This window comes from Diadema antillarum, unplaced genomic scaffold (genome assembly GCF_040938485.1).
Source record: "Diadema antillarum isolate AM-2024a unplaced genomic scaffold, OU_Dant_1.0 seq00000523_RagTag, whole genome shotgun sequence".
In the NCBI taxonomy this organism is placed as follows: domain Eukaryota; kingdom Metazoa; phylum Echinodermata; class Echinoidea; order Diadematoida; family Diadematidae; genus Diadema; species Diadema antillarum.
The window spans coordinates 2,451,225-2,562,500 of record NW_027271475.1 but is presented as its reverse complement, the minus strand read 5'-3'; the positions used below and the strand labels follow the sequence as shown (position 1 = coordinate 2,562,500).

The window sequence follows — 111,276 nt, the reverse complement described above, 5'->3', positions numbered from 1 at the left end:
TCCTCTTCATGCTTCAATGTGACCAAATTTATCATAATTTTCTAAGTCATACATACTTTCCATACAAAAATAATGCTACACTGCTAAGACAGCACAGCATAGTACATCTATGATGTATCAATAACTTCAAGTGTACTTATTCTAGACATTGCATTCACAGTGACTTGCCTTATTTTTCAAAATTTTTGTACAAATTACTTTGGCAAAATAAGATATTTACATCTCAATAAATAGACTCTAAATGGGAATTACTGCCTCGATGTATGGATGGTACAAATATGAGTCAAGGGTATAATCATTTTTCAAGGTGACATCTAGTTTGATTAATGCACATTCCAATGGACTATATTATCAAAAATATATAATCAATAGTACTTCTGTTATTTTTTGGAGTCAACTTTGATCATCTTGTTTTGATACCCAGGTATATTCACATTAAACAAGTTGTAGCAGCCCTTTTATATGTAAGGCACTGTTATTTACACTGTCTAGTCCTTAATTAATTGGGACATAAAGCTGTTGGTCCCAACATTGTTGGCTTTACATTCATTCAGTAGCTTTCCTAGGGGCTGGGAAAAATCAATCTTAATTCAAAGCCAAAATCTACTAACAGAGTTTTGGTATTGTGATAATTCAGAGGTATTAGCATGAGTACAAGTACCCCCTCTACTGTCCACTTTCATGCACACCTGATGGCCTACAATTTTATGCAGCCGAGTGGATTAATACACGATACGTGACCTAATTACGAAAATGTGACATAAAACCAGACTTGTTAGGAATAAGTCTCTCCACCACATTTCTACATTGTAACAAGAATTAGCATATGGGGTATCCTATGAGAACCACATCTGCTACTGCATCTTATGATCAGCTCCAGAATTTATTAATCATTCTTCAACAGAACTAACATGATTGCAGTGCAATCAAGTACTAAAGAAAACTAGGACATGTTTCATACATACCCTCATGCCATGGCTTGAATAAAAATACCAGAGTCAAGGACACTGGCCACAAAAGTAGATGTTATTCTTTCTTGAGCAATTAAATGTATATTTTGATAAGTAATTTGAGAAAGTGCATAGCTCGTCCAAGCACCAGTGCCATTACAGCATATAAAGTCTGAATATATCAATCGTTCTGATTTGTGACCTTCATAAAACTCACCAAGGATAAGAAAATGTATCGGGTAAAAGATTTTTCCTTAGACTATCTTATAAATGAAGAGTAGAGGTAGATAAGTACGCTTCCAAAAAGTCCAATATTTATGCACTTAATTTCAATATACATTCACAGGTAGAAAAAGAATGTAAACATTGAAATACATGTAGAGTCCACTTCACCTAAACCGACCTCGCACTAGTCAAAAAATCATAAAGTTGAAGATAAGTTCCGTCCCAAATGTAAATAGATGTGTGTTAATTCATCTGTGTAAGTAGAAAATTCACATAAGCCGAAGGATTGCCTCCAGTTCAAGATGGACTGAGGCAAGGTTGACTGTATATATATCCTTACATTACATACTCTCCCCTTGGCAATGTTCACATTAAAGTTACACTACAGCTGAAATAATTTTGAAATAAGAAGAGTGCAGGTGTAAAAAATCTTGTAAAAAATTGTATCAAAATGACAGCACCTTATCAGCAATCAGATATGAAGAATACACAAAAAGATACCCTGTAAAATTCTACCAAGCTACTCCCAGCATATAATTAGTCCTAAAGCATGGCCAGCGGAACCATGGGGGCCGTGGGGGCTCGGGCCCCCACACCTTTTGTGCACCATACAAAGGAACACATAAGGTGTCATCACTTTGGGCCCCCACACTTTTTAAAAGCAGGAAGTACGTAAGTGGCTACCTGTATTTCTTTTTATTGTTCATTTTTTTGTTGAGCTGAGGACCTTTTTTTTTTTTTGCTTGTCAGCTGAATAAACCCGGAAATGGAAGGGGAGATCCCGAGATGAGCTGAGGATCTTTTTTTTTTTTTTTTGCTTGTTAGCTCATGAAACCCGGAAGTGGGCCCCAACACTTTTGAAAACGCTCCGCCGGCCCTGTAAAGTACTTCTGTAATTACATTGCATTCTACAGATTGGCAGTTAAAAAGTAAGGCGAATCATGTTTGACATGTATCTGTAATATGACGATTGCAAATTTTGTGGACCACAGAAATAATTCTTAAAAATGTGTTATTCTGGTAATGCCTATATCTTTTCTCCTGATTGCAAGTGCATTTTTATCAATTCAAAGTAACTGCTTGTGTCTACTTTAATGAACAGAACTAGTTAATGTCTGCTCACTATCACAGCATCAAGTTCCTGAACTCAATTTTCTGATCATACATTGACTGTAAGTCATCTGATTTTCTTCTTTTGGTAACAGCCTCCTATTAGTGTTAAAACAAAGTCTGCATTGAGCAGATTTACGCGGTTACCAAGAAGTTTTTTACAGCACAAAGCCCCACACCTAACAGCCTAACAGCCTCCATAATTGACATCACAACCTTCACTTATTGTGGAAATCAGACAGCATTATTGATCGAAGGAGCTTTTTCTCAAGATCCCATCCCCCCACCCCCAGCAAAGGATAGATAGTAATAATGTCTGAGCTATGACATGGTGTTTGCTATAATTGTAACCATAACAAAATAAGGTTGCTGTTGTTGTTTAAAGCGATATTTGATAAGTACTTTTGCAAACAATTGAATTTGCATGGTCCACCTTATAGCCAAGCACCCCCTCATTTCTGTACCAATTTTGACATCTTTAATAGCATTGACTTCTTTGACAACAAAATATCTTCTTATGAGCTGTACCAAACACGCCATCAAGTGTCCATTAAATGGCAGTAAAGGAAACTATACACCTTTGAAGTACTCTCTGTTACAAATAAATCAGGATGTACATTACGATCATTAATGAATTGCACAGGTAGAACAGGTTAAGGTCTTGAAAACAACGACAGACCAGCTAAAAAGGTCCCGCAAATGTGTGGTTTACAGGAAGTGGGTATGCAACCGGTAGCTCCTGAGACGTGTCGTTGAAGCTGTTCTCTGGAGGGTAACTAGGGTGGAAGCCGTAGTTAGGGGGATAAGCCAGGCCTGGGTTTGCCACAGAGTATATCTGACTGCCCTGTAGAGGGGGTAAGTCGGGGTCAGCAGGTCGCGGCGACTTCACCTTCTTCTTCTTCTTCTTTTTCTTTGTGGGCTCCGGAGGTAAGAGCGGAGGAAGGTCATTGGCTAGGAAGGTGTCTCCATTTTCACCATAACTCAATCTGAAAGAGACAAATGTACAACAACACTTTATCAACAGTATGCCCTTAAAAAACAAGAAGAAAAATCAACAAAATGGCATGCTAAGATGATATATACAAGTGTAATCATGCCACGAACCACCAAATGATACAATGCTGATTCTAAATGTAGATACTCATGACATAATTAAGTGAGTGGTGAATCCCTGAATGGTAGACACATGAGCACATGAGAATGGAATCAAATTAAACACAACAATTTACATGTGCACTGGTTGGGTTTTGTGTGAGCAAGAGAGAGTGAGTCAGTTAAGGTAGGCCAAATGTGATAAAGAGGCTCAGATTATTAAAGGACAAACATTTCTCCCTCACTGCGGCTGGTGCTGCTGCTCCCAACAACAGACTTAACTTCAAAAGTCTTTTATTCCATGTTTGAATTTCAGGATTTGAATGAGTTGCTTTATATGTCCGCTAAATATAAATGCCTGCAGGCAAGCAACCATAGGACCAACAGACTATTTTTCCCTCTGAAGGACTAGGCGCAGGGCATACAGTGCCCTGCCTAAAGGACCAGACCATTGCAGCCAGGAGACTTGAACCAGGAAACTTGGAAAAGAAAGTCTGCCATCTTTATCCACTATTACAGCCCCTCCGGAGGTTGAAATCCATTTCCAATGATTATTTACTGACTCTTTCACTCCTTAAAGGCATAAGTTACCATTTGCAGATGAAACAAACACCCAGCATTAGTGCTTTAAAATAAGTATAGTTCTAAAATGTGAGTTAGGAATAGAAACAACCAATGTAAGACTTTGATTCGGTGAAATCGATGTTAAGTACTGTTAAATATACAATATGTGAGCAATAGTTACAATAAAAATGTTTCCAGACTAAACCGTCTACAGTCACACTTTATTGAGAAAAAAAAAAAATATCTCCGTATATTTTAGGCTTTATCGCTAAAATTTAATGATAGGATGTTTTGTGGTACAACAGACCTACATTGTATACATGTGCATTAAATGGCGTATCTTCAAGAAATTTAAATCACTGTTCCCAAAGGTAAACAAGACCTTTAAGCAATTTTACTCGGGGGAAAATCTGTAAGCTAGGCTCACTGTGAATACCACACTTGCAGTGTGGTTAACATCTCAACCAGCTCACTGGTGCAAGTTACACACTCAGACAGTTTAATCCGAAGACTACACAACATGCAGCAACAGCCAATGCAGCTGCTGTACCACATACTGCAACAAACACATAATTGACGAGGACTTCTGGGGCCAGTTTCACAAAACCTGTTATCAGTAACAACTGCCACATTTCTGTGACAAATTTGCTCTCAGCCAATCAGATGCAAGGATTTCAGTAGCCTATAACAGCTATCATAACTTGTTTTTGATAACAAGTTTTATGAAACGGGGCCCTGTTCGAGGTATTGTACCTCCAAATACCACAAGATATACAGCAGTCCCTACCATGTCTGTCAATCAACAAATACAGAACTGTACGAACAAATAATTAGACCACTTCTACAGGGATGCCAACTTCTGCTCCCCTCCCCCTTCCGTAGAAAAACAATGCCAACAACAAAAATCTACACAATGAAAAAAAATATACATATTATAAAAGCAATATTACACTTTCCATAATCCATGGATTAAATCTTAACTACCAAGTAAACTCCTGTTATAAGTTTTCTGCATCTGATAGTTGATCTGTCAACATTTCACTGTTCTGTGTAATCTTCACTCCACCTTGTACCAGTATCTAGGAATTCATCATCTCTAAAGGAGGAACTGGTGCAATTCTCACCCCTGTCTTTTTTCTTCTTCTTCATCTTTGAATATTCACAGTGACTGCTGACAAGGGATGCGCATCACATCCATGTAAAATATCAAAACAAAATACCAAAACACCTGTCATATCAATAACAACTGTGTATGAGAGGGATGAGGATAGTACTTTGACCTCAGTACGCAGGATTGAATAGACACAAAATGGCCCACCTTAACCCACCAACGCTCTCCTTGTACACTACTCTAAATTTCTGACTCATCTGAAATACAACAGGTGAACAGGTGACACATGATAAACAGACTTTTGATTTTTATGATCATTTGTATATAGGGGTGAACATAAAATATCCATCACTATATATGATACCTTACTGGCTGATACACAAAAGTCATGCAAACATGATCACATTACAATGAACACCAATGCCTCCGTACAGCATTCAACAGACATTTTGGCTCCATTTTACATAAAAATAGCTATGATAGCAACTCTTGCTGCAATATAGAGCAAGTGTCATGGTCTTGAGAAGAACCCTGCTTCCTGACTGGCTGCTGCAACAAGAAATTGCCATAATATTCCAGCAAGAATTGCTATCAGAACCATCTTTAATGAAATGAGACCCTGATGAATTACATTGGATGGACATACATTGTAAATACTGTATATCACATGTCCTGTCCTCCGGGCTATCTATATATAACTCTTTTAATCCCATCAGCAACATGTTAATGCCTACTGGAGACAGCACTTTCAGATGTCAGTCCCAAAAGGGTTAATCTGAGTCTACATGTCACTTTCAGTCATAGCCTTTAAAGATCTTGCTTTGCAAAAATTTGCCATTTCAAAATTTCTACACATCCACATACAATGTACAAAGTTAAATACTTGAGTGATGTAGTAGCAAAATTTATTTTACAAGGAAATGCACAAAAGCACAAAGCATGAAATGGCAAAAATTGCTTTGGGAAAGAAAACAAAATATTTTGTAATTACATCATCTGTCAAATCTGTCAAAAGCCTTTTGAAAATGAAGCTGAGTAAAGTGCTCTGAAATGAGGTAAAACTAAAATTGCTGATAAAAATTATAATTTTGCTTTTTCTTTTTTTTTTCTTTTTTTTTTAAAGATCAGCTTATTAGCTCAGAAAAGAAAAAAAAAATTCCTCATGGTTATATGAAGAAAAAAAGAGAGGAATCTGACGTTTTAAAGTGGATGCATATTATGGCTGAAGAGAAGTTAAAAAGTTGGCCTGGAAAAGGGAGTGAATATCTTATCATGATCCAAGAAACCAGGTGTCATTCTCATCAATGGTTTTCAAAAGATTGAAGATATACAAAGGAAGGATGAATAATAAGAACGAAACATCTACATGAGACAATACTGTATGAAGAACAATGTCTATTGATATACGTGTGTATCTACAGTGACAATCAGTAATGGGAGGAAATAGCTCCTTGTTGCAAGTCTTTGGTTTTGTTTTTATATTTTTTCAGGGGTTGAATACAACAGACAGGCATATTCCACTGCTTCATTGATATCTTGAAACTTTTTTACCTGTGTGCTCTATAAATACACTGAAAAACTGGTTATCTACTCCTGAAGTGGCCACTATACATCATAGTTTGTTTAGTCAGCACTTCAGGTTGTTATTTTTCTTTTCTCTCTCTCTCTCTCTTGCTCTATCCATCTATTTTGCATATCTAGTTTCATTCCCATGGTTATTATTGATCTCACTTTCTATTTTTGATTAAGTAAAAATGTTGTTACAAGGTCTACTGTTTTGACAGGGCTTACAAGGCTTATCTCGATGCAACACGTTTCATAGTTGTATCTCCCTCTCATTAGGTTTTGAGCTGTGACTCTGGTTTGGCTCTTTTATCAAGTCCTTGACTTGCTCAAAACAACATTTAAGGACAAGTTCACCTTCATATACATGTGGGTTGAGTGAATGTAGCAATATTACTAGAACACATCGGTGAGAGTTTGAGGAAAATCGGACAATTCGTTCAAAAGTTATGAGTTTCTGCTCAGTCACGGCTGGATGAAAAGACAACTATAGCTTGTGATGTCACATGAGTACAACGATATAAAGAAAGAATAAAGAAAATTCAACCTATTTCCATTTTTCTTGCATAATGAAAGAACACTCGACTTCTCTCTTTTAGAAGGCAGGGGGAATAATATTACCCTGAACACATATCAGTAGCAAGTCGAAGAAATGTGCACGTTATTCAAAAAGTGAAGTTTTGTGAAATTCTCTTTTTATTTTCCTTATATCGTTGTACGCATGTGACATCATACACTGTAGTAGTCTTCTCATCCAGCAGCGACTGTGCAGACACTTTAAAAATGCATAACTTTTGAACGGATTGTCCGATTTTCCTCAAACTTTCACTGATGTGTTCTACTAGTATTGCTGCATTCTCTCAATCCTTATGTATATGAAGGTGGACTCGTCCTTTAAGCTGGTCAGACTGGATTCAGACATCCCATTGTTTGTTGTGGAAAGTTCAGAGAATGATAAGTTAAAAACACTTTGCTGATATGCATCCCAGTGATTCTCTCAGGGCAAAAAGCTGCACTAAAATGAATACAGGTCTTTGGAATTAACCCGTTAAGGATGAGTCTCGAGTATACTCAGCCAGGTGTCTATGGGAAATGTGTGTTGTAGCAAAATCAGTCTGTGCTCAAGAGGTTAAGAGGAGAAAAAGCATCAAAGGTAAGTGTTCTTTTGTAGAGATAAGTGAGAGTTAGGCTTGTTTGGAGACTATTTCCTCCCATTAATCTCTACTGGTTAAAACAAAACAATTAAAAGTGCATTAGTACTCTCCCACCAACCAACACAAATGTTAGTTGAAGTCTTCGTCTGATGACAGAGAGGCAGAAAAATTTTGCAGTTGAGTGGTGCTGGAGGGAAGCAGATGCGCATAGAGAAAGTAAAAGGAAAACAAATTTAAAAGGTAAGAACATGAGGAGAATTTTGACTAGAAATAAGGGTGAATAACATTGCCGTAAACAACACAGTATATAAACTGACAAGAATAAAAGAGAAACACATATTTGCGAAACAAATTAAAGCAAGATATTTTTTTTTTTGCAAATAGTGCAGATTAGGAAAATTTAGAAAGGAAATCAGCATCTGAATGACATTGACAGCAATACAGTATGGTCAAGCATTTCTTTTTGTTTGTTTTTGGCCAATATCAGTCACATGTGATAAACTTTTTGTCAATTTCTAGAGCAAGAAATACTTGGCAGACATATGACTTTTATGATTCTTTCTATGGCTGCTGAAATAAGATTACAAATTTGTATATGTAAATGGAAATCCGCTGAAAAAAGAGAGCATGGATGAAGTGGAGTGGCATTCACACTGCATGGAATCGATGCCGAACTTTTTTCTTTTTTGGGGGGGGGGGGGGGGGTGGCTGCCAAGGATCAATGGTATACAGCCCTGGGCCCTCCCTGTTTTGATGGGAAGAATCTCCAGAGGGAGCCCTTGGAACTTTTGTTCACTACTACCCACCCCCCCTCCAAAAAGAAAAGTACATGTAGTAGTACTGAAGTAGTAATAGTAGTTGTTGTAGTTGTTGTTGTTTAAAGAGCAAAAACTATGTGTGTGAATCACCCAGCTCAGTCTATTCCTCCTCCCCTCCCCCCCCCCCCCCCCCCATTCCATAGCCTCTGCACTGTAAGTAATATCATGCATTTTCTAAAGCAAGGTAGCAGGGAGTACAATTCGTGAAAGTTACTGATTGCATTGAACATTCAGGTGACTCCCATTATAACGAAGTCTGTGGGGTCACAAGATTTCTTTCATTATATTGCTTCTTTGTTATATCAGAACAGTAAAGTATGTAAAAATATAAAAATTATAAATCGGGGACTTGAATATCTACTTTGCTGTAATGCAGATTTTGTCATAATCATGTTCTTTGTAACAAGAGTGCACTGTACTTTTTCATTAGATGTAGATGATAAGATGAACAATACGAATTTAGGGCATGACATCCCCTGCAATGTAAGTCAAAAGGCTGAAAAGAGTGCTCGTCTCTTACAGACTTCCACAAAATGGTGCCAAAAGAAATAAACTATTCAGACTCAAGAGGACTTTACAAATTGGTTCATCAAAAGGTATTACAACAAAGTGCATTTTGGAAGTGTGCTGGAGTTCAAACCAAAAATAGTCAGAAAAAAAAAGGATGTCAAAGTTAACAGAAGACATTTACCCATTAGTGTTCCTGTTTATTCAATCAAATTCTAGGCACTGATAAATGCGACTGTGCACCTCAAAACGAACATAAAGTCGCACACACTGATTTTGCGCGAGGACTGAAAATAAGTGAAATAGGTCAACCTAGCCAAACTTGACTTTTTCATATTTTCTGAAAGAGCGGGTCTTCTTTTACATTATGCTAAAATTTGGTATCATAAAATGGGTAGGAAAGTGTGTGTTTTAGCAGTTTATCTCGAACATTTTTGGTAGAAGAGTGTGATTAGGTGTGTCTTTAGAATCCCTTTTTCATTTTTGAAAAACCTTGTCCACACTCTTCACTTTCAACTCTAGTAACTTTTGAAAGGATAGTGCTACTGCTTTGAAAGTTGGCATTAATTATGGACAGAATGTGTTAATGAGGCATGCTTAATATCAGTTTAATCTGATAATCCCTTCATTGTTGTTACTCTGGTGGTTTACTTCCTATTTTTTTTTCCCATTCATCGCACAGCCAGCACGGTTTGGTATTATAAGATTAAGCGTGTGAATAGACACTGTACTTCAGAGCCTCTTTTCTCAGTTCACACTTTTCCTGAATTTGTGCTTTCTTTCCAATATTTAGATAGGTTAGGAGAGTCCATTTGATCTGAGTTATACATCATTTTAAAGCTTAAAGTCTGCTCTTTCAGAATGGGTCTTCACTAAAAATTCATGTCTGGCGACTTTTTGTTTGTTTTGAGGTGCAGAGTCACAAATAATGAGTATTACAACAGCCAAACACTTTGTTCCCTACTTTCAAAAACTGTACTCTGGAAAGATCTGTCAATGTGATTTACTGTCATTAATGGTGGGTCATTAAATATTTTACTTCCTTTATCTTTCGGGTCAACAAAAGAGTACATGAAAACAAAATATTTGTGTGTCTGAATAATCATGACATGTGCCCCATCAGATCACTATTACTCATAGCCCAATTTCCCCACTACAGATGAAAAATTTTCAAATCATAATTTGTTGTGTCAGCATTAATGAGAAAAAAAAATTGTACTAAAAGACATTGAATACTTCTAAAGAAATGCATATTATGAGATTATGCAAGGAAAAGTAAAATGTGCAGAAAAGAATAGCATGCTGTAAAGGCATACAGATGATGTCAAATGTGCATGCTTGCAAGTTTTAAAGCCAGCATGTTTCTGAAGCTACAACTGATGAGATAGAAAGTGAGCTTCAAGGTTAAAAGTGATTGAGAGTGTGACATTTGACATGTTTAAAGTTACTTTGATTTAGAATGCACTTCTCATGACACTTATCAAGTTTGAGTGGCCTCTGCCAATATAGTCTTTCCACCAAACCCAATAATGTGATTGTAATTCCCCAAAGGCAAGATGCAGAAATATTAAGAAACAGAGACAGTAATGAGAAAACCAACAAATAATGTTTCCTAGTAAAATGAACCACTGTCTTATATGACAAATAAAATGATCACAACATTTGGATTATTTCAAGCTTTTAATAGACTAAAGGAATTATTACATATGTTTAGGTTACTCTATTTTGAGATAGGCATCTGGTTATCAAATTTATACACACACACACAAACAAAAATATTCCGACAATGTTTTGCCAATTCAGACTTCGTGTTCAGCTGTGTGTATTATGGGAAGTATCAAAAATTCCCAAGCTAAAAATGTAATATGAAAATTATGGAAACCGTGCAATAAAACAAATCAGAAAAATAAAAAAATGTAATCACTTCATGCATTCATAAGTGAACTCTCTGCTGAAGCGAAGTATTTTAACTGCACTTGACTAATGACATGACCTAATAGCAGATTCAGTAGAAATTGGTAGAAGTCAACTGAATCTTGAAGGTAAATATTTGCTACTGGATTCAGAGGATATTTCATCATGCAGAGTGGAAATTAATATGTAATGTGTTATCAGAAACAGAGAGACGACATAGAAGTAGGTTGGGTGTGTAGAGAAAACTATAACATTGCTTAACATTTACTGCTCTGAAATTGGTTTAACCCTATTTTAACTGGGCTATTTGAGACCAAGTTTTAACTGGGGGGGGTCAATTTGACCCCCTGGCCCTTCAGATCTCGGCCATCGATCGCGCGATCGCCGCAAAATTTTGCCTGAAGACAGAGCCGGATGTCAACTACAAGATTACATGGTCATACAATAGAAAAATATTGGCTTTCTATTTTTAATTAATTATGCAAATGTATGCAAGTAATCATATTTTCACCTATAACTCCATTAAAAAGACTGAAGGATTGCTAAATTTTTGTGTCAGAGTTCCTCATGACACATCAAACAACTTTGTTGTAAAAGAATAGCACAATCGAAATCAATTTCTTTTGTTTTTTATTGTTTTGTTAATTTTTTATGTATTTTCTTGTTTTTTCGACCTTTTGTTTTCTATTGTTTTCTAGCCAAAATTTGTTGCAGGCACTTTTTCAAGCTTATCTACATTAGAATCTATTAATTTTAAAGGTTGAAAGTTGAAATAATCTCATATATATCAATTTAACCAAAAAACACAATTTGCAATGGATTTGCACACGATATCATGAATTTGAGCTGTTTTCGGGTTGACATACATATGCAAAACATTGCGTAACTTCAAAACGGTGTACCCAGACGTTGCAAATTTGGTCTCAAAATATGCAGGAGACTTCAATGAAAAAATTCATGAAACGACGCGGCAAAATCTTTGCGGGTTGCGGAATCGTGGCGCGAAATGTCGAGGGGGGGGTCAATTTGACCCCCCCCCCCAGTTAAAATTGGGTTAACATGCTACCAGAGATGGTTTTGTACTAATGATGCTACATTCCTTTGATTGTATGTGACAGAAAACTTCATCATATTATTGATGAAATTCTTGCATTGAGCTGTTTTGATTGAAGACGACTGAAAAATTGCCCTCTACATCATTATAAATATGCACTGAATTGATCATTGTTTTCACTGATCAATTTAGTGCTTATAAATGTACATGTATATCAATGTAAGGCAATTTGTCAATCAGTTACAACTTGATGCAAGAATATCATCAATTTGAATAATCATGCAGTATCCGATGCATGCTAAAAGGATTAAAACCAGTACTGGCTGTCAGGCAGAAGCTCGGTGGTCTAGTGAATAAGATCCCTGTATGGTGATCAGGTTGTAAGTTGGAATACTGCTTGAGTATGTATGCCCATTATTTCTTTTGTCACAGCTACAATGTACTACTAAAAATCACTGATCAATTCAGTGCTTATTTATGTCAATGTAGGGCAATTTGTCCATAAGTTTCAATAAAATTAATTTTTTCCCCTGTTTCCACATTTACAAGGGTCATTTAAAGTAGGATGCTCATTGAAATTATACACGGTATAATGTCTAAAAGATTAATCTCATTTCTGTCAGCCACCTTCCAGTCTGTTTCAATATCAGAGCAACAAAGTTTGAAAAGCCAGGATAACGACAAAATACACCAAATACAAACAGAGAAGAATGGATGAAAGTTGACAAAGTTCCTAACTGCCACAACATAAACAGAATAGAACGTTGACAACAGAGCAAGGGACTTCTAGCAGAGTACAAGGCATAGATTTCTTCATGACTAATTGGCATCATGGAAGAATTCAAAACAATTATAGCATTCTAAGACTAGCAGCGAGCTGAATTGATGGAATACAAATGAATACTGACAATGAGCTAAAAAGGTCACAAAAAAGGTTTAGGGCATGCCAGAATAACAGAGACTGATACAATATATGCCACCACATGGACTGTTTTCCAACCACCAAACTGAGCAAAAATGAATAACAAAAGCAAAAGATGCAAATGAGAGCAAATTTTGTAATATTTCCAGAGGTGGCGTGCATACTCAGTCTTGTTTGCCGTGGTATCGTTCTCTTTCTGAAACGTGTCCTCAATGTTGCTCGCGACAGCGGACGGCTCGTAGCCGCTCAGACTGTCTTCCTGCGAGAGGTCGTCGGTGGCAAATCCCTGGAGGTGACCATTAAAGAAATTGAGGCTGCGGAAACCCGCCTCATCGGGGACCAATCTGGTCATGAGCTCCTTACTTTTCATCGGCGGCAGATTTTCAGCATCCTCCAGGATCTTGGCAACTTGGAATTTCTCCTGCAAGCATGACAAAGAAAGAATAAATGGAGAATAAAGTGGATGTAAAGATTTGTGTATGCATGCAAACTTTAAACAAATTTCCTAAGTGGACAATAAGACAGAATTGAATTGAATTGAATTAAATATACAAAATATGCATTGGTTCTATGAATTGCCTCAATTGAATTTCAAAGTCAGTCCAGCAAATTATGAATTTACCTTTGTATGGGATGTTGACAAACAAACACATAAAACCACAATGACTGACAATAACCCAACCACAAAAAAGTTTCCTTTTTTTTTCTTTTTTTCTTTATCCATTAGTAATTTCGAAAACCTGGATATGAAGTCTGGTTTCCATCAAAAAAAATGGATAAATAAAGGAATATGCAAAGTAATCTTAGAATAATCAAATCACCAATACAAAGTACATTAAAGTTTTGCAAAGCAATATTTTGAAAGTAGGATCGTTTGGTCTGTGTTTACAATCTCACGCTCTCTCTTGTCTCTCTCCCTTCATAAGAACATGTCACATTTGTCTTACCCTCCTCATGGCGAGACGAATGTCAGACGGCACATCAGGGATCAGGTACATGATGAAGAATTTCACTGCGAATACAATGTGCTGGTGAAGAGAATATTGACACAATATCAGAGATGATGGCAAGATTATGTGAAGAATGCATTACTTTGATTTCTTTTCATTTTTCCTGATCACTTTTTAATGCCATGTCTCCATGAGTCCAATGATTCACATTTTTCCTTCTGATTGAAAGAGACTCTTACAGTGCTATGACCTTAATACAAAAGAATTTGCATTTCCCATTCTTCTTTTCATGATCTTTATTACCTCCACCAAGGAAGGAAGAGGTGAAGTGATCATTTTGTTCATAATCCAGGAATTTTCATGGATTTTTGAAGGATTTTTCATTTTTTGGCATATGGTCAACCAACTTGGGGTTCAAGCTGTGCGTACTGGAGGTTTACATACCTGCACTAAAGTGCGTGCTCTGCTCGGGCAAGGCGCCATGCAACAACGTAAACAAAAGGCTTTTATTTTGGGAAATTGCATGAGTTGCTGGCTTGGCGGAGGTCTGTGCTCTCTGAGTGCTTTCCTAGTTACCATTCTAGTTATTACTACTACAGCTATTACTACTACAGCTATTATTATCATCGTCATCATTAAAGGGACTGTACAGTACTTGTTGACGTGGGGATTCATGTTTGAACATTCCTATTCAGTGAGATCATGAGAAACCTCTTATGAAATATGAAAGAGCATGTAATTTTAAGAAGGATTCGAACGTTTATTTGATGAAAATTGGTTTTCAAATGGCTGAGATATCCAAAAAAGTGATAAAATATGATAAAAGGCGACAGGTCACGCCTTTCATTAGGATCTCTTTGTTTCACCTTGTTTTTGGATATCTCGGCCATTTCAAAACCGATTTTCATCAAATAAATGTTTGATACCCCTTAGAATTGCATGCTCTTTGACATCTCATAGTGTGGTTTCTGAATATCTCGCAAAACGTTATAAGCTAAAACCTCACCTCGACCAGAACTGTGCACACCCTTTAATGTCATTAACATTATTTGACCGTCCTTTTCTCCTCTCCCATTCCCCATCTACATTGTATACCTCACACACATCTTTACATGACTTATTTCTAAACAGCTCATCAAACCTAAAAACTGGGACATTTAACTATGGCTTCATGATTACATTTTCTATTTTTTCATTTGGCTGTAGGTTGGTATAGTCAAGGCAGATGTCAAAATGGAGGGGAAAAAAAAGAAGAGGATTGTAAAGACGATTTCTAGTTTCTCCCACAGCTTGGTCACCACTGGTGAGGAACATGATATTGTGAAAGTTGCCGCTATGGAAGAAAGTGAAAGATGAGATCCTGCATGCTGGTTCCATGGGGCTTAGGATTGACTTTAACTTTTCATTACAATCCTTTTAATTCTCATCTGGGAACCAACTTCCCAATCTTCAATTTATGTTTGTTAGTCCCAAGTATACTCCGGGAGGTGTCTATGGGAAATGCATGTTCCAGCAAAAGCAGCTAATCTTCAACCGGTTAAAGGTACTGTTTACCACTGGCAGCAGTGATTTAAAAAATGTTTGAGTTATCATATTTGATGCATATGTGTAGGTCAGTTGTATCACAAAACATCCTACCATATAAAAAATTTGCAATAAAGCCTAAAATATACGGAAATATCACTATTTTTCTTACTAAACTATAACTGTAGACGGTTTAGACTAGAAACAATTTTTATCATAACCAATGTTCACATTTTGTAGATTTAACAATACTTAACATCGATAATACTGATTATCTTTTTTACACTGGTTGTTTCTATTGCTGACTCACATTTTAGAACTATTTTGAAGCACTAGAGCTGGGCTTTTGTTTCATCTGCAAATAGTAAACAATACCTTGACATGTAACTTGGTTACAGCAGACCTTGGTTGGCACTGCAAATAGGGCTGATGTACATGAAATTCTCTCTTCTCACCTCAAAGCCAATGACAATCCAGAGTTTTTCTGCATTGCTGTACTTCTTCCCCCACTGTGCAGTGAAGGCGATCAGGAAACCATTGGAAACCACTCCGGCAAAGTTGATGAAATCCAGAATGGAAAACCACATGCCTGCCAAGGACGCAAGGAAATAGACACAGATTAAAATAGTGTTCCATTTAACAGGCATTCACCTCTTGCCTCAAAATGTCATTCTAGCTCACGATAACATCAAATCTATCACTACAAACTTAAAAAAAACCAAACACATCAAACATACATTATTGATAAACATGCAGGTAAAATACATTTCTGAGAAGATACATAAAAAAAGGGGAGATATGCAACATAATATGAAAGCAACTCTTTGTCCTTGTCAAATGGTACAAGGTTTACCAGAGCCAGCAAACAGCAAACTTTTGTAATATGTGTACGTTGATTTCCCTTGCTTTATCTTTCTCTCTCTTTGTTTCTGTAGTTATTCTATTGTTAAACATTCACTTTCTCTATCTTTTTTGTTCTTCAAACATAGCACTGCTAGTAAGGGAGGAAGAAAGAAAAATAATATCAGATAGCAGGACAATTTGTTTATATTTCAGTTAAATGGCAACAGAATTTTAATGAGACAGCTAACAAGATTAAATCACAAACATTACAGAGTGACAGCTAGAAGTGCACTATGCTAAGGAAGATCCAGTCTCCTCTGTCCTAAATTTAATTGGGGTAAACACATTACAATGCACACACTCTAATTTGACTTTCTGTATATTTGGACTGTACCTATGTTGGAGGCGATGAAGGCGATTGGACGGCGGTTGAACCAAACTAGTCGTTTGCCGTCCACTCGGATGTCGATGAGGAGGATGGTGATGGCTATCAGGGGAGCGATGGGCAGTGCGGCCGAAAACAACTGATGGGAGGGAAAGAGAGAAGAAGGACCACTGGTCACTACTGACCACTGTCACATAATAACCTTTTACCATCAGAGGACCTAGAGATAGCATTGCTGAGAACAAAGGATTCAGTGATTTGAGGCCAAAACAGGTAAGTCCAGCAGCACATTGTGTTTCTTGAGCACAGACAAAGAAATTTTTCAGGGTGCTCCTCCCCACCTCCCCCCCCCCCCCCCCCCCCCCCCACTCACTCATCACACGCACTATAAAGATAGCTTTTGATGCATAGATGTGATGGTAACACTGCGCCTACTTACTATAGTGCTATGGCCAGACTCTCTCTCTCTCTCCTTCCCTTCTGCAAATCATCAAAAGCAAGAATCTCAACGCTGACACATATACAGTATAAACCACATACATGTATCTCACAAATACAGCTGTACGATATTTTGAAAATTGAGACTTGTGTAACAATTTCACATACTAAAAGCATCTTGATATCTTTGTAGGTTTTTTTTTTGTGTGTGTGTGTGTTGGGTCCATGTAAAATGGCAACATTACATGCAACAACTCCACTGAAAGTGAAATAGAAGTATGCACAAATCTATCTCTCTGGACCAAACAGGAAAGATTAAACCAGATAACAATTTTTACCTTTACAGTAACCCTTGTAGTACTGGACAAGTATCTTAAGACTTGCCTTATGACTGGCTAGACATGTGAAGGGTTAAGGCACTCACCATTAGGAAGCCATAGAGGATGACCTTCTCATTGTATTCCGACAGGGTGAGATCTCCCACCGGTGGTTTATTCCTCTCCTTCATCAGGTATTGGGCGTGGGCGCTCATCTGCTCCGTGTCCAGGTCACCGACCTTTCCCTTCCCACAGCAATTTGCCTTCTTCAGCTTCCGCAGCACAAACCTGCATTGTGTAATAAATGGTCTCATACGTTAGGTTCTATCAATGAACAATGGAATACCTTGTACTCTCCTGCCTAATACTAGTGGATAAGGGATAGTGCCTCATCTGTCTGGAAAAAAAATGTACAATCAGCATCATTAGCACACTGCAATATTGTTCATCATGAGACAGGACAACTTATCAATAATTTTGATTCTGAAATACAATGTATCTCACACGAAGAGTCACAGGTTTAATAACCCAGATATGATAAGTGGCAATAGCATTTGATGTCTTTGAGATAGGTGTTCACAAGACGAGAAAAGCAGCACTAAGTATAGCATTGACCATCATGGTGAGACATGGATTGCTTTGAGGCATGTAAACTTGCGTCACACATTGATACATACCTAACGAAAATTTGGCACAGGAGAACAAAAGGTCTAAAACATATGACATATTATATGAGGTTAACTCAGCAGGCCTACAAAAGAGTCATGTTCATTCAAAATTGCTTGACAAGCTTGGCTTTTGTACACGACAAATATCCTTCCACCCGTAGGTCATACAATTGAGCTTAAAACGCATATGTCTGCCTCAATGTTTATCCCCCAAACTCTTGCAAAGACAGACAGAAAGGAGATGATGTTGGGGGCCAGTAGCCTTGTTGTATTGTGATACTGTATACGCTGTTATTTTCGCATACAGATATTTTCGCGTATGAGGAGGTCATAGACATTTTCGCGAGATGTAGTTTTCGCCCTACCCTATGCACTTCTACCCGACCGCATAAAGACATTTTTGCGTGTTGTTGAATTCGTGATCCAACTGTGATTCGTGAAATTCGCAAAAAAGAAACACTCGCGAAAATAATAGCTTATACAGTAGTTAGGCATCAGAAGGGACTCACGGAAGGATGATGTCTTTGATGAACTTGGGGAACGGCTTGATGAGCATGAGCACAAAGACTTGTAGAGACAGCATGGACATACAGTTATTGTCCGTGCAGGAGTCCTTCAAGCCATCGATACCCAGGAAGGAGGAACTGGATTGCTGGGGGTCAACAGAGTAAAGTTCAAAGGTTATAGATGGGTATACAAAACCATAACTGTCAATCTGACACAATATAAGACAGTGTGATATTGTGGGACAAATTTCAGAAGTCATAACTACATAAATCAATCAGCCACTAATTTCCAACAGTTCAATTGTGAAAAATAGGAGGACATTAAGTTTTTTTTGTTATCTTTTTTTTTAAACCATCATCTCAAAATATTGTTCAAGTTGTGTACAAGCAAGTGATATTGGTCATGGCAGGATTGAAAACCTTTAAGACAAATCAAATCATACAAAATGTTTTACATCTGTTGATGCAAACACTTATTCATGGAACATCAAGTCCAGAAAAATGTCTTTTCTTTGGTGGGTTCTGTTGTATCGTTATCTTCAAAGTTTACAATCCTTTTTTTTTCAGAGTTAAAAATTCTCTCATGACGCAAATCTCTCGTTTGAAGAGGCTACACCCCCGTAAATAATGCCATTGCATATCTTGGCAATCAATGACTTAAAGTCAAAGATATAAAACACCTGTTTCTTGACCCTGGCCTAATCTAAGCATCAGTTATCGCCACAGCGCAACAGGGGGGGGGGGGGGGGGGGGGGGGGGGGGCACCGCGAGAGGAGGAGATTGTTTTGGTTTTGGCATGGGCTATGTAGCTCCATGGTGCGTGTGTGTGTGTACGTGTGTGTGTGTGTGAGTGTAGACATTCAGTGTATGCAGACAGAGCAGGGAGGTGTTTCTCTCTCACACCTCCCTGGACAGAGCATGCCTGTACTGTAGTGACCGGAACTATTGTCATTCCATTTTGTCTCTCCCCTTCTCCCTCCCCCATCTCCCCCCCCCCCCCCCCTCTCTCTCTCTCTCCCTCTCTCCCCCTCGCTCTCCCTCTCTCTCTCTTTCTCAATGATCCAGTCAGCAGGCTGATTGTAACCAGGGAGGTAGTCTCACCTCCCCGTTGTAACTCACTGCCAAATAGCACATTGTCAGCACCGGCAAACTGGCAATGCTCTCCTTCTTATTCCTGTATTTTCGTTATTTACGGGTCAATTTTTTTCGTTCGAAATGTAAAATGGATGACCATAGAATTTCTCAATAGAATATAGAATTGAAAACTTTAGAAAGGATAGAGAAAATTGAGTTCACTTTGAATGGTCTGCCACAGGCAGATATCCTTATCATGCTCTTACGTAATACGACAGCTGCTTTCTCAACGATCCAGTCAGCAGGCTGATTGTAACCAGGGAGGTAGTCTCACCTCCCCGTTGTAACTCACTGCCAAATAGCACCGGCAAACTGGCAATGCTCTCCTTCTTATTCCTGTATTTTCGTTATTTACGGGTCAATTTTTTTCGTTCGAAATGTAAAATGGATGACCATAGAATTTCTCAATAGAATATAAAATTGAAAACTTTAAAAAGGATAGAGAAAATTGAGTTCACTTTGAATGGTCTGCCACAGGCAGATATCCTTATCATGCTCTTACGTAATACGACAGCTGCTGGAGTCATCAAACCCTGGCTTGGCCTCCAGGTTTGTCACGCCTGAGCAGAAAGTTTATTTGCAATGGACAAGTACTTCGACTCCCAACTCCCAAACGACAAATATACGCACCCCACTTTGGGCAACCCCAGTTGGGGTCTCGCCTCAAACGAGGGATTGACGGCATGTTTGTTTTTTTGTTTCTTTTTTAAGTATTCATATGTTTCATTTGCAGGATTTTTAAAAACCTCTCCCTGGCTCAATTCAAGACAGATTTTTAAATTGGTATCACACGACAGAAGACTATAGTTTATATTGCTCTCTCATGATGGCTTTTTTTTTCAAAAGATTTTTTTTTCCGATTTCATGCAGACTTAATGGATTTAACCAGACTAATCTGATCTTTCCTCAATACAAGATGTGCAGTAAAATTCAGAGGTACCAATTCAATGATAAAAAAATGATAACATTTCTGCAACAAACCTCCCTGAAGAATTTGATGGGTTAAAAGACCCGGTAGTGAGGGTGCCACGGAGTGGGAAGGCTGGCCTGGCTTGGAGATATTATTAAAGAATCCCTGTACCAAATAATGTATAGCTTTCTACTGCTGATATCTGTGTAAGTACACACACAGCCATAGAATCTTGACTGGAGTTAGCTGTTACCACTAAGCGTAGTACTACGCTTCGATGCACATACTTGCTGACCAGTGCCATTTGTGGGTTTTTAATGTATCCCAGTGGGCAGTGAATGAATCGGGTCACCCATAAATCCACACACTACTGGGTTTTTAAAGGGGAACTCCAGTCCAAACATAAGTTTGTCTAATAAGAAAGAGTAAAATATTATGAGTTCAACAGTAAAATTTTGATCTAAATCGGGTGAAAAATAAGGAAGTTATGACATTTCAAATTTTCGCTAATTTTCCAGGAATCAGTTCTTGAACAGTCAATATGAATATGCAAATGGCAAAGTGAGAATGTCATTAACTCACAACTTGTCATATGGTTTGTTTATAAAATGTTGAAATTTCTAGTTTTCCATTCAAATGCAATTATGCTCAAGGCTCAAATCCTGGTATGTCTAACTGATCACTATTCTGAAGTTATTCAACCAGGAATAACATCATGTTTTAGACTTCAATGACAGAAACATTGAATTTTCGCCATTTTTATTGTACACGATCAATGGAAAATTGTGAGGGTATGACATGGTTAGCTCACTCAATCGCATTGTCATAATATCCACTGTACAACAACTGTTTTGCAGAAATTAGCAAAAGTTCAAAATATCATGACTTCCTTATTTTTCATCCGATTTCGTCAAATTTTTATCATTGAACTCGTAAGATTTCCCTCTTTTTTATTAGACTAACTTATATTTGGACTGGATCTCCCTTTTAGGGAGAGACTCTTGATGACTTACATCTCTGAAGAAGGCGATGTAGAAGAGAGAGGAGTAACTGTTGACAAACTGGAAGGCAAACAGCTTGACGATGAGAGCATTCTCATAATCAGACTGAGTCCGGTGATTCTCTGAGGGAAGACAATCAGAAGACATGTGACAAAAGGTAACTTCAACAGATGACGGGTTTGATCGCAAAAAGGGTTAGGCGCTATTTTCAAACAATTTAAAGTAAACCCATCGCTAGACAAAGTAAAATAAAACCTTTATAGTGATACCTCACTCATACATAACAAGGATCATTATTGACATTTCTAACACCCCATATTTGCTGTTTTTAGCAGCTTTAATCACAACTGTTTGAAATTAACAAGAATGGGATTGACTCCACTTAGGATCAAACTCTTCAGATATCAATGAAATGTAATTTTGGACAAAAGCCCTCATAATGCCCCTGGCAACATGACTAACATTTTCTCTTAACAAATAATTCAGGTGAAAAGATGAAAAAAATGACGAGGAAAGGCATCAGGAATGTGAGGACACTCAGAAACATTAGAAGGAATGACAACCTGGAAAGAGCAAGAGTTAAAATTTGTGTACTACTATCCCTTTTGCAACACTGACAAATTGATTCCTTTGGTATTTTCTAAAGCTGGTATATTCAGAGTTGGTAATTCACACATTTCCTCAGAATGATACAACTGGAAACTTCCTCATGATAGAGGGGGAAACAATATTACAGATTTCTGGCGAAGTTTTCTTACCCCCCCCCCCCCCAAAAAAAAAAAAGAAAAAGAAAAAGAAATAATAACCCTTATTATCTATACAAAGGGAGAGCATATACTTGAATGACAAGGAGCTAGCTTTTCATCTATTTTTTTTTTTAATTCTGAGGTGTATTACAGTTAGATTTCATACACCACTGTGTGATGTTTATATACAATATTATACTAGTAACCTTTAACACATGAACAATCAAACAAGAAGACTCTACCTTCTTTTCAGTGCAAGTCTCAATTTTGCCCACGTCATTATGACGCTGCATTTTGTTACATGTATATAGGTTAATAGGTAGTATTGCCCAATAACTACCTCCATCATATTTGCTTTGACATTATCAAATTTATTGGAACAAGATAACGAGCAAATATTGAAATCCACAAGTTAATTCCTGATATGGCATAACAGGCTGATACACTACTTTAACTACCAGAAGCCCGCTGGTGAAATATACATAGGGATATATCCTTCTCATTGCAATAAATATAGATACGTAGAGTTTTGCTCAGTTCATATTTCTTTCCATAGAGTCTTTGTGGAGGTGTCGTGGCTGAGTGGATCAGAGCTCTCGTCTGTGAATGGCACGAGTGTGGTATGGTTCGTGGGTTCGAGCCCATGCCACATTGATGCTCTCCATCACCCAGGAGTATAAATGGGTACCAAGTAGGAGAAAGCTTATGTTGGTTGATCAGCATGTGCACGCCTGTAAAATGGCTGTGACTGGCTGGAATGCTCCCCAGGGAGTGGAGAATGAGCACTGTGAGTACTGGTCGGAAATAATGTATCCATTGACCAGGGTAATAATAGTTTGTAAAACGCACTGAGATACTTAACACGTGTGAAATGCGCTATATAAAAACCAGCTATCATGATTATCATTTGTATCTTGAGGTCGAACTTATGACATGTGTAATAAATATTCCTCACTCACCCCAATCATTCAGCTTGTATGCTATCTTGTCGTAAATCTGGCAGGAAATAAAGTCAAGAAACCAAGACCATAATTCAAAACACACGACAACTCATTACGACAACTGTTGTCACGAGCATTGCGTTCTACCTGCATGCAAAGCTCACTTCACATAATCTTTTTCTTTTCTTTTGAAAGAATCATTGAGCAGACACTGTTATTAGTAAATAGTTCTTGGCATGGTTCGAAAACATGAACCATTTCTTTTTTACAACAATGTCTTTTGTGTGTTAACTTCAACAAATATGGAAACCCTAAAAAGATATCTGATGCTACATTGGTAAAAACTACGGGAAGTTGAATCTGTTCAGTCCTACATGAACATGATAAATTTTGCATTAAGCATTACATCAAAATCAAACTACCCGAAATATACTTTTGCTGAAACATCTTGGCTGTGTCAATGGTACTTGCATACAACAGGAATGAACATAACTTGTGCTGTAAAATAAAAATACAAAACAATCACTATTAATACTTGTGTGTATAGCAAACAAATTTTTCAAAGTAAATGCCTTAGCCAACATGATGAGATGATTGGCAGCAAGGCAAACATACTTTAAGGGGCATTGCAATTCTGCCTCAAAAGTTTTGAAAGTGCATTCATTGACCTGGGTGCTACCCACAGAGCAGTTTGCCACAAAGACACACACAATAATTTCAGTTCTCTGAATGGCTGTATGTAAATAAATGTAGCCAAGTGGTTGCAAGTATTTTGGCTGTTGCTATAGTAACTACAGTTATAATAGTTATTGTTCATCTCTTCATGAAATGGGTCAGAAGAGAAGAAGCACCACGAGTTTGTATCATACAGTGTATCAACACTATGATGTCATGGCTGATTACTGTTCATTACCAGTGACAGTCCTAGGCTGACAGCAGACTACACAAGAGGTACCCAATATTTTAACTCAATGTGACGGCTGATTTGACTTGACCATGCCACAGAACTTGTGACTGCCATTTCCGATGTTTTCAATAGTGATTTTAAACTCTTGCCGATAAAGGTCCTAATCACGGATGAGGAAGAATGCAGAGAATGTTTGGAATCCCTTGCTCGGATGCGGGATGAGGGATGCGGGATGCGGGATGCGGGATGGGATGCGAGATGGGATGCGGGATGCCGGATGTGGGATGCGGGATGTGGGATGCGGGATGTGGGATGGGATGCGGGATGGGATGCGGGATGCGGGATGCGGGATGCGGGATGCGGGATGCGGGATGCGGGATGCGGGATGCGGGATGCGGGATGCGGGATGCGGGATGCGGGATGCGGGATGCGGGATGCCGGATGCGGGATGTGGTCTTACCTTGCCGAGTACCAAGATGGAGATGGAGTTTAGGATGGAGGCGACGACGGACGACAACAGGAGCTGAACCAGGGTGCTCTCATCAGACAGGAGAGCAGCGATAAAGAGGCGGTAGATGATCACGCTGATGACACTCACGATCACCAGCATTGCCTGGTAGGAGGATGGGGTTGTAAATACATACATATGATAAATTACACTTTGATTGCGCTTTATACAGAAGTTTCTAAGCATTTTTAATACCAAAGATACATAGCTACATACATTCACTTTTTTTTTAAAACTTTCCTAAAACAGATAAGACATGGACTAACAATGTATTTTACTTAACACCAAGGGTAGCCCCTTCGGTGTATATCATTACTCCACCAAAGGGCCCTGTCTTTGTTATTACCCAATTAGTGAGTGAAAGGGGACATTTAAATCTCCCCCTCTCACTCCCCAATTAAAGAAAACAACAAACCCACACAGACAGGAAGCACAGAAAACACTTAGAATAAAAACCACCAAATCTTGTTTGAATGTAAGCATTGAGTGGTACTTGAACCATAAAGGACCTCCCATTTAAGGGTCTATGGCCTTTTCCACTACAACGCAAAGCCTAACAGGACCTGGAGGTAGTAAAGAGCTGATTGGGCTGTGCCACAGATATCCCTCAATATACATGGATAGAACTTGACATACCAGTATGTGCAGATATCCCTCAACATACATGGATAGAACATCGTGACATATGTGTATGTTTACCCCATGGGTGTAGCGCTCTACTGCAAAATTTTTTTCTCTGGAGGGTCCTCTTTCATGAATGTGGTTGCAACTGTCAGAAAGTTACAATACTTACAGTTGCCATGACAGCAGTTGGCCAACAACCACTCAGCTGCCAGTGTTCAAGTAGATACTCTGTCGTAACTTGTAAAATCATAATTTCAAACTTTTTTTTTATGAACTGGGCTTACAACTACAAGTACTGTAACATTGGGTTTTGTTCACTCTCTGTTCATTAGACAGGCATTTTACTGAAGTAGGCTCTCAAAGCAGAAAGAGGTTAAGAGAGAGGCAGATGAGAAGCAAAAGATAAGGGGGAGAGAAAAATATGACAGGCACAACTCACCATAAAGATCAGAATGCTGAATGAAGTCATGAACTTGAGAAACCTGCGATAGAATGGGTAGTACCAGTCCGGGAGATCGGATACTGGATCCTTGAAAATGGTGGGGAAGGGAATGAGAAACATGTCACAATCATCACCAAAGATATAGCATGAAAATTAAGGTATGACACCATAAGAATAAATCTGGAGTAATGTACCTTGATACAAATGTCATGAATTGATAATATCTCATGAAAACTGCAGTTTTAATTGGACTGACATCTGCCCTTTAATGCCTTATTGCAGTCTCTAATCCCATCCCCACCCCCCCCCCCCCCCCACACACATACACACATACACTACAAGCTCCCACTGACAAATGACAGTGCTGTCAGCATTAGCTTTGATTAATGCAAATGTTAGCACAGGTAATGTAAGCTATAATATTTGTGGACAGTCATCAACATGCATGAACTTTCATTTCCCATTTCTATTCCTGGACTCAAGTTAAAAGCAAACAAAATTGTGTTTACATTTAGCCTACATTCTTCCTATCAAGTTATATCAGACACATCCCCCCCCCCAAAAAAAAAAGGCTCTACATGAAGTACTGTATACCCTGAAATGGATATAAGCTTCCTAGATAGAAACCAATACCATGTATCACTTACCGGACGCTCTTTAGTGCCATAAAACTCTGGTCTGTCTGGTTCAGACATATCATAGTCGTCAACATCCCACTCGTAAGCTAACCTCACTCGCTTCCTCTTCCATAATTCCTGGAAGATAGTTCCTGAAGGAAAGAGAGGCAAAAATCGCTGTCACATGGTTGTATCGCATATCTCACATGAATACGGAAATGAAGATAACATATCTACCATACACACTGAAAAACTCATTCATCATGCATGAAGTTAATCACTGACACGTAGCAGTGAGGTCTACATGTACACGTATGTACACATTGTATTTGACATCACTTTACATGTTGTACTATGGATGTAGGCAAATCTTTGATATAAGTACATATTGCTAGAATAATAATAATAATAATAATAATTGATATGATTTATATAGCGCCAAATCCACTCTGCAGAGTGCTCTAGGCGCGGAAGGAAGAGAAAGTGACGAAGTAAAAGACATATAAATATCAAGTACATGTAATGAGTAATCAAATTGAGGCTTTAAACAAGTGAGTTTTTAGACTGCTTTTAAAGGAGTCTGATGAAGAACAATTTTTAACGGCTGAAGGTAAGTTATTCCATAAGGTGGGAGCAGCATGGCCAAAGGCACGTGTGCCCCATATTGTAGTGAATCTTGGAATTATCAGAGAACCGGAGTTGGATGAGCGTAAAGATCTAGCAGGGATGTAATTATGGAGTAAGTCAATGTTATACTGAGGAGCAGCGCCCTGAATGCAATGAAAAGTCAAAAGTAAAATCTTAAAAATAATGCGATCTTTGACTGGTAACCAATGAAGTGATCTCAAAATAGGGGTGATGTGAGTGTGCTTCTTGGATAGTGTGATAATGCGTGCTGCCGCATTTTGAAGCCTCTGAAGCTTGGAGAGCTGAGTTTGTGGTAAGTTAAATAAGACAGAGTTTCCAAAGTCCTCATGTAAATAAATGAAACCTTCACTTGAATGAAATGCTAAGACAAAGAAGATTACAATTTTGCTTAGGAGACAATTTAGTATCTTCACATCATCTCTCCTGCATTTATTATTGGTTTGAATCTTTGGCTTACAAAAATGTTAATTAAAGCAAACATAGAGGAAGATGTTATTCTTCCTGTTGGCCATCAGGCTAGTGTTCTTGATTATAATTAGCCAAGAGTAGCATCTACCCAGCCGTCGGATCGGTTCTGACTTCTCTTTGCTGAGAGAACTTGTGCAATTCATTGTGAAGTTAACTTACCCCAAAGGCAGATGACCAGCGCGAAATATGGTGTCACTTCGGAGTCAAATGAGTTCTTGAAGACTCTGATGGCAGCATCGGTGTATCTTTAAGGGTAAAGAGGTGACAAAGATCAAGTTACACAGGGTAGGAATTCCTCATGCTAAGCATCAATTCTCAATGGATAGCAATTCATTCACATACATGTTCATAGAGTCGAGTACAATGTACAAATTCAACGTAGTGATAAAGGAATGTAAACTACCAACGGAAGGATGTGTGTATGATACAGCCATGGAATTTATTCTATGCAATGCAATCTAAGTTATGAAATTTACATTTATATATTTTTTTTTTTACAAGTAGTCTAAATGTATCGCAAATAATGTTCTCACACACCTGCACAATACACAACGACAACAGCATGGCGAAGACGCAAGTTTTAAAAGCTTTCTTACAAATTTGATGGTAGAACTGTGAGTTGACAATAATCTTACCACTCCCCCCCCCAAAAAAAAAAAAGAAAATAAAATAGCAAAGAAGCAGACTGAAGATTAACTTGCTAGTCTCTCAATATTGCTGCAGTTAAAAACAAATCTTCATGACAAATATTGTTTGCTACCTTCTGTACGAAATCAAACAATGCAGGCAAACATATGGATGAGTCCTGCAAGCTTTAATAGTGTGTACACCGCAGTGAACACATAGGCCCAAAGTCACGAAGATGGTACAAATGAAACCATGGTTTAAACCATAGACAAAAACCATGGAGCGCCAAGTGTCGCATGGAATATTTCGTTACGAAATCAGTCATTTTGTCGATGAAATGACAACATTTTGTAACTAAATTAACCTTTCGTCCACGAAATGATAATTTCGTTAATGAAACGGTCATTTTGTCGACGAAATGACCAATTTCGTAACGAAATATTCCGTGCGACACTTGGCGCTCCATGGTTTTTGTCCATGGTTTAAACCATGGTTTCATTTGTACCACCTTCGTGAATTCGGGCCGTATTGGTCAAATATTCATGTCATATGTTCAGAATCAAGTCTTACAGGATTATACAGGGAAAAAAGGGGGCGGAGTTTCTACCGGAAAAGGTTAACATAAATTGTGATTCTGTAACAGTGTTTCTTGTTTGTTTATTTTTTTTAAGGGGGAAAGAAGAAATTGTATTGTATGAAAAACATAGCTGGACTTCCTCTTTGTAAGTCACTGTATTGAGGTAGCGCCATTGACTGTTATGCAACGACATCAATGGTAATATCATTCCACTCACAGTGTAACACTACATACTGTATGACAGATCTACAGTACATGGGATCAAGAATAGTAATAGTGTTTAATGAGGTATGCCTTAGCACTCTCCCTAAAGCTCACTTTGTTATCATCGATTCCCCTTCGAACTGTTGCGTGAGGTTGTTCAGCAGCTCGCGGTCGTAGGAGCTGAGGTTGTACCGGGTCAAGTTCTCCTCCAGCTCCCCCATGAGAGCCCTCTGGGCCTCCTCCGTCTCCACTTCATCCAGGTAGTCATCAATGCTGAAACAGGAATGGATTGATTGACCCCTTTAAAGTGCCCATGCACGTAGCTTAACTTTCCTGGGGATCTTTTTCATCCAGCATTCTGTAATTCAACCAAACTTGACCTACATGTTTGTAGTTGTAAAGTGAGTGTCAAAAGCTCACTCAGACATAGTAGTACTAACGTGTCTCAGTTGAACAGAAAGGTCAGGGTGACACAATAGGTATTGAGGGGATTAGGTGATATCTATTAATTGACAATTGATGATGATGATGATGATGATGATGATGATGATGATGATGATAATAATAATGATAATAATAATAATAATGATAATAATAACAACAATGATAATGATAATGATAACAAGGAAAAGTAGAAATTACGCGGTGCGTAATATATGTCCCCGCCGGAAGTAGCATTTAGTAGCAAAATGTACAATATAGGTAAAAAATCAAGGTCAAAGGTCAACGAAGTCAAAGGTCAAAATTCTGTGTAGAAGTTTTGAAGCCCTCACCTAGTGCCATCACATAAAGCAAACAGAATCGAAATCGGGTTAGAAATGGCGAAGGAGTAGCATTTTGTAGCCACTGTACAATATAGGTCAAAAATCAAGGTCAGAGGTCAAAGAAGTCAAAGGTCAAAATTCTGTGTAGAAGTTTTGAAGCCCTCACCTAGTGCCATCACATAAAGCAAACAGAATCGAAATAGGGTTAGAAATGGCAAAGGAGTAGCATTTTGTAGCCAATGTACAATATAGGTCAAAAATCAAGGTCAGAGGTCAAAGAAGTCAAAGGCCAAAATTCTGTGTAGAAGTTTTGAAGCCCTCACCTAGTGCCATCACATAAAGCAAACGGAAGTGAAATCGGGTTAGAAATGGCGAAGGAGTAGCATTTTGCCCTGACAGCGGACAACAGATGGAAGTATGTCGATGACCTGAGCATAGTCGAAATCTCTCACAAAGCCGGCCACAACAATTTGCAATCTCATATTGAATCTGTTTGTGAATGGAGCAATGCTAATTACATGAAACCCAAGCCTGAAAAATGCAAATTGATGCACTTCACCTTCTTGCGTAATCATGTCCCCCCTCCGGTCATTACTATTGGAAACAACCCGATTGAAGTCGTATCCTCCATGCGCATTCTTGGCGTTACCATCCGATCAGACCTGAGATGGGATAGTCAAGTACGGGAAATGATCTCGCGCGCCTCTCGGAGACTTTACATTTTGTGCTCACTCAGGAGAAACGGAGTTACCCATAATGATCTGTTGTTTGTGTACACCGTGTATATCCGCCCCCTTCTTGAATTTGCTGCCCCAGTGTGGTGCACCAACCTGACTCATGAGCAGTCACAAGCGTTGGAAAAGGTGCAGAGGAGAGCTCTCCGCCTCATCAGTTACCCCTTATATCTCTCCTATAATGATGCTCTCCGCGATATGAACATCGAGTCATTGTCTGAAAGAAGGAGTTCCCTTCTCACTAGTTTTGGAAAATCCCTCCTTCGCTCTACCCGTCACCGTGACATGCTTCCTCCTCAGCGTTCCCAATAACTCGTAGCCTTAGTAACTCGTTAAATATCGACATCCCCCGAACCAGAACACAACGTTTCAGAAACTCAACAATCCCTTGCTTAGTGAGGCTACTCAATGGCTTGTAGACTTTTCTACTCATCAATGTGCAATATTCCTGACCTTTTGTAAAGTATTCTCTTTGTGTTTTTAATAGTAAATTTCATGCATATTTTGTTCATGTCCAAAAGGTCAAGGTCAATTTCAAGTGCATATCTCTGCCCATCAATGATTCTCTTGAGAGTTTTGAGGTCGTGGGGTCAAAGGTCAAGGGTCAAGGGTCAGGCTGGATGCTATAAGTTTCTTGTTTGGTGCTGATTTTCTTTTCTCTTTTATGTTTTGATGCATGGATTTGTGATAGGTTCGGTGTAAGTTGAAACTTTTTGGATTTTTAGATATCTTGTTTTTTATTTAATAACTTGGATGTTCATTGATTTGGACTTGGTGGGTGGGGGTGGGAAGCACTCAATACCTTTGTGATAAATACACTGTTTTTTAATGTTTTGTCAATTGTGTTGAAATATTGCTTTATATTTGAGATGTGCTTTAGACTTGTTTTGAGAACCACATGTTGTGCCATAACGGCGCCTTGAGTTTGTTTACATTCATATGATTGTGTTTATGATGCGTATCGATAATTAAGCTCAATTATTTTATTGTTCAGAAATATAAGTACTCCCTGCTCAGTTCAGTTACTCAATGATTTTTTACAATCATTTGTTTCTTTACATGTGCAATATTTTTCATTATCATCTATATAGGACGTTTTAGCGGCGCATTAAAAACGCGTATTGTAGTCCGCTCAATTTTTACCGTTCAATATCGGAGCTTATTGAACGAATCGCATAGACCAACGTATTAATTCCCCATAGGCTACCGTTGTTACTTGCCGTTCAAGATCACACGATATTCAATTCTGTCTCGTTTATTGCGTGAGCGCTTGCTGAATGCGCAAACGCTTGCTACTAGTGCGCGTCATTTTGTTACATTTTCACAAGCGCGCAAACATCTTGCTAGTTGTTTGTTTCATACGCAGTTTTAGGGGCTTCCCCCTTTCAGCGCTGGGATGGGACTGCCGAGTCAACTTCAAAGACGAGTAGAAGCCGGGTAATTTTGTGCAGTTTATGCTTGCTCTGCCTGATTGTATAGATGATAATAATTATATTGGATGGCCTTGATTCATGGAAAACCAGGGAATATTGCACTCGTTAGGGTCAATATTGCACTCATCTTCGATTCGTGCAATATTGGCCCTAACTCATGCAATATCCCCTGGTATCCCATTCATAGCCATCCAATATAATATAAGTATTCGTACTCCATTATTGATAATTTTAATACATGCATTTTTATTGAGGGTTAAGAGGTCAAAGGTTTTAATCAGCGAAAAAGAAAAAATCTATGCATGTACTGTTTGTTGATAATTTCCATGGGAGTTTTAGGGTCTTGGTTCGAAATTCAGGGATTTGAGGCCGGGTTGAAATATCAATGTTTTACCTGTTTGTACAGTGTTTCCGTCATATTCATATTCATATCGATAGCCAATTTCACAAATATATATATTTACATTTTGTACAATGTTGTATTTCTGTTTTAATTGTAAAATAACAATTTCAGCTAATGAGCTGCATGTTCTTTTTTATTGTCAATAAACCTTCATTGAATTGAATTGAATTGAATTTTGTAGCAAAATGTACAATACAGGTCAAAATCAAGGTCAAAGGTCAAAGAAGTCAAAGGTCAAAATTCTGTGTAGAAGTTTTGAAGCCCTCACCTAGTGCTATCACATAAAGCAAATGGAATTGAAATCGGGTTAGAAATGGCAAAGGAGTAGCATTTTGTAGCAAAATGTACAATATAGGTCAAAAATCAAGGTCAAAGGTCAAAGAAGTCAAAGGTCAAAATTCTGTGTAGAAGTTTTGAAGCCCTCACCTAGTGCCATCACATAAAGCAAACGGAATCGAAATCGGGTTAGAAATGGCGAAGGAGTAGCATTTTGAAGCAAAATGTACAATATAGGTCAAAGGTCAAGGTCAAAGGTCACAACTGAAATTCTGTGCAGAAGTTTCAAAGCTCCCATGTAGTGCTATCATATAAAGCAAACAGAATCAAAATTGGCTCATAAATGACAGAGAAGTAGCAAATTGAACATTTTGATCACACACGGACGCACAGACGGACGGACGGACAGACGCTACGACGGACAGACGGACGCACGGACACACACACGTACGGAGCCCGTTTCATAGTCCCCTGCTCGAACTCGTTCGGCGGGGACAATAATAACAAGGAAAAGTAGAAATTACGCGGTGCGTAATATATGTCCCCGCCGGAAGTAGCATTTTGTAGCAAAATGTACAATATAGGTAAAAAATCAAGGTCAAAGGTCAAAGAAGTCAAAGGTCAAAATTCTGTGTAGAAGTTTTGAAGCCCTCACCTAGTGCCATCACATAAAGCAAACAGAATCGAAATCGGGTAAGAAATGGCGAAGGAGTAGCATTTTGTAGCAAAATGTACAATACAGGTCAAAAATCAAGGTCAAAGATCAAAGAAGTCAACTTAGGTCAAAATTCTGTGTAGAAGTTTTGAATCCGTCACCTAGTGCCATCACATAAAGCAAACAGAATCGAAATCGGGATAGAAATGGCGAAGGAGTAGCATTTTGTAGCCAATGTACAATATGGGTCAAAAATCAAGGTCAAAGGTCAAAGAAGTCAAAGGTCAAAATTCTGTGTAGAAGTTTTGAAGCCCTCACCTAGTGCCATCACATAAAGCAAACGGAATCGAAATCGGGTTAGAAATGGCGAAGGAGTAGCATTTTGTAGCAAAATGTACAATATAGGTCAAAGGTCAAGGTCAAAGGTCACGACTGAAATTCTGTGTATAAGTTTCAAAGCTCCCATGTAGTGCTATCATATAAAGCAAACAGAATCAAAATTGGCTCATAAATGACAGAGAAGTAACAAATTGAAGATTTTGATCACACACGGACGGACACACGGACGGACACATGGACACACACACGTACGGAGCCCGTTTGATAGTCCCCTGCTCGAACTCGTTCGGCGGGGACAATAATAATAATAATAATAACAATAATAATAATAACAATAATAATAATAATAATAATAATAGTGGCTACTTGTATAGAGCACAGCTCCACCTTTCATTACATACTAAGTACTACTTTACAAAATGTTTTTGCCAAGTAGTGAAGAAAACAATCCAGTGTGTGTGATGATTGTGACAATTGTCAAACAAAGCACAGTCAGGGTTAAGGGAAGAAAAAGAGAGAGAAAAAAAGAGAATGAGAGGGAGAGAGGGAGAGAGAGAGAGAGTACAAATGTATGTGTGCGTGTGTGTGAAGTATGTAGTCTAGACGTAGATAAATATAAATGTATTATGCACATTGTATGTTGGATAGATGGATAGATAGATACTTTAAGATGCATACTTGTACATGCAGTTCAAAAACATAGAACGATATAAAAACAGATAAAAATAAAGGTAGACAAAGATGGAAACATAACTCATAGAAGACGGACAGATAACAGATAGATAGATAGATAGATATAAATAGATAGATAGATAGATAGATAGATAGATAGATAGATAGACAGACAGACAGACAGACAGAAAGATAGATACTCTATAGACAGACAGGTGAGATGAGAAACCTTTATGAAATATGAAAGGGAGTGTAATTCCATGAGGAATCCAACGGTAATTTGATGAAAATTGGTTTTAAAATGACTGAGATATCCAAAACAGAGCGATCTCAATAAAATGTGGGACCCACCTTTTATTACGATCACTTTGTTTTACTTTGTTTTTGGATGTTTCAGCCATTCTAAACCCGATTTTCCTCAAATAAAATTTGAATTCCTCTTAAAATGGTATGCTATGTACAATTTCATAAGTGTTTACTTGGTATCTTGCAAATAGTTAAAAGCCCAATCCTCATCTCCACCAATACTGTACCATCCCTTTAACAAGTGTACTTATTACATTTGAGGAACAAAAAGGGAATGTAATTGAAAGTAGTGGTCTGCCTTGGCAATTGCTGTCAATGCTCTTGGTTTATATGCTGTACTGTAAAACATTATATATTCGTAGCATGAATTTTTCGCGAATTGGAGCCGACAGCCTTTTTCATGGCATGAAATTTTTGCGAAGTGCCACTGGCCTTCAATGCATATAGTGTAAACAAGGACTTTCACGTGCATTTTAATTTCGCGAATCTTGGCGCTCGCGAAATTCAAGTGCACATGAAAATTCCTCGTTTTACAGTATGTCAAGAGATAAACATCCTTCATAAGTTTGACTTGTGGCAAATACGGAAAAATGGTTTCAAATATAACATTACTCCCCCTCCCCCCTCATCAACCCCAGATGAAAAAAGAAAGAACATATGTGACCGTGCACCTCAAAACGAACATAAAGTCGCACACATTGATTTTGCGTGAGGACTGAAAAGAAGTGAAATGGGTCAACCTAGCCGATCTTGACTTTTTCATATTTTCTGAAAGAGCGGGTCTTCTTTTATGTTATGTTAAAATTTGGTATCATAAAACGGGCAGGAAAGTGTGTTTTTTTCAGAAGTTTATCTCGAACATTTTTTGGTAGAATAGTGTAATTAAGTGTGTCTTTAGAATCCCTTTTTCATTTCTGAAAAACCTTGTCCACACTCTTCACTTTCAACTCTAATAACTTTTGAAAGGATAGTGCTACTGCTTTGAAAGTTGGCATTATTTATGGACAGAATGTATTAATGAGGCATGTTTAATTTCAGTTTAATCTAATAGTCCCTTCATTGTTGTTGCTCTGGTGGTTTACTTCCTGTTTTTTGTCCCATTCATCGCACAACCAGCACGGTTTGGTAAAGATTAAGCGCTTGAATAGACACTGTACTTCAGAGCCTCTTTTCTCAGTTCACACTTTTCCTGAGTTTGTACTTTCTTTCCAATATTTAGATAGGTTAGAAGAGTCCATTTGATTTGAGTTATACATCATTTTAAAGCTTAAAGTCTGTTCTTTCAGAATATGGTCTTAACTAAAAATTTATGTCTGGCGACTTTTTGTTTGTTTTGAGGTGCAGGGTCACATATATGAAAAGAAAAGAATATTTGGGGATTTCATCAAAATATGTTTGACAATGGATAAACATGTTGTGCCAATCTAAAATATTCACGTCTCTTTCCAACAATTCATAGTCAAGCCCGTTGACGACGAGTCCCGAGTATACTCGGGCAGGGGCCTATGGAAAATGCGTGTTGTAGCAAAATGAGTCCGTCCTCAACGGGTCAACCCTAACTACAAATGGCACATGCAGCTAATATTTCCGCTACTCTGATGTGACAGAAGTAAAATTGTTTACTTTGGAGGTCATTTGTCACTTTGGCAAACATAATCCCCCCTACTTCTGATATCATAATGGTACCAGTTGCCAACATAGATAATGTTTGTTGGCTTCTTCCCAATTTCCTACATGAGGACAGGATAGTTCCATTTGTGACCGTGCATCACAAAACCCACAATATTCAAGTCACAAGCTCCAATTTCACATGAGGACCCAAAACAGGTGAAATGGTTTCACCTGGTTAATCTTTACTATTTCATATTTTCTGAAAGAGCAATCCTTAATCTACATAATTCTAGAGTTGGAAACTGTGTTATTATCAGTTTCTTTAAACATGTGTTTATCAGTAGAATAGGTCAATAAGGTACGTCTTTACGGCCCCTTATCTTTTCTTTAAAATCCTTTTAATAGCACACTCTCCATTATCAACTATGATAACTTCTGAACAGATGATGTTATCGCTTTGAGAGTTAGCATTATAGTCAGAGGTAAAATGTGTTTACTGAGTGTGTCAGACTGCAGCTTAATCCGATAATTCCTTCATTGTGGTTGCCCTGGAAATTTACATCTTGTTTGTTTGTTTGACAGACTGCAGCTTAATCCGATAATCCCTTCATTGTGGTTGCCCTGGAAATTTACATCTTGTTTGTTTGTTTGACAATGTGTGTTTGTTTGTTTTTTGTCCCATTGATTGAACAGAGCACAGCTTGGTGAGATAAAGCACTTGAATTGAACCTGAACCTCAAAGCCTCTTTTCTCAGTAAACATTTTTCCAGAGTGTGCACTTTCTGTCCATTATTTAGATAACTTAGGAAAGTATTTTTACTGAGTTATCAAATTAAAAACTTATGGTCTGCTCTTTCCAATCTGCCTTTATCTAAATATCCATATCTGGTAACTTTTTGTTGGTTTTAGGGTCACATTTGCTAATCTTGTCAACTCATCTGGTTGGGAGGGGGGAGGGGGTCTGCACACATTATTTGTTTGTTTGTCTGTTTTCAATTTCCATCTGACAAGATGGATGGAAAGCCCACATCAGCTGCTCTAGCTGGTTTCCATGAGGTCCAATTGTACAGTATGTACTCAGGGTGGGCCTCTTCACCAGGTAATACACCTTGCTCTTTACAAGGAATGAATGAAACAGGATCTTTTACATGTGTGGGTTGTACATTTTAAATCTCTCACACACAGGACCTCCATTCTATGTCCTATAACCAAGGGACAGAGTGTTTTGCCCCTACTATAGCGGGGACGGCACAATAACACATGTCCCATAGCTCAGTATGACTCACTGGGATTCAAACCCAAGCCTAAGCCCGAGCCATTTGATTGAAAGGCAGATACGGTACCGACTGAGTCACTTCGCCACCAACTGTTCACTATACCTCATTAAATTAGCCTTTATAGACTTCACTGAATATCTTGTTTTTAAGAAAGTCTAGGACTGCTCAATTTCATCTAACCTGTCGTATGAAATATCATCAATGGAGGATAGAAATGAAAGAGAACTTTCCCAAAATATATGTGGATTGGGTGAATACAGCAATATTAGTACCAGAGAACACATCAGTGACGATTGAGGAAAATCTGACAATTCGTTGAAAAGTTATGAATTTCTACAAGATTCAATGCCACCAAAGCTGGATGAGAAGACTACTACAGTTCTTGATTACTGCAGAACAATGATTTAAAGAAAATGTAGAAAAATTCCACAAAATGTAATTTCTAATGAAAAGTACACATTGTTCTGAACTGTTAAAGGTAATATAATTTCCCTTGCATTCTTAAAGAAGTCCACCAGTTGCTCTTTCATTGTGCTATAAAAGTGACATTTTTTGAAATTCTCTTTACTGTAAAAGTGGATATTTTCGCGTGACTAATTTTTCGCGCTTGGCCGTGTCAGAAGAGTTTCGCATGTTTTTAATTCCGCGGAATCAAGACATCGCTCACAGAAACGTATGGCAAGCAAAAATATTCCCGTGCTTTTATTTTCGCGCTAATTTCTGGTTGCGCGAAATGCGCGAAAATTTCAACACCGCGAAAATTTCCACTTTTACAGTATATATTCTTCACATCGCTGTGCAGCTGTGACAAGCTTGTAGTGTTCGCACCCAGCATTGGCAGCACCAATACTTTAAAAATTCATACCTTTTTAATAATGCTTTGTCCGATTTTCCTGCTGTATTCACTCATTGTATACTGTAAAACGAGGAATGTTCGCGTGCATTCTAATTTTAAATTTTGCGAGCGCCAACATTCACAAAATTAAATTGCACACAAAAGTTCTTGTCTACACAATAAGCATTGGATGCAAGGTACTCCAGTTCGTGAAATTTTCATGCTGCGAATATATCATATTTTACATTATATGTGGGGAAACTTTCCCTTTAAGAGCTAAAGATACACAGCATCTATTATCAAAGAAAGTGGTTTTTGGGACTGAATTGGTGAAAATTATTCATGATTCTTCTCATCTACCTACCTGAGAAAGAGTCCATAGCCCCAGATAGCCAGACCTAGGAGCATGGGGATCCAGAGCTGAGCAGCAAACACCCCTGCCCAGGCAAAGTAGAAGGAAATCTTCTCCCCAAAGTAGTTCCTGATCTTCCACAGCGGCTGGTACTTGAACCAGCTACACCAAGTCCTCTGCAGCTCCTGCGGGAGTCCCAAGAAAAGATTCCAGGGTTCAGATAATAGTACAGGATCACCTCAAGATCTTTGCCCTACCAACATACAATAGGTTCATTCACACACGTTGAAAAAACTAGATTTAAATGACTATTTAAGCGACACTGTTTTTGCGTGACTATTTTTGAAACGTGGCAGTTTCAGTGGTGCACAGATCATGATTAGAATCTCACTTAAACAGTCATGATTCTCATGTCCACACACATAAAAAAAAAACCATGGTTTTTGCATTGCGATTCAAATCGTGGCCAAAATAATCGCAACTTTTGATGGCTGTGTGAATGTGCTTAGTATCACTGTGATCTGAGACACTTTTGCTATTCTACTTACAAGACATTTGCCAGTCCTCATGGTAAATAAACAAAGACATTAGCGATAAATTCTTTAATGGCTTCAATTGTATCTTTGGAAGAAACAGAAACTACTCGACACCCCTCCTTCAGTTGACAGCAGAAACTTAATTTCCGCTATGGGCACAACCTCAAACCAACAAAAACAAATAAGTTCAATATACATGTACAGTTGAACCTCTCGTATCCGGACAAGTCGGGACCGGGGCTCATCCGGATGAGGGATTTGGCCGGATACGGGAGACTCAATGCTTTATACATGTACATATACATACACATGTACTGATGTAACCCATTGTAGTACCACATGTAGTAATGTGTATACTGCAACCTTTTCATTGTTACACTCAGTAACAGACCCCAAAATAGAGGTTCGTGTTTGCAAGAATGAAATTATTTTCTGTTATAATTTCTTGGGATGATTTACCTAAATAATTATTAAGAAATGTATCAAGTATGTGTAATTCATGTGTGTTTGTGTAGGAGTTCTCAAGGAGTTGGGAATCCCCCTTTCCTCCCGTAATTATTTTAAAAAAAATCACGGCGAGATTGCATCCGTATAATAGAGAGATCCGGATAAAGGGAGGCCGGATAAGAGAGGTTCAACTGTACATGGAAATCAAAATATTATAGACTCTTAGCCATTTGAAGGTCAGTTAATCTATAATGTAATATCACAAATTTGTATGTAACTTTGAAAAGAGGCATCACGGTTGCTAAACTGTAACACTGCCTACACGTACTTGTACATGCAAGTAGAACTTCTTCTTCAAGCTCTACATGTATGCACCTACAAAATTTCCCAATTTGCACAATGTCAAAAGGAACAATTCTTCAATCGACCCATGAAAAGGGGCATTATAAGGGTTACACCATTGGGTTCATACACAAGCATTTCATTGAAAAAAAAAAAACACCAATAATTTTGTTTTTGTCAATCTAATCATACACAGCATAGGTGTTCTTTTTTTTTTAATTGTCATTACTATTTTTGTGTGTGTGGGGGGAGGTTGTTTTGAAAGGAAACAAATTAGGAATTCTATGCAAACAGTACTGTATTGTCACATAACAAAGATGGCTACAGTGAAGGTCATATATAAGATTCATACATGTATATATTGTGCAAGCATAATACTTTGCATATTATATGGGGACTTGCAAGACAATTTCATGAGCGGCAAAATTCCTGCATAAAAAATCTCACAAGATGAAGACAAAAATATTCCTTTGTTACGAGCGGAGTCCGTGATTTGCCATCTTAGAAATGGAATGCATTGCATTCGCATCAGGGGTTGCAATATTTCAGCTTGTTCATTTTGTTAACATTGGTCAACTTGCTACACAATTGAATAGTATTGCTGACATCCATACAAATTGAACATTTGTTATCATTTGTCACAACTGTTCAAGTCTTTTGCAGATCAGTCACATTTCCACTGCCCTGAATGAAGAAAAAGTAAATCTTTGCATACATTCTCCTTTGAATCACACCAGGCCACACATACAAATCCTCTTCAATGAAGGAAAATCTTGCAAATGACGTTAGGTCCATTCTCAAATTTGATTTCAATTCCAAAACATCATCATCAACAACAACAACAACAACTTCACCAAAAAAAAACAAACAACCAAACAAAAGAATTAAAAGAAATTGAGAACATACAATGTACAGTATGTAGGCCCTACAGTTTTCAATCAAATTCTGATATTGGAAGGGCACAACCAACATCATGCACATCATGATTGGATAGTCAAAATGAATTTGACCCTGAAATTGTTCTGTAATTCCATGCAAAACAAGGAAAAGTAGAAATTACGCGGTGCGTAATATATGTCCCCGCCGGAAGTAGCATTTTGTAGCAAAGTGTACAATATACGTAAAAAAATCATGGTCAAAGGTCAAAGAAGTCAAAGGTCAAAATTCTGTGTAGAAGTTTTGAAGCCCTCACCTAGTGCCATCACATAAAGCAAACTGAATCGAAATCGGGTTAGAAATGGCGAAGGAGTAGCATTTTGTAGCCAATGTACAATATAGGTAAACAATCAAGGTCAAAGGTCAAAATTCTGTGTAGAAGTTTTGAAGCCCTCACCTAGTGCCATCACATAAAGCAAACGGAATCGAAATCGGGCTAGAAATGGCGAGGGAGTAGCATTTTGAAGCAAAATGTACAATATAGGTTGTGTAGAAGTTTCAAAGCTCCCATGTAGTACTATCATGTAAAGCAAACAGAATCAAAATTGGCTCATAAATGACAGAAAAGTAGCAAATTGAACATTTTGATCACACACGGACGCACACACACACGGACACACACACGGACACACACACGGACACACACACGTACAGAGCCCGTTTCATAGTCCCCTGCTCGAACTCGTTCGGCGGGGACAACTAAAAATGAAATCATGCACCACACCCTTTAACTTCACATAAAGTTTCCAGCACCCTGGTTGCATTTTTCTCTCTGTTTCATGTGACTGATAAAGCAAAACTGTCTCTACTTCAGTTATTACTCATTGGGAGTGTCATACACCCCCAAATTGATTCTTTCCATCTGGTCGCTTCTACCCACACATTACTCTTTGTGTTTTGCTTCCATCATGTCTGCAAGCCATGGAAAACAATGCCACTCATGGTATGTACAATAAGTTGTCTCCTCTCATTGTTTTGTGACGAGACAATGGAATGCCTTGTATCTTTCCACTGCTCTGCACAGACAGGCCTGACAAAACACAGCATGATAAAATTGTATGCTACCCTATGAACTGAAACTATAAATGTAAGATGCAGCTTAATCAAACATTCCAATGTACAGTCATAAATTATGTTTCAGAATCACAAAGTTGTTGTCACAAGATACCAATCTATCTTTGATCTACTGTATACCTTGTTATTTTCGTATGCAGATATCTTCCCGAATGTGGAGGTAATGGACATTTTTGCAAGATGTTCTTTTCACGAATTGACACTGATGCGTAGTTGGAGACTACCCCCCCCCCCCCCCTATCTCATCATGACCTCACTGTACCAGGTGTGAAATTATGACTGACTCATGCTCCGTCCATTGCTTGATTCTTTTATAAATTGTTGTTTATGAAGGAAAGTAATCCACTGAAACATACAATGTAGTCCCATTGGGCTGCTGCTCTTCTTGAAACCAACAAACTACAAAACAAAAAACTGTAGATATTCAGTAATAGCAAAAAATGCTCAAGGTATGGCAAGAACTTAAAACGAGGGACCAGCAGAACATTACATCTAGAATCACTGCAACTCACTGCAGCTTCCCTCCATAAAAACAACTTGTCAAATCAATGAACAAGAGACAGGACGTCCACACTGACTTTGTGAGGTACATATTTGCAAGTGACATCAAGCAGGGTACAGAGTTATTTACCCCTTTTATACTGGGCGATAGCTCGCTTCAGATGCGGACCTGAAGCGAGCTAACTCTCAGTAAAAAAGGTCGAAAAATATTTAGCCCGAGCTAAAGTTAGTCTGCTTTAGGGGGGTGGATCAGGTCAGCTTCAGGTCCGAGCTAACTTCAGTATAAAAGGTACGCGAGTTTAGCTCGGGCTAAATTCACTGACCCGTGACCGGAAATCGTGTACGGTGCTTCCGGGTCACCAATATGTACGTTTACTGCTGTACTGTTGCCACTGGCGCATATGTGTATATGTATTTCGCATCGTATGCACTGACCGGTGTATCAATATTATTTTTTATAAAATGGGTTCAAGAATGTAGCCAATTGGAAGCGCTGAAATGAGTCACGTGTGCATGCATTAATTTCTCACTAACATTCACGGCCTGACGTCACAATGTTTACACTAGCAGTGCGCACTGAATCAGTTGTTACAAGTGCGTCGCGCGCTACTATACGCGCTGTCAATCCTGTAAACAACTTCTAGTTCGGGCTGCCGGCCGGCCTTTCTTGTGCATAACATGTGTGGCGTACATATACTTTATACACACTGTATGTACAGTACTTATATGTGCGGGATTTCCGAGTGCGACGTGCATAAATGTTTGGGACGAACATCTTCGGACATCTTGATTCTTGAGCGAGTGCTACATGTAGCTGACTGGTATTGACCCACAAAGGTACGTGAAAAATGCTGTTAGTTTTTTGACCCATTTTATAAAACAAATGATGCACAGGATTATTTCATGGTGTTAGTGGGTATTTACAATGTAGTGCAACATGCACTCGGCTTCGCCTCATGCATGTTTCACAATTGTAAATACCCTCGAGTGTGCTACATTGTACATCCCCACTAACGCACTCTATCCTGTGCATCATTTGTATAACACTGTCACTGTTTGCTGTTCCAGGGGTAAAACTCTCAGTTAACTCTTTGAACTAGCAAATGATATGATTAAATGGTGAGAAAAAAAAAATAGCACAGTACGTACACTATATATGCCGATGACTGGTTGAATTTCGCGAGTAACTTGTAACAACGGAACTGAATTCGTACTCGTAAGTAAGCATGAAAACTGTCACTGAATTTCCGCGCTCATGGGAAGGACAGCAGGCTGATGGGGGGGGGGGGGGGGGGAGGTGCGCACGTAACCTTGAGTGGTCAAGAATGGCAGTATAAAACGACTTAGCCCGAGCTAAAGTTAGCTCGCTTCAGAAGCGAGCTAAAGTCGTGGGCAGCATAAAAGGGTTACTTGACTCATAAAATCATGTCGCAAATCTACACATTATGTTATTGCTGAGATAGAGAAGCGAGGGTAAAGTTGATTTATCGTTTATTTCGGAGCTGAAAAGAGAGCATCTCTCTTGGGGCTGTGGCATGTTTGTATGGTGTGTTATCGATCTCCAGTCATCTCAAGCCCTGATACATGTAAATCAACAATATCAAAGTGACAACATGCTCTAGGGCCATATGGCTCATGTTATGAAAAGGGGAAGAAAAAAAAAAAAACAGGGTTCACTGCACTTTTCCATTACAGCTGAGCATATGTTTCAATCAAATGAAATGTACTTTGTAGTTGTGCTTCTTCTTGGGTACATGTTTCTCCCTCTCTCTCTCTTTCATTTTGTTTTTCAATACTAAATGAGTTGTTTTGTTATTGTTGTTGTTTGTTTGTTATACTTTTCTGTATGTCTTTCCTGGTATACTTCAGCTCACGGGTACCACCACAAGTGAATGCAAGCTAGAGATATAAACTAGCCTGCAACTTCCCTGCGTGAGGCACCACTGAATGCTATTACTGTAGGTAAATTTGAATCTGAAATTTGAATTTGAATGAGAATTATCAGGGGCTTCACAAACTATTACAATTACAAACATGTATTATTCTTCATCAACGAGGATCTATGCACAATTTAATTTACCTGTTCTACTGGAGAGAGAAATTACGATTGAAATTTAGTGTTCCAGCTGTCAGTAGACCTACCACGAGGTCCTCATGGGAGCCACATTGTACCTTTTGAGTGTAATTCTACTCTGTATTCCCACCCAACAGGATATTCCTGCCAAATATAAATCATTATGCATCTTGAAAGAATGTATGACAGGGTTAATTTGTGAAAGGTGCCACATCTGGACATCCAACAAAAACTGAGATCTTTTCCAAATAGGTTTCTTTCTACACACAATACCACAAGAGTTTCCCTACACTACTGTATATCTGGAGAAGATGTCATCTACCATCACTGGTTTGGATCTTCTGGGCCAATATTTCGGACACATGAACAATTCAAATAAATTTGATACTCTGGTATGATCCCCTAAAAGCATAAATCATACAGGTCTATTTTTTTTCTTTTTTTTTTCCAAATGAAAACAGGAAGTTAACAATTTTCCCAGGTAACTCACTATTAAACATATCTCTTTGGGGCCATATCAAGCCACTACTACTGACACTGTTATAAACAACTTTAACAGTCACCTCTAATAGTAATTGTAGGAAAATACAGTCAAACTTAGCTGTACTAGTTGCGACTTTTGAAAGAGATGATGGTGAAAACGAACACAACTTTGATCCCAGCGTTATCTGTGCAATTTGGACAACTCTGTTCTTTGAACTTTGTATCAACCTGCCCCTAAAAGAATGACTCTTGCCAAGTCTAACCAAAGTCTGATCACATGTGCTGTAGGAGAAGATGAAAGTGTCACACTTTACTCTTTGGTCTCCATCTGCACTTGTTATCCCCCCCCCCCCCCCCCCCCCCCCCACACACACACACACACATACACACACACCCTTCAGGTGCCAAATGAAGCTACATTGTATCACTGCCACTGTCACGCACAGCTTTCAATTTGTTTATCCCAAATACAATCACAAGTTTTAAAGGTAGGGGATACCTTTTACAGACCTCCCAAAATGCAGCAAAACATTAAATATGAACCTCAGGGGACTTGCTTAGGCCACTGCTTAGAAATTTGGAAGTCAACAGTTATCTAAAATTTGAATGATGCACAAAACTTAACTACTCAGTAGTTCTGTGTGTCAGCCACACTTAAGCCTTTTTGTTGCAGTCTTCTGTATTTGTTATCTATAAACACAAATCTAAAAGTACAAGAGCTGATGTAATAACATATAGAGTGTGTGGCAAGAATGTATATAGAACTGTTTGTAAGTGTTGATGAACTTTCTTCACAAAATATACATGATGGACACACATGCGGTGCATGGGTCTGCAAAGGTAGCCTAGTAATGTACTGGAATTTACGGTGAGCCCCGAAAAAAATTCAATTCAATATCTAACGGTCAGAAAAATGCACTAAATGTTACCTTCCACTTTCAATACTTTATGGGAGTTTCTAAAATGATACTCTCTTCAACATACCACTGTATTTATACAACTCTTCATTTAAGGCATGCAAATGGGATTCCCTACCTTTAAAGGAGCCCTACAGGCTCTTGGCACAGACACAGACACAGACACAGACACACACACACACGCAGACACACACACACACACACTTAATTACACCAACACCAACAACACTCAAAGAAATAAAAAAAAAACCAACAACAACAATCCACTCCACAATGAGCACTGTGCATACAATGCATGTGTGAAGAAAGCGAGCAAACTGTGCTTCCGTGTTCTGGAGATCATATCAGAAGTACAGAAATGAATCATACATCAAACTACAGCTTTCATCACACTACAAAGTTGAATGTCTTTGGATACCCTATGCATTTGCTGTGCATGAGCTGAGCTGGTATGAACTTTGTATATCAATAACACTTCAAAATGGGCAAGACGAATATTAAGTAGTGATCTTCCATAATCAGATGTTACCATTCAACAAACACACACACAGCTGTGGTGTCATCATGCTTTTATACTACCTACGTTTTGTAGTGTACACATTGCACTAGTTTGCATGAAATGAAAAATTAAATACCTTGCATGTAAGGTAATAACACTAATTACAACAGAGAGATGCATATGTATGAAAATCTAATTTCAGATCTTTCATATTCACTCTGCAAAGAAGTTGGAAATATTAGCAGAATTTGTCCATTTCAAAATTTCAGCAGGGACTACCTGTATATCCCTTTGATTCACCAAAGAGTTAATTCCATAATACCCCCACGTACAATACACTGTAGCATGAGTAATGGGATTCAATTTTTTATATCAGTCAAGGGCATTGCAGATTTTAATAGTCCATCACTGTCTACCAGAACACATACACTGAAGGCTACACGAGAGGTACAGATAGAAATTGGCAAGGATAGTGATCTACACTTCCTAATGATTCTGTGTCATTTTCAAAAGGAAGAAGAGAACTTGATGTAAAGCAATTAAGCAATCCTGTAGCACCTACAGGTTATTTTGCAATATATCAACACCTTGTATTTCCTTCAGGAAGGAAATATCATGCTGCTGCATGAACTTTAAAGCTGAATGTATTTATGGAGATCAATTTTACAGAGGTGACACGTGGATGATAGAACTCAGGCAAAGAAACTCACATATTTTCACACACGCCCACATCCAACGCAGAAACACACTCTTAAAGCACATGAGGCCCCCTGCAGAGAGTTAAGTGACTTTTGAGAGGGGTGACCATGGGGGGTTCGGGGGCCAAAGGGGTTAAGCAACAGACCACTGGGACATGCATTTATATGGTAACATCACTCCAGTTCATAAAATATCATGCGAGTTTAATATTACAGTAGCACAGCAAACAGATACATTATACACTGTACGCAGGAGAGGCTGAGCATAATGTTGTTTGATGCAACAGCATAGCTGACTCTCGTTTAGGATTGAACGTAAAGGCAGAGGGGACTTACAGAGCTGTATCTGTTCTTACATTGTATCTCATAAAATTGAGTGCAAAGGTGCAAACAAATCCTTTGACACCATTTCATGGCAGGGAAAACAGAATGATTAAGACAAACGGATATCTCTCGGATACTATAGACAACAACAACAACAACAACAACACTATGTTCCAACAAGAATTTGTAATTAATGACTGTATTCTTTATAATGAGAGTCAACTGTACTGATGTCACACAAGAGCATATAAAAGTATGGTAGTACTACCTAAGCATGCATGGCAGATGATAAAGATGATGAGGGGGTTAGTACTGGGAAAAATGATGAGGTTAGTTTACATATGATGCAAATATTAAACAGTATTAGGAGAACTGTGAGAAAAGATAGTGTATCATTATGTAACCACGTATTGAAAATCCCCTAAAAGGTTGCACAGGCTCTTCAATCAGAAAGCTTAAAATGCAAATGTTTAAAATGTCTCTGGTTGAAAGTTGATTGTAAGTTTTCAATTACTTTCTGAAACAATAGTCCTTCTGTTTTAATTTGAAATCCCCAAACATAAACTTATTTTATCCAATTTGTGATTGTTCTTATAGATTTTGTAGAGCCATACTTATTGCTTTCTCCTCAGCATGAAAGAGTACTTATTGTACATCACAAACCAACATCATCTTTCTTTTTTTCAGTCTGTCACAAGATTAATATGTTAAAATAATAATGAAAAAATGATACTTTGTACATTTAAAGTAGAAGAAAATTTCAAGATAAACTGATAATCCTCCATACTGTTTGCCACATGGAGTTTACAGCGTACAGTGTATGTCCCATCAACACTACAGATAAATCAGTGTGCTTCAATGAATGCTCAAAGCATTTTTTTTTTTTTTATCACTAATATTCCCAGAGACTGAATATCACTTTTTATTTTCATCACTGATGTATCTATAGACAAAAGCGAAGTACAGCTTTGCCACAATCCATCTAAAATTTGTACAAAGTAAAGAATCTCTTCTTTCGAAATTTGATAAAACCTTACAACAACAACAAAAAAAAAAAACAATGCAGAAACTGTTATTGGTTTTATGATGAAGATCACACATTTGAATAATCACATGCATGGAACACTCTTCATAGGAAACCTTTGTATCAAACATGATCAGCATATGAAAGGACATGCATGCATGCATGAGTACATTAGGCATACCAGCCAGTGGGCATCTATGGATTTATAACTAAAAAATCTAGGATGAAACAATTCAGAGTGGAGTTCTGCAACACAAAATCAAAGACTTACAAAGCGACTGTCTTTCAACAAGAGCTCTCCCTGTTCAACAAACAAGCATACAATTGCACATAAAGTTACCACGTTGAGCAATCAACACATGATTAATTGGTATTGTACATCTGTGGCACATCAACATAGCAAATGTGCGACTTGATTAAGGATGGAAAAAGTATTATTTAAAGCAGATTTAATGGACATCACAAACAGCTGAATGTGTGCAACACAAAGAATGAAATCAATTATAAGAGATTTTGATGACAAACATACACAAAATGCCAGCCTGATGCATTTAATACTGTAAAACATGATATATTCGCGGCATGAAATTTTCGCGAATTGGAGCCGACAGCCTTTTTCGTGGCATGAAATTTTCGCGAATTGCTACTGGCATTCAATGCATGTAGTGTAGACAAAAGTTTTCGCGTGCATTTTAATTTCGCGAATTTTGGCGCTCGCGAAATTCGCGAAATTAAAATGCACGCGAAAATTCCTTGTTTTACAGTAGTCAATCATATCCTTTAACCCTAGCAGTGTTATCGGCAAAATGATGGAGTGTACATGTGCAGTGTACAATCATACAGCATGAGAACATGGGCTTGAGCAGATTTAAGACAGTCCCCTGCATTAATCATGCCTGAACACTAAATAATGACACTTTAATATGCTTATGATCCCCAGACTGACACAAACATTCAAGCAAACCATACACACACACACGCAAAAAAAAAAACAAACAACAAACATACAATTTTTGAGCTAGACTAACAAAGCATTCTCATAAAGTGTACAACACAGTTGCTGCTCTGAGCACAATGGTTTTATAGGGAATATGGCCTTTAAAAACGATAGTATAGTGTTGGATCCTGTAGGGACCCAGATTTTAACATTTTGCAAGATAATTAGAAGCCACTGATGAGAAAATATTAAAGAGCATACAATAAAAAGGAGAAACAAAAAAAAAAATCATTTAACAAAAGCGGTTCTGAAATGGCTGAAACATCCAAAAACAAAGCAAAACAAAGTGGTCCTAATAAGAGTTGAATCCCAGCTTTTACTTTCTTATATTTTTAACATACGCCATTTGTGGCTTTTAAATGTTCCCCGGTGGGAGCTAATGAATATGGCTACACAAGAATTCCTACGCTACCCAGTCAAAAAAGGAATGCACAAATTCACACACATGCATGCACATACAAAACTCGAATCTAAAGCTTACAAATAACATGTTTATATTACATACAAGTAGAAGTTGCTGTGTGTATCAATCTACTCCAGGCAAAAGATTGCAAGTCCTACAACAGAAAATTGGTCAATTAATTGCCAATCATAACTGTCAATAGTGATATCTCCTTGTAATGTACACAGCCCTGATGCTTAATTTGATGTTTATGGAGTCTAATTGATTAATTTCATTATGTGTGCCCTGAGAACAAAATTAAGAATTTTTTACCTCTCTTGAATCGTATTCCGGGTTGAAGTCTTTACTTTTTAGACTTTCCTTTCTCATTTTGTCTCTCGCGTCGTCGTCCAGGACTTCATACGGTGACTCATCGTGGAGAATAAAAGCATCAACATAGATCTTTTTCAAGACCATGTACGGAAGACCTAAATTCAGAAAAGTAAAAGAAAAAAAAATGAAATAAATGATGCTCTTAGAGTAAACATGTTGACAACTTTAATTCATTGACTTATTTTCAAGAAGAATCATGAGGTGGCATATAATTGCTAATAATTCCAATGATACAACGCTGACATGCAGTGGACAGAATGGCTGAGTGGTGCATGGATGAAATTTTGGGAGGAAAAAATGGTTTTGATTACCTCTCCTTTTCATGGAATCCTTCTCCCGAGAGTCACCAGCTTCCCTTACATCCATGTTGATCAGAATGTGATGTACCTGTCAATCAAAAGAACAATGATTATGATAATGACTAAATGATAAACATGAATAATGACAAAATGATAAACATGAATAACAACAAACTAATATGGCTACTACAAGTACTTATAATCATATCAAAAAGTTGATAGAACAACTTATAATATCAATAACTAGAAAAGCACTCTGAGAGCGGAGACCTCGGCCAAGCATGCAGCTCATTTCCATCACTAATCTTGTTCTTCCATAGAGATATCAGTGATTTCCACCCATACGTACTTATACTTCATGCTGAAAGTCTCCCGATTTCCCAATATAGAAGCCTTTGTTACGTCATAAACCCTCAGCTGCACTAGAGCACGCACTTTAGTGCACGCATGCAAACCTCAAATATGCTCAGCCTGAACTCCCAAGTTCATTGACCCTACCTGCCAAAATATCAAAAATCCTTCATAAATTCCCCCATAATTCTCGGATCACTACTAAAAGTTAATCGTTTGTTACTTGTATCATTCTAAACCTTTCCTGCAAGTTTCATCAAAATCCGTTCACTACTTTTTGAGTTATTTTGCATACGGACAAACGAACGAACGAACAAACCAACAGCAATGAAAACATCACCTCTTCCCTTGGCAGAGGTAATGATGATAACCATAATAATAATCATAATGATAATAAACTGATAATAACAGCATTTTCAGAAACAGAGGAAGCAGAAAAAGAGGAAGAAGAAAATGAACAAGATAAAGAATCGTGAAACTTTATTTTTGCAAAATTACAATTACAGTTAAAGTTTATAATATCATGACATCAGGGAATTGTATGGTAAATCTAATAGAAATTCACATTAAAAAAAAAAAAAGACACTTACCAGATAACTCCTTGTGGCTGATCTGAAGAATGTTTCAGGTTCCTCAATGCCATGAAAGACGTTTCTCTTCTGAATGCAGAAAGGGGCACTAACAAAGTCCACTGTTGGTTGAATTGCATGTATACAAACCATTATACAATATTAATTCCTTTTTGTCCATAAATGGCCATTAGCATGAGGTTAGCTTGGACCCCGTTTACAGTGCGAGGCTCGGCCGCGGCTCGGCCGCGGCCGTGCCCAGCCCCGCTTCAGTGTAAACGCGCAAAAGGCCAAATGCGGGGCCAAAATTGGCCTCGCATTTGGGGGGGGGGGCCGAGCCGCGGCCGTGCCCAGCCCCGCTTCAGTGTAAACGCGCAAAAGGCCAAATGCGGGGCCAAAATTGGCCTCGCATTTGGCCTCGCTCTGGAGGTGGTCTCGGCCGCGGCTCGGCCGCGGCTCGGCCGCGGCCGAGCCCAGCCTTTTCTTGGTGTAAACGCAAACTGGGCCAAATGCGCGGCCAATTTTAGTATGGCTTCCAAACCTTCTGCCTGCATCTTTCGCTATTCAGGATATTAACCCCCTCAACGTCGAAAACTAGTATAATTTAAGGTGATTTTGTCCTGCAAAGGATCTTTTGCTTCGGCAAAGGCCTTTGCCCGAATGGCGACTTCGTCGCCACGGAATTCAGTTGGCAAAGGGTCTGAAAACCAGACAATACCAGATTGCGTTTGTTTACAAGCAGAGCGCCACTACGACAAAATATTGAAAGGTTTGAATCAAAAGCGCGGCCGAGCCCAGCAGTGTAAACGGACAAAATTGCGAGGCTCGGCCGCGTAATTGAGGCCGGGCTCGGCCGCGGCCGAGCCGCGGCCGAGCCCGGCCCCGCACTGTAAACGGGGTCTAGGTGAATCAAGGTTTATACAAAAATATTTGAGGCAAGTCATTCTCTTTTCTTTTTCTTAGTTACAACACACACACACACACACACACACATATAATGATATACAGTCAAACCTGTCTTTAGAGGCCACCCAAGGGAGACGGAAAAAAAGGCCGTTATAGACAGGTGGCCGCTATAGACAGGTAATCCAACTTTGTGTGCATTGCTTACATGGACATGTATCATCGTTGTATCCTTACATGTACATGTATGTGTGTACGTATGCATACACCGTGTGTTTCATGCATTTAACCATGCCGGTGTATTACGAAATTGTTGCACAGTAGCATGTTTATTGTCGTGAAGAATTGTGCATTATTATGACTGAATGAGGGATGAATGCAGCGGTGGCGATCACTGAACGTTGCCCGCACGGCTAGCAAACAGAAAAACACGCTGAATTATCGGCTTGGCTGCGGCTCCCTTGGGTTTTTGGCTGCTATAGACAGGTTAATATCTCCCCCGGGAAATTAATTTGTGGTCGCTGGCCGCGTTAGAGAGGTGGCCGCTATACACAGGGTCTTCAATGGAGCTTTTCTCTCGGGGGGATTTTGCAGTGGCCGCTATAGACAGGTGGCCGCTAAGGCAGGTTTGACTGTATGTACAGTCAAACCTGTCTATAAAGGCCACCCATGGGAGACCGAAAAAGTGGCCGTTATAGACAGGTGGCCGCTATAGACGGGTAATCCAACTTTGTGTGCATTGCTTACATGTACTATATACGTGCGTACAACAGTATGTATGCACACACCATGTCTTTCATGCATTTAACCATGCCGGTGTACATGTATATGAAATTGTTGCACAGTAGTATGTGCATTGTCGTGAAGAAAGCTTAACACTAGTGCATTATCATGACTGAATGAGGGATGAATGCAGCGGTGGCGATCACTGAACGTTGCCCGCACGGCTACAAAGCAGAAAAACATGCTGAATTATCGGCTTGGCTACGGCTCCATTGGGTTTTTGGCTGCTATACATGTAGACAGGTTAAAATCTACCGCGGGAAACAAAATTTGTGGCCGCTGGCCGCGTTAGACAGGTGGCCGCTATACACAGGGTCTCTAACAGGGCTTTTCTCTCGGGGGGATTTCTCAGTGGCCGCTATAGACAGGTGGTCGCTATAGACAGTCAGGCCACTAAGGCAGGTTTGACTGTATGTGCATTGTATGCACACAAACACACAAATCACTGAAAAGGGGAATAGAATGCATGTACACGCTTTTGTACATGTCTATGTGATAGCGGTATGCATAAACGCCATTAAACAATAAAGTCATAGTGATACTCTACAAATTGCATGTCATGTTCAAGTTGATCTTTCAATGACTAGAACATTGTAAAACTAGGAATGTTCGTGTGTACTTTAATTTCGCGAGCAGCAACATTCGTGAAATTAAAATGCACGCAAAAGTTTTTGCCTACACAATATGCATTGGATGCAAGTGCCAAGTCACAAAAATTTCAAGCAGCGAAAAAGGCCGTCACCTCAAATTTGCAAAATTTTCATGCCGCGCATATACAGTATATCATTTTGCAGTACAATTTGAGCACATAGATATTGGACAGCTCAACAAAATAAGCATTAAGCAAATATCTGACATTCTAAATGCATTGTTACACTATAAAAAGACAACAGAAAGAAAATGAAAAGATGCTTTGAAGATGCAGAGTGCCAAAATCTTGCCAGTGAAAATCAAAATTCAAAATCACATAGCACCATTTACTGTAGCTCAACGAAATAGAACGCTAGGTACAAAGTACAATGTATCTGACATTCTCAGTTGTAAAATGAAAGTTGTGAGTACTCACACTCATCGTCAGTCTTGAGATGTTTTTCTATTGCAGCTTTGCAGCCCGTTTTCTTTGAAGGAATAATTGCAGCCTGCAATACCACAGAGGAGAAAGACATTTGAGATGAGGTTAAGAAGTGGGGTCACGCACATGAAAACATGGCAGCATTCATGAAGTCAGGGAAAACTGTACCAGGGACAAACAAGTCATAGGTTTGTATTTAAGGTAGAGACATGTACAGAATAGGACCACTCAGAACAGTAGGGGAGAGGGGCCAGACAGACAAGGGAAGAATGACACAACATGTGAAGAATCAAGAAGAGACAAGAGCAGAAATAAAAACACATACAGTTACAGTATGTTGTAAATATAATGGTTTTTTTTTTTTAAAGATTATTCATGCAGGAACAAAAGAAATGAAGAAAAGGAGAAAAAAAAAGTATGTTGTTAGAACAGTTACCATTCAATGTAGAGTATGGGGGGGGGGTAGAAACAATTAAGTGTACACCTTTCATATGACTGTCTTTGGAGAATCTTGACTTTGACCATGACATACTGCAAAAGAAAGTGTTGGAATTCAAGCACAGTGTTTCAAGGACAAGCAACAAGCACTGCACATGGCATAGCACTGTGTCTTGATGAGAGCACAGAAGGTTCTACAGGCTGTAAAATCAATTCTGAAGTACTTCCTCATCTTGCAATCTTAAAGGGAAATTGTCGAATGCGATTACTTCCAAGTGAATTCAAACACATCTACATACAAACCATGTAGTTCCTATTAAAGAGTAAATTTTCAGACACATCACCAACTTGTACAGTTGTAGTTGAAGAAGTTCTGGAATTCATGCCAAAACTGTTCAAGACGTTCACACATCAAATGTAATCAGTGATAATGGAAACAACGATATCCATTTACCAGGTAAATCGTAAATCGTAAATCGTAAATCGTTAAGTAGAAGAAAATAGAGATGATAAAATCATCTTTTTTTTTTGCATTATTAAAATTATCATTGTACAGTAACTACAATGTACAATGTGCAATGACCCCTCCCTTAAATAATGTTAACATTTTATTATTTTGTTTATTCTTCTATTATCATCATTATTATTACTATTTTTTCCCCTTCTTGTTTAGTTTATGTCAAAACACATAACTTTCTTGAATATTGATCTGCAAGCACAAGAGAAACTTGTGAAACCTTGACATTTTCATTCATGTCTCAAATGATTAACGAGTCAAATACAAGTTTCACTTCTGGGTGACCAATGAACGTGCTGCATACAGGTAAGCATGTGAGGACATGTACATGTACAATGTACATGTACACTGCAATGTACTATGTACATTCCTACACCTGTACCTAATAGTATGTTTAATATACTGCACAATGTTAAAGTTGGCCTTAAACACCTCATTGTTCCCTTGCATTATTTTCAGCTGATTTTATTAAATTGAAGTCATGATACAGATGTATACAAATATGGTGAAAATTTTAAGAAAAGTTTGGAATTGCTGGGTTGGACAAGTAAGTTTGTAATGATGTTATACTAAAGTACAACATTTGTACTTAAGAGATTTGGTACGGTACTGATGATTATTGATTTTGAACAGGCAAGATTCTCCTGGTCATTCTCATACTGTACAGTAGGTTTACACTGTATACTGTCAAACTCAAGCAGTCAGTTCTGAAGGTGACAAACTTTGCAAAGTATGTGCATATATGTTTCCAAAATTTGGGAAAGTGATGGGTACTACAACTAATGAAATTTAAAAAAAAATGCAAATTACACTAAATGTTTGTAACAGATAACTGCATTGATAAACCAACTCTTATGATTGTTATATTCTAAATGTATTTGCCCATGACATATTTATCAGAATGGTAATCCCGTAATGATTTATCATTACATTATATAACTTTCATTAAAAAAAAGAAAAATCTCATGTCCACAGATAAATTGTCGCTGGTAAAACATCAGAACACTGATAAATGAGGGGAAAAATGTTTGCTCTCAATAGCATGTACTTGTAATGTTAAAAATATTTTCATTTCAGCTTAAAAAGTCAGAAAAAAAGGAAGTTTGGTCTGAAACTGCCATAACTAAAATATTTTGACATCATCGCTACAGGACAGAAACAAAGTCAGGTGCAGAACAAACATACGCTGTACTGTACATGTACAATAGCCTAGGTACATGTACGAATATTTTGTGGAGCATTACTGGTATAGTGCATGGTTGAGTTTCTTGAGGATGGTAAAACTAAAGATTATAATTTAGAACATCACATCCAAAATAGAGAGTGACACCTCACAATCTTTTTTTGTGCCTCAATGTTATTAGATAATTTCTTTTATTTATTTATTCATTTTTTTTTCCTTCTTCTTCTTTGGTTCAGACATTAATTTGCAAGCTGAAGTGGGCTGGCAATTTTCCCAGCACCAGATACTGCAGTTAATAAAATTTCTGTTTGCGATATTATAAGATGACAATATCTGATAGCTGCAATACATTGTTGCCACAGCATACACGGTACATTAGTGTTACATGGAAAAGTACAGTGTAGTAGAAGTTGGAGTAGTAAAGGTACATTGTATGTAACAGAAGTACAGATAAAGTGGTTAACATGGGTCATTCATAAGATAAAGAAAAGTGTAGATTTGATGGACATCTCAACATTAATAGCACAATTTTAATTTTTATACATTGTAGATTGTGATCAGCTTAAATCTATTCTAGACTATTACTTTCACTTTCCTTATGTTTATAAATTATATGACAAAACATTGCAGGTACTGTTATCTGCATTAAGGGTTGAGGCGGTTCTTGCTGCTGTCAAACCAGCACCTTCATTCCTTCTTCTGGTGCAGCAAAGCTACAGTATTTTAGACCGTACAGGGAATAATTTTCAAACTCAAATTTGATTAGCAATTTCAGCTGATGAACAATATTTCACATGGTATTCTGTACACTTCTATGGAAGAAAACTGCTATACAAAAGTTAGTTTGTGTAGCAGTGGTGTAAAAATGCATAGCAAATTGCGATGCGATACCAGGAAAATTATTCCCTGCCGTATAAACTGTATCCTTCTTATCAACCAGGACAGTTAATAATCCTTGTCTGCTATCATTATCATTATTCTCTGCTATTAGAACAGACACTGACACTGCCGAAGAAAGGTGATGTCATTCTGAGCTTTTATTGATACATGTGCTCTCCTTACATTGTACAGCAAGTCAAATGAAATCCTCATACAATGTACAAATCTCGTTCAATCACCAAGTTCTTATTGATCATGGGACCTTGGTGGGTCCTGCATATGTCAAGTCGTTGCAGAATTTCAAAACATTCTAAAGGAATAGGTTGGCTTGACCAATCTTCAATAATATTCCTTGACTACAATGTATCTCTGACTTACCCCTCTCAGTGGCATTTCCAGGTTGATGTCTTCTGCCTCCTTGCACAGCCTGGCGAAGGGGCAGTGTATCTTGACGTAGGTGTGCTCCCCTACCACTTCCTCCTGCACCTCCAGCCGTTCCTTGGTTACCAGGGCCAGCTGGAATCGCTCCCGAAGCATCTTGTCCTTACTATACTCCTCGACATCTTTCATCGTCTCCAGCGAGTTGACGTCCACGTTCTTGTACACCAGGACATAGTCTATGCGCTTGGGTACGATGGGAGGCTCTCGCGGTGACTTGCGACTCCGCTTCCTCTTCTTTTTCTTCTTTTTCGTGCCATTCAATTCAAGCGGTGCCAACGTGAGAGCTTTGCCTCCGTATGTCTCATCGTAGATAGGTTCTTGTTCCATGGTTCAGTAGTCCTGAGATATCATAAAGATAAAGTAACAGAGTGGAAGGGCATGTAAAAGTATGTGATGATGGAGAGACGAGAATGCTGTCTTCTGCCATTGGAATGAAGTATCAATGCTATAATGCAGCAATCACGGGCTGTTCAATCAGCGCACAGCTCGATTTCATGGTACACAGTACCAGGAGAATTCATCAGTAGGCAATCAAGGACGTATGTCAAACCCTTGTACAAGTACAGTATCACAGGGTGTTCTCTTGTTGGCAGAGACAGATGTACTATTAAGCATTTGTTTGTTTGTTTGTGTGTTTGTTTATGTGGTAATATGAGCAGCTGAGGTCTCAGCACAAAGAATTCTCATACAGCTGAACAGTGTACGATGTTCAGACATGATATTGTTTTCCAGGAGCTGATCTGTCAGAGCAATGAATTACTAGAAGTACTACTTGGATTTTATACAAACCTTCATAAAGCCAAAGGCCAAAAAGGGTCATTATTAATTAAGCAATCCGACGATGCATGCTGCATGTTGCATGTTTTTGAAAACTCTGGATCTTGAGACAAATCACCTTCACACACTAATCACCTACACTCTTTTGTATTTCCTTGAGTTTGACCACAGTGGCTCCACACTGTCTCCTGATTTTTTTTTTTTTTCAAATTCAAAATTTGTTTGTTAACTTTTCAAGTAATATTGCTGACAACAAATGCCAGCAAAATTACAATACATGCTCAGGGAATAATTTTCCTGGTATCGCATCGCAGTTTGCTATGCATTTTTACACCACTGCTACACAAACTAACTTTTGTGTAGCAGTTTTATTCCATAGAAGTGTACAGGATACCATTCGAAATATTGTTCATCAGCTGAGATTGCTAATCAAATATGAGTCTGAAAATTATTCCCTGATGTTCCTTCTTGGTGGAAGTAACAAATATGCTGTACACTACAAACAACAATATTATCAATGAGGGTCTACATTTAAATATCTTACAAAACGAACAACAAATTCATTAGACTCTAGAATTCTACTTACTACTGCTTGAAGCGTCTCCAGTATAATGACAAGAACATGTGGGCCTACGGTGTTCATGTAGGCCCTACTAGAGTCTAGTAAGGAAAGAGTGCACTTTGAAGTTTGATGGGACCTGTGTAGCTGCTAGTGTAACTTTCTATTCTGAATAGAATTCTAGCCAGGACTAAACTTCTTTAACACGAGTTCTGCATAGATGCCAACCTGAAATAAAGCTACCATCCTGAGTTACTCTCTGTAAAGTTGCACAAGTCACAGCACTTGCACTTTACAATGCACACTCACACTCACACAGGTCAACAACTGCACAGTTTGCTGACTCTTTCTTCCAATATAGACCCTAGATAATCATATCAGATATGGTAACGTTAGAAGAGAACACCAGTAGATTGAAACGCAATGCATTGCATAGAGTTCTAAGTTAAACTCTAGGCATGCCAAGTTGTCCAAGTATTATAGTATTAACTGTTTAATAGATCTAGACCCGCTCTATTGCACTTTGCCGATTCAAAATTCTGATACATTCTGAGGCAATCATGGGTTTTATCAGGGGTTTAAATTCTGATTCAAGGAAGCGCTCTCCAGCATCACCTCCATTGTGTTTAGCTGCATTATCAGACGCAACTTAGATTCTATCAGATGTCTAGACTGTCTAACATTAACAGTCATTAGACATCACAACCACAGCCGCAGCCCAGGCCAAGAACAGCCCAGAGCCAGGGTAGGGAGGCACAGCAGCAGGCGTGTTCATGTCTCGAGCTCTGTGACTGTGCCAACTGAAATGCAATTGCAAAGAAAGCAAGCGAGAAGAACCAGCGTCGGCTATTTACAAGGCCCTAGCGTCTGTGACTGTGCAACACGTTAGGCCTACCATCGGCATTATCCACAGCACAACTAAATTTAGAGGTTTGTTCATAACCATAGAACCATCTGTTACTAATCAAGGCATAGAAATCTAATCAGTTTAACAAGTGGGAGAAGAGTCTTGGGTCACGTCCGTCACGTCTGTGTATTGCTGCGACAGTCTGTGAATATTTTTATTTGATAACGTTGAATAACTAAATACGTCGTGACTAGTGAGACTTCTGATCTCACTGCTGAGCAAATTGCTGAGTGTGATTTGACTTCTCACACATCGTACATTGTACTAACACTAAAATTTACTACACATGTACCGCTACCGGTACTAAGATTCGTAGTCAACATCGCACAACATCCCCGGTCTATATTGGCATTGCAACGGACTAACGATGGTCAGAAGTCTAGACAGAATCTACGTACAACAATGTATGGTTGGGGCACCACCTAACCCCGGGACGCTCCGTATACACAGTTACACACTGTGGGAGCGTCCTGAGTCAATAGAGTGCTATATCGGTAAGCTTGAAAAACATACACAGTCTGTCACAGATTTTCGCACCTCCGTAGGTTTCGAATATCACGAGGAAAAAACGTACTTTTATAGTATACATAAGATTCTTATCTAATTAATACCCTTCGTTCACCTTGTTCTTGTTCACATTGGTCCAATGATCTTGAAAAAACGTTTTTTTCACGGCCATATACGGGTCCGTAGTCCTAGCTCCCCATCCCATTCACCATTTTCGAAATCAGTATGCAGTACACTGCGCACGTAAATATTCATGTGCTGGCGGAGTCGCAATGCGTTTAGCCTTCTGACAAGGCGTGCGCGCGCGCACCCACCCAGAAAGCAACGCAATATACAGCGAGAGGGTTTGCCAACAGTATGATAAGGCCTTGCCACAAAGCTACACGACTTGATGGCCAGCGCATGCGCACAAATCTCAAATCCATTTACTGTATAAGATGTAGTTCTCCCGAGTTCCTCTCGACCGAGTCGCATTTAACTCATCAAACCGAGCAGAAAGGGACTATTACCAGAACCAAAAGTTGAACGCAGTCAGTCTTCAACATTACATCTTTACCTGTAAGTCTTCATATTGCGGAATTTTTGCGATTTCATATTGATTTTTAGGCGCTATACTTCGCCTGTCATGATCATGTCTGCTACAATGCGCAGCCCCAACACTGCGTGTTGGGGCTGGTCGCAGTTAGGGCACCACCTATCGACAGGGCACCTTCCCATCGACACCCTGCGTATCATGGCTGTTTGCGTATAGAACAAAAAAGTACGCGCGGGATTAAGTGTCATTAGCTATAAAAACAATAAAAACGAAGAAACGAAAATCAAACTCAAACAAACCAAGCTAAAAATTACACATCCGATCAGTAACGACGCATGGCTGTGAAATTCACGTGTATTACCTATGGCCTGTGAAATTCACGTGTATACCTATGCTGTGAAATTCACGTGTATACCTATGGAGGAGAGGGGGTGTCGATCGCAAGGTTCCCTTTTTAGCTGCGCGAAGAAAACGGAACGCACGCACTAAAATTGCGCTATTTTAAAACGGAGATTCATAATCAACGAGACGGTCACGACATTCAAAACTGCAGTATTTATGGCATATTTGAGGTAAGAATTAGGCGGATTTGTATTATATTTTTAGAATAAACAAGCTACAGATCCTTAGGGTGTCGATACGTGGTACCCCCAACCCTACGCTAACAATTAGATCTCAAAATTGCCAATTGCTACTCCCCTGTACCTTATATATAGTTATTTCTTCACATTCCTTTAATCTGGTACTCACTTGTGAAGTGCCGAAGAAGAAGTGCTTTGAAATCTGATCTCGATGCTCATTTATCACCGCTAGCTCATAACAACCACTCACAGCTCAGTCACAGCTATAGCAGGCTGCCATTTTGATGGACGGGCAATCAATTACGCATGCGCAGAAGCTCCATGATGTCATTGGCAACCACAGTTGCTAAGGCGTGGAGAGAATGCGTAGCAGCCGATACGACGGTGTCCCACGCTTGTGTCGCCGTGAATCCCACCGATCCCACGAACGCATCATCTTTAAAAATCCTGTCGTTAGTTGGTACATAAAACTGCAAAATTTCTGTTTCTTGCAAATAGATACAAATCCTGACTTCGAAACAGAGTGAAAATGAATTCAATGTCTGCTACTAGTGTGCTTACTAATTGCTCTGATATCCACGTCCCTACTGAAGTATACCCGCACTTCCACCTATGTTCTTCGTTACGAATGCTCACTGTACGGAGCGTATGCCGCCAGACGTGAAGTCATTATTATAATGTGTACCAATATATTTTTGTTCAAAGTTTGCTCAATTTCTATAATACGACGTTAAACGGCTGTTAAATTTACGTCGTGTATTATACGTCATAAACACAGTATCAAAATTGTAAGACTGTGTAGGTTGATGGCAATGATAATTATTCTACTAATGATACCTAAAATGACAATACTGACAATAATCAATCATCATACTGTAAAAAAGTGATTATGATACTCATTTTCATATTTTGGAATAAAACAAAATATCCACTAGCACATAGCACCTGTCTAGTGATTACTTCAGGTGATTATCCGCATTTTTTTCTCACTATTTAAGAATGTTGGCATATTATAACTCCATGGTACAGGGAATATTAGACTACGCCACTTTTTACGGAGACATTTACATAAGAATCAAGAAATTTTCATTACCAGACATGAAAGAAGAAAGGAATGTAGGCCCTAGGCCTTATTTAACTGCGTAATTGACTCACCATAGCATTAAAGCAAAATGGATGAGATGTTAAATAACAAACATTGCATCGAAAACTTTCCTGCTGGTTTCAACTCAAAGATTAGGCCCCTATACATACATTTTACGAACGAAACTTCGTTTCAACTATAGGCCTACTCATGTAGATTTTCCCCTCAATCTTTAAATTGTCTTAATAAATATCCTTGCATCATGTTTCATTCGATGATACCTGGTTTTATTCTGGGATCTATACGATTGAACAGACTTGCTTTTACGTAATCATAGGCCCTGTAGGGGCCCTATATCATAATATATTATACATAATATATTATTTCTTTTTTTTTAAATGTAGTCTATTATAGACCTAATATGTAAACAGACCATTGTTTATGTTTTTCGAGACAGTGATATAAACTCGGGTGGAGATTTTAATTAAGTTTTTTTTTTGTATCTCTTATGATTATAGTGCATTTTGTAAGACTTTCTTTTTAGAAATGTAAAAACAAATTGCAAAATGAAATCAATATAAGTAGCCCTTTGTTTCATGATAAGCACTTCAAGAGGGATATAGGTATAGATTTTATATACCCATCACAGTTTACAAAATCAGAATGAATAAACTGACTATTCAGTATTATGACCACCCCCATAAAATACAATAAAAAGTCATGAGGATGCGCGTACCAAAGTTGACGGCGCAAAAATCTGTGAAACAACGGAAGTTTGAAGATAATGGGTGCTTACTTTAAACCATTAAGCTCTCTCACCAGTCACTAGATCCTACGCGGATTTCCTTTAAGGTGTTTGAAAGTCTATTAAAAGCGTAGAATGTATTTTCTTTGCACGCATTTGGTGATCTCAATGGCCTGCGAAAACAGCAGTTTCCCCATCTATTCACCTTTTCAACCATTATTGACGATTTACAGACATAATATTATAGAAGAATTAAAGAGACGGTATATGCAGCTCTGGTTGAAAGGGCGATGCAGGCTTCAACTTTTGAGAGATGGTTACAACCAGCTTTTATATGAAATATTAAAGGGGCAAACGATTCTTAGAGGAATATAAAAGTTAATTCGATTAAAATCGGTTCTGGAATGTCCGAGATATCAACATGTTCTATAAAACACATGCGTGTGTACCATTCGTTTAATTACCATAGGCCTGTATGAAAAAAAAAATGTTCCTTTTGAATACAGGGTTACTGATAGGGCGTATATAATTATATAATGTAGGCCTATAACATTATTTGACTGGAACCTCCATCATTCGACATGCAAGAGCCATATGCACGCACCCTCTCCCCCCATGGACCCCTCCCTATTTTTTTTTCTCGGAAAGGGGACGTTGAAGACGTGCCGGCTTTCAAATATTTTGTCTTCTTAATAACAATGATAGGTCTAACACTAGAGAAAATTGAAAAAGATGAAGAGGATGGACGAGAAGAAAGACAATCAAAATTAGGAAAAACTAATTCCAAACCAATCCCTTTTTGTATTCCATGTAGTTTGCCTTCTTCTACGATAGATACCTATACGCCTTTTATATATTCGTAAAAGAAGGCAAGCAAATCAAAAAAAAAAATGCTGATTAGATGATGGTCACATCATTCATTACATAGGCCTACTGGCCATTCCAAAATGTCCAAGTATTTGCATTACCATGCATGCTTATAAATTCAAAGTATGGATTCTGAGGCAGAATCTCACAGCCGTGCTTCGGCATATATACATTAGCAAGAAATGTGGAAAAACAAACAGTATCAGGCAATGATTTTTTTTATTTTATTTAACAAACCATTGTTAAACGCAACAGACAACAAAAACATGCACAAGCATTGTAAATGTCTGTTGATATGTATAAGAAACAAAGGATTTTGAGAAAAGTGTGAAGGTGGGGTTCATCTTATCCATTGTCAATGCAATGGAGCAGAATGACTGAAACCCAAAGCATCATTCAGCAGTCCGAAAATGAAAGTGGTATCCACATCATGCCACGCATTTTGGCCCGAATGCACGAAGGTGGTACATTATTCAAATCATGGTTTAAACTATGGACAATTTCTATGGAGCGCCAAGTGTCGCATGGCCTATTTTGTTACGAAATCAGTCATTTCGTTGACGAAAAATTCAATGTTCATTTCGATAACGAAATGATCATTTCGTCGACGAAATGTTGTAATTTCGTTACGAAATGATAATTTCGTCGACGAAATGACTGATTTCGTAACGAAATAGACTGGCGACACTTGGCACTCCATAGAAATTATCCATGGTTTAAACCATGATTTCAATATTGTACCACCATTGTGAATTCGGGCCTTTGTGATCGAAGTGATGGGACTTCACCCCTCCCACTTTGATTCTATTTTTGCAAATGCCCACTCTACAGCTCCTATGCTTGAGTTTGAATCATCGCCCACCAAAATTAAGCAGTGCCTTTCTCTCGCTCAACTTTGATTTTGTCATTATGTGTTCATGATAAGGCAAAGATTGCACGAGAGAGTATGAACCTATTCGTAAATGATAATGTTGTGTATTTCGATGCATATAAGATAGAATGTATATTGTTTTCTCTTCTTTCACGCTATGTTTGTTTGTTTGTTTGGTTTATTTCTGCATTTTCTTTCTCCGAATACAATTGCAAATGAAAACAAAATGATACAGATACATACAAATCAATACAAAAAAAAAAATCATTTGCGTAACAACATTCAGTCTGAAGTGGCATAGTTATGAATCAAAATAACATATTAAGGCTTACTGTATCTAATAACAAAGGAGAAATCAATACAGGGGACCGTCATCATAAGCAGAGCTTGACGTGGATGAGGCCCTATCTGAATATGTGATACCAATGTAATACAACACCAATTATATATATACTCATAAAACTCTTAATCTTAATACACAAAACACATTTTGCTACAGAAAAAAAAAACAGAAAAGAAAAATAGTGACTTGGCGCTTTAGAACAAGAAAAAAAATCTCTGTTGAAAATGATAATGAAATGAAATTAAATGAAACTAGAGAAGCACTCTGAGAGCGCGGACCTCCGCCAAGCATGCAGCCCATTCCACCCACACTGATCTTGTTCTTCCACAGAGATCTGGGCCCCGTTTCATAAAGCTGTTCGTAAAGTTACGAACAACTTACAAGCGACTGGTGATCAGTTCTGATGTGCTATATAGGGTGCCTACTTATCAGAATGTTCATAATTCAGCACAAGAACTGATCACCAGTCGCTTGTAAGTCGTTCGTAACTTTACGAACAGCTTTATGAAACACCCCCCAGGTGCTGAAAGCCGCCCGATTTCCCAACTAATAGAAGCCTTTGTTACGTCATAAACCCTCAGCCTGCACAGCGCGCCTCGCCCTGAATAGAGCACGCACTTTAGTGCGCGCATACAAACCTCAAATACGCGCAGCCTGAACTCCCAAGTTCATTGACCCTACTTGCCAAAATATCAAAAATCCTTCATAAATTCCAAAAAAATTCTCGGATCACTATACCAAAAGTTAATCGTTTGTTACTTGTGTCATTCTCAACCTTTCCTGCAAGTTTCATTCCAATCCGTTCACTACTTTCTGAGTTATTTTGCACACGGACAAACGAACTACCGGTACTGTAACCAACGAACTAACTGACGAACAAACCAACGGTAACGAAAACATAACCTCCTCCCTTGGCGGAGGTAACAAACCAACTACATGTACATGTATAACGAAAACATAACCCCCCCCCCCTCCCCTTGGCGGAGGTAATGAAATGAAATGAAATGAAATGAAATGAAATGAAATGAAATAACCTATTATAGGCCATGAAAGCTCCTGTTTACCTTTGGGAGCAGTGATTTCAGAAATATTCAAGATATCACATTTCATACGTGAATAGTTGTGTCACAAAACATCCTACCATATAAAATTTTCGCAATAAAGCCTGCAATATAAGGATATATCATTTTTTTCTCAATAAACCTTAACTCTAGATAGTTTAGTCTGGAAACATCCTTGTTAATAACTATTGTTCAGATTTTGCGTATTTAACAACATTTAAATGAATATCAATTAACATCAGTTTATAAATGAATGGATTCTTGTGTTTCTATCCCCGCGTGACTCACATTTTAGAACTATATAAATCACAAATGCTGGGTTTTTGTTTCATCTGCAAATGGTAAAAATTTGCCTTTAAGGTTCTTTGAGGCAGGCTCTGGACTTCAGTCGCAAGGGACATCGCACTTCTCAAACCCTTGTTGATGTGCGCCGCGCGAATATAGTCTCCAGTTTGTTAGGGGGTCCAGATTGGAGAATCTCCTGTTAGGGTTGCAATGAAATATCTGTAAGTCTAATATCCACGTCCCCGCTCCTGTTTCCCGTATTGTTTCCCGTATCTCTCATGAATGTTGTGTAATGCTCACGCTTTTTAAATATGCCTTACTGTTTCCAATGCTGTCTGTTTTTGTTATCTGTTTTTTGCGAAAGTGCTGAGTAACAACAACAACAACAACAACAACAACAACAACAACAACAACAACAACAGCATCCCGTGGAAGGAAGTTTGGGCGCTGCTAACACTTTTGTACGAGCCTTAGATAACATATAGGCCTATATTACTGGTATTCTCTTTAACAATATTGTATAGGCCTATTGTTAATGTTATTTTGTTGGACTTGATGAATTCATCATATGACCCTGATGGAAACATAGACACACAAACTGCACACAAGAACATGAGCAGACCATACTAGATTAATATCACAACAATCATTATTGTAACGAGTGATAGGGCCTACACCCTGTATTTCAAAATGGTCTTAAGAATACAGCCGGTCAAAAGCTCTAATTATGAGTCTAGTACTCCAACTACTAGTATATTGTGCTCTTTACATTTCCCTATAACGTACATACGGCGTGTAAAAAGTGTGCAGCCAAAAAAACAAACAACCCCCCAAAAAACAAACAAACAAACAAACAAACAAACCAAACAAATAAAAAACATAACTGCACTCCATATCTGACGTCATAATGTGGCATATGGGCCTATGATACTGAGTAATCAGATACGCACTCAGTCAGTTACAAGCCTGCCCTCAATCACACAATTTCTATAATGACCTGTTAATGCGAGGTGCAGATGCGTAACAAGCAAAACTGCGATACAAAACTAGATTCATTGAGCATGTAAGATTCATTGTGTTTGGACCATTCAGAAATGCTCACCGGAACATTCATTATTGGTGTTCAGTGTATATTTGAAACATTTCCTCATAGTCCATGGGCCAGGCCAGATATTGGTACCATCTGAGGTGGCAAAACCTTTTTGGTGTCATTTTGTTTGTCGGGCATAGATATGCTTATTAAGCTATGATAGCATTTCCAAATGAGTAGCTTAGTCATAGTAAATGAATTTTTAACCAATTTGGTCTCGTTGTTATATCCCTATACTTCTGAATCGAAACTAACCGCTATACAAAGAAGAGCACTGTCTCCTGTATGTTCCATAGAGCTGTAAAATGCAGCTCTATTGTATGTTCACAGGTGTTCTATTGTAAACGCGCGGTGCGCTTAGTCTTTATTCAAGGCAGCGAAGGGAATATCCAAAGGTTATGATGTCCACAGCGCTTAGTCTTTATTCTAGACGGCGAAGGGAATATCCAAAGCGTATGATACAGTGTATATCCTTTTATCTAAAAACAACAACAACAAAAGCAATTCCTCGTGAATTTTACAGTATCTTTCAATTATTTATCATTTTCCGGCGAAAACACTACGGTGAAAACGCTGATACCACGCCAATGTCGCTTTATTTCCCTCCAACAATATAAGATATATGCAAAAACAATGTACCGGTACACTACAATACATTATAATGAATGATATTGTAAATGACCAGAGTGATTTTTGTTTAAAACTGATGTATTTGTTGATAGGGTAGTATAAAAACAGTATAGATAATCCCTTTTACGAGGAACTTTAGATATGATAATGGTACATTGGTCTAGATAAAGACTAAGCGCACCGCGTGACAGCTGTGGACATCATAACCTTTTGGATATTCCCTTCGCTGCCTTAAATAAAAACTAAGCGCACCGCGTTTACAACAGAACACCTGTGGACATACAGAAGGCAGTGCTCTTCTTTGTATAGCGGTTTAGTTTCGATTCAGAAGTATTGGGATATAAAAACGAGACCAAATTGGTTAAAAATTCATTTATTATGACTAAGCTACTCATTTGGAAATGCTATCATAGCTTGATAAGCATATCTATGCCCGACAAACAAACTGACACCAAAAAGGTTGTGCCACCTCAGATGGTACCAACAACCCATTTTTCGGGTCTTGGCCCATGGACTATCAGGTATCTTATTGGCTTTAGAGCAAGTTCTACATGATTATTGCCGATTGGTAAGACCCTATACCTCTTAAAGTGAGTGAAAATACATTATCAGTTTCAGATTCGGTTTTATAGTTTGATTTATATATTTCTGCATTTCTGTATTTCTGCAGATACATAGAGGAAGGAAAAAAAAACAGGATTCTGCCATCTAATGCTGTGTTTACACCATGTTCCCGGCGGCCACGGCAGTCACTGTTCAGGTCACCGTGGACAACGGGATAGACGTGAGACAACGTTGGGGGCCGGGATGGACAAACGTGACAAACCATCATTGCCGTGGATGCCGTAGCCAGATTTTTAAACAGTCAAAAAAATTGGCACGGCAGTCCCGGTGCTAATGAGGAACATTATGCTGTAATAAAACGGGATGATGCAACAAGACACGACGGAACGTGATAGGCCTTATAACAAAATTTATAGGCAGTTCCAGGGGCGTCACCAGCTTTTTTTTCAAGGGGGGGGGGGTGCGTTTTGACAGTAAATGTAAACTGTGAGTTTCTTTTTTATTTGATTTATTGGCTCCTGTGTCATCATGTACATTTGCACATACTCTATACATTGTACATAATACATGTGATTGTATACATACACGAATCTTTCGCTATGAAGGACTTTACGGGGGTACTTTGTGACGGTGTGAGATCCTCGGCGATGATCTATTCCGCTCCTTCAGTGCGGAGGGTGTGGGAGGGGGATTCCCACGGTTGGAACTTTTTGTAAAAACAACAGAGTAAAAGTCGCGCTTATAGAGCACAGTAAAAATAAATATACTATGAAGGACTATTACGGGGGTACATTATGTGACGGTGTGGTGTGAGATCCTAGGCGAGGGAGCGAAGCAACCGAGCGGGAGAGGGTGTAGGAGGGGGATACCCCTCCCACGGAGGGACTGTTAGTGAAAAGAAAAAAAATAGAATTGCATAACAACTAAATGCGAGCGAGCGGAGCGAGCGAGCTTGAAAATGTTGGTATTTTACAATCCCCAACTGCGGTTTGTAGCTATATTTTTTCGCTTTGGAAATGAAGGGGAGGGGGGCGCACCGGGCGCAACTGCTGGTAATTACTGCATGGCAGCAACATGAGGATAATGGCATAACGATTAAATGCGAGCGTAGCGAGCGAGCGTGAAAATTTTGACATTTTAACAGTCCAAACATTTGCTGCCGTTTTTAGCTCTATCTTTTCGCTTTGGAGATTAAAAGGGGGGGGGGGGGGTGGCGCACCGGGCGCAACTGCTGGCAATGGCAGCAACGTCAGGAGAATGGCACAACGATAACATGCGAGCTCGAAAATTTTGGCATTTTACAGTAAACTAAAAATGTCGTTTTTAGCTACAATCTTTTCGCTTTGAAAATCAAAGGGGGGGGGGGCGCACCGGGCGCAACTGCTAGCAATTACTGGCAGTGACATCAGGAGAATGACAAAGCGATTAAATGCGAGCGAGTTTGAAAATTTTGACATTATTTTTTTTTTACAGGCAAAAAATAACCGTTTGTAGCTATATTTTTTCGCTTTGGAAATTAGGCAGGGCGCACCGGGAGCAACTGCTGGCAATTACTGGCAACAACATCAGGAGAATGGGATAACGATTAAATGCGAGCGAGCGGAGAGAGCGACCTTGAAAAAATTGACATTTTACTGTCAAAAAAACTTCCGTTTGTAGCTATATTTCTTCGCTTTGGAAATTAAGAGGGGGCGCATTGGGCGCAACTGCTGGCAATTGACTGGCAGCAACATCAGGAGAATGGCATAGCAATTACATTGTCTGTATCACTTCAGTCAATCAATTTTCCTTACAACGTTTTTATTACCCCAAGGTTCCACAATCATGTTTTCTCGATTTACTTTGTTTTGATTATGAAACCTTATTCTATATGTTACCAAAGAAAGTAAAATGTTTAAGTTCTTTTTGAAAAATGAAATAAAGTTTGAATTGAATTGAATTGAATTGATGAAAATGCGAGCGAGCGGAGCGAGCGAGCTTAAAAATTTTGACATTTTACAGTCTAAAAACTGCCGTTTGTAGCTATTCCTTTTCGCTTTGGAAATTAAGGAGGGGGGCGCATCGGGTGCAACTGCTGGCACTTTAATACTGGCAGCAACATCAGGAGAATGGCATAGTGATTAAATACGAGCGAGCGGAGCGAGCGAGCGTGAAAATTTTGACATTTTACAATCCAAAAACTGCCGTTTGTAGCTTTGTTTTTTCGCTTTGGAAATTAGGGGGAGTATATTATGTCGGTTTATGTTCATGGTTGGGGGAGGTATGACCAGCGAGGGGGCGTCGAAGTGACCAAGCGGGGGAAGGATGTCCCAAATCTGCACTTTAGAGCATCCCCTAATTGTTTGTGTTTGTGTGTGTGTGTGTGTGTGTGTGTGTGTGTTTTATACAAGGAAAAGTTGGGAAATAGCCCAGGTCAAGTCTTATTATTGCCAATGCAAGGCATTTTAATATAGACTATAGTACGTAAAGCAACACTCAGTGATCTAGCTTTGATATAACGAAGTGTAAGGTACAGAGGTGACCACATCACATTGCGCAACATTGCAGCGACTCTTTGCCGTTCGGATGTTCTGAGTGCACTGCTCCATCCTCCTTATCATTCAGAATGCAAACCAGGAATCACAATCTTTTGTCGGCTCCGGGCTTTTTTAACAATATTTCACACCATTGATGCCTCTTTAATTATGGTTGAAATAAATCTTAGAGAAAAAAAAAAATTCTTGCTCACCCTTTCATGTCAATTTCAAAAGCAGTTTACTGATCCTTGAATTACCATTTTGATATTTGTTCTGGTACCAGCGGATTGGGGGGGGGGCACGTGCCCCCCCCCCCCCCCCCGCTTATACGCCACTGATTGGAGACCTATAACGGGGGAGGAGGGTGTGGGTGGGGTATCTTCCTCCCATACGACGGAGCTTTTGCATTTTCTAAATTGATAATCCGTTGCACAATGAATTGAATGAAATATACCTTACGTATACGGTACGGTCTATAGATATAGTAAACACTGTATGTATAGCATCAATGCTGCCAGAGCCGGGGTGCGATTGTTTTTGTTTTTGTTTTTTTCCTCCTGATGCAAAATAAAAAAAATAAGAAGAAAAATAAAAAAGAACAATTATTTAGTGTCCGGCGTTGAGGTCGCTCGCAGACTGAAGCGTTTTTTTGTTTTTGTTTTTGTTTTTTTAAGGTTCTGAAGGGGGGGGGGGGTGCGTTCGCACCCAGCGCACCCCCCCCCCCCCCCCCTGGTGACGCCCATGAGTTCGTATAGTGGGACGCGACGGAAAATATTGATAGTCTAGCCTGACCAGATGCTGTGAGAACGGGGTCTGATAGCTTTACGCCTTTATGTTCACTGGGACGAGGACTGGACCGGACAAAACTAAAATAGGAAGGGGGGAAAACGGGAGACATCGTCTACCCACGACGCACATGGCGTGTGGGCAAACGGGACTGCCGTGGCTGCCGGGGACATAACACGCAATGGTGTAAACGCGCGCAGCATTAAAGCAGGGAGGTGGTCACCTCTCTGATTAAAGGAAATGTTTGGCAGTGCTGACAGCCTGAAAGGGAAAATAAGAAACATGGTTATACATATTCCAAAAAAAAAACCAAAAAAAAAAAAACACCAAAGATAATTTGCCATTAAACTGCATGTCTTGTGCCTCTGATCGTGTGTAAAAGCCCGGTCACACAGCGCTTTACGGCTAACGTCCAAAACACGTCAAAAATTGTCTCCCGTGAAGCAGACGATGTTGTTTGCGTTGTGGTCGAGTTTAAGACGAGCTAGGATCGATTTATAGACGTGGCAGGACGCGGTGAAAAATCGGAACGGCGTCGGACGCGGTAAAAAGTTTTGAACTGCTCAAAACTTTATTCCGCGGACAACCACGGGCGGCACACGTGGTAAATACGTGCAACACACGTGAAACATACGTGATAATCCGTGTTCCGACGGTGTCCCGACGGTAAAACTTGGGGAGACGCGGTAAAGACACACAAGTTTAGCGGTCTGTCACGGGCAGAGCATATTACGGTAATCTCACGCGTTGGTGTATCACGGGAAATAGCGTGTGTTTAACGGCTTATCACTGACAAATGGATTTCTCCGCGTACATACACGTGGGTAGACGTGGTTAGCCGTGCTCAGGCAGTGCTTCAGCAGTGGAACAGCCGCCAAAGGCCATACCCCGTAAAAAGCACGGCCAAACCAAAATTGACCAAAAGATTACCACTTATACGACCACGTCCACCCGATTTTCATAACTTTTTGTACGTGGAGTCCTGGTATGTGTGACCGTGCATGCATGCATGTGATGTGTATGGGTGTCATTGTGTGTAGGGGCGGATCCAGGATTTCCGTTAAAAAAAAAAAGGGGGGGGGGGGCTTTCCATAATTAAAAGGGGCGCACCCATCCTATTTTTCTTTATATTTCTTTTGTGTTAGCAAAAACAAAAAAAAAATAAAGGGGGGGGGGCGTCCGGTGAGCTCGGTGCGCATGCCCGGGTGTGTTGTGTGTCAGTGTGTGTGCGAGCGTGTGTGTGTGCGTGTATGCACGCGTATTATGTGTGTGAGTTGGCTATTATTTTGAAGGTTTGAAGAAAACCTTGTTCGTCGGATAAATGATATGTATTTCGAAAAACCAGTGAATTAATTGATCATCCAAGAAAGTGATTAACTTAATAGACCAAGATTTGAGAAAGCCTGTTTCATCTCTTTTAATATGGATGATATTTTGAAATAATATATTTCTTAAAAGAGGGAGGGACGTAGTTGGGAAGAGCGTTCTAAACATAGTACGGTCCTTGATGGCTAATTGCTCCTTGAGTCAAAATAAGTTTAGAATAATTTAGAAGACAATCTGGTAAATGTTGTTGCGTAATGATGTATAGTTCCTATATTGACTTAACATTGTCGACACTTTGAAATGAAAACGGGATCAATTGCATGTTTGTAAAATATGAATATCTCCCTAGGTGATTAAGGTTCGGAATGAGACAAATAATTGTTGTCGGTGATTATACGAATACGAATTTTGAAGTGATTATAAAGAGTGTATTTTTAAACTGCTGCAATTACCCTGAACGATATTGCAATATCATACCCACTATACTAAGACAATATCATAAGGCAAATGATATCAAGATAAATCATTCGGTATGAAGACCTAGAAAAATCATCCGTTTGTAAAGCATTCCAGTTCTTGATACAGAATGATATTTGTGTATTAGAAGTAGGTACCGTATGTTCATTCCAGTCCAGATTACAATCATAGACCAATTCTATAGGTAGCTTTATAACTTTTTGTTTTCCCGTATCATATACATTTATTTCTATCATATAGTTTTTTTTTTGTTGGCTATTATCGTTTATCATTCGCACTTTGTACTGTATAGATACACGCCTATGATGGACTTTCTGATTTACCTTGTGTAATGTTTTGTTGGAAGAAAAATGAGAATGAAATAAATGAATTGAAATGAATTATACGTCACAGTTATACAAAGTTATAGTGAACACAATAGCACCGTGCAACATGCGCCGCCTCCCGAATGCTCTCGCACATAAATAGATAATGTATACTCTCAAGCTCGCCGCGTATTTTGTATAATGTATAATGAATATGCATGAATGTATAAATTTCACTGTAATTTGTATACTTGTTCTCTTCATTGCAAGGTGACAGCAAATTTGCTGTTATTGCTAAAATAACACACTATATCAAGTAACCCCGTCCAGAAAAATAGTATATTCACTAATGATTATAATACAATGTACTTACAGTAAGAGATAGTATCTGGCTGGTTGAGGCTCTGGATATAGTGCCCCGTTGTTATAGGCACAAATAAAAATTACATATTATATCAACAACGACGACAAAAAAAAAAAAAAAAAAAACACATCGTTTATGGCACTGTACTAGGCCCTAAATGTCTTGTCGGCAACTGATGTGCCCTCATTATAACCGTCGAGGCTCACAGACCTATATATGGCTCTGGCTCGTACGAATTTAGTCTTGAGAATACAAACTCTTTCCCAGCAGAAGTATGATAGAAGTGCCAAGATGGTTCTAATCCTCCTATAAGCACATATGTTTTATATGAGGTGAGGTACGAGAATGACTCAATGACTCAATTGCTGGTGATTCACTTCTATGAATATGTGTTTATGTTTGTTGTGCAAATGGATGTAAGAGAGGCTAATATCGTACGAATAAACTGTTCTTTTGAGGTAAACTACATGGCGGATACACGATGAAAACGCGGACCATCGTATTTTCGGTTCGTTGTCCCATCGCGGTACACACCACGTTCATTTTCAATGTCTTTGTCTGCGGCAGCTGCTATACTTGACAAGGATGGAGGTAAGAGGGAGAGAGGGAGAGAGAGAGGGGAAAAATCATTCCGTGCTATTAAAACGCGTGGACTGGCAACTGCGTGCGCTCGGGATTTTGAGAGTGAAACCACAGTGAGAAACTGACTCAATATATGCCGCTGGAGAAAGGAAGCACATGGCTAGAGTGCAGTGCTCAATTCGTGAGATAACCATGATAACTGGTATTCCTTTTACTTGGATCAAAGAGAAAATGCACAGTGTTTGTATCAGTGGAGAGAGACCGATTTCGGACCTTCGACGGACATCGCTATCGTATCAGCAAAAGGCATTATCCATGTGATGTTTCGTTGCACCTGACTTAGTACTTTGCGCGAACTTGACTGTGATTTCATAAATTCACCACAGTGTGCGCTCGTAAGGACGTACGTCTGTGAACATCTTTGCTCTCTGCATGCGCTGTATGCATGCCTGCACCGGATAAAGGGAGTACTTTAGTACGTTCTAGTATTGAGGAGCAACACACACGCAAAAACACACACACTACTACATCCACTTCATACACTCACGGTGCAAGAGTGTTCCTTTGCGTTGCGTACGGCCAACGTTAACGGTGGCAGCTGCAGCGCGCGGGCGCCAGATCGGCGGATATCGGAGCAGCGCAAGGATCGACGGAAGAAGCGGTCAAGTCAAGTAAAAGCAAGTTATCCGCAACTCGCCTCATTTGGAGGCTGCTCGACCAAATCAAGGCATCGCTCGCATGCATCACACGGACAATATTTGGAAGCAATTATATCAAAGAATGCGAGCGTTCCTTGATCAAGACGCCTACTAAAGGTAAAAGAAATTATCATTACAAATTTTACCCCTCAGCCCTACCGTTAAAGTGATGTAATAACATGTACCATGATGTTCGAAGTTGCATGGTCGCAGCAGTAAGTGGCGACTTTGTGTGGTACGGATACCCATGCCATGGTAGACGAAGGAAGGTAAAACACGAGGCGAGGAGATGAAGAAGGCATACACTGCGTGGTGTTTCACTCGCCGACGTTCTTCGTGGAAATGGCTGCATGAGTCTGACGTAGGGCTACGTGCTGTTTGGGTAGAACTGTATATTATAAACGGGATCCGCCATTCAAGATCCGGTATTGGAGGAGGAATGTTTCTTTGTCATCCGTTTGTATTTCCTGTCGGTTGAGATTTCTCGTCGTTGGATAAATTTATGCATGAGTCGCCAGATCCGGTAGCCATCGCCATCGCCATATCGGCCATATTCATACCATAGGATTAGGGACTATTTTTATACTCGCATTGTTGATTGTTGTTACAGACTACATGCAAGTCTTGGTTGATTCTTAGATCAACAACATTTACAATATTTACTGAGATCAACATTCAACTGATATTTATTTAATACTACAAACATTTTTAATCTACTCTAGCCTACTCACAGACACTGAGACTCGGCTAAGTGAGAGCGAGACTCGCCGAGTCATCATCTGACAGATGCATTCATTTTTCAACACTCGAGCTTACGTCACGATACTAACGTTTAATACTACTACTACTAGTAGGACCTACAGTACTAGTAAAAATGATACGCATGGATACAACCATTTTAGACTGGTAATGGTAGAGAGTCTAGAGAATTAAGTCAACATTCATATTGCATTGATACGCAAATTATATTTTGCTACACAGGAACATAAACCTGAAATTGATTACTGTATCACTTCATAACTATGGTTAACTTAAAGATCGCGGCGATCGCTACTCACGCAACAACGTTCCTTGAGAAACAACAATAATTTCAGGTTCACATTCATGTTCCTGTGTAGGACCTACCTGTACGTGAAGGACCGACTGTGAAGAAAATTAATTTGCGTGAATCAACATCCGGCTGAAATGCGAGAAAAAACCAGAGGCAAGGGAGAATGTGAGCGAGAGAAGAAGAAGAAAAAAAAGGGCAACAATTTAAAACAACCCGAAAAAAACTATTCACTCCTAGTCCAAATGGACCTATAATAATTCCACTAGATTCTAAATTTCTAGTCTGCAAACTATAGGCCTATTGTGTCAGGTTATTATGGCTAGAATACTTTCTACATCAAACATGGTTTATGATTGATTTTGTCACGTATTAAAGTCGTAGACCACCTATCCACAATGTATAAAAGTACAGTTTGTAATTAAGAAAATGACTTTCAAACATAATGCATACTCATAGGATGTGCGCTCACTCAAAATTATTGAGTTATCACCTGAAATGTAAGCTCTTTTTTGGGGGGGGGGGGGCGTGGAATTCAGTCTCGTAATCAAGACTTGCGGGTAAAGTTCTGTTCAATGAAACTGCGTCGAAATCAATTAAAAAAAAAAGTACTTTCTGACCTGTATCAAGTTATAGTGAATTTGAATATCATCGCATGACAGAAACTGTCTTTTCCGATCCCAGCATTCGATGTTTTAACACATCCGCGCTCAGTAGATACCTGGTAACACAGTCGGCCTCTTTGTCGGTTTATTGCGAGTAGTGGAGTACGACCTTGACCATGACGTGAACAACAACGTCGAATTTCGTAGTCAAAATCGACACTTTACGTGGGCAATTGGTTCAAATTCACTTAAGTAATTTGATACGTTGTCGTAATAGTATGAACCGACATCCCTACAAATATAGGGTCCTACATAAAACATTGAATGACCGAAAAATTGGTCTTTATTGTCGGGGATATGAGATGTTCGGCCGAGGAGAGCCGGCTCAAAGAAAAAAAAAGATGATAAAAGATTCCGGACAGAACGATTTTTCTGTCTAGGTCCTATACTCAACAGCTGAATATATGGGATGTCCAGCCATCTTCTCAGATGGAAATGAACAAACAAACAAACATGATGTAGGACCTATTGACTATTAGCCCTATTAAATCTCAACTCATTGTGGTTCTATGATGGAACTTAAAATATCCGCATGGATTTAAAATCTTCATCAGTGTTTGTTTGTTTTTTCAACACACGCAAATTTACAGTGTGCAGCTGCGTTGAATGTTAACATAAAAGAGAATTGTAACGACAGCATATAACACGATACGAGAATGTACTAGTACTTTACGTTAATAGTACAGTATTAGATTTCTAACATGCCTATGCATACTGTATACAGTGTAAGCGGATGTAAGCAAGGCTACTGTAGTGTGTGTGTGTGTGTGTTTTTTTTTTTTTTGGGGGGGGGGGGGGGGTCGTAGGCATCATTGCCAGGAAAAAAAATGCATTCTTTTTATTACCGGTACTGTATGCTAGCGTCACAGCTAGTAGTACAAGTGTAGTACGAAATGTGAAACTCTACATTGTCCTTTCTCTCCTCCCGAACGTACGTGTGTGTGTGATCGCATGCATGGATTAGCAGAGTCCATGAAATAAAAAATAAAAACAAAAAAATTGTTAGCATATTAACAAATCAAGAAAACAGTAACTGTCTGACTTTAAATTTAATAGAACTAAGATTCCCTGTGCTATGTGGCGTGCGTGCTACAAAGGATGGCTGCGATTTTCTGAGTGATGGTTAAATATTCTTTTGATATCGAAAGACACATTTAGATATTGACATTCGAAAGGAATGGAGTTTGGTTCCAAACATGTTTTCTTTCCACAAACCTTGAATGTGTGACATATTAAGCCTACCATGGTACATGCAGGGCTACTAGTGTTATCAGTAGAACACGCTGTCTGATGAACAAAGAGAGGATCACATACCACGCACGTGCTTTTTTCAGTGTTGTAGACATACTTTTGTATTCCTGACGTACTCCCACACCCAAGCCGCTTGTTTAGCCTCCTGGGCCTCTACACAAAAGGGCATCGACTACTTTTTGTATCTCGATCCAGATGATGCACGACTAGTCATGAAATTGCTCACGAATTGTCTTTTTTTTTTTCCGAGTGAGTCTTGTGAACTGTCATCTATTAATTTTACAATACTGATTTTCATATAGGGCCTACTGAGTAAGTAACCATTTTGAATAGACTTAAGCAAATTATTATACACCAGTGAATCTCTATTTTTAGTGAGAGATCAGTGAGGCGATACTATTATATCAAAATCCATGTGCAGGCCGGCCAGCTGTGTGACTGTTTATGTGTGTGTGTGAGTGGAGTGTGTAGGCTTTGTGTTTTTGGGGTTTCAGCACGCAAAGAACGGAGTGGGCAAATCATGAAAAATATGCGAACATCACCAGGCTTCAGAGACCATACGATTACAAACGCAAGCCATTGAGCCATAATCATATTTTTTCCTTTCTTTCTTTCTTCTGTCTTTCTTTCTTTCTGTTTGTGTGTGTGTGTGTGTGTGGGGGGGGGGGGGGGCTTGGCAAATGCGCATTGCCTGTACGTACGTATGGCTCTATTTCTATCGCATGTCATTGTTATTCGTCGAGCGCTCTTCCACTTTACCCCTTACTTCGAATGGCTAATAAATCGGCATACATTGTGCGCCGGTCGAGGCGTAACTATAGAGATGTCTATTAATAAAGGGGGTGATTTTAGAGGGAAAGCTATTTCGAATACAGACAACAACATATAGCAATATCAAATTTAGTGAAGTCGAGCTGAGGACGGTGAGATTTTCATTGAGAGGATGCTTTTAAATCACCTGGCTTGGCATCCATTGCATACATCTGGTTAAATTGTTGCGTTGGTGTATAAATGTAAGGTAGACGTATTCGGAGTTACGTTCATCGTAGTGATTAGTTCTTGTGCGTTAAAAAACCAAAGCACACGTTTGCTCGAATCCTTAGTGAAGACACTAAAAAAAAAAAAAAAAAAAAAAAAAAAAAATTCATGTCGTGGGGAATCCAAAAGAACGACATAAATAGGTGTTTTCACATTAGCCCGATGTTTTGAAATAGCGCGCTATTTTCTGACTTGGAAAATTTTCCCGATAGCGAAATAGCGCGCTATTTGATATTGTGAACACAAATTAACGCGCTAATTGTTATATATATATATTGCTATAATGTGAAAACGACTCGAGAAATTAGCGCGATGCATCCCATTATGCCTAGCGTGTGTGACCCGATCGATCGAGGCAAACTGCACACAAATCACGAGGAATTTTTGAGAGGGCACACACATTACTTATGTTGTTTGCACATACTCAGCTGTCGAATTAGCTCGACAAAAATTCGGGCTGATTCTCTTCGGGCTGATATGAATAAGAAATGAAATAACGCGCTAACTCGCAATCGCGAAAAATTTCTCGAGCTTGGATTTTTATCGGGCTGATGTGAAAACGCCTAGTGTCAGGGGAGTCACGTGAAGAGAGGAAAACATGCTCTCTTCAGAACAACGGAAATGTCATTAAAGTCCCATCGTCGTCACGTGACCAGCTGATCTGTTGCGTCAATGGACATCTCGACGGATGACTCACCGACACTCGTAATGGTATTTACATTCTCACAGAAATTTCCTGTTTCTCTCTCTGATATCGGTGCTGCTTTCTCCGTCTTGAATTCGCCGCAGAAGCGTTTTCGTCGTGGAACGTCGTGGTTATACAGCCCGAACTTGTTCACACGGACCGAATTCCCGCTGCGAGAATGGAGTGCAGGGGTGTGTGCCTGTGATACGATTACCTCACGAAATTTTGCGAAGCGGGAACGGTGCACCAAGCGACGGAATAGGTAGAGAAATACTCAGCATGGTGTACGCGAAGTGATTTCCTACTATTTTTCCTATTGGCACATGGAAAGCCTTACTGTTCCTCCGTACAATGAAAATTATCATGATAGCATGCTACAAATGCCACACATTCAGGCTGTGCATGAGTGGACGAAACCGTGCCTACATAATGGAGCACTTTCTCAGGTCAAAGGTCAGGGTTAAATGCTGAAATTTCAAAATTTCCCCTTATATCTGTGCAATACCTGAATGTGTTTTCATTAAACTTGTAACTTGAAGTTAACGTGTATTACAAGATGAAGATGCTCCAGGTATAGTTTCGTGTCATAAAATCAAAGGTCAATTGTTCAGATAAAAAATGTAAGCTGTCACTGTTTTTCTTCATATCTCGGAAATGACTCATTGTGTCTTCGTGATATAGTAGGCCTACTGTATTTACAAATGGCAATTGCCTGACTACATTGATTCTCTTTGAAAGTTTTGGGTCAGAGGTTTAACGTCAAGAGTCAGAGGTCAAGTTGAAATGGTAGAATTACACTATTTTATGCTGAAATTACATGGCTCTTGTCTCAATAAACTTGAAATGATTGAACATGTAAGTTGTCATTATGGATTATATGTGTAGGGAAGTCTTGGGCCATGGGGTCAAGAAAGGCAAGTAACTTGATTAAATTTCATTTGGTTTCCATATTTTGAAAGTGGCTCAAAGTATTGCCCTGATAATTGGTGTGCAGCTGTAGGCCCCTATTCGAATTAGCGAACAGCTATACTCTCACCTCCCTGGTATATAATCGGAATTGGTGTGTTTCGCTGTGTCGAACCTTCGGAATAACGAACCTCCACTTCTTTCAATAGTTGATAACTAACCTCGTTTATAATAAGTTCTTCATAACGCCCACGGTGCCTGACGCAGGGAGCGAATGCAGAGCGATATATCTACTACAGTGGTATCTAAACGCACCGAAACGTGAAGCCTATTGGCTCATGCAGAAACGCTAGCCCTTGGAAGCTATTTTGATCCTTCCCAGGCCCAAGGGGGGGGGGGGGGGGGGGGGGTGGCACATTGTGCCCCCCTATATAATTTTGTTATCAGCTCACCTGAGCCGAAGGCCCAAGTGAGCTATTGCGATCGCTCTTCGTCCGGCGTCCGTCGTGCGTAAACTTTTTACATTTTCATCTCCTTCTAGAGAACCCCATGACCAATTTTCACCAAACTTGGCAGGTAGCATCCCTAGGGGGATAGGAGCTCAATTTGTTCAAATGGGCACCATGGCCCACCTGGGGGGCCCCCAGGGGGCCCAAACCCCCTAAAATTAAGGAATCTTTAAAAATCTTCTTCTCTAGAACCAGAAGTGATAGGGCTTAATACTATGAGTTAGTACATTGATGACTGTAGTTTCAAGTTTGTTCATGGGGGAATCAGGGGTGCCCCCCTTGGGACCCAGGGGAGGGGGATGGGGAGGGGTCCTAATGGGGCCCAAATTGTACATTTTCATCTTCACTTTGAGATCCCCATGTCTGATTTTCACCAAACAAGGTAGGTTGCATCCCGAGGGGGATAGAATCTCAATTTGTTCAAATGGGCACCATGGCCCACCTGGTGGGCCCCCAGGGGGGCCCAAACCCCCTAAAATTAAGGAATCTTTAAAAATCTTCTCTAGAACCAGATGTGATAGGGCTTAGATAATACTATGAGTTAGTACATTGATGACTATAGGTTCAACTTTGTTCATGGGATTGGTGGAATCAGGGGTGCCCCTCCCCCCTCATTGGGACCCAGGAGAGGGGATGGGGATGGGTCCTAATGGGGCCTGAATTGTACATGTTCATCTTCTTTTTGAAAACCTCATGATGAATTTTGACCAAACTTAGCAGGTAGCATCCCTAGGGGGATAGAATCTCAATTCCTTCAAATGGGCACCATGTCCCTCTTGGGGGCCCCTAGGCGCCCCCCCCCCACATTAAGGAATATTTAAAATCTTCTACTCTAGAACCAGAAATGATAAAGCAAAGTTATTACTACGAATTTGTACATTGATGACTTTACTTCCAAGTTTGTTGATTGCAGATCCAGGGCTGCCTGCCCCCCCCCCCCCTCCACCTGGAGTGGGGGGGGGGATCCATATATGCAGACCTTAAGTTTCCAATGTTCTCAGGTAAGAGTGTGCAAGAATGCATGGAAGGTGAAATTGCGATACTCAGGTGAGCGCGTGACCCCCGGGTCTCTTGTTGTTTGATGTTTCATCGTCATATTTGGCGCATGGGTAGAGCAACTCATACTCTACATGACCGCATACGTAGATTTTTTTTTCAAGGTCATCCATGGAGGGCGCTATGTACCCAAATATAAAGAAATACATAGGAAATATGCTAAAAACATGATTTTCTGTATTTATAATTTCTTAATCCCAGTGTATATTGTGTCTTATCGTAGACCAATATTTTTCATATTTGCCACAAGTGATGTGCAAGTCAAAGCTCATTATTTGTTATGGTTGAAATTTCTTAAGGTCACCACATGGGGGCGTTATTCATGACAAAATAAAGAAATACATTACGAGACCTGTGATGTATTGTTTTGGATAGGTACATGAATAGTTATCATATTTCATATTCCCATGATATTGGAATTTTAAGTTTGCAGATTTATAATGTGATAAATGATATTAGAGGTATAACTTTGGTGAAGGAATCAAAATGACACAAAATATAGAACGGCAATCTTTGGAAGATACCTTTATTTTCAAGTATCTCTATTATATCTATCGTTTTATGCCGTTGCCACAGAAAAACAAAGGAATAATAGGAAAAACATTTCAGGGCCATAATTACTTCACATTTTGGTTCTTCAGTAAATTTCAGCCAAGAAACTCCCATTTCATACATTACAATATTGTTGATTGGAATTTGAACAGAAAATTACGCAAAATCTGACTGACGTGGTTGTCAGTTTATGGTTGCCATGGCAACCAGCAATATTGAATATAGCTACCGGTAAATTATATATCAAAATGTTCGCAATAAGATTTCAGGAAAAGTCATCAAATTGGTTAAAGTTGAATTAAGGGCGAGTGTCAGGAGTGGCGAATGAAAATCTGGTAGGGGGGGGGGGCACAATGTGCCCCCACTTGGACTTTATAGAGTTATACGCCAGCGGTCTGCGCACGACCAATCAGTAACCAGGGTGCCACGCACTGACCAATAAGATCACCCCGTCGGCGCTAAATCTGCGGCGCTAAATCCAAATCTTCGGATACGTTTCTGTTCCATTGAAAGTCGGAAAATCATGGCCCAGAAAAACGCTTTTGATCATTCAGCTTCGAAATTTTGGCAGATCATAGACGATACATCAGACTGCAAAATTATGTCAAAAACAGAAATTCGATAGTTTTGACCGATTTTGATGACCTCACTTCAAACTCGATTTTCTCGGCCCAGCCGTCAACGACTTTCGGATCCTTTTGTCGTGGCGGGCCACGAATGTCTGACCTGGGCCCCATTTCATGGAACTCAGTTGCTATGATAGCAACTCTTGCTGGAGTTGCAATTGTCCTTGTAAAAACAAGAATCCAGCTTCCTGATTTGCTGTTGCGACTGGAAGTTGCCATTCCAGCAAAAGTTGCTATGATCCTAGCATACCCCCTTTTATGAAATGGGGCCCAAGTATGTTCTGTATCTTTGTAAGCGGTCAACATTTCGTTATTATAACGGAGAATTCCTATTTCATTGACGCAAAGGAATGACTTCGTTATAACGACAATTTCCCCTTTAACCGCGTCCGTTGTAAGTGAAGTTTGTTTTGGACCTGGGGCCCGTTGCATAAAAGTTACAATTATGGTAACTTTGCCATCCAATGGTAACTACCATGGCAACAATACTCAACAGCCAATCAAAATCAAGAATTCCATGGAAGTTACCACTGGATGGCAAAGTTACCATAATTGTAACTTTTATGCAACGGGGCCCCTGATTTGTTTGTTTGTTTTGTGTTTTTTTTTCGTTATAGGCCTAACCGTGTTGGTTGTAACGGGAGTGCACTGTATCACACAATGTACTCTATAAACGTTCAGCCTGCTGATGACTGTATTTATGTGGCTGTTTGTATGGTCTCACTGCAAACAATCGCTGAAAATGACAAATTTCCGAACAGTGCTTAGATACAATATTACTGACTTCCACTGTTATCAATTTATTCTCATACCGCCATGCTGGTAGCTTCCCCTTCTCTGTGACGAATCGAGTTGCATGGGAAGACAATCAAGCCCACCCAGTGTACCTCTTCCCAATGGTAGAAATTGCAAACGGGATATGCAGTCGCTGCCAAATCATTAACATTAATTTGCTTGTCATTATACTCCACTTTTGGTTTCACTTATAGCAAATAGTTTTGCGTATATAACGCTTTGGGGCGGGCTGTGTTTTAGATGATAGTAGTCTGCAAAATAAGTACATCTTGAATTATGACGTCATTAATGCATTCCATTTACTTTTTGAATCAAAGGACCAGTATTCAGTAATGCAAACAAGGTAAAAACACAAGCAAAAACAAAACAACGACGCAAAACAGAAAATAGAATACACAAAATTAAAACTAGCAGCAAATTCGACCAGTTTGTCTTCTTCATTTTGCCTGGAGAGAGATGATAATATTGTGAAAATTGTCATAATTATTGTGCATTGTATGTGTTTGTTTGTTTGTGTGTGTGTGTGTGTGTGTGTGTGTTTGTTTGTGTGTGTGTGTGTGTTTGTGTGTGTGTGCGTCTTGTGTGTGAGTTGGTGTCTTTGATCTGATTTTTTATAAATTTCAAGGTGGATCGGCAGTGCCAATACTGTGTATAGGGCCTTAGGTCAAAATGTTTTTGTTTTTAATTCCGTGCTTTTTAGCGGTTATCGAGAAAACAGTAAAATCATCACATGGAGGCCTACGTAATCTTTACATACTAATCGACAATATCATATCACAGAGAAACTTAATTGAATTATGAAAAGACATCTATCAAAACAAAGTAATGAATGAAATAAAATCATTAAGCATATGAAACTTCCGACATACGTCGTTGATTATTCATTGCTCACTTAAAATTCGTGTGTGACTGACGAAATTGAGGAATAGCTGGGAAGCTGAACTTGTGCGATACGTTGCAGACCGGTTATTGATCGGTAGAATGAAGCGTGATAAAACACAAGGCCAGCTGACGTCAATGATTCTAGTTACTAATTGTCAAATTATTAATTGTGAATATTATAATAATGTTTGTGATACGTTTATAGTAATGTTTATGCATCTCTCTCCAATCCAACATTATTATCGTAATATGTACCTATGTGTGTGTGCTGTGTATGAGTGTTGGGGGAACTACATGAATATAATGTAGAAATTCTTATATTGCCATGAACGGTTTTCAGCATTCGACGAGTCCATGGTGCATGAACTAGAACTTGATGTGCATACTGACTGGACTGAATGCACGGTATGTGTCTCAACAAGGAGGTGTGTTTGAAGCTCCTTAATCTCAATGGGGAAACGTACGTATGGGTGTCCACTGTGTATCATTATGTGTGTATATATGCTGTACATAGCAGATCAACAAGGGTTACAGTATACTGCGACGGATGATCTATGGATGTCGTTGTCCGTGTCACAGTGACCGATGGCGGACAGGTATGCTGTCCAAGAAGGTGTGTAATACCTATACATGTACTGCTACTAGGCATGGAAATCGACTCACTATCAGTACATACAGGAGATGCTCTGACCATGGACTTAGGTCCATGGTCTGAAGCAGTACGCGTGCACACCAATCTTGGTCGTACGATGTCACCATGGTTGTTGGGGGCAATTAATGTAGACTTCTCCGCAGTCCCACCCTGGTCACAATAGATCTTGACCCCCTCCCATCCCTGCTCAAACAGGGGGATTACACTCAATAGACAATACAGAAGATTGAATGGATGCAGCAATGTCGAACACATAAAATGAAAGTTGAGGAAAATCGGATAATCCGTTCAAAAGTTAAGAATTTTTAAAATCTTTTTTAAACCGCGGGATCGGAGGACTGCCACGGATCATGACATTACATACTATAGTAATGTACTACGGTATAAAGAAAGTAGGTGCCTACGCATTCCCTGCCATGGGATTGTCACTGACATAACGCTATGTCAAGGTTCAACTCGACCCTGTCTCATCACCAAAAGTACAAAAATTCATACATTTTTTATGGATTGTCCGATTTTCCTCAAACTTTCACCAAAGGCATTATTCTACTAATATTGTTTCATCCACTCCATCAACATGCGTGTATATAGTTTTTGGTTTCAGTCTCATTTAAATTAACGCATTTGGGAATTACTTAAAGAAGTGCTATATACAACATCAAGCATGATTTTGTTCTGCACGGCTTCCTCCTTCCTATATAATTTTGATATGTACTTCCAGGCCCGAAATTTTGCCCAACATGGCTATAGGAAGACTGACAAATTATAATTTCCTTAGTGAATACGATGCATGTTGCACTATCGGTAAAATGCTGTCAGCATGACTTCCTTGGCGTCTGTGATCGGGTGAAATCCAAGAGATGACCTCCATTCTACAATACAACTCCACTCCATCAAGTTCATCAAAGTCACCTTGATGAATGAAATAAAGCAAGACTAAGAGGATGGATTGTGTGTGTGTGTGTGTGTGTGTGTGTCGAAATCAGACAAAAAAAAATAATAATGATGATAATGATATTAATGATAGTGTATTATTTTATATTGCGCACAATATATTTGTATAAGTGTGCGATATCAGTCGTAACTACATCATGAACAAACTTAATTACATAAGGTGATTCCGTTATTTCCGACATCACCCGACAGCTTTCATGGGTTTAAATGCAAATAATATTTCGTGAGATGATGTCTTACAGATAATAAATCAACCACAGTCTCCCTTTCATACCAAAGAGAGAGAGAGAGAGAGAGAGAGAGAGAGAGAGAGAAAGGTAATCGTTATGTTTTTACGACGCGACAATATTAGTCATATACACAGGCCAACATTTCATTCATTACACTAAATTTCAAGAGATAAGATTGAGTGAGAATTGGGAAGAAAACATCAAGGTCAAGTTTTCGTAAAGCTGTCGTTGAACTTCTGTTAGAAAGTTAATGTGCTCATGAGATATTGCTAACATGTACATCGTATTTATCAATAGATGATGTAAATACTTTTAATTGTTAGATGTAGACATCGTTTCTGACCTATGGCCTACATTTCTAAGGTTCAGTACGTATAATGAATTGTTCATTTGATATTTTTAGCACTAGAATGGTTATCAACGTTATATTGATAAACTATACCTAACAGCAAAGCACAACACATTATACTGAACAGTAACAATGACTGTTATTGCATTGGACAATGAATTCATTCAGTGTAGTGAATATCTGTCTTCAAGTCAGTTGGAGTATTCATTCTATTTCGATGCCATTAATAAACAATCGCGACTGAATTAAATTATAGTTTGTCCCATGGCCGGCGCAACGTATTTAAAAGTGTTGGGGGGGGGGGGGAGGGGGCAGTTTACATATTTCTGGTGCCACTTCCCACTTCCGGGTTTCATCAGCTGACAAGCCCCCAAAATAATCCAAAGTGGTTACACCTTCTTAATGTATTCCTCGGTATTTACCCCCCACCCCCCCCCCCCAAAAAAAAAAAAAAAAATTGTGTGTGGGGGGGGGGGGGGGTGAACCCCGACCCTCAATATTACCATGGACCTAATACACATGCACTGTTCACTGCAGTCTTTCTTTGATGTAATAATGATCGTCACCGACACCTAATTATATGCATCTTAATGAGTACAGTCAGGTGTACGTTCACGTATCGTCACTAACAAAAGAATCTTTTCCCTCATTCCAGTCTTGTTTCGCTGATGTGCCTTTTTCAGACGGAAATGGCTTTGAATAAATACAGATGAGGAGTAGCAAACCTGAGATCATGACAAATTTTGTGTTAAAAGATGGGTAATTGCTGATTCGCACATTTTCGCACACGCATAAGATCTTGCCTAATAGCAAGATATACAGTACCTGTTCTCTACCATTACCGTCCCTTTTTGCTCTGGAATAAGCTGGAGCAAAGTGAAATATTGAGATCACAAATGACAATCATTCTGCCAAAATGGTAGCTTTCTTTTAAAAACTGCCTGCTTCTCCCAAGCGAAATTGTTTGAGGTATGATTTCCTGACGTACACCACAACTGCACATTCACTTTACTTGATTTTTGTGAGTTATTTTCTTCTGCGCATAGGGCCTACAGTTTTAGATTTCTCGAATCTCCTTGTTCTTCTCCCGGCTTGCTGGCGGTGACGATCATGGGATCAAAGCAGTGAAGCATGCTAAAACTGTCTTTGTGGCGCTTTGAGATGTACGGGTGCATAAATTAACTAACGATACGATGAATATCCATGTGTATTAGGTCCATGATATTACGGACAATATGCGGCCACGTGGGCTGAGCCGAAACTTGGTGACGTCATGTCTATAATACTGCGCATGCGTCAATACATTTCGCTCCTTCCTCCTATATTTCAGCCCGACCAGAGTATAGTAGAGTTCAAGCAGCATGCGAGCAGGGAGGTGGAAGAAATGCGAGTGAGACAGGACGACTCAACGCGTTCGCCGAGGATAGATGACGTCATCTCATCACCGTCCACTTTACCACGCTGCAATCTGAGGTCCGTTTGCATCGCCTTTGGTTGCGCGTCCCCATTCTCTGCTCTGGGTACTTGAAGTCGCCTCATTCTTGCATTTCTGAGTGCGCCGTTCTGTCCGCGATGCTTGTTGAACTCCGTGTGCTGTGATATAACATAAAGAATCGTATTCCCCATCCGCGGAGATGTGGATATGCATAAACCGATTTCATTATGGAACGGCGCCACCGTGTATTCTGAATTCCCACCGATTATGGTGGGAAGATATTGTAAGCCATGCTGATGGATTTCGCGAAATATCCAGCTTTGTTAACTTGCACACAATCTGAAGGGCACTTGTCTTTGCAGAAGACTTGTTTACAAGTTTGTTTGTTTTTTTAACTCCTAGCGGTTTTGTCTGCTATACTGATTATGTATGTGACTGGTAAAATGGCTATGTAATGTATATATCTGGATGCAAATATACTATCCTCCAATAATGAAAAAGATGATAATTACTTTCTAATGTTAATATTGATTATGTATCATGGTATAATCATTCTTCAGTGTTTATTACACCCAACATTTCCAGAACATTTGATGTTCGGGAATCCTTAAATTGGTGTAATAAACAGTGATGAATAACTGAATGAAATTTTCATGAAAAGAATGAGCATTCCATCAGCTTGTATAATGGCATTTACCATTCTAAGGGTAAAGCACGTATATTCTCCCTGCTTTCTGGAGAAATAGAAGTCAGATGCTAGAAAGTGAAAATATTTTGAATTTTCTTGATTGTATTCTTTCATACTGTTGTCCACACTTGACGTCAAGAACTGTATACCAAATTTCTCATCCAGCGATGACGACACCGAAACTAAAAAAAAAAAAAAATTCATAACTTTTTAGTTGATTGTCCGAGTTTCCTCAAACTTTCTTTGATGTGTTCTTCTTATATGATATTGCTGCTTTCACTCAATCGACATTTATATTTGTGTTTTGGTCTCCTTTATGAATACCAAAGGAATTGAAAACCGGACACATTTCTGTCAATCACAATACAATATAATGGAAAACGGTAGTTGAAGACACTTGGTGCTAATGCTGCAATGATAGGCCTATGATATGTCCATGAATACGTGAATATATTACTCTTGTTCAAAGAGGGAAATTACACTTTAAATAAAGAGATTAAAAAAAAAAATGAAGCCACTATAAACGCCAAAGGAAGACAAAGGAAATATTGGATGACTACCCAAAGCTTTGCAAAACTAACACACTTTTATCCCCGCAGTGCGATGGGGTGATTGTTGCGACAGTCCCCAGGAGAATAAGTAGGTCCGACTCCCATACGTGATTGAAGTGCGCATGCGCATGTAGAAGCGCGCTTTTGTTCCGACCCGGACGCGTTTTTTTTAAAGACGGCACAGATTGGGGCATGGCGCGTGTTACCTATGGGAAAAACGTTGGGTTAGGGTTTTTGGTTACATAGGCCCCAATCTGTGCGTCTAAAAAAAACACGCGACCCGGACACAACATGGCGGCGGTGGAAGGTGGTTAGCCGTTTTGGCAGACACCTGGCGATATGCCTGGATGAACATTAATTGTAGTAGTTGCCAAGGGAATAAATTATTGCTGTAGTTGCTAAGGGTATATTATTGCTATTGTTCAAGATTCAATGTTCCGCTTGTCTGTGATCACGCTCGTGACGGAAGAAAAACATTGGAGGTGGCCTTCTCGAAACGTTGATTTCCAAGGACCGCTCTATGTACATGCTCTCCTTGAACCTTCGATATATCTCTGAATATGAGATTTTTTTTCCTATTGAATCATGCTATCCACTAGATTTAAAGTAAGAAATATAGGGATATAATGTGATGTCATTATCAGAGAATCGGCCATTCCCGACTTTTGGCTCCTTTTGTTGTAGTATAGCGGGTCACATTATGCATCCTGAAATGTACATTACACATTGCACTGCATACTCCATAATTGCCGAAAATAAAACTTCAAGTACCTTGGCTGTCAACCCTGGATTACCTCGCTAACCCAATTTGATACTTCCGTTAGGTATACATTAGTAAGAGGTTAATTCCCGTTCATTTTCCGGTAAATAAATTCCTGTTGAAACACACACTCGCGCGCTCACGCAACAAGCCAACTAAGATGATTATTACCTACACTTACCCTCTCATGATAGCACTCACGAATTCTGTGAAGTTCAAAATTTAAGTTCTATTTTTATTGATTTGAACAACAAAATCAGTATCTTCACGCATCGTATACTTTCTAATAGCAAGTATTACATGTATATTCAAAACAATCTTGCACTAAAAAAGAAAAAGAAAAAAAAAAAGATAGGGCCAGTGACTTCGGTGAAATGCATCATGGCAGTATAATCACAAACGCTCCCCTGCAAATATTACACCCTTTGGTTTGGAAGTTTCAGAACGCAAATACAATGACATACTCTAGTAAAGGCCTATAGGCTAATACTCGTAAGCTATAGATATTGACATAAAAGAAAGCGATCGCATTTATTGCCGCTTGATTTACTACAAAAAAAAAGACACACACATACTTTATGTCCTAAATTTTAGTCAAATCATGTTACATGCAGATCATCTTCAAAATTGTTAGCATGTGCGAAGTACACGTAGATTACGTAATCACCAATATTTTTTCTAATTGTTGGTCTCTATTTTTTTTTTTCTTTTAATAACGTTTACCACGAGGTACCGGTCCTAACTAGGCAAAATCAGCAGTCCCGGTAACTCTGTTGTAACGAGGTTTCTCTACAGTTAATGCCTCGGCATCGATTCTACCTCCATGGTTCAACGAAAATGACGGATACAAGTAAGTACTGTGCCCACGATTTGCTCACCGACAAGGCGAAGCCAGTGACCTATACCATAACACCCGCTGCGAAAACATCTCGACGTTATTATGACGTCATGAGCCCGCACCATCACTCTCGCTCTCAATGAATCACATATTCTATTTCTGTCAGTTCCTCTGGTACCAACAAGAACAACAAAACCCAACCAAACAAAACAATACAAGGCAAAACAATATCTCTCCAAAAAGAAACGAAACAAATTTGAGTGTTCAAAGCGAAATTTCAAATCAAATTTATTAATTTTCCAGATGATAGTGACTAAAAAAAATTGACTAAAAATTGATGATTTCTCCCTTCTCTTCTTCTCATGTAATTTCAGTCACATCGATTTATTAGTAAAATTAGTAACCACGATGTCGTTTTAACGTGAGAGTCCTTTCGGGGAGGGTAATTGCAGTCTTATGTTACCTCCGTGCAACGTGCACCAGGACAACTCTAAGACAGACGCCCAATATTATCATCAGTTGCGTCGGTTCACCATTTTAGCAACTCGTGTCAAAAGATGGCGCAATTCATATTTTACGCGCCTAGTGTAATGCTTTTACGATATTGCACTATAATACGGAAGATTACGAGTAAATGTAGCGAGAATGTGAGTAGCGAAAACTCCCAATATAGGCAACTTGTGTATGAGTAAAAGGCCATGTGATACAAGTTGCAGTGGCACATTGTTTAGGATAAGATGGCGAGTAGCCATGGTAGCCGCAAATTAACTTTGACTTGAGTGCCGAATGCATGAAGAGACTTGCTGCAACTCACCTTGGTGTCGTGTGATATGAGAAGGCGACTTGCTACAACTCGCCTTGGTGCCGTGTGTACATACTAGAAAACGACTTGCTACAACTCGTCTTGGTGTCATGTGTGTGAGAAGGTGACTTGCTACAACTTGGCTTGGTGCCTTGTGTACGAGAAGGAGCCTTGCTACAACTCTCCTTGGTGCTGTGTGTACGAGAAGGCGACTTGCTGCAACTCGTCTTGGTGTCATTGATGTGTGTGAGAAGGTGACTTGTTATACAACTTGGCTTGGTGTTGTGTGTACGAGAAGGCGACTTGCTACAACTCGCCGTGATGTCATGTGTATGAAAAGGCGACTTGCTACAACTCGCCTTGGTGAGTGTGTATGAGAAGGCGACTTGCTACAACTCGCCGTGGTGCCGAATGAAAAAGAGGCGACTTGCTACAACTCGATTTCGTGTAGTGTGTACGAGAAGGAGACTTGCTAAAAAAGAAAAAAAAAAACATCAGCATGACAACAATCACTGGAAGGCGCTACTTTCAAGTTATGAAGTCTTTATAAGAGGAGAGGTTACTTCATAAAACTCGTGTAGGAGCCATAATAATATTATATCTGAGACGAAGAGGCCTCTCCTCTCTCATCCTTTTTGTAGTCTATGCTTGCTGTATCGCCTTCTTGAGTTTCCGTACTGCACCCCGGAAATCAGAGTTAATACATGTACGTATGTACATTGTATTTCTCTCTCCTTTTTTATTTGAGCGACAACAGCGTGACAGAGAGCGAGAAATAGATAGGTTTTGTTTACTCTGTGAAAGGGGGGGGGGGGAGTAGTAGCTGCGTCATCTATATATAGGCCATCTTGTATGCCCAAGACATTAATAAAATTATGATTTATAGCTCTCAGTGAGGCACATGTATCGGCTGTATATCAACACAGAATAATAGTAAGAGAAAAATAGCGTCAACAAACATCCTGTCTAACACAGCGTATTATTGTTTGACAAATGCAAGGTCAAGAATAGTGAGATCAAGTAATTATTTATCATATGACATCACATTGAAAAAAAAAAACAAAGTAGAAAGGTTAACTGAGTGAGATACTTAGTACGTGTGTATCAAGTAGTTTACGTGTTGATAAGCTCCTTAGCTTATGAAAAAATTCAAGGACGGTAATGATGCGATGGAAATTTTTACGTCTTAAAATTTCTTTGTTGTATGACGTTATGAGATGCGATGCTATTCCTTGACACTGAGGTAGAGCACTGATTCAAAACGTCACAAACCTATCATAAATGATCATTGCGCAGTTCTGGATTTTGTACAATGCCAGCTCTGGCTTATTATCATGAATAATTATGAAATACGGTCAGTGGTACGTGTATACAGAGAGGTGTTTCCACCTCCCTGGTGTATACGTCCGCGTGGCTCTGATACGACAGCCCGATAAGCATGCATGATATTATGGAACTCTACAGCTTGTATTAACTATGCAAAGCATTCTTTGATTAAATTCCATCTTATTTTATTACAGTTATTTATTTGATTTTATTTTATTACAGTATACTTCAAATACAAACTAAAAACAAATAATTTATAAAGATGACTTATGTTGGTCTCCCGATAGCAACATCGCATATCGTCCCTTCTTCCAGCAAACCAATTCTATTATCCTAAATTCCAGCCTATCTGCCCTGTGCACTTTCAAGCACTTGCACGCACATTCACCACCATCACACATCAGAGTTTATTTTCCCCTGCTATCTTCGCAGCAGAATTTGTATTATTACGAATCTAGTATACGTCCCTACTTTTTCCTCGGGCCGGCCATCTTTTCAAGCAATGCTTACAATGGCGGCCCTCTGCATAATCGCTTCTTAACTACGTTGTTATTGTAATCCCTGCTGCATAAACATGCATACTGTATATTATATCATTAATTTCATTTTATATCGTTGTTTATGCAAGTCAAACGACTCTGTTTTAAATTTACTTTGTATCTTTCCCACATGTTCATGATTATGTAATTTATGTATATATTGCTGATTGAGTTATTGATTTGCAGAAAATAAACTATCTATCAAACAAAATCAAAGAAATCTAGCGTTATATCACTGCAACAAAAAAAAAAAGAAAATCTGTGTATTTGCTGTCGTCATCCATAATAGAGCTGCCCTCATATTAAGTGTTGAAAAGAATATGACCTTCATACAGTATCCAAGTGGTCGGAAATTTAAACAAACCAGAACACTACAAGGAAAAAGCTAACGGAAAAAAGAAAACTGTTCAGACTGAAAAGACGATTAATTTTAAAGAGAGAAAATGGTTCGTGTATTTTGAATGTAATACTGTATCATTACACAGCAAAGTTATATTGAATGTTTTACTCACTGAAACTGATGTACAGAGTACAAAAACATGAACGTGCCCAAAATTACGCAGGTATTGACACTAGAGGGCGCTTTACCGTATTGCCCCCTTCGACTGTGTTTTTGTTTTTTTTCTGTTGAAACCGTGTTAATTCTGTATGTTTGAAGTCAATCTGTGCTTTATCTGTGCTTTGTTTTGAACAGCCACTTGTAGGAGGTACCATGTAATGGGGAGATCGAATATCGAGACATCTCAGGGCCGTATGTTTTACATCTTTAGTTAACGTTTATGACTGGATCTAGGAAGGGCAATTATGTGGAATTGCACACGTGGAACAATGAAGTTGGGATTTTTTCGTTACATTTTCCGTGACAACATGCGACTTGAATCATATTCATTTTGATTCATGCACTGGAGGCATTATAAGCGACTTCCCGAAATGAAGTTATCTTTTCCCCTCCCTCTTGTTTTTGTTTATGCTCATTATATCAGATGACAGCTGTGGTATACTAATACATCTACACTTGTTTTCGTGAAAACATGTTACCGTGTTCACTTCGGTAAACCGACAATCTATACAAACTATACAACAGTTAAATCTCTTTGAAAGTTATATTCCACTGTTATATCTGTTACTATCCTCTAAGCTTTTAGTTGGCTTATTCAGGGATTCACTATAATATATGTTTCTATTTTCAAGACTCTTGTCAGAATGACAAACATTTCAGATCTCAAAATTTGAGATTACGTCACTTTTACTGCCATGAGTTTGTCATTTTTATTTATTTATCTATTTTTTTTTTTGGTGAGGGTATATTATGTGCGGCATCAGTTTCATAGTTTCATTTCACAGTTTCATTTCATAGCTTTTGTATCGCGTGTGTGGATGTTTGTAAGACGTTTGCGTGTTTGTCAACAATGTGCATGTGTGTGTGTCATTATGTGTGTCATGTAAAACGTGACCACATGACACCCATGAACACGTGACTCCAATTGGTTTTAATGATATGACAACCTCCGCATCATAAAATGAAGAAATATAACACGCACAGTTTATGGACATGTGACTGTGATGTACTATATAGAGGGAATGCCAAAATCAATAGAAGCTTTTGTCGCCGTACGGAAGACGTGGTACACACTTACTGACACCGAACTTTAGAATCCCTCTTAGCGTTAATTCATTGCAAACTGCTCGAAGACTTCTTCAGCTCATCAATCGATTTATCCTCGTGGGGGTCAGTATTTCGCAAGTCACGGTTCACGTCTTTGGACATTCTTTTCCTATTCTGGTGATACACGTCTTTCCCGCCGTATGTTTTGCGATCCTGCAGACGACCGACTGTTACCACTCACCGACACTTTTGAAAAGTAAATAGCTATTCCTCGTTGAAACCAGGCAGTGTTGGTAAGTTAAAGTAGTAACAGTACGATCTAAAGTGAACAACTTTCGAACGACTCTGCGTGGTGGCTCCGATAAAGCATTCTTTTCATTATATAACCTTGTTGATCTCCTGTAGCTGCTTATATACATGAAACGTAGTAGGCCCACGTGTGTCTACTCTTTCTGTATGCCATGTCGTGTCTTCCGAGACAAACCACTCGGTTTTCTTGGCGCTAAAATGTGCAATAGTATTTGCAAATGCTGTGGGTACCTTCGACTGCAGATTCTCCAACTTGATCTGGAAGGAGGATTAACAAAAAAGCCCCGAGCAGTAATGTTGTAGATGGATTATAAGTGACAGTCAAAACCGTGGTCAGTATTGCTGCATGAAGGGTCGGCAATAATGCTATTTCAGATTCTTCCACACGTTCAGTATTGATTTTATAGTCGGATATCATTAAAGGTGATGTACAATTCGATTCTAGTACTCTGCACGCGAAATGTCCGATGTTTCGTGAGATGTAGATACTGATGATCGGATTTGGGGAAAATTACAGGTCATGTCACTGAACTTATAGCTGAAGGTGTCCTCATTGAACATTGTCGTTAATTTAGCGATTACCGTCTTTGTTACGTACTTTCGTATAAAGGATCAAAATGACCAGCTTGCATGAAATATCGGCCGTAGAAGGTGAAGGTACAAGATCCCATTTTTTTTTTTGTGTGTGTAAATGAAAGTATCTTTTACTGTTCAAAGTGTCATTGATCGTTTTGTGAGGGTATAAAAACATAGACCTTCTTTGGCGGAAATTATATACCTCACAACGATAGGGGTGAAAGGTCGTACCTTACAGATGACAAAGCAAGTCTATGAAGCATTGTCGTTTTATCTGGCGCTGGCTATAACTATATAGTGCCACAGGAAAAGTCTATAATGAATAATTATGTGTCATTTGTTGGCGAGAAATCGACCAATGAACAAACATATAAACGTATTGCATGATTAAACCAAGGGAAGTCTTTTCAGTGTTAACACCACTCTTATTTTGGTGTTATCAAAGTACTCGCGGTGAATTGGAACGAAAAGGTCGACATACGAAAATTAATAAATTCAACGTTGACAGACGGCGATGGTATTTAAAGGGACATTCCAGACGATTTTCATAATTTCACATCATGTAGTACATAAATCCTCAACTCCATGTATAGATTTGTTGAATTTATTGTGGTGCTTGAGCACAGAGACAATACTTTGAAAAGCCTTACAAATTACTCTGAACAGGGAGGTGCTGCTCTCCTTTGAAGTCATGCGCGGCACCGCCGAGAAGTTATGCGTTCAACTACAGGTGTTACCCATGTGCTTTGACAAAAGAGAGCATCAATAATCGAGACTAGCGCTCTCACATCTAGAAATACTTGCCCCTACTGCAATTCGCTCTCTTTCAATGTGATGGCAACAATGCATTTGTGTACCTTGAATTGGAGCAGCGAATCAAAATGCAGTGTAAAACTGACAATTTTAACAGCAAATAGTTTAAAAGCACGCTGGAACACGCTTTAGCGGAGTACTTTATTTCAAAGATCAAAATATCCCAGATTAAAAGATAGAAAACTAACATGCGGAAATGTGCGCATTATAGAAAAATATTAGGTTTTTAAGAGGGTCTAATTTTCATTTCATTTCGATTTTCGCATTACGAAGAAACTAGAAATACATGTTTATGATGTTGAATTCTTTCCTAAACTATTCTAAATCAACTCGAGTATTTCATTTAAAATTTTACGGTGAAATAAAGCTTGTAATTCAACGAAAGGTAAAATGCGTTCCTCGTCTCCGAACTTCGTCTTGCAACTAGAGCGGTGCCAAGCATTAAAAGCGTAGTGGAATGCTAGACATCCCATTGTAACGCCTTGAAACCAAACATGTGTTTGCATGAATTACGACGAGTTACCACTCCATCTCTGTAACACCTCCTTGCTCTGAACAAGGATGATGAAATAGGAAGTTCATATATTTCAGAAATGTAGCAGTGTAATTCTATTACAATACCGCTTGCTCACCTATAGGCGTATAATCTTTGCATGCCTTCTTCTTTTGTTCTGCTTCCTTGAGCCCCAACTCATGCATTCTTATGGTGACTCTGGCCATGTCATCATCCTTGTCCATTGCAATTCTAAATTTTGAAAATATTCGTATCCTTCATCCCAATTATCATGAATTCTGAAACTCTGTCCTCAGTATAACTGACTTTGTTCAAAATGTAAAAATCTGAAAATCATACGGAGGTCTCCTTTAAGCTTCCTCATTTACTTCACAGCTTATGTGATCTATATGCCCTTATATAAATCACTGAAACACCATAAAGCTTCGTTGATTCATAACACTTCGACAGCTTGTCCTTATACAGCTCGAGGTTCATGATATTACCCTCACATAAGTTATGTCAGCAACGTTGTTAATGCCCGTGTGACTTATCATTTGAAGCGGAAAGTTGTAGCTGTCTTGCTCATTATGCTACAGGTGCGTGTTATGTCGGTGGTTGTGGCGTATCAATGAATGCACCCCATATTCTTGGACGAAATCAAAACCATCTGTTAACTTCGCCCTTTTGTTTGAAGGCTTCATGATCAAAGAATCTCTTCTCTTTGCTATGTACAAATACAATATTTCGTCTATCATATTTCATCCAATTCTGGTGCGTGGTAAAACTTTTTATATTTCCTGTGTGCAATCTTTTCTGATCTATATCACTGCATTTCTTCAGCTAATTGAGTAAGGGTGGGTTCGTGTTTGTTTCTTTGTTTTTGATCCGATGCCAAGACTGAGATTATGCAATGTGAATGTTGTTGATGGCGTAACTATAGCGCGACGTCATAACTAGGTATATGCATGAGATCGACACCCTCCGTTTCCCCTCGTCTTTACGTCATTCCCAGGATCACCATCGAGACTTCCAGGTACTTCTGCTGTTGGTCGTTGGTTGAACTGATTTCAGTGACACTGAGGGTTGCGTTCGGCGGCAAGTAACAACGGAGTCTACAACTGGTAAATATAGCACGTAAAAGTTTTGTAAAGCTATAGATATACAATCGTATATCATCTGATGTTTGGACACTCCATGGTGCTGGTTAAATGTCCGAAGGATCGCTTCTCTTTGCCCGAGACTCGGTTCGAACTGCACTGCAATTCAGCTCCAAATGCTTGTTTGTTTGTTTGTTTGTTTGTTTGTTTTTTGTATACAGTGAACTTTATGTCGAGAGTGTGAAAGCTGGCGAGAAGACGCCTTGAGTTAAAACTCACGTATAGGTTCCATGTTTCGGACGAGAAGATTGAGGGTTAAGGCGCCTTGTTCACGAGAGGAAGCCGCCTTGCACCAATTCTTCTAGTCACTGTGTGGCCTTGTCCTAAACAAGGTACCTTATAGAGGCAACTTGTAATCAGTTGCCTTCTCACAGCATGTTCCACGTGAAGGCACCTCGACAATCTTCGACAAGTTGCCTTCAGCTGGTGCGTTCGCGCTTCCACACAAGAAATCAAATGCGGGGCGAAAGCGGGAGAAGTGACCATGAAAAGAACTCTCAAATGGTTACAGTTCGTTATTCCGAAACGGTTCATGATTCCATAGATTCGTTAGTCCGAAAATGAAATATGGTCCGTTATTCCAAAGATTCGTTAATCCAAAAATAATTGAATAAGGTTCGTTATTCCGATGGATCGTTATTAGTACGCACCTTCGTTTCAGTTTTTGGATTAAAGAACCTTCGGAATAACGAACCTTATTGAATTTTCGAATTAACGAACCTTCTGAATAATGCAACACATGTTTGAATTAACGAACCCTAATACAAGGATTTGTGTGTTTCGGAATATTAAAGACCTTCGGAATAATGAACACTTATATACCCTTCTCACACGCGATGTGCAATTTCAAGTAAGACATTCTGTCACCCACCGCAAGGAGGGGGGGGGGGGGTCAACGAACCCGCGTCGGATGACGAATTAAGGGCTTTTTACACTTGTTAATTTTTGCTTAGCCCCGGACCAACGGTGGGGCTAAGGGGGGGGGGGGGGGGGGCTTAGCCCCACCGTTGGTACGGGACTATCCTTAGCCCACTTTCTGTTTACACTCGTTTTTGCCAAAGTGGGCTAGCCCCACCGATAGTACGGTACTATCTGGCCCTGCAAAATAGCAGGGGTTAGCACCGCAATTGCGGTGCCAAGCAAGTGAGTGTAAACAGAACGAAAAAAATAATCCTGGGCTAAGCGACGGAGACGAAGTCCGACCCTCACTGACCAATCAGAAACGAGGTAATCAAGTGCTGCCGGTGCGTGCGTGTACGTGTACAGTACACAGCGTAATTATGAATATTCATGTGGTTTGGAAAGTCCTAGTACGGGACTAATTGGCGAGTGTAAAAAGCTGAAAAAATTGGTACGGGACTAACGATAGTCCTGGGTCAGAGAAAGTCCGGGGTTAAGAAACACAAGTGTAAAAAGCCCTTTAGAGCCTACTGATCTGGCATGATGTGGCAAGGTCATTATTTTCTATAGGCCCTACGCTGCATCAGCAGACCTGGTTTCTCTCGCGAGCTGACAATAGCAAATCCAGTGTGACAATTTAGAGCGCGTTTTGAACGTCCATTCTTCATCTTGTTATAACATTGTCCAATTGCCGTAACTGAAAAAAAGAAAAGAAAAGAGAATGAGGTTGGGTCAACAATCTCTTCTTGCTATCATAATTATGGGTGCAGCCACCCCCCCCCCCCCCGCAACCCTACGTGCACACATCATGTAAGGACCCCCCCCCCCCCCCCCCCCCCCGCCACAAACACGACAACCACTGAAAGAGGTTCCACGCCCCCCTCCCTTTACAAGATCAAAGCTATTGAACAAAGGAGACATAAAGTCGTCTATAGAAGTGCAGAAACGTGGAAAGCCGAGTTCTCTCAACAGTGATGATATTGAAATGTATCTATTGATCGTGGGAAGTGCTGTTAACTCTGCAAGGATAATGGTTACCTGTTGATTAGCTTTTACATCTTTTATTATTAGTGATTACTTTCGCATGTCACTCTGAATCAATATTTCCATGTCGGGTCAGTTTTCGTGAAAAAAAAAACCACGACATAACAAAAAACAAAAAAAAAACAAAACAAAACAAAACAAAACAAAACAGATCGCATCGGATGCGGCTCGGGGCCGGCCCCAATAGTCGCTGGAGTCAGGCCGATTTGAATTCAAGGCAAATTCTATTTCGAAGTATTGCACTGCACTCTGATCACATCGAGAAGGCAAAATCAGGCCTGTGTGCTATATACATGACAAGATTATGTGATGCATGAAGTCTTTGCTGTTTATTAAGTGAAAGAGTTCTTTGCTCTTCATCTGCGTAGTTGTCCACAGGCAAACCCGCGATCCTTCGGAAGGCGTTGCTCCACTAGAGTCTCTGTAACAAACGCTTAGCATAACTGGTATAGCCTAGAAGTCAACCCTCTCATGTGAGGAAGTTTTATGCTCGTGTAACAAATCGGCAGCAGGAAGGCATTTTGTCACATTTCTAACCAAGCTAATAATTCCCTGACTTTTTTTATTTTACTTGGCGTAAAATAAACTGTCACTTAATTATTGCTGCCTATAGGGCTTCAATGTTTGAAATTATCATCACCCTATCTTTACCGTCCTCGGACACTGCAGTGCAGGATGTAGCAAGACACACAACCGGGTAACACAAAGATTGGATCCTAGTCAAGTGAACTGTCATGGCAATTGCTCATCGAACAGTCTTACCCCTTATCAAAGTCGCTTCCTCGGCTCAACTGATGGGTTACGTGTAAACATCGATGAAATAGCTGGAAGGGCGGTGTTAGAGGCCATTTGTTTGCACAAAGAGGAATAATATGAGGCCTATAGTGATATTTCTGATTATGGTATTTTAATTTAATGAGCGACCTCCTTATTTGGGGAAGGAGAGATTTTCATTAGTTACACATAATCTTACTACAGCTGCTCCGACTCCACATTCGACCAGTTCTTTCGTACTAGACATGTGCAACTTTGTCTTGAAAATGATGCCTTGTTGTGTGATGTATAGTGAAGAATGTCGGGGACATATAAATTTACACAGATCACCGGTGTTGGTACATACGGGAGTGATTCAGTTTGGCCGGTGTGAGTTTCCGAGCGACCCTTTATGGTCGAGGTGACAATGACAAAAATAGAACAGAAAAGTGAACGTTTCATTGGAACTAGACAATCGTATAGGAGAGTCAAAAAGTTTTGACCTTTCATAATAATTATGTTTCACGACAACAAAATGAAAATGTTTACTTTTTTGATTGATAAAGAGTGCATTCTTTTTTAACTTGTTACAGATGAATGTTACGGATGATAATTAATGATTCCCCTGTTTTTTATTTAGAGGTGAGTCAAGCGCTCTTTTCCTAAGTTAGAGAAATTGAAAACAATATGTACAATTCTCTACAGATTTAGTTGATGTTGCTGTCTATACCTGTGACATAATGAATTGTTTTAGTCGTCTTATCCACCGATGAAAGCAAAATCTTAAAAGAAAACAATAACTTTTTGAACGGATTGTCCCATTTTACTCGAACTCCACTGATATGTACAACTATACGAATCCTTCTGCATTCGCTGCATTGGCGTAATTATTTCAGGTAAATTTTTCCTTTAATGCTTTCCTGACTCAATGCCTGATGCCGCTTCTGATAATATTCAGTGTCCGTATACTATAGAACTGGACTTTGTGAAGCATATACATTTTGTTGAGCAAATAACCGAGAAGCTGTGGGCTCTCGTATATGTGAATCTTGCGAAGAAACTTACACGTGAAAGCGGTATCGATACCAGGTTCCTAAAAAAAGAAAAGAAAAAAGAAACAGGGCACCTGCCGAACCTAATCTTTGTACTCTGTGTGCCACTAAGACAAATAAATCAAAAAAAAAATAATAAAGAAAATCAATACTTTGCGATTAAGTAATAAAAGCAAGTGACCTAGGTATGTGAAATAGAACTTTATTGACGTTGTTATACGTTCTTCGTCTCGCAGTCTATAGTGATTATCTCACAAACCTATCAGTAGATAAATATTATGCTGATCGTTTAGTTCGCTGATGCTGCAATTTTAATCAAATATTGAGTGGCTTACAGCCAAGATGGGTCACTTATTTTATCGCCCATCGGTGACTTGCAACTCTGCCAATTTGTACCGAAGAACGCAGTGCTGTCTAATGTCGCGATGTTCCAATAAGTTCTCGAAAACACGACATTAAATCTCAACAAAAGAGAGAGACGTCACCTAGTCACGGCTATTCTTACAACTCGAAAGACTAAAAAGTGACTTGTAGCATGCGCTCTCACCAAAAATACTACTCAAAGGCGACGTTCGAGACGTCTCCAAATAATTATAACAACTTATTGACCCGGAAACTGCAGAGACGTCCTCGCGACGTCTACGACTGTCGTAGGGACTTCTCCGAGACGTCTCCACAACGTCTCCTCAACTTCTCCACAATGTCTCCTCAACGCCATTGCTTGGTTGCCGTGCGTCTCCGCAAGGTTATAGAGACATCTCTGAGCCGTCGCAGACAAAAGTGGTCTCCGTTACGTGTCTGCAACTCTTGGAGACGTCGTGGAGACGTCGCGGGGAAGTCTTCGAAAGCAGCTGTACAAGACCGAAACAAAAAATGACCATGTTCGATTCTCCCGCGACACCCGGGACCACCGGTTAGTTTTCGAGACGGAGCGGAGATATCACTTAGTCCGGAGACTCGAGTCGCCACCAGGTCACCACCTAAATAGTGTCTAGGCCTATGAGATGCATTGTACATAGTCGTGGCCATTCTGTATGCCATTCCGTTATTGGTGATAGGGTATTTCCCATCAACTCGTTTTGTACGCAACCTCTCTGGTATTTTGAGCTGCTAGGATGGAGAGAGTGAATTTGATGTACATTGATGATACTGTGGCGCATCAACGATCTATAATTATCCTTCAAAAAAAAAAGAGAGAAAGAAATTTCATAATGATTATAACTTTACTGTGCAGCAAAGGAAAGGGAAGTAAAGCGGAAAGTATAACTAAAGGAGTGCCAATTTTATTTTAGTGTGTCCGTACAATGACAACAATGATTGATCTGCAAAGCTATTAGTCAGTGGCGGATTTGGGGGGGGGGGGGGTGGGCGCCCCCTCTTTATTTGTTGTTAAAACAAAAGAAATAAAAATAAAAAAAATGACTTGACACCCGGAAGTAGCACCAGAGTGCTTGTGCCCCCCTTCACGGAATTCCTGGATCCGCCCCTGGTTGTGTATAAGTCCATTTCAGACATTGATATCAACAAGCGATAGATGCCAGTACACAGTGTAAGTTGGCAACTAAAGCTACACAGTACCTTGTCGATGGGGGCGCACCGCAGTTTTATTTCTTGTAGCCGCTGGAAAACCTTGATCTCTGTTCAATATTACTCTGCAATACTGGTGGTAGCTGTAGAACAGTAAATGGTCATAAACTTATATACCTTAACCACGTGTTTATCTGCTTTCCAATCTTATAAGTGTTAAGTGGGAAAAAGTTTGAAGACGGGTTGTGGATAGGTGGAGTGCTTCATGTCATTTTGGTCCGTGTGTTCCAGACGGTGTGTGCCCATCGATGTTTGTTGTGTCGGTAGACGTTGGGCGACCTGCTCACGTGCAGTGTGTGGGTAATAAAATGTCGTGTTTGTATGCATGATTTTGTGTTGTGTGTGCATGATTGCTTGTGGCTTTACGCTGTTGATATAATATAAATACCATTGGTTCCATGACATTTGCTCCTAGGCGACAATTGGTCCCGTTGTTTTTGTTTGTTTATTTGTTTCTTCTTTTTTTACACACAGTATGTGCGCTTAATTTGTCTTCGGTTCAAGCAATTATCCAATAAAAAGAAAAACAAATTGTATATAATTACGGTCTTACATCTTTCATTATCGCTCTTCCTTTTATCAATTTATTCCAGTATACCTTTTAAGGATTATTAAAAATCCTGGAGACAAAGTAAATCAAACTGTTCGTCAATGCTACTGTCATTGTTAACACAATACAAAATCCACTGCGCGTGTAACATTTGCACACGGCTCTAACGGCCGCAAGCTTTCGCTAATCACTGATTTGCTAGTACACCTGGTCCCTGTTGCATAAAAATTCAGATCAAATATCAGTCAGAAAATCAAACTTAAGTCTCTGAATACTCGGTTCTGATTGGCTGATACCTGACTTATGTTAGATATTCTGACCTACGTTTGATTGCATCTGTTTATGCAACAGGGCCCAGGAGTCACTTTTGCTCTTGTCGAGAACACCACCATACACGAATCCGTATGGATTGTCATGGGTGGGCCCTAGGCCTTAATTTACGATGGAGAAAAATGGAGAAATATACAGTCCCTAGACCGGAGGTCAGTGCACACCCGCGTACTAAAACGCACCGGATGAATGTCGATATTACATTTTATGACAGAACGTTGACAGTGAAGTTCGATGAATGAGAGGTCACGATCTTTGCACTTTTGCAATATGCTTTACGACTGCTAACTCTATCTATTGACCTGGACCCTGTTTCATAAGCTGTTCGTAAAGTTACGAACAACTTACGAGCGACTGGTGATCAGTTCTGATGTGCTATACTTACCAGAATTTCCATAATTCAGCATAAGACCTGATCATTAATCGCTCGTAAGTCGTTCCTAACTTTACGAACAGCTTTATGAAACACCCCCCTGTTCGGCTTTTAAAACACGGTAACTTATCGTACGTCGGCCATAACTGGGGAGGGGGGGGGGGGGGCTTGCAAAATAAGAAGAAAAGATGATTTAACGCGTTATGAAAGCAGTGGGTCAGGTACATTGCTATGTCAGTGTATAAATCAGCTATACTGTGAGGCATATTGCTAAAAAAAAACCATTTACGGCTGAAATAGACATTGACTTTAACAACAACAAACAAACAAATAAACAAACAGCACCCAAACCAAATACTTATAATTGTTTCGAACACTCAGGGAAACAACTTATAAATATGTAAACGCAGCGTTCACTATTATGTCACACAATGACTTGGACCTCACGTGGGGGGGGGGGGGGGGGGAGGGGGCTGAACGTGTAATTCAGACATGAATAAACAAATTTGTTTGTTCATAAGATATTCTAGGAGTAATTCTCACAAGATGTTTCAAATAAATTATTTTATGAGTCCAACGAGTCAGAAGAACATCGGATTCCTCACACAGGTTATCTGAAGTGATTTGTTGGCTCTTGTGCGTAAACAGCAGATGTCGAGTTGGCCGCGAGTGATACGATGTGATCACGTGACAAATGAAGGTCCCCTTAGACGCCATGTTTGATGACTTGATGTCGTAATTTTTGAAATGTTCTACATTTTCGACTAGAATATGGTTATAAATACTCTTTTTTTTAATTATAAAGCAATTTCATTCAAAACAACTTTGCACTTAGATATGAAACTGGAAGCTCGCGTCAGTTGCGTTGCATGCAGTTTGCATTTAAAATGTAAGGGGATTTACGACCTTACAATCTCTTCCAAGTCGGTGGGTCGTATATGTCGGTTGAAATATAGAGGAACAGCCAAAATAGGATTACAACACGAGAGGGAAAGGAAGGGGAAGCTGAGGAAATGCTGAGAGAAAATAGAACTTGTTGAAGTAGTTGCAGGAATCGAAAAGAGTATAACTAAGAAAAATGTAGATTAGAGAGGATGCAGACGAAGAAACGATGAAGGAGAAAATAAAACAGACAGCAGAGGAGAAGGAGGAGATGAAGGAGGAAGGAGAAGAAACAATTTTTCAAGATGGTGGAGTTACCCTTATTGGTCATAATTATACCAAAACACTGATAGTGATAAATCAGCACGCTAAAATCGAAGTACACTGTATTTCTCACCTTCGTTTTCAAACAACAAACAAGAATTCGAAGGACAACACATTGACAGGTGAATGTCAATTCGCAACCTATGAATGGTCAAAATCATAGATTTTACCTTTGGGAAGAACTCTACGATACAGATTTTTGTCTACTTATGGTATATCGCCGTCTACAAACGTGAAAAAACAACAACGACACCAACAACCAGCAACAATAAATCCAGCTCATAAGAATGTGTGTAGACGTCTATACTCCGTACCGGATTTAATCTTAGCAATTTATCTTTGGAATAGAGAATGTCATCAAATTCTTGCAATGTTTACTTGATGGAGAATATACGAAACAGTCGGATTTTAAAGACCAGCGGAGGACGCCAAACTATAGGAATCGCAGTTCGAAATACAAAATTTGTAGTGGAAAAATTAAGAATCGGGAATGTGTTCACTTCGCCCAGCAAAGAGGCAATATTAGTATATGTTTTTGGATGCATGCATAGAGATTATGCATGTCAAGTTGAAACGCAAACAATATTATTATTTTTGAGAAATATCAATCACATGTATTTCCAGCGCACATTGACGAAAGCTGATGTACGACAAGTATACGAAGTGCGGTAAACAGAATGAAGATATAGCATGAGGATGGGTTCGGAGAGGCCCATAATTGATCGTTGCTCTACGTTTAAACATACCATATTATGTCTGTGTTCATGTCAACGGGACAGTATTGGCAGATGGACGATATTGACGTCATCCGAAATCGATAGCAGAGATGGGAGGAACATCGCTGACGGCCGCTTGAGTTGGGATTAGTTAGGATGGGGCTTAACCCTCCGAGACTCTCCACATTAAACTGTTCCTAGCATTACATGCAAACAGCGCTTAAAGGGGTTAGGAGAATGTTTTAAACGGGATGTGTGTGTGTGTGTGCTTTGTTATGTGCACACAATTCCAGGAGGAAACAAAACAGCACCCCAAACTTTATTCGATTCCACTGTTCGTTTTATTCTTGTCATGCATTTCTGCTAATATACAGTATGTCCCAAAAAAAATTACAACGGGACCCCCCGCAATGATATCTTTAAAAATAGTGAATCAGTCTAAATACAAATTCAGGGTATGAAACTATAACTCATTGCCCACATCTTACAGAAAACCCCATTCGATTTGCTTCGGTGGTCAAAGAGAAATGAGGAATTTTGTAGAGGATGTCGGGAATCTCTTTTGTCCAAGTTCTGTCTATTATTCACGCGCTAGAGCATTGAATTGCTAAAATTGGAAAAATTAGACTCATGACATGCTTTACAACAATCTACATTTCTCTGTGACCGCTTAACCAAATTGAATGAGGTTTTCTGCAAAATAGAGCTAAGATGTTATGCTTTAAGGCCCCGAAGTAGCACTTAGACAGGTCGATCATTTTGGATGTTATCAATTCGAAAATTTGATTGTAATTTTTGAGGGACATACTGCAGTATGTCCGACAAAAATTACAATCAGATTTTCGCATTGATAATATCCAATATGATTATTTTTTCAGTGCTACTTCAGGGTCTTAAAATATAATATCTTAGCTCTATTTTGCAGAAATCCCCATTCAATTTGGTTAAGCGGTCACAGAGAAATGGGGATTGTAGTAAAGCATGTCATGAGTCTGATTCTTCCAAGTTTAGCACTTCGATGATTTTGTGTGTGAACAATAGACAGAACTTGGACAAAAGAGATTCCCGACATCCTCTACAAAATTCCTCATTTCTCTTTGACCACTGAAGCAAATCGAATGGGGTTTTCTGTAAGATGTGGGCAATGAGTTATAGTTTCACACCCTGAATTTGTATTTAGATTGATGCAATGTTTTTAAAGATATCATGGCGTAGGGCCCCGTTGTAATTTTTTTTTGGGACATACGGTATATTTTACCGTGGTGTTTATAACTGTAAACGCATATTTTCTTTTTGTTTCGTTTTAGTTTATAGGCTTTCTTTGATACAAAAACAATGATAAGGAATTTTATTGTGATGTAATGCCCCTTTAACGTATCAGTCATGTGCGTTGGTAATGGAAATTCCCAGCATTCAGAAAATGAGTAAATTCTCTCGAAGGTAGAACCGATGAGATGACCAAGAGGAGGTATAGGTCCTATACAGGTGTGAAATAATCATATCTATTATATAGAGTGCAGTATCATAGAAAGCAACTCAAAATTAACTTACAGGAAATTGATGTGAAATATTGGTCTCTTCATCTTAGTTCTTCTATATTATGATAATCAAATCTCCAAATTATGAATATTACTGAATTGTTGTTATGATGATGAAGAGTATGATGATGAATTTAAACGCGACGTGGAATGGAAGGGAAATAGGGTTGGAAAGTGTATTCTATAACGTGGGCGTTTTCAATTAAAGGAATTAAACTCGATAGTCTAAAATCAGTGTAACTTCGTATATTTCACACAACCTGGACCTCCCCACCCACAATTTTTTTTTTCAGGGGGGGGGGGGGGATCAGATAGCAGTTGTCTAATGGACATGGACATGTGCACCTCTTTTCCCATCCTACATGTATTTGTCCATCCGTTTTGCGTAACTTTCATTCAGCCTCTCTATAGAGGTTGCCCCGTATACCAGTGTGCTATTGTGCGCTTGGAGGTGCAATATAATATTTGGATCATACTTGAATATAACTGGCTGTCAGAATGGACAGACAGTCAGCAAATATCGACTGGACTTACGTAATATTTCCAATACGATCACGGAGTAATACATAAACTGTATTGATTGTTTTCCACTCTCGCCTTATGTTGGCCTAAAAACGAAGTTTTATGACGATATAGGAGTCAGAGGACTAATCGCACTCACTACAAACGGTAGTCCCACTAACTTCTTATTTCCCTGCTCGGTTTGTAAACCTACATCAAAAGCGTGAATTAGAGTGAAGGATAATGCTGACATAGTTCTCATGACTCACTTCAGACTGCGAGTGACGAGAAGCAGCATGTGACAGCTATGTGCAACATTATTACACATAGACATCCCAGGGTCAAACACATGGCACGTGCAGCGCGTTTGGAAATAATCTTCGAAACATTACGAGAAAACAAATTGTTCTTTTGAGCCAGACAATTTGCGACGAGAAATCTCACCGTGTGTTGCTTTGAGAACCACCCCTCTGACATCGAACTT

The 111,276-nt window shown here is 39.2% G+C and overlaps 1 protein-coding gene across 1 annotated transcript; it reads right to left on the bottom strand.

Moving 5' to 3' along the window:
- Nucleotides 1-2,967: 2,967 nt before the first annotated feature.
- Nucleotides 2,968-58,015, bottom strand: LOC139734385 (anoctamin-7-like). Its single transcript, XM_071645174.1, has 21 exons — nt 57,626-58,015; nt 54,225-54,297; nt 51,494-51,594; nt 50,565-50,640; nt 50,194-50,348; nt 48,753-48,782; nt 38,639-38,811; nt 29,084-29,242; nt 27,721-27,806; nt 26,476-26,597; nt 25,826-25,915; nt 24,715-24,867; nt 23,366-23,402; nt 21,673-21,782; nt 18,619-18,761; nt 17,549-17,729; nt 16,696-16,825; nt 15,914-16,047; nt 13,932-14,012; nt 13,149-13,405; nt 2,968-3,271 (listed from the first exon to the last, which is right to left on the bottom strand). The coding sequence occupies exons 1-21, from the start codon at nt 58,013-58,015 to the stop codon at nt 2,968-2,970; spliced, it is 2,985 nt and encodes a 994-aa protein (XP_071501275.1).
- Nucleotides 58,016-111,276: the final 53,261 nt, after the last annotated feature.

Bases quoted from the DNA above. Each gene is read 5' to 3' on its own strand.
- LOC139734385 (XM_071645174.1), bottom strand. From the start codon at position 58,015: ATGGAACAAGAACCTATCTACGATGAGACATACGGAGGCAAAGCTCTC. The intron at 23,403-24,714 runs GTAAGACCACAT...ATTTCCTGCCAG, and splicing joins CCATCTTGGTACTCGGCAAG to ATTTACGACAAGATAGCATA. The intron at 3,272-13,148 runs GTATGCACGCCA...TGTCTCTTTCAG, and splicing joins ACCACGGCAAACAAGACTGA to ATTGAGTTATGGTGAAAATG.